This window comes from Coregonus lavaretus (assembly GCF_964263955.1).
Source record: "Coregonus lavaretus genome assembly, chromosome: 6".
NCBI lineage: Eukaryota > Metazoa > Chordata > Actinopteri > Salmoniformes > Salmonidae > Coregonus > Coregonus lavaretus.
The window spans coordinates 31,487,229-31,599,631 of NC_139993.1; the positions used below are offsets into that span (position 1 = coordinate 31,487,229).

General features: G+C 43.2%; 3 protein-coding genes and 1 pseudogene across 4 annotated transcripts; 3 read left to right on the forward strand and 1 right to left on the reverse strand.

Moving 5' to 3' along the window:
- The first annotated feature begins 2,382 nt into the window (after positions 1-2,382).
- Positions 2,383-8,090, forward strand: LOC311131016 (dipeptidyl peptidase 9-like; annotated as a pseudogene). Its single transcript has 14 exons — positions 2,383-2,400; positions 2,516-2,689; positions 3,040-3,162; positions 3,372-3,497; positions 3,762-3,907; positions 4,103-4,147; positions 4,338-4,427; positions 5,264-5,333; positions 5,694-5,867; positions 5,984-6,133; positions 6,414-6,554; positions 6,894-7,036; positions 7,534-7,645; positions 7,995-8,090. The product of its transcript is annotated as a dipeptidyl peptidase 9-like (transcript).
- Positions 8,091-9,504: 1,414 nt separating this feature from the next.
- On the reverse strand, positions 9,505-12,097 carry LOC311131017 (angiopoietin-related protein 4-like; the record flags this gene model as incomplete). Its single annotated transcript, XM_084163846.1, has 7 exons — positions 9,505-9,674; positions 9,782-9,928; positions 10,358-10,471; positions 11,098-11,188; positions 11,270-11,362; positions 11,695-11,952; positions 11,984-12,097. 7 exons carry the CDS (start codon positions 12,095-12,097, stop codon positions 9,505-9,507), a joined length of 987 nt encoding a protein of 328 aa, XP_084019972.1.
- An 18,765-nt stretch (positions 12,098-30,862) lies between these two features.
- LOC311130811 (KN motif and ankyrin repeat domain-containing protein 3-like) lies at positions 30,863-61,308 on the forward strand. Its single transcript, XM_084163609.1, has 12 exons — positions 30,863-30,966; positions 53,470-53,588; positions 54,646-54,734; positions 54,889-56,775; positions 56,931-57,033; positions 57,170-57,403; positions 57,866-57,956; positions 58,371-58,590; positions 58,785-58,927; positions 59,030-59,230; positions 60,389-60,487; positions 60,833-61,308. Exons 3-12 carry the CDS (start codon positions 54,698-54,700, stop codon positions 60,890-60,892), a joined length of 3,075 nt encoding a protein of 1,024 aa, XP_084019735.1. The 5' UTR covers positions 30,863-30,966; positions 53,470-53,588; positions 54,646-54,697; the 3' UTR covers positions 60,893-61,308.
- Positions 61,309-64,542: 3,234 nt separating this feature from the next.
- On the forward strand, positions 64,543-72,591 carry LOC311130949 (NADH dehydrogenase [ubiquinone] 1 alpha subcomplex subunit 7-like). Its single transcript, XM_084163773.1, has 4 exons — positions 64,543-64,644; positions 64,888-64,937; positions 65,138-65,272; positions 72,371-72,591. Exons 1-4 carry the CDS (start codon positions 64,594-64,596, stop codon positions 72,459-72,461), a joined length of 327 nt encoding a protein of 108 aa, XP_084019899.1. The 5' UTR covers positions 64,543-64,593; the 3' UTR covers positions 72,462-72,591.
- Positions 72,592-112,403: the final 39,812 nt, after the last annotated feature.

Sequence of the window (112,403 nt, forward strand, 5' to 3'; positions counted from 1 at the left end):
CAAAGTTAAATCTAGAATCGGCTTCCTATTTCGCAACAAAGCCTCCTTCACTCATGCTGCCAAACATGCCCTCGTAAAACTGACTATCCTACCGATCCTTGACTTCGGCGATGTCATTTACAAAATAGCCTCCAACACTCTACTCAGCAAATTGGATGTAGTCTATCACAGTGCCATCCGTTTTGTCTCCAAAGCCCCTTACACTACCCACCACTGTGACCTGTACGCTCTTGTTGGCTGGTCCTCACTACATGTTCGTCGTCAAACCCACTGGCTCCAGGCCATCTATAAATCACTGCTAGGCAAATCCCCGCCTTATCTTAGCTCATTGGTCACCATAGCAGCACCCACCCGTAGTCTGCGCTCCAGCAGGTATATCTCACTGGTCATTCCCAAAGCCAACACCTCCTTTGGCCGCCATTCCTTCCAGTTCTCTGCTGCCAATGACTGGAACGAATTGCAAAAATCTCTGAAGCTGGAGACTCTTATCTCCCTCACTAACTTTAAGCATCAGTTGTCAGAGCACCTTACCGATCACTGCACCTGTACACAGCCCATCTGAAATTAGCCCACCCAACTACCTCATCCCTATATTTTTATTTATTTTGCTCTTTTGCACCCCAGTATCTCTATTTGCACATAATCTCTTGCACATCTAGCATTCCAGTGTTAATACTATTGTAATTATTTTGCACTATAGCCTATTTATTGCCTTACCTCCATAACTTGCTACATTTGCACACACTGTATTTATATTTTCTGTTGTATTTTTGACTTTATGTTTTTTACCCCATATGTAACTCTGTGTTGTTTTTATCGCACTGCTTGCTTTATCTTGGCCAGGTCGCAGTTGTAAATGAGAACTTGTTCTCAACTGGCTTACCTGGTTAAATAAAGGTGAAATAAAAAAATAAAAAAATAAAAAGACAGAGGTGGCCACCTGTGCTAATTAGGTGTCTAGCGGGCTCCAAACACCTGTGTGTAAGCATAACTGGGGAGGAAGTGTAGTTCGTCAACTGGAAGCACACACTGCGTATGGATCTGTGCAATAGTGCTACAGTAAATGTATGTTTTTTATTAGAATTTTTTTTTCTCGCTTATATGAATAGATAAGGGACATATCAGCGTATGTTTTGAAAACCCCTTTGCAAGCGATAATTATTAACGTTTCTAAACGGTAAAACACAGCGTCGGAATTGTAGTTCACACGCAGCCAACCATTTAGCAGACGCTCTTATCCAGAGCGACTTACAAATTGAGGTATTATAGCTCTCCTGGGTTGTTGTGAGTTGGGGTCCTTCCTTCGGCTTACGTTTCAGTCTCTCAATGGCCAATCATGCATGTTATTTTGTAAAAATATTCACATTTTCATGAAAACTGTTTAGTTCATGCCACGGTCACCTTTGAAACACCACCATGAGGGGTTTAGGCAGAGCTGCATTACTAAGCTGTTAACCCACTAACCTGCTGCCCTGTTCAGTGTTGCCATACAGAGACATATTGGACTAGAATATTTGAGAGACAGGCCTATAGTTTTTTGAAAGAATGTTTAATAAGCAGTAGGATATATACATATATTTCAGGATGTTGTGTATCCCTGAAAATAATCAGAATTCATGTAAACATTACAGTTTTGAAAACATAGCTTGTCCAAAAAAAGTGATCTTACACCCGGTATGGGGTAAGTTGAGCTGCGGCACAGGGTATGTTAAGCCGCCTAAACATTTCTGTGCTGAATGAAATATTACCACTACCTTTTTAAAACCTATCTATTTTTATTTCCCAAACACAATTCAACACAATCACAATCGCTTTACTGTCTTTTAATAATTTTAAGCATCTTTTAACACAGGCTTAACACCTAGCAAACACTTTGTACTTTTAAAAATACTTTTAACATAGGCCCTGTTGTAACCTCATATCCCAGCAATTACGCCTGGGATGAAAACAGTTCAATTTGCTCAAATTACCATTGGCTCAATTTACCCCATGGCTCAACTTACACCATGGCAAACATTTTGACTAAATTAGCCCACACAGCTTCAAGGATGCACTTTCATGATAAGTTTAGGACCTCATATTGAAGCTTATAGAGACCCCAACTGATGTATAGAACAAATTGCTTGCTTGCCACTTTTTCCATGTGGTTTCTTCCTTCACATACTCCATGAAAGGATGACCTCTTCCTAAATATTTGGTCAAATGATACATTTTGTGTATGGTTTCCTAGAAACAAGGGTGGCTCAACTTACCCCACTCTCCCCTACTACTGTACTTCCACATTTTGAGAGTGCCTCTGTTTGTCTATGCTCCGCATAAGACATAGCCAGCAATACTATGCCAAAAAAACACAACATTTTATCATGAACTTCCCCTGTAAACATGAGTGACAAAAGGAAGGTAGGTAGCACTATCATTGGCAGACGTTGGCTAAAGCCAAAACACTGGTCTCCATGGTAAGCCAACGCTGCCTCACTATCTCACTGTCTGCTACTTACCTTCCCTGACCTCTCAGGCCACTCCTCATCATGGGGTGTACTCCCGGGAGGAGGAGCTGCTGAGAGAGAGTAAGCGTCTGGGGGTCTTTGGGATCACATCATATGACTATCATGCCGAGAGCTGCCTTTTCCTCTTCCAGGCCAGCATCAGCCTGTTCTACTGCCGGGACAGCGGACATAATGGCTTCATTGTGTGTATAATTTACAGAATACAGCCCAGACCTTCCTGTTAAGGTTAGGATCATACTGCTTTTAGACCAATACAGTTATGTTGGCATCTTGGTTATTTTAGGTGTTCATGCAAAAAAAAATCCTTAAAATATATGTACAGTATTCGGAACTTGTACATTGTGAAAATTAAGAAGTGTACAGAGCACTTTGTACATTGTTTAAGGAAAGAACTGTACAAAGTGCCCTGAACATTTCTAAAGTGAAGAAGTGTACTAAGTGCTCACCCACAAGTGTTTGTGATAGAAAATACTCTGCTAACAAACCTAACTGTAGCATGGTCTTCATCCCTGAAAGTCTGTGTGGTGGTTAGCAGGTGTCCCCCATGAAGCCTGTAGAGATTAAGACCCAATGCTCAGGCACATCAACAACAATGACCTGTGGGTGGTCAGCATTGAGACAGGGGAGGAGAGGAGACTCACCTACTGCCAGAAAGGTTGGCACGCTACTAAAACAAAAAACTATTTTGAGACTGATGCTAATTCACTTTCAGAGTTTGGTTATTTCTCAATTTGATTGATTTCTGTTTAATGAAAGGTCTTCAATTTATCTGAAAGGGTGCTCTTTTGTGTTAATACCGAGGATACACACAGGCCTGCATTTTGTTTGCATTACATTTTCATCATATAATGCTGAATATACTAGCAAGAGTGTTCTTTAAAAAGTATAATATGAAGGAGGACCCTAAGTCTGCAGGCGTTGCCACCTTTGTGATCCAGGAGGAGTTTTACCGCTTCACGGGCTACTGGTGGCCGCCAGCTGCTCCTGAAGGTGACTATCTTTATGTACTGTTTTTGTGATGTTTCTTATGCTACGTTGTTTCCCTCTACCAGAGATACATCTTTTGATTGAACAGGATCTTTGATTTTGATACATAAAAATAAAAAAACAGTTCACAATTTTACTGGATTATTGAAGGCCAAGTCCACTGGGTTATTCTACAATCCACTGTAACACAAAGCACATTGGCTTTCGGCACATATTTGCTGTTGAATAAAACGGCCAACTCAATAGGTTTGTCTCGTTCTCTTTCAGACCCAGATGGGGGGAAGACCCTCCAGTTACTGTATGAGCAGGTGGATGAGTCAGAGGTGGAGTTAATTCACGTTCCCTCCCCAGCCCTGGAGGAGCGCAAGGCTGACGTTTACAGATACCCCCGCATAGGTCCGCTCTCACCCCCACCCCAAATTGCCTTTTTTTTGGTACTGATTCATAACTTTTTCTTGAACTGTATTAGCTACTATCTACATTTTCATGTGGAAGATATTGTGGCTAGGCAGAGTAGGATTTTATACGTCAATATACATTTGAGTAACTTGAGCTATTGGACAGTAGTCCCACATAAGACGTGATATCTAATATGGGTACCTTGTGTCGCCCTGCTCAAACTGGCCGAAATCAGAACCGACCATCTTGGCAGAGTAAGCGCATCTTCATAAATTGTCATGGTTTTGAACTGTGTTGGTATGTCTGTCTATTCATATTCTGTATGTCTACCTGTATATTCTGTATGTCGCTTTCTGTTCCTATATTTTTGGTCTTCTATGTATTTTGTATGTCACTCAATGCCTATCTGCCTGTGTATTTTCATGAGTCCTTGTTATTCATCAGATTATGAGCACCCAGGACAAGGAGCTGGTCCTGCCATTCACCACCCTGTTCCCCGGGGTCGAGTACATTGCCCGCCCCTGCTGGACAAAAGTCGGAAAATTCGTTAATTCTAAAGACTGGAACAGACACAACTAACCAAACCTATCTATGCCATGGAACGAATTATATCTGTGATGTAAAGGTGTAATTATTCCTATTTTATAAACCATTGAGTAAAGTCCTTGTAAAGGTGAAAAAGGCACCAAGCCTTGTGGTTTCAGCAAATGGATGTATTATATTTTATTGTAGCTTTATTTAACCAGCTGAGTTAAGAATAAATGCATATTTACAATGATAGCCTGATCATATTACTTAGGCCAACACCATCTGTCACGACTCCCTCCGAAGCTGCCACCTGTCCTTGTTCGGGCAGGCTTCGGCGTTCGTCGTCACCGGCCTTCTAGCCACTGCCGCTCCTCATTTCATCATTCCATTGGTTTTATCTTGTTCATTACACACACCTGGTTCATATCCCCTCATCAGTACCTGTATAAGCGTTCCCTCTGCTCCCTCGTCTTTGTGTGTGATTGTTTATTGTGAGGATAGTGAAGCTCGGTGGAGCTCCTTGTATTTTGTATCGCCGGGTTATTTTCCCCGTGTGCCTTGTTAATTCCAGTGCGCCTGTTTTGCGTACTGGACTGTTTTGACGCATTACTGCGTAACTCTGTTTTCCAGAATAATTCCTGTTATTCTGTGATTTACCCTCCTGCGCCTGACTCCTTCAACTCACCCATCACACCATCTAAAGTTCCATTCCATCCCACACTAACCAGCAATCTGGACTAGTCCTCCCACGATTGTGCTACCAGCAGGGCTGAAATGGAATGTTACCCGCTCCTGGTGGGCAACAGTTGTCTTGAGGTCTGTGCTAAGGCCATTTCTACAAGCTAATAGGCCCAGAGAGCGACCCTCTGCACAGAGCGCCTGAGTTCTGGGCTAGCATGATGAAGGCCACAGGTGAGTGAGTAGGGGACTCTCCGGTGTTCACTTTTCTACTGGCTTTTCACCCTCACTACAAAAACATGAATGTATCAATGCACCATATGTTAACATGAATAAGGACACACTTACCTCACAAATTGAGACTATGGAATGGTACTGCAAATTCAATGTTGCTTCTTCATAGTTTTTGAATGAGTCACTCCCCCAAGGGCAGCAACATCTATAACATCAATAGTATCTGCCGTTGCTATACTAACTGCCTAAGAGCAACAACATAAAAACTATCTGCCCCTTCTGCTCTAGTAACTGCCCCAAGAACAGCAACATGAACAGTGATATGCATTTGACATCATATTGATGTTGTTTTTTTCTCAGGGTGCCCAGGAGATTACATTCCACCAGAGATCTTTAATTTCCCAGGGAAGTCAGGGTTCCAGCTATACAGCATGTTGTACAAACCACACACCTTGGTACCTGGCAGAAAGCACCCCACCATCCTCTTTGTGTATGCAGGCCCCCAGGTTTGTTCAATTAAAATGTTTTTATCCTGTAATGTAGTCTGTTTGTGATAGTTGAGATTTCAACCCCAAAATAAGAAAAATAAAGATGATGTTAAAGGTTTTCTTATGTATGTTTTTAATGTTGAGTGGGTGTTTTGTTTGTAGTCCAGTTAGTAAATAACTCGTACAAAGGAGTGACGTACTTGAGGCTGAATACGCTAGCGTCACTAGGCTACGCTGTCGTGGTCATCGACGGGAGAGGCTCCTGTCAGAGGCCTCAAGTTCGAGGGGGCTCTGAAAAACAAAATGGCAAACAGTAGCACAACTTCACATCTCTACTAACCCTACACCATTGTTGTAGGTATTGACAAAATATGTGATTTCTGTATTGCCAGTTTATCAGTCTGTATTACCAGGGTTGTGTTCAGGAAGGCACAACATCAAAAAGGGCGTTCTTATTGGACAAGCCCAGATAGTACGTCCCCATTTCACTGCGTTTCAACAACATTTTCTTCTGTTTTGTGCCTTCTGAACACAACCCAGTCCATGCCAGCCTTGACATTCCTTTCCCCCTTTCTGTGGGTCTCATGGCCAGGTGGAGATTGAGGACCAGGTGGAGGGGCTGCAGTACGTGGCATACAAGTTTGTGGACCTGAGTCGCGTGGCCATCCATGGCTGGTCCTACGGTGGCTTCCTCTCCCTCATGAGCCTCGTCCACAGGCCCAACATCTTCAAGGTGAGGTGAAAGTTCAAAGTCTCCACTGAAGAACATTAGGGGACTACTCTTTGGACTAGGTCACAATTTCACATCACATGCACTCTGTGTAAAAAAATTATAATATTGTGACGGCAGGCTGTGCAGTTCTATGGTCTTGAACCATGAAGGGGTAGTAATGTGGCCCAGCCCTGGTTAAATCAACAAGCCCAAAATATTGACTCTAAAATGGAATTTAACACTACAAGATCTTAACTGGTTGTACCTATGGTTACTCTTCACTCTTAATCAGTTAACATTGTAGAATCACAATCTCGTGATTTAAGCCTGCTTGATTTGTGCTGTCCTTGTTTGGTCCAGGTGGCCATAGCGGGAGCCCCTGTGACTGTGTGGATGGCTTACGACACAGGCTACACAGAGCGCTACATGGACCTGCCTGAGAACAACCAGCAGGGCTACGAGGTTGGCTCCGCCACCCTGCACATAGACAAGCTGCCTAGCGAGTGAGTCGTCATCGTTCATTACAATTTACTGTCAATCTCAGGGTGCTTCACAGGCAATAAGTAAAAGCAGCAGTAAGCACTCTCCAAAGTGCATCTGTGTAGCACTGTCCTGCAGCACTGTTCTTCCCTTGTTTTGGTATAGTCCTGATGGGATAGACTTGCTTGGAATGCATGTTTCAATGAGCCTAGTCCTAGATTTGTTTGTGCTGTATAACCAACTCTAATGACGACAACCATAGGAGTTATGGGCCCCGTGTAGCGCAGTTGGTAGAGCATGGCACATGCAACGCCAGGGTTGTGGGTTCGATTCCCACGGGGGGCCAGTATGGGAAAAAAAAAAAAAATGTATGCACTCACTGGATAAGAGTGTCTGCTAAATGACTAAAATGTAAAATGAGTTGGCTATACAGCACAAACGGATCAGGGACCAGGCTAATATTCGATGTGAGGGGAAATACTTTTCCTTTAATCTTTTAATTAAAAAAAATCCTACCCAGGCCTAACCAGTTACTTATTATACACAGATTCCTTGACAAAAATGTGCACTTTTTCCACACCAACTTCCTGGTTTCTCAACTGATTCACACGGGGAAGCCTCATCAGCTACAGGTAGAAGGGCATTGGGTTTAGTTGTTTACATGTACAAGTCCATGTAAGATGGGACACAACACACATTATTATTATTCTGTTTATTTACGTGTAAGGCTTGTCTTCAGGGTAGAAATTGAAGAGCGATGATGAGAGAATTGAGCATGTGCGGTGCAACCTTTTCCCAGGCTTTAGCTGAAATGTTGGTGAAAACAAACGCTACGAAGAAGAAACGAGTATGATTCATTTCTTTTTCTAAGGAATCTTTTCAGAGCATATAAAAATAATCTTTGAAATGAGGAAGATCGGTGCTTCCTTGCCGGGGCTTTCTCTTTTCTCCATATCTGATCCTTTGTCTCCATCTCTTCAGATCTACCCCAACGAGAGACACAGCATCCGCTGCCCAGAGTCTGGAGAGCACTATGAGATTATGCTGCTGCACTTCCTCCTCAAGCAGTACCTCTGATGAGGGCTGCAGTTGAATGGACCGAGCCACCCTCTCCACTCCCCCTCCTCCCCCCTATTGCCCAATGTCACCATTCCCCTCCACACACACTATGTGCCCCACCACCATCCGACCCCCCCACTCTTTTTTTATTTTTTTAAACAGCCTGCAGCAACTTTGTGACCTAAGTGACTTTGAGCGTGGAATGATCGCCAGATCCAGTATCTCAGAAACGGCCGCCCTCCTGGGCTTTTCAAACACGACCGTGTCTAGGGTTTACCGAGAATGGTGCGACAAACAAAAAACATCCAGTCAGTGGCAGTCCTGTGGGTGAAAACAGCTCGTTGATGAGAGGTTGAAGGAGAATGGCAAAAATCATGCAAGATAATAGGCGGGCCACAAACAGACAAATAACAGTGCAGTACAACAGTGGTGTGCAGAAGGCATCTCGGAACGCACAACTGGTCGATCCTTGTCACGGATGGGCTATTGCAGCAGACAACCACACCGGGTTCTACTCCTAACAGCTAAAAACAAGAAAAAGCGACTCCATTGGGAATGCGATCACCAACACTGGAGAATTTAGTGGAAAAACATTGCCTGGTCCGATGAATCCCGGTTACTGTTGTGTCATGTTGATGGCAGAGTTTGGCGAAAACGTGATGGACCCATCCTACCTGGTGTTGACGGTACAGGCTGGTGGCTGTGGTGTACTGCAGTCCAATCGGCAGCAACTGCTGTGTGATGCCATCGTGTCAGCATGGACCAACATCCCTGTGGAACGTTTCCGACTTGTAGAATCCATGCCCGATGAATTCAGGCTGTTCTGGAGGCTAAGGGGGCCCGGTACTAGATGGGTGTACCTAATAAACTGTGTAGTTGTGTATTATCAGTTATTTCACTAGGGGGAGCTGTATGTTTTGTTTATGATACTGTATTATGCCCTTTTCAGTGCAACCACAGAGTACAACTGTATGAACCTGCAGCATACAGACAAAATAAGTCTAAATAGATTTTCTAAGGACTTGCTAAGGCCCAATTTCACCCAAACAATCAACCATTGCAAATACAACTATACTGATATTTATTTAAGATATTTAGTTTGTATTATACATACAACAGTTGGACCCTTTCAAAGGGTGTAAGTGCTGTAACGCATCAGTCAGTTTGACTGAAATAGTGCTACTGAGATATTATATTAATCCTAAATTATAATAATAATAATAAATTAAAGGGATGTTCTTGCAGGCTTGCTACACAAAAGGCAAAGGTTAATATGAATAACAATATTTATGATAATTCTGCTAGCAGAATTATTGACTTTGGCAAATTAAGTTATTCATTTAACCTCACAAGCTCAATATTGTTTGTACAATATTGTGAAGAAAAAAAAAGTAATATTCTTATACTGAAGGTCTAATGAACCTTGATCCACCTATGACTTGACTGTAGCTGGGATAATCTTCAATACAGTGGTCCTCAGGGTATGATTGCTCTTCCAAATGATCAGTGGCTTCCTTGGCTGTAGCCTTTGAAGGAGGTGGGTTTTTCTAGGGTACTTGCCATTCAGGTTGGATTGGCTGCAGTTGCTGAACCACCAGCCACCTATGGGGAAACAAGACACTTGTTAGAGTTCATTCTTTTAGATGAGAAGATTCAAGAACTTCAGTGAGGACAAGTTCAAGGAAAATGTGAATGATACACTGACGTACCTGAGAGTTGCTTGGCACAGTTGACATCGGCGTGCAGGTTGTTTTCTCTGTCAGTAGTGGAGAAGGGCAGACCGGAGGGCCCGGTGGTCAAGCCACTGTCCAGGCCATCAGATGAACTCTTGGGCAGGTAGAGGGCGTGGTTACTCTCTTCTCCACCCAATCGGAATGGGTACTGCACAGACTGAGCCTCTCCCCTCCAATCGAACCGCTCCAACATCAGTGTGCTCTTCCTGTTTTCTCAGAGTGTGGATTTTCTCCAGACAGGGAATTAGCCAAGGAATGTTCCAATCGTTCCACAGCCATCCTGTGAAAAGCAACTGTTCTTGGAGAAGCCTATATCCATCAGGGCAAATTCCCACCGATGGCGATTTAGAAGTTTAGAGCAACCAAGAACAAGGACATTAGTCCCCTGTAGCTCAGTTGGTAGAGCATGGCGCTTGCAACACCAAGGTTGTGGGTTCGTTTCCCACGGGGGGCCAATATGAAAAAAATATATGCACTCACTAACTGTAAGTCACTCTGGAAAAGAGCATCTGCTAAATGACTAAAATGTAAATTAGTTTATCTTTCACTCACCAGCAGTCACTTTAAAGAAGACGTCCAAGGGCTGAGAGTTGCGAGGCTGGAGTGTGTACATTCCATTGTCTCTCTCCCCTTTTAGGAACAACTCATGGCAGTCCGTGGCCAACTCTGAAACAACAAAAATGATACACGTTCATCAGTAACCATTCATCAAATTAGACAGACGTCATTCATCTCCCTGGGCTTTGAGATCTAGTAACAAATCACCCATTCACATTGAGTAAACGTATTCACTGGCAACTTGTATACTGATCTAGGGCAACTGCTTATCAATGAGTACACAGGAAAGGCAAAACTCCTTGTCCTTAAGAGCCTTGATCTTTGGACTACTTACAGGTCGTACTACCAGCAGGGATGCCACAGAGCAAAAGGAAATGTATTTTTCTTCAATACAATCTGGGACTGTAAGTAATATCTGAATATCAGTAGCACATACAGAAACACTTGGAATGTTTGTAAATGTGTACTGATCGCCAATTCTTGCTGAAATGTGCAAAGTGAATGACCCCTTTCAAGACAATTATATTATCTATCTTGTGGACCATTATCTGAAACCGAGATGTGTGTCCATCCTGTCCTACAAGTCCATGTGTGCTACCATGCGAGGCCCAACAAAATCAAAAGGTTGTGTGTTTTTGAAGAATAGGTAGTGTGAATGGAAGTGAATTGGAGATTGGAAATTCAACAAAATTGACTAATTCAATGTCCATATTCTATTAGGATGTATGAGTTACCAGTTAGAGAAGCGACTCCTTTAGTGTCATCCTTCAGTGCTTTTTCCTCATGTCCCCGTCTGACAACCGACTCCTCTCTCCTCTGTTTAAACTGAGGGAATAGACAAACATGACCTATCAGATAATGTACACACACACACACACACAATAGGGGGTGTTGTACAGTACATACCTTGCCCTGGAGTGCATGTAGGTGCATGTTTTGTTTCTCCAGTTTGTCCTGCTGTTGCATTACTCTCTCCACTAGGTCATCTATCCGTTTACGCTGAGGACAAAAGTGACACAAATGAGATCTGTTTTTTGTTGTATTCACAATGTCTTAACTTCTGATGAGATTGATAATGTGGGAAATGGATGTACCATAATTGCAGTATATTGAAGCTTGCCCATTATTTGAATACAGGGCTTGACTTTACTGACCATCATCACAATGTGAGTCAGCAGTTGACTTTACATTTTTGACCTCTAATTTTCATTTTATTAATTTATTCATCATTGTATTAATCATATTCAATAAGTAATACAATAAATACTCCTTGATAATATTTTAGAAAACACCCACAGTACATTATGAAGAAGTGGCAGATTGTTCTCTACCTGGATGAAGTTGGCATCACTGCGGTTGTTACTGCTGTTGTTCAGCTTCACCCCCATCCTTGCAGCATTCCATCCACCCTCTACTCTAGCCTGTTCATCCTGGTGTGGATCCTGCGCCTGCACCTCAGCAGACATGTTCACCACTTGGCTCTCTATCTGCACCATCTCCTGGGCTCTGGTGTTCAGTGCCTCCCTATCCTCCTGCAGGCTCTTGGTCTGCCTGCCCAGCATGGCCACTGCGCCATTGAAGGCTTTCAGCTTGGCGGAGATGTTTTCTCTTGATTTTCACCACATGTTCTTTGAGGCCGTGGCCCCGCTGGAGAAGCCCGTGGGCCACCACGTTCACGTCATCCCAGGAGGCGTACTGAGCCCTGTCTCTCTCAAATGAGAAACTGGTCCCCATATGGACCAAGACAGCCACTAACAACATTAGCAATGTCAGTGTTGGCTTCATCTTTGTTTTGACTAGTGTCTTTGGCCTTCTTGAAGTATAAGCACCAATGTTGGTCTTGGGTCAGCTGGTGAAGTCTTGTTCTTTCTTCTGCTGTATAGCCTCAGAGGTTTATATATCCTGTTGTTCCCATGCTGCTGAGACTAGGCTTGATTGGCTGCTCCTCGGGTAGTGGGGATGTGGCAAGTAAAATTGAATTATCTCCATTGTTACTTTAGTCACATTGTTTTAGGGGACTTGGAACTTGATGAGCAATGAGCTGTCTGTGAAACTTTGAAACAGAAAACATAGATGTACAAGTACACCCCCCCGAGACAGGACACTATTCTGTCTCAGGACCTTACCCCCAATCTATCTCCTAATGCCGAGTGCCAAGCAGAGACGCATCGGGTCCCATTTTTACAGTCTTTGGTATGACTCCACCAGGGATCAAACTCCCAACCTTCCAAGCTCAGGGCCATTGGTCTGATAAATATTCAACCATTTTTGATTGCTGAAAGTATTTTAGGAAAGAAGTAAAGATACATTGATTGTAATTTAAAGAAGTTTGTTTTTTACCTCAGTAATTATTGTTTAATCTCTAAAGGAAGTTACTGTCAAACTTATAGCAGTGTTGCTTGACATAGATATCGCTTATCCTATTAGACATATCATCTTATTCTGGTGCACTCAAGTGTCTAGCTAGCAGGTCAGTCATGATCATCATTCTATGGCATGGAATCCTGTAAAATGGTGGTACAAGCAGTGGCAGTGTGAGAAGCAGGGTAAAGTTCAAGCTCAGACAATTGTGGTATTTTGAGGAAGATGCATTTTCCAAAACAAGTGGTGACAGCCTTTGACACGCATTAAACACACATGGATTTGTTTTGATAAGCCTAGTATGTCAAAAATATGAGAGGATCAAATCTATAGTTTTATGGTGTTCTGTTCCATCAATGGTACTTTTGACTAAGAATTTTACTCAAAATACTGTAATGAAATGGTTTTAAACATATTGAAATATATATTTATGTAGTTGCTCATGGCAATGGCCTATTATGCTTAAAAGTTCCATATGTCAGTGAATGGCAGCAGGTAATTTGACAGCATCTTCGGTTGTACAGTTGTAGGATCTTAATTTGATCACCCTGTTTTTTGCAAAGAAGTAATCCAAACTAGGTAAGGTAGTTACAACATTTCTACCAGAGTAATAATAACTATTGTTATTGTTTTTCATTTGCAGCTTAGTGTGTGAAAGGTGAAGATGATATCATGTGCCAGAAGTCTTGCATCAGCTTCTTGAGGCAGAAAATACTGATCAGACATCCACAGCTGGAGTACTGTACGACTGGTTAGCTCCGATGGCTAAGCCCACAATAACAGGTTTTGAAGTGTATTTGCGTGTACCCTTGGGCATAATGGCTGTAGGATGGATTAGATTTTTGATATACAGTGGGGGGAAAAAAGTATTTAGTCAGCCACCAATTCTCCCACTTAAAAAGATGAGAGAGGCCTGTAATTTTCATCATAGGTACATGTCAACTATGACAGACAAAATGAGAAAAGAAATCCAGAAAATCACATTGTAGGATTTTTTATGAATTTATTTGCAAATTATGGTGGAAAATAAGTATTTGGTCAATAACAAAAGTTTCTCAATACTTTGTTATATACCCTTTGTTGGCAATGACACAGGTCAAACGTTTTCTGTAAGTCTTCACAAGGTTTTCACACACTGTTGCTGGTATTTTGGCTCATTCCTCCATGCAGATCTCCTCTAGAGCAGTGATGTTTTGGGGCTGTCGCTGGGCAACACGGACTTTCAACTCCCTCCAAATATTTTCTATGGGGTTGAGATCTGGAGACTGGCTAGGCCACTCCAGGACCTTGAAATGCTTCTTACGAAGCCACTCCTTCGTTGCCCGGGCGGTGTGTTTGGGATCATTGTCATGCTGAAAGACCCAGCCACGTTTCATCTTCAATGCCCTTGCTGATGGAAGGAGGTTTTCACTCAAAATCTCACGATACATGGCCCCATTAATTCTTTCCTTTACACGGATCAGTCGTTCTGGTCCCTTTGCAGAAAAACAGCCCCAAAGCATGATGTTTCCACCCCCATGCTTCACAGTAGGTATGGTGTTCTTTGGATGCAACTCAGCATTCTTTGTCCTCCAAACACGACGAGTTGAGTTTTTACCAAAAAGTTCTATTTTGGTTTCATCTGACCATATGACATTCTCCCAATCCTCTTCTGGATCATCCAAATGCACTGTAGCAAACTTCAGACGGGCCTGGACATGTACTGGCTTAAGCAGGGGGACACGTCTGGCACTGCAGGATTTGAGTCCCTGGCGGCGTAGTGTGTTACTAATGGTAGGCTTTGTTATTTTGGTCCCAGCAGGTCATTCACTAGGTCCCCCCGTGTGGTTCTGGGATTTTTGCTCACCGTTCTTGTGATCATTTTGACCCCACGGGGTGAGATCTTGCGTGGAGCCCCAGATCGAGGGAGATTATCAGTGGTCTTGTATGTCTTCCATTTCCTAATAATTGCTCCCACAGTTGATTTCTTCAAACCAAGCTGCTTACCTATTGCAGATTCAGTCTTCCCAGCCTGGTGCAGGTCTACAGTTTTGTTTCTGGTGTCCTTTGACAGCTCTTTGGTCTTGGCCATAGTGGAGTTTGGAGTGTGACTGTTTGAGGTTGTGGACAGGTGTCTTTTATACTGATAACAAGTTCAAACAGGTGCCATTAATACAGGTAACGAGTGGAGGACAGAGGAGCCTCTTAAAGAAGAAGTTACAGGTCTGTGAGAGCCAGAAATCTTGCTTGTTTGTAGGTGACCAAATACTTATTTTCCACCATAATTTGCAAATAAATTCATTAAAAATCCTACAATGTGATTTTCTGGATTTTTTTTCTCTCAATTTGTCTGTCATAGTTGACGTGTACCTATGATGAAAATTACAGGCCTCTCTCATCTTTTTAAGTGGGAGAACTCGCACAATTGGTGGCTGACTAAATACTTTTTTCCCCCACTGTATGCACATTCATATTTTTGGTTTTGGTTTTAAGGGATCATTCACTATCTTAAAAACATAAAGTTGCACAAATTGTCATGCAGCTGAAGAATAGAAGACCGTAGATATACCATTACTATATATACGCCATTCCATGAAACCTATGGCTACACTTTATTATTTCAGGGAGTGTGGTGGGAGAACTGGGATTTCTGCTAGAACCATACAGCTGTTATTTTCAATGCAGGGGCTAAAATACCCTTTACCCAGATTCCAAATGTATAGCATCTATATTCTGCAAGTTTTTTTTGCTTTCCATAGGCCTTATATATGAACTGTATCCTAGATTATCTACTCTAATCGACTGACCTGTTGCCTCTTTTCAATGAAGAATCCATTTTGTGACGTGACAAAATGTCATGAGCCATGAGATACATGGTCACTTGGTAACTTACACCATACATGGACTTCCACAAATCAATGTACACCCCAAATAAAATGTGGATGTGGTAAGAAATACTTCAATACTGGATTAAACTGGAATTTTCATACTTCTAAAATATACGCGTCATAAAAGTAATGCATGCTAGAGCAAACGTTGTAACCATTACTTAATATTTGCTATACACACGTTTTCAAGCCTTGCTCAGTTAATCAAATATATAATTTCCCCATGATGTTGCAACTGATGGATTTCTGTGGGATGACATGCAAATACTTTCCTAGATTCTGCTCTATTTCAGTCTGGTTGGCCAGGCGATGTGTATGCAACTGTCATTTTACTTTTCATTCATCTTTTCCCCAATTACATTGAACATAAATATAAACACAACATGTAAACTGTTGGTCCCATGTTTCATGAGCTGAAATAAAAGATCTCAGAAATTCTCCATATGCACAAAAAGCTTATTTCTCTCACATTTTGTGCACAAATTTGTTCACACCCCTGTTAGTGAGCATTTCACCTTTGCCAAAATAATCCATACATCTGACATGTGTGGCATATCAATAATCTGATTAAACAGCATTATCATTACACAGGTGCACCTTGTGCTGGGGGGACACAACACAATGCCACAGATGTCTCAAGAGTGAGGGAGCGTGCAATTGACTGCAGTACGTCCAACTGGCCTCACAACCTCCGACCTCGTCTAACCATGCCAGCCCAGGACCTCCATATCCGTCTTCTTCACCTGCGGTATGGTCTGAGACCAGCCACCCGGACAGCTGATGAAACTATGGGTTTGCACAACCGAAGAATCTGCACAAACTGTCAGAAACCGTCTGAGGGAAGCTCATCTACGTGCTCGTCGTCCTCACCAGGGTCTTGACCTGACTGCAGTTCGGGGTCGTAAACGACTTCAGTGGACAAATGCTCCCCTTCAATGACCACTGGCATGTTGGAGAATTGTGCTCTTCACAGATTAATCCCGATTTCAACTGTACCGGGCAGATAGCAGTATGGCGTTGTGTGGGCAAGCAGTTTGCTGATGTCAACATTGTGAATAGAGTACCCCATTGTGGCGGTGGGTTTATGGTATGGGCAGGCATAAGCTATGGACAACGAACACAATTGCATTTTATCAATGGCAATTTGAATGCACAGAGACACCGTGACGAGATCCTGAGGCCCATTGTCGTGCCATTCATCCGCTGCCATGACCTCATGTTTCAGCATGATAATGCACACAGCCCCATGTCGCTAAGATCTGTACACAATTCCAGGAAACTGAAAACATCCCAGTTCTTCCATGGCCTGCATACTCACCAGACATGTCACCCATTGAGCAGGTTTGGGATGCTCTGGATTGACGCGTGCAACAGCGTGTTTCAGTTCCCGCCAATATCCAGCAAATTCGTACAGCCATTGAAGAGGAGTGGGACAATTTTCCACAGGCCACAATCAACAGCATGATCACCTCTATGCAAAGGAGATGTGTCGCGCTGCATGAGGCAAATGGTGGTCACACCAGATACTGACTGGTTTTCTGATCCACGGCCCCTACCTTTTTTTTAAGGTATCTTTGACCAACAGATGCATATCTGTATTCCTAGTCATTTGATATCTATAGATTGGTTCCTAATGAATTTATTTCAATTGAATGATTTCCTTATATGAACTATAACTCAGTAAAATCTTTGAAATTGTTGCATGTTGCGTTTGTATTTTTGTTCAATGTAGAACTCAAAGAGATTTCCAAAGGAGACAAGTTGTGAAATGGACTGGACATACAGTGCCTTCAGAAAGTATTCACACCCGTTCACTTTTTCCACATTTAGTTGTGTTACAAATTGGGATTAAAATTGCTTAAATTGTCTGTGCAAAATACTAACATTTATTAAAGATCAATGAAAAGTAAAACAAATATACTGTATCTCGATTAGATAAGTGTTCAACCCCCTGAGTCAATACATGTTAGAATCACCTTTGGCAGCGATTACAGCTGCGAGTCTTTTGGGGTAAATCTCTGAGAACTTTTCACACCTGGATTGTACAATATTTGCTCTGTCAAGTTGTACAACTCTTCAAGCTCTGTCAAGTTGGTTGCTGATCATGGGGTTGAATACTTATCTAATCAAGGCATATTCCTGTTTTACCTTTATTATATATACATATTTTTACAAATGTTCAAATTTTTCTTCAACTTTGACATTACAGAGTATTTTGCGTAGATTGTTGATTAAAAATGACAATTAAATCAATTTGAATCCCACTTTGTAAAACGTCAAGGGGTGTGATTACTTTCTGAAGGCACTGTATACGGGCAACTGACAAAATCAAGGGAACACTTGAGTAAATTATGGATACAAAACATATTGAAAGCAGGTGCTTCCACACAGGTGTCGATCCTGAGTTAGTAAAGCAATTAACCTTTTACTGCAGTGGGCTAAATCAGGGTCACACAGAGTGATTCTTGGTAGTCTTAAACAAATCTACTTTGAAACAAATGTATACACCTCACACACATGGCTATCGGCTTAAAAAAGAAGACACCTTAACCATGTCAGATATAGAGTTGACATTTATTCAATTTTGAGTTTGCATCCCAATATTACACTTTATATACACTGCTCAAAAAAATAAAGGGAACACTTAAACAACACAATGTAACTCCAAGTCAATCACACTTCTGTGAAATCAAACTGTCCACTTAGGAAGCAACACTGATTGACAATAAATTTCACATGCTGTTGTGCAAATGGAATAGACAACAGGTGGAAATTATAGGCAATTAGCAAGACACCCGCAATAAAGAAGTGGTTCTGCAGGTGGTGACCACAGACCACTTCTCAGTTCCTATGCTTCCTGGCTGATGTTTTGGTCACTTTTGAATGCTGGCGGTGCTTTCACTCTAGTGGTAGCATGAGACGGAGTCTACAACCCACACAAGTGGCTCAGGTAGTGCAGCTCACCCAGGATGGCACATCAACGCGAGCTGTGGCAAGAAGGTTTGCTGTGTCTGTCAGCGTAGTGTCCAGAGCATGGAGGCGCTACCAGGAGACAGGCCAGTATATCAGGAGACGTGGAGGAGGCCGTAGGAGGGCAACAACCCAGCAGCAGGACCGCTACCTCTGCCTTTGTACAAGGAGGAGCAGGAGGAGCACTGCCAGAGCCCTGCAAAATGACCACCAGCAAGCCACAAATGTGCATGTGTCTGCTCAAACGGTCAGAAACAGACTCCATGAGGGTGGTATGAGGGCCCGACGTCCACAGGTGGGGGTTGTGCTTACAGCCCAACACCGTGCAGGACGTTTGGCATTTGCCAGAGAACACCAAGATTGGCAAATTCGCCACTGGCGCCCTGTGCTCTTCACAGATGAAAGCAGGTTCACACTGAGCACATGTGACAGACGTGACAGAGTCTGGAGACGCCGTGGAGAACGATCTGCTGCCTGCAACATCCTCCAGCATGACCGGTTTGGCGGTGGGTCAGTCATGGTGTGGGGTGGCATTTCTTTGGGGGGCCGCACAGCCCTCCATGTGCTCGCCAGAGGTAGCCTGACTGCCATTAGGTACCGAGATGAGATCCTCAGACCCCTTGTGAGACCATATGCTGGTGCGGTTGGCCCTGGGTTCCTCCTAATGCAAGACAATGCTAGACCTCTTGTGGCTGGAGTGTGTCAGCAGTTCCTGCAAGAGGAAGGCATTGATGCCATGGACTGGCCCGCCCGTTCCCCAGACCTGAATCCAATTGAGCACATCTGGGACATCATGTCTCGCTCCATCCACCAACGCCACGTTGCACCACAGACTGTCCAGGAGTTGGCGGATGCTTTAGTCCAGGTCTGGGAGGAGATCCCTCAGGAGACCATCCGCCACCTCATCAGGAGCATGCCCAGGCGTTGTAGGGAGGTCATACAGGCACGTGGAGGCCACACACACTACTGAGCCTCATTTTGACTTGTTTTAAGGACATTACATCAAAGTTGGATCAGCCTGTAGTGTGGTTTTCCACTTTAATTTTGAGGGTGACTCCAAATCCAGACCTCCATGGGTTGATACATTTGATTTCCATTGATAATTTTTGTGTGATTTTGTTGTCAGCACATTCAACTATGTAAAGAAAAAAGTATTTAATAAGATAATTTCATTCATTCAGATCTAGGATGTGTTGTTTAAGTGTTCCCTTTATTTTTTTTAGCAGTATACATCACAGAAGACTTAAATGTAACAAAACTGTTTGACATAGTGACACCGGATTTGGGCGCTTTTGGTCATTGTCATCCCATCATGCTTAGGGTCATGTATAAAAATGCCCAGTTGACCATGGCTAGAAGAAGAGATCTCAGTGACTGAAAGAGGGGTCTCAAAGGAGCATAGGGGGTTTGATGTGTGTGTGTGTGTGTGTGTGTGTGTGTGTGTGTGTGTGTGTGTGTAGGGCAGTAACTACATATGAGGAATTTGAAGAAAAAAAACTCAGTTTGGTCTCAACTTACTGTTGAGAGTTAGAATAGTAGAATGCACAAGGTGCAATTACTAAATTTAGTTGTGTATCGGCCTTTTCCTTTTGTTATACTGTATGTCACTCACTGTCTGTCACTCAATTAGCCCAGGGTCCCTGACCTCAATTAGCCCAGGGTCCCTGACCTCCAGGGCGCCTCCGTTGATTTTGTTAGTCACTCTCACTCAGATATCATATTAACATGGCATAAGTCATGGCAAAATGTGTAGAATTGCAGGAAATTAGCTGTAAAACTGTGAAACATTTATTTAAAGCAAACTCATTTGTTAACTTTTTCTGCTAACAGATCCCTCTGTACATATGAAATTATAGTTTTTAATCCCGGTGCTGCGTTAACGTGAGTTAATATGTAGTCTAATTGTTTAACTAATAGGCTATGTGGATCGACTGAGGTGAATGAAGCTACAGCATAATGTGATAAGGGGCTGTACGTTATTTATAATGAGGGATACCTGGAGAAAATCGGATCTCTCTGAAATAAAAATGTATGGCCCACCCTTCAGTAAAATGCATTTTTACCTGACCCTCCCTGAACGCTTAAAAAAAACAAGTGACCCTCCCCAAAACCCAAAATAATCTTTAAAACATAAAGTGACAGAGAACATGCCTACCATTTACCCTAACTCCTAGGACAGACCAGAGCCTTAGATCTACTGTTGTAGAAACGGTTCTTCATTTTGAAAGCATTAATAATAATAAAAATATGCCATTTCGCAGACGCTTTTATCCAAAGCGACTTACAGTCATGTGTGCATACATTTTTACGTATGGGTGGTCCCGGGGATCGAACACACTACCCTAGCGTTACAAGCGCCATGCTCTACCAATTGAAATACAGAGGACCACAAGGCAAAGTAGCCATACGGTTGTGGATTCGCAGACCACTGCAGACAGGGCTTAGGGGTAAAAATCTCCATTATAATAAAATCACTACATGAATCTATCATCTTATTTGCGGTCTGAGAAAAAATAGCCTTTTATAAATGCATTTCAGGCAATTCTACGTCATTTTACATGACTGGAGACAAGCAGAATCTTTTTTAATACCACAACGGAGCATGACAATGAATGAGCGCCTGCTGCAGCACCGGAGATGTTGTGATTTCTATACAGGCTATTGTTAAAGAAGAGGATAGTCTGTTTGGAACATTGCTAAAGTTGTCTATCAACTGTAAAAATGTTACTCAACAGAACCAGTTACAACTGAAGTATCTGATTTTTTTTACACAGCACCCGCATATCATCAGGTAGGCCTGTATGCACTTTTTCATTTGGGAAACTATAATTTTCTAATTTATTCTATTTTATTCCATGATATTGTTGTTACAAAATAGATTGGTGTTGATTGTGATTAGGGCATGGGAATATAAGAGCATCTGTTGGCTAAATTAACAAACTATCTGGCTTGCTCCTTCTGATTTAGAGTTAGAATGTTGTTTAATAGCCTGTTTGAATGTTGAACGTCAATTGATAGTGACAGAATCACACATTAGCCGACTTCCCAAGCAAAGTCAATTGTTTGTCTCCTCGGTTATAGAATGTTGTAGCGCAGCCTCTGAATGTCAGCGACAAACCTCTCTCCTTCCCCTCCCGGAGGACCTGAGCCCTAGGACCATGCCTCAGGACTACTTGGCCTGATGACTCCTGGCTGTCCCCAGTCCACCTGGTCGTGCTGCTGCTGCAGTTTCAACTCTTCTGCCTGTGGCTATGGAACCCTGACCTGTTCACCGGACGTGCTACCTTGTCCCGGACCTGCTGTTTTCGACTCTCTCTCTCTACCGCACCTGCTGTCTCGACCGCTGAATGATCGGCTATGAAAAGCCAACTGACATTTACACCTGAGGTACTGACCTGTTTCACCCTCTACAACCACTGTGATTATTATTTGACCCTGCTTGTCATCTATGAATGTTTGAACATCTTGAAGAACAATCTGGCCTTAATGGCCATGTACTCTTATAATCTCCACCCCTCAGAGCCGGGTTCCTCTCTAGGTTTCTTCCTAGGTTCCTGCCTTTCTAGGGAGTTCTAGGGAGTTCTTCCTCTGTAGCTCAATTGGTAGAGCATGGCGCTTGTAACGCCAGGGTAGTGGGTTCGATCCCCGGGACCACCCATACGTAAACATTTATGCACACATGACTGTAAGTCGCTTTGGATAAAAGCGTCTGCTAAATGGCTTATTATATTATTAGTAGCCTAAAGTCAAATTAAAATGAAGACTTTAAATGAATTTGACCTTCTCGAATTAGCCTACATTCAGCACCCATGTGCTGTCCATCTCCGTGGCTGCCGCTTCATAGTATGTGAGTTATGTAAATTACTTGAATATGGCTTATTGTGAGGTCAATAACTCTGATAAATAACTGCGTTATGAGCAACGAAACATATTGTTTTTATTCAAATCAATTCTAGCAGTAGCAAGCTCACCTCCAGTCCTCCTTCTCATCTTGGCACTCTCCCTCTCTGAACAGGACATCAGTAGGCCTAGTCCACGCACACATATATAGATTTATTTTTTGACAAATAAACAAGTATTTTTGGAAGAAGCCTTTGACTCGCCTCCTGAAGTGTCACTGTACACAGCACATCCATTGGTTAGGCAGCACAAAAGGGTTTATATCAGCAAGAGCAGGGCAGGCCTGTGCTCATGATTGGGATAGCCTATCCATTGCAGTTTGTAATGCAGTGTAGCCTAGTTTTATTTACAGCATCCCATCAGTGCAAAAGCTCGGGAAGGAAGTACATTTTCTTAGAAATATAACTTTGCTCTGTTCTTCTCTGAGAATGCTCTTTGTATAGCCTAGGTCTAATGCCTATAGTTTAGGCTATGGATCATTTGATTGAGATGACACTAGGCGCACTTGAAATTGCCCACCCAGCAGAGAATCAGGGATGAGGGGCAATATCGGGCACACATCGAGATATAATAAACAACTAATTTTCAAACATTGAGCAATATGACATTAAATCGACAGGGGGAAATCCGGACCAATGTCGGACCTCACTAAAACGCAAACCCTGGTTACGGCCGTGTGTGTGTGTGTGTGTGTGTGTGTGTGTGTGTGTGCGTGTGTGTGTGTGTGTGTGTGTGTGTCAGTGTGTGTCAGTGTGTGTGTGTGTGTGTGTGTGTGTGTGTGTGTGTGTGTGTGTGTGTGTGTGTGTGTCAGTGTGTGTCAGTGTGTGTCACCAGGTCTCAACCCAACTGAACATTTATGGGAGATTCTGGAGCGGCACCTGAGACAGCGTTTTCTACCACCATCAACAAAACACCAAATGATGGAATTTCTTGTTTAAGAATGGTGTCGCATCTCTCCAACAGAGTTCCAAACTAAAACAACATAATTCATAATGTTTTTGTATTTATTGTAGTTAGTTTTGGAGTCAAAGATAATAGTTTCAGTATAGTAAACAGGTTTGTTAATTATTTTATTTTGTTTTTTAGTTTACTATAATAACCTTGTATACAGTAATTGCGCACACTGGTATCATTATAAGCAGTTTCAGTTTTACATAGTTGAGGATAGCACCCTCATGGAAAATCTGAGTCAGTTAGAAAACAGCACAACTGTTCCCAATGGTCACTCACCCTCTTACCACTCCCCTTACTGTACTGTAGTGATGTATACACTACTCTACTATACTCTACTCTACTCTACTCTTTTATGTACTGAACTTTACTAAACTACTGATCAGTACTGTACTGTACTGACCTATACTCTACTCTGCTGTGCTGTTCTGTACTGGCAATAGGAAGAATGGAGTTCAACACACTCAGAGATCCCACTCTGTAACTTTATGTGTCAGTAAAACACAGTCCATAGAACAACATATTAAAGGTAGACTCAGCTATATGACGTAGATGCATAAAGTAAATAGCATAGTGGGTCAATTTCCACAACAATTAGGAGCAAGGCTCAACTTCTCTCATGTTTTGGTGCCCTGGCTAGCACACTGTGAATAGCGTGTAGCAAACCCGTGCACATTACATGCTCTTAACCAGAGCAATTAGGGTTAAGTACCTTGCTCAAGGGCACATCAACAGATTTTTCACTTAGTCAGCTCAGGGATTCAAACCAGCAACATTTCAGTTACTGGCCCAACGCTCTTAACCGCTAGGCTACCTGCCAAACCACAGGTGCAGATACTGTGTGTGACTATGTGAGAGCGAAGTCTTGCATCTCGCTCATCTCAATATCTGCGGTGCTGCTCGTTGCAATGTCATTTCACTGAGCCGAAATGAGAAAATATGAGAAAAATTGAAGGGGGTATATTTACATTTACATTGACATCTTGCATAATGAAATGCATTTTAGAGTACACGACGAGGTTTCAAATGTCATCAAGATTAAGTTTGTGCCACATATAGATCAAGAGTTAAGGTGTCCAAAAGAGGACATTGTATTATTTCTTTGTACTCCCTGACGAAGGCCATGCAGCCGAAACGCGTCGGATTTTTTAAAAACCTTGTTTCTATTGAACATGCCATACTAATAAATGCATTTTAATTAATTATATGAAGAGTGCCTTGGTCCTCCTTTCTTTTTGATGACCAATTCACCCCTTTGACCAAAGAGCACCTTCTGTCTTCCAACATGTACTATTGTGTACCTTAGTAGTGCTTCCCTTCCTCCTCTTTCTACTAGTTAAGGTGTCTTGCAATGCTCCTGAGCAGGGCCAAAATGTAATTAATATGCCAACTTTGATTAATTATTTCTCAAATAAGCTTTTAAATAAAAATGTCAACAATATACTGTGTGTCAACAATCCTTCCTTCAAAATAAAATTATATGGATAAAATGTTGTGACAATCCAAAAAATCACCCTATCCCCCGTGGCCATTTCAACTGGGGGTCAGCCTCTGATCTGGAGAAAAAGCCAAAACACTCATCCTGGCCCCGTTTTCTGGCCTCCTCCACTCCATCACAGAGGTTGATGAACTAAGATCTGGGAGAGAAATAATGTGTAAGTATTATTGCACTGAAAACATTTTGCATTTCACTCAGAGCATACTGTGCATACAGTGCCTTCGGAAAGTATTCAGACCACTTGACTTTTTCCACATTTTGTTATGTTACAGCCTTATTCTAAAATGTATTAAATAAAACAATTTCCTCAGCAATCTTCACAAAATAATGACAAAGCAAAAACAGGTTTTTAGAACATTTTGCAAATGTATTAAAAATAAAAACTGAAATACCTTATTTACATAAGTATTCAGACCCCTTGCTATGAGACTCGAAATTGAGCTCAGGTGCATCTTGTTTCCATTGATCATCCTTGAGATGTTTCTACAACTTGATTGGAGTCCACCTGTGGTAAATTCAATTGATTGGACATGATTTGGAAAGGCACACACCTGTCTATATAAGGTCCCACAGTTGACAGTGCATGTCAGAGCAAAAACCAAGCCATGAGGACGAAGGAATTGTCTGTAGAGCTCTGAGACAGGATTGTGTCGAGGCACAGATATGGGGAAGGGTACCAAAACATTTCTGCATTATTGAAGGTCCCCAAGAACACAGTGGTCTCCATCATTCTTAAATGGAAGAAGTTTGGAACCACCAAGACTATTCCTAGAGCTGTCTGCCCGGCCAAACTGAGCAATCGGGAGAGAAGGGCCTTGGTCAGGGAGGTGACCAAGAACCCCATGGTCACTCCGACAGAGCTCTAGAGTTCCTCTGTGGAGATGGGAGAACCTTCCAGAAGGACAACCATATCTGCAACACTCCACCAATTAGGCCTTTATGGTAGAGTGGCCAGACGGAAGCCACTCCTCAGTAAAAAGCACATGACACCCCGCTTGGAGTTTGCCAAAAGGCACCTAAAGACTCTCAGACCATGAGAAACAAGATTCTCTGGTCTGATGAAACCAAGATTGAACTCTTTGGCCTGAATGCCAAGCGTCACGTCTGGAGGAAACCTGGCACCATCCCTACGGTGAAGCATGGTGGTGGCAGCATCATGCTGTAGGGATGTTTTTCAGCGGCAGGGACTGGGGACCAGTCAGGATTGAGGCAAAGATGAACGGAGTAAAGTACAGAGAGATCCTTGATGAAAACCTGCTCCAGGGCGCTCAGGACCGCAGACTGGGGCGACGGTTTGCCTTTCAACAGGACCCTAAGCACACAGCCAAGACAACGCAGGAGTGGCTTTGGGACAAGTCTCTGAATGCCCTTGAGTGGCCCAGCCAGAGCTCGGACTTGAACCCGATCTAACATCTCTGGAGAGACCTGAAAATAGTTGTGCAGCAACGCTCCCCATCCAACCTGACTGAGCATGAGAGGATCTGCAGAGAAGAATGGGAGAAACTCCCCAGATACAGGTGTGCCAAGCTTGTAGCGTCATACCGAAGAAGACTCGAGGCTGTAATCGCTGCCAAAGGTGCTTCAACAAAGTACTGCGTAAAGGGGCTGAATACTTATGTAAATGTGATATTTCCGTTTTTTATTTGTAATACATTTGCACACACACAAAAAAAAAACATTTTTTTGCTTTTGCTTTGTCATTATTGGGTATTGTGTGTAGATTTATGAGGGGGGAAAAACAATTGAATCAATTTTAGAATAAGGCTGTAACATAACAAAATGTGGAAAAAGTCAAGGGGTCTGAATACTTTCCGAAGGCACTGTATGTAAGAATAGACAGTAATGGACTTCTAATATCAATTGCTCATAGTGTAACTTTGAAGCGCAACTAATCCAATTGCTTGACAGAAGGAACCCTGGAAATAAAAAACCTTGGGACACTACTCAGAATGGCCTTCTTTGACACTTAACCTAAATTAATTGGATTACTCAACTGACAGACATAACTGTGATTAAACATGGAAAAAAATTAGATAAGGGAAACTGTAGATGGTTTTAGCTGACAAGTGATTTATCACTTGTGCCATTCTCTGACGGCTCCTCATGCTCTGCCAGTGGTTGTTGTTGTTACATTTTGTCAATGTCATGTTGCCAATTTATTTTGATGGTACTGTGTGTATAGTCAGTCTGTGTTGGGCCAAGGAAGTGTGGTAACTGCTCGACATTTACCCCCTGGACCCATACAAAGGAAGGGTCACACTAACCTAGAATTGGAGCAATAAAAACATTTCTTCCTCCTCAGGATGTTGACACAACAGGACATCTCCAGGGGATTTTGATAAGCTTAATTCATTATATCAATATTAATCAGTGTTTGTTTGACCCAGCCCCACTTCCTGTCCTTTTTATTATGGCTAATGAACCATCACTGATTAACTTTACAGAAGGTCACTCAGTCACTTCTCACATACAGAAAACAATGCTGTTTTTCAACTGAAAAAAATAAACATGAGGACACTTTGAAAGATTCAGTGCACTGGTCAGCATGCCCAACATATTGACACACAGCTAGATTAAATCTATATGGCTCAACATAATGACTCAACAATAATGTTCAACATACTTAATAGCAACAGTGAGGATGGGCGTTTAACCTATCACCCCTAAGTGTCACTCGCTCTGTTTATCCCCAATAAATCACAGACAAGGAGTGCTATCTGTATGCTCACCCTGGTATCCCCTTTCTCCCACTTTTAGCCTTGGCCTCGGCCTTGCATGTGCCAAATTATATTTTGGCACCATCAGACTATTTCCGCAGTAAAAACCCTGATAGATAATAGTGGTCATGTTTGAGATCTGAATGATCTACAAATCACATTGTATCCTAAAATAACTACTCGTTATTATTTGTAGATCAGTCAATGTCTCTCTTACTTAAAGACACATTCTGCTGATTCATCAAAGCAAAGCTAGTTTCAATCAATGTGCATGACAGACCAGGGAAGCCATTACAAAACTTTGCTCAGCTATGTGTGACAGTTATGGTCAGCTATATGTGTGGTTAGACAAGGAGAGTTCCATCCATGCGCTTGTAAAATTGAGCATTTTCTTCAGTGACCAGATTTATCTTAACTCTATCCTTATAAGAGGTTTTACTGGTCGGTCAGTGGTGCGGTTGTCAAATCTAACTGAGAAATGCAGTAACTGTAATGGCAATAGTGCCCTCCACTGTTAGGTAATATGGTTGCAGCCAAGTCAATAGGGGATTGTAAGACCTGTGTTGACATGATGAGTGAAGGAATTGAAGTTTCCCCTCCTCCCACTGTGCAAAACCTAGACTTGGTTCATTCTTTTTAGATTATAGTTTAGCGTACATGTCTTTGAACAAATACTGGCAGACTGCAATTTTATCCGAAAATTCCTCAGTCTCAATTAGTTTTTAAAAGACTAACTGCTGTCTGGAAAACATAACATCTGTAGTTCTTGTTTGTAATAAAAAAAAACTGCTGTTCAGCAGAAAGCAACAGCAACAAGCTCAAGAAGGATGCTCATAAAAAAGCTGTTTTCTCATGTCCCGCTGGCTGCTGCTGTAAATAAAAATAAAACACACACCCCAGTAAGCAAAATGATGTTGAAAATACGTCTTTTAGACGTATTTTCCAGACGTTGACATCACGCGCATTCAGGTGCTGAATGAAAGGTTAGAAGATATATGGATGCCTTATTGCAATAGATGCCCTTTTTTGTGAGGCACATCGAAAACCTCCCTGGTCTTTGTGGTTGAATTTGTGTTTGAAATTCACTGCTCGACTGAGGGACCTTACAGATATTTGTATGTGTGGGGTACAGAGATGAGGTAGTCATTCAAAGATCATGTTAAACAGTATTATTGCACACAGAATGAGTCCTTGCAACTTATTATGTGACTTGTTAAGCACATTTCTACTCCTGAACTTATTTAGGCTTGCCATACAAAGGGGTTGAATACTTATTGAGTCACGACACTTCAGCTTTTCATTTTTAATAATTTGTATACATTTCAAAAAACATCTTCCACTTTGACATTATAGGGTATTGTGTGCAGGCCAGTGTCCATTTTAAATTCAGGCTGTAACACAACAAAATGTGGAAAGAGTCAAGAGGTGTGAATAATTTCTGAAGGCACTGTATGTTGTTGTTTATCTACCTTAGTTTAATGCACTGACAGTAAGTCATTCTGGATAAGAGCGTCTGCTGAATGACCAAAATGTAAATGTAAAAACAAACAATTGCAAAGCATGATGGGTATTATTCTATTGAGCTCCGCCCCCCAAACAAGTACACATTTGGTCGGTGCAGATCAAATCTCAACAAATCATAGACATCTAGGCTATGTTTCACAAGTTTGAACATCACAGTACAGTACGGCACAGTTTTGTACAGTAGAACACAGTAGAACACAGAAGAGTAAAGTACAGTACAGAACAGTATAGTACAATACGGCACGTATGGTGCGATACTGTAGAGTTTTATTCAGTGGAGTACAGTACATTACAGTACAGTACGGTATAGTACAGTACAGCAGAGTTTAATTCATTAGAGTAGAGTACAGTAAAGTACAGTACAGTAGAGTACAGTATAGTTTAATTCAGTAGAGTACAGTACAGTTTAGTTCAGTAGAGGAGAGTAGAGTACATTAGATTAAAGTAGGGTACAATACAGTACACTATACTTTACTTTTCTTTACTGTACTCTAGTGTGCTCTACTGTATTATACTTCACTGTTCTGTACTATACTCTACTTTTCTTTACTGTACTGTGTACTGTAATGTACTGTACTCTGTTGTGCTCTACTGTAGTGTACAGTGCTGTACTGTGCTATCCAAACTTGGGAAACATAGTATAGTATGAATGTATTGTGTGTATGGTGGTTTCTACAGTGTTATTTTGTATTTCTGTATTGATGTTGATGTCTATCTGTACTGATGTTTATCTGATGATGTTTTTGTTCTGTGCCTACACACCAAGATAGATTCCTAGTAATGTTTTTTGCATGGCAGTAGAGTTTCTTGAATCGGATTCAATGTCCTATTTCTATTTCAGTCACCACTTTTAATAGGGCAGACATCCTATGAATGCTTTGAAGGTAACGCTATTGAACCACATGGAATAAAAACATCATGCAAAGTAATTCATAACAACAAAACCTTACTGTTCAGTGATTTATTATTTATTATAGAGTTATGATTGTTCTAAATAGATAATGCTATTGAACAGAACATAAAAGACATCAAGGACATCCCTTTCATGGAAAATCAAGGCAATATCCTTTCCTATGCAGGCTGTCCAATGTGTTCTGATTTACAGTACATTGGTATTTGACCAGATAACTGTATATTATTCATATTTTTTTTATAAACCGTTATCACGCTAACTTATTACCAAAACATTCCACTATGCATCAAATAGCTTGAAGGAAATAATGAACAAATCTTTTTTCAAACAAATAAAGGATATTTTGCACTTCATAGACTAACTTTATTAATTAAAGTGGTAGAGAAACTTTCAAAATGTTTATGAAAATGTATAAAGAAGATCTGTTGGCAAAATAATAATAGCTTATGTTCTTCTTTTACCAAATAATAACATATTCTTTCTCATTGACATCTGACACTAGACTAGGCCAACTACGTGAAAAAAATATGTTTGCTCAATTATGACTCTAGATAAGTATTTTTAGATATGTTGATAAGATATGCAAAGTGTATTTGTATTTTGTATTAAGAAACATAATCAAAAATGCTTTATATTATGGCTATGGACATGACAAGTAGGTAAGTAGGCAGGCTACCGCTAGTCACGTCCAACCCTTTCTGTCTCCTACTACTTCTATTGGCCACACATCCTCTAGCACCGATTGGATGATTCCCCTGTCTATCATTGACTCAAACCTTTTGAAGAGTGAGAAAACGAAAGGGTGGCATGTTTTCCTTCCTTCCTAACTTTATTAACTTATCCCAAGAATGCCATCAGAAGTTAGATTGAAAGTTGAAAGAAAGCCATAGAAAGTCTGAAAGGTAAGACAAACTAATTTTATTGATACATATTGCATACACTACTTATTACTCGAACGATAGTCTATCAAGGGGGCTCAACATTTGCGTAAAGCAAATGGTAGCCTACAGGTAAAGTTGCTGCTCTATCAACATTATGGAACCATGCCTTGATTGATTTCGATGTCGTCTATTACGTAGTAACATATTGTGTACAACTTTGATTTAGTGTTTTGAAACTAGTCCTCAGAAAATATAATTTTGGGTGTCCCCTGTAGCTCAGTTGGTAGAGCATGGCGCTTGCAACGCCAGGGTTGTGAGTTCGTTTCCCACGGGGGGCCAGTATGAAAATGTAACTGTAAGTCGCTCTGGATAAGAGCGTCTGCTAAATGACAATATATATATATATATATATATATATATATATGAGGCACATCATATCCATTCGACAAGTGTTTCTGTAACCAACTGTATTCTGAAAAAGCTGTAGCCGAACCATCTGCCAGAGTTAAAACATCAACTACATACTGTTATATTTGTGTACGTCATAACGTTGTGCATTTATTTTGCTCACTGTTCAGAGACAGCACATGCACAGCCATAATTTATATAACATGTGCGCATTAAGACAGTAGCCTATCATAATGTCCACCAATAGCCCCATTTGAACAAAACTGGGCTAGTCCAACAACAGCTGTTTGAATTTAACTAAAATGAATTATACATCGTTTTCAGAGTTAGTTTGCAAGATAACTGTTAAATTAGATATTCCTTTGAGATTTATAGGCTACTGAATGCATAGCAGGGTGTTATAAAGGTGTTATGAAGGTCTTATATGGCTGTCTGTTGATTAGTGACATTATATTTAGACAAGAAAAACACTTGAGATTATATAATCTATTCAGGAAATCAAAAGGCTTTATTGTTTCCTAGAAAAAAATATTTGGAGTTTTAGTAAATCATAGTCATCATCAAACAATAGGACATGACATGGTATGAAAATACCCCATTGTCAATGGAATACTCCCTACCACTGTTCATATCCCCCATTAAGAAGTATGTGGTGCTGTCAGGCAGCTTTTCTTCACTCTATGGAGGACAAGGAAGTAGTGTTCTGCCTCAGCAACACACATAATCATATTGTGGTATGGGGATGACTAAAGTCCCGTTTATACTTGGTGCTAACTTGTGGTTGTCGTAATCCGATTAAGATGATCCAATCGGATCAAGATTTGTCATGACTAAATTTGGCATTAAAATTTGTCTTTTAACTGTCAACTGTGTCCACATTGTGACCAGATTTCGTGGTCCATCTGTATGCAAATTATTTGACAGATTTTGTTTCAAAATAATATGAATGTATTTATTTTAAGACAATTATGGTCAATGGTGCCACCTGTCAATTACTTTAGAGGGCAGGATACTGATGGTTTGACCGCCCAAATCCATCTACACTTGTGAGATATCCAGACAAAATACATGCCTGACTACCTCCGTAGGCGGTCAGGAAGATCTGCTCACAATCAGATCACAATGTGTCTTTTGATCATCTACACCTGTCTACAAAAGTGGGCACAATCAGGATGTAGACAACATCAGAACAAAGTACGCATGTAAGCACCAGGGATAAACAGGGCTTATATGAATCAAAGATTTGTTGAATTGGCTTGTTGTGATCACAATTGATTCTCATATGGTGGATTGAGTTATGTTCCAGACATGGCTGGTCCAGACTGTAATTCATCCACTTGATTGCTAACCATCCTCATGTGATTCTATGCTTTAAGCTGGCTTATTGCCAGTCGGATTCCCCAGTCCATTCTATCTCACTTGCCAGCCACGGAATCATTGTTTTGTATCTTCCATATGAGTTCATCATGAGTTCACATGTTGAGAACTATCACTATGCAGGCTGGTCTCATAGACTAAACATAACATAGTAAACAAAAATCCGGGACACTCAAATTAGTATGATATGTTACACGTTTGGTATGGTTACATAAGACAGAATGTCTAGCAACCCAAAGGTTGCGTTTTCGAATCTCATCATGGACAACTGTAGCATTTTAGCTAATTAGCAACTTTGCAACTACTTAGCATGTTAGCTAATACTTGCCCTAACCTTAACCTTTTAACCTAACTCCTAACCTTAACCCCTAGCCTATCTAACGTTAGCCACCTAGCTAACGTTAGCGTTAGCCACCTAGCTAACGTTAGCAATAACAAATTGGAATCGGTATCAAATATGTATTGCAAATTTGTAACATGTTGCAATTCATAACATAGCATACAAATTGGAATTCGTAACATATCATACAAATTGGAATTTGTAAAATATCATACGAAATGGATGATGGACATCCACATATTAATACATACCATACCAAACGTAACCTATCATACTAATTTAAGTATGGATTTTTTTACTATGTTACGTCTACCCACGAGTCCAGGTTGCACTATCAGGCTTTCTTTAAAAAAACATGTTTTATCGCTTTGGTGGAATATTCACAAGTATGTGGTACATTTTCACAACTCTTAGTACAAAACTCAAAACAGATCATCAAAAAGGCAGTTGTTTCAAAACTCTAAGCACATTTTCAATTAACTAAGTACAACACACAAAATCACGCAGTCACTTTTTCACCAAACTTAAAAGAAAAATCCACCCAAAACCACTAATTCCTATAATTTACAGTGTTAAATAACACTAATATGTGTGAACAATATTTTTTGGTGAATAAATGTTTCATTATCAAGCTGTAAAATCGCCTAAATCAATTTAGGAGTCTACAATCTCACCATGTTCAACCTGCAGATCATGTGCAGCGTAGAGTGTAGTCTGATATAGAGCCCCACAGTGGAGGTGTCATAATACCCATAAAACCGAGCGGTCAAACAGGGAAATGGTTCCAGTCGTTTTTTCACCATACATTTTTCCCATAGGGGATTTTAGAAACACTTAAAATAAGGGCTGTGTTTCGTGTAGGCTTACCCTGGCATGACATTTTGATAACCATGTAAATCTCTCTCTGACAATATTCAAAAATGAACTTATTAGAAAATTAATTACATTTGCCCAAGTGAATCATAAGACATTAACAAAATGCATCAGTGATTTGTATTTTCCTGCAACTTTCTGAAACGGCATAGGAATGCCTCTGTCTGTGTGTGTTGTATGCGGTGTGCGCGTATGTCTCGTCCACACTTTGTGTAGCCGTTAGCGATAATGCTAATGATAACCGTCTGCTGGTAGATGGAAAGGCTTTCCCCAAATCCTTTGAGTTTAATTGACAATTTAAAATACATAAAGAAACCACACCAGGCAACCAACATGTGTACCAAAATTGCAAAGGATTATACACACAAAAAGTCAAAGACCATTGTGGTCCTCTATTGGTAGGCAAGCGGCTGCAGGGCAAAACAAGTGACATGGGCACTCTGTGCCATACATACAATCATACACAATGTCCACATATTTAGATGTATACAAAAAAAGCTAAATATACATATCTAACAAATCCCTCCACTAGCGCAGAGTGGCTTTACACTTAGCTAGGAGGCTATCTCAACATTAACCAAGCCTTACAGGAGTGTTTGAACCTAAGACTTGCAGAAATCGTTTATTTTTTTTATCTCAGCTGGGAGTTTGTTCCACTCTACCACTGCTATATATGAAAATGTGTTCTGGCCAGTGCTGACATAGCACAAAATCTGTGGCACTGCCTCTCGTGGCGTACGAATGAGAGTCCCTAACAGTATTAAGATAGTTCTTTAGATATTGGGGGACTGTACCATACATGATTTTATGGGCCAATCCCAGCTTCAGCTGAATGACCCTTTTTATCAACTAATAGCCACTGTAGTTCACAGAGCTGAGAAGGGCCAACAGGGCTAAGATTCAGAATGACCCTTGACATTTTATTCTGAGCTGTCTGTAGCTTGTTCTTGATTAACTTAGGGGAGATACTGTACCAGGTAGTGCACGCATGGTCAGTGAGGCTGTACTAACGCTCCTGCAAGTGTTTTCAAGGTCCCTTTATCGAGGAATGTGGCTTTTCTGAACAGAAATTTAACTTTGGTTGACATTGGCAATTACTTTCTGCCCCATGCTCTCCCTGTCAGGAACCTGTCTAGTTCACAGCCAAAGTATCTAACACAGTTCTTGGCTGTAACCGCTGTGTCACCAACCGTGACTCTAAAGCCTGGTGATCTACCTAACCTAATCTTAGAGCCAAATAAAATGGACTATGTTTTACCCAAATGAAGAGACTGCTTGTTGTCTGACAGCCAGTTACTGATACTCGTCAGCTCTGAACTAAGCTGGCTCTCAGCCATACTCTTGTCTTTGTGAGAGACCAAAAGAGCTGAATCGTCTGCATATAAAAACAGTTGACAGGAACAAGCTGATTTCATAGCATTGATATATAACAGGAAGAGTAGTGGCCCTAAAACATTTCCTTGTGGCACTCCACAGCTGATTAACCTTACATCTGATAAGGTGCCATTAACATCCACCCTCTGATACCTTCCTGACAGATACGACTTGAACCACTCTACTGCTAAGCAGCTAAAACCTATGGCCCTTAGCTTGTAGAGTTTTATCTGGTGGTCTACTGTATCAAAGGCTTTCTGAAGGTCCAGTAACACCATCCTACAAAATGTTCCATCATCAATCTCTTTCCTAATACGGCTGGTTAAAAACAGTAAACATGAATCAGTTGAATGTGACTTTCTAACATCGGACTTTCAAATCTTACATCAGTCAATATTGGATATGTACTTATCAATATGCTCATAGATCATCTTCTCCAGGACTTTTGACAGGACTCCCAGAATAGATACAGGCCTGTATTTACCTTGGTCTACCTTACTACCTTTCTTGTGTAGTGGGATAATCCAAGCAAGTTTCAGGTCATTTGGAACTCTCCCTTGTTCTATTGAAAGATTTATGATATGCGTGAAGCAGGGTGAAATATACAAACCTGGCTGAAATATTGTTTCTTTAGAATATTTCAGTTCAGCTAACCGCTTAGTTACTTTGCATTGTGAAATAAAAGGAGTCCTCTAGCACCCCCAGCTGTGAGTCATAGTTCTGCACATGGCTTTCGTCATACAGCCCAAGGTGATCAGGCATCTTATCCACAAGTACTTTAGCAACTGATGTAAACAAAGTGTTAAAGCTGTCTGCCACCTTGGTCCTGTCAGATAAAATCTCCCAATTTTTGCTCAGACTGACGTTACTTGCATTGGGTTTGAGCCTTTTGCTTTAGCCCAGCTGTTTCAGAGTGCCAAAGTTTATTTGGATTGTTCCTGTGTTCTTCGATTTTGTCATGGAAGTATGACCTCTTTGCCTCATTAATAATTTTGCTCACCTCATTTCAATTTTTTTTGAAAATAATAAAATCAGACTGATCTGTAGACTTCCTAAATTAAAAAGAGCTTAATTTCTCTTGTCGATAGAATCAAAAATGACATTATTCATCCATGGTTCAGACCTCTGCTTAACTCTTAACAGTTTTCATGGGTGCAACAAAGTCAACAAAGCCAGCATTTCATTTTTTGCGGGTAAATACAGGCGAATATATTGACAAAAGTCACCTTGTCCTAGAGAGATTTGCACGGTTATCAAAACGTCACGCCAGGGAAAGCCTACATGAAACACAGCCCTTATTTTAAGTGTTTCTAAAATCCCCTATGTAAAAAAATGAATGGTGGAAAAACAATTGGAACCATTTCCCTGTTTGACTAGGTTTTATGGTATTATGACTCATACTGTGGTACTCTATACTCAGTGTATATATACACAGACTCCTCCCTCGTTGCGATTGCGGTCTTTCCTCAAAACCATGTAGTTCTCAATTTCAATTTCCGAATTACTAATAGAACAGTCCAACCATGACTCCATAAAGCACACAATCCCAGCATTGCTACTGCCAATAAGCATACGAATCTCGTCGATTTTGGGTAGAAGGCTATAGACATTCAGATGCATGAAATGCAAACCTTTAGCTGAGCAGAAGTCAATGGTCCGATCCATGTTGTTGTTACTTGCTCTCGTGGTAGATCTCCTTGTATCTTTACACACAGATAGTCCAGCGCCACTGTCTCCCTTTGTCCTCCGGTGGTCGCAATTGCATCCGGTGGTGAAATTCGCATCAGGTCCTGCTCTGTTAGATACACCGTCGCTTCCCACATTTCTCCGGTAGACAAAAACGCCTGTGGCCCATCACTGGAGCCTGTGGCCCATCACTGGAGCCTGTGGCCCATCAGTGGAGCCTTTGGCCCATCACTGGAGACCTCAGTTCACCCGTCTCAAGCTCCCCGATGCTCCTGCTGCACATTGTACTCTCTAACCCATAATGACAAAGCAAAAAACTGGTTTTTAGAAATGTTTGCAATTTTAAACGGAAATATCACATTTACATAAGTATTCAGACCCTTTACTCAGTACTTTGTTGAAGCACCTTTGGCGGCGATTACAGCCTAGAGTCTTCTTGGGTATGACACCACAAGCTTGGCACACCTGTATTTGGGGAGTTTCTCCCATTCTTCTCTGCAGATCCTCTCAAGCTCTGTCAGGTGGGATGGCAATCTTGGTTTCATCAAACCAGAGCATCTTGTTTCTCATGGTCTGAGAGTCTTTAGGTGCCTTTTGGCAAACTCCAAATGGGCTGTCATGTGCCTTTTACTGAGGAGTGTCTTCCGTCTGGCCACTCTACCATAAAGGCCTGATTGGTGGAGTGCTGCAGAGATGGTTGTTCTTCTGGACGGTTCTCCCATCTCCACAGAGGAACTCTGGAGCTCTGTTAGAGTGACCATCGGGTTCTTGGTCACCTCCCTGACCAAGGCCCTTCTCCCCCGATTGCTCAGTTTGACCGGCGGCCAGCTCTAGGAAGAGTCTTGTTGGTTCCAAACTTCTTCCATTTAAGAATGATGGAGGCCACTGTGTTCTTGGGAACCTTCAATGCTGCAGAATTTTTTTGTACCCTTCCCCAGATCTTTGCCTCGACACAATCCTGTCTCGGAGCTCTACGGACAATTCCTTCGACCCTTTGCTTGGTTTTTACTCTGACATGCACTGTCAACTCTGGAACCTTATATAGACAGGTGTGTGCCTGTCCAAATCATGTCCAATCAATTGAATTTACCACAGGTGGACTCCAATCAAGTTGTAGAAACATCCCAAGGATGATCAATGGAAACAGGATGCACCTGAGCTCAATTTCGAGTATCATAGCAAAGGGTCTGAATACTTATGTAAATGTTTTTACATGTGGTCTATGGTTGTGAGGCTGGTTGGACGTACTGCCAAATTCTCTAAAACGACATTGGAGGTGGCTTATGGTAGAGAAATGAACATTACATTCTCAGGCAATAGCTCCAGTGGACATTCCTGCAGTCAGCATGCCAATTGCACACTCCCTCAAAACTTGAGACATCTGTGGCTTTGTGTTGTGTGACAAAACTGCACATTTTAGAGTGGCCTTTTATTGTCCCCAACACAAGGTGCACCTGTGTAATTATCATGCTGTTTAATCATACATACATGTACATATTACCTCAACTAACCGGTGCCCCCGCACATTGACTCTGTACCGGTACCCCAGTATATAGCCTCCCTACTGTTATTTTATTTTACTGCTGCTCTTTAATTATTTATTTTTTACTTATCTATTTTTTACTGAACACTTTTTTTTCTTTTTTCTTAAAACTGCATTATTGGTTAAGAGCTTGTAAGTAAGCATTTCTCTGTAAGGTCTACACGTTTTGTATTTAGCGCATGTGGCAAATAAAATGTGATTTGATTTGATTTGTCAGGTGGATGGATTATCTTGACAGAAATGCTCACTAACAGGGATGTAAACAAATTTGTGCATACAATTTGAGTGAAAAAAGCTTTTTGTGCATATGGAAAATGTCTAGGATATTTTATTTCAGCTTCAGCTCATGAAATATGGGACTAACACTGTACATGTTGCGTTTATATTTTTGTTCTGTATATTTATATATAATATATTAGAATATTTTTAATGTCGAATAAATTGTGACATAATTTTTTGAATCTAGACATACTCCATATTTGAGAGCACGCTATAAAGAGTAGAATGACATCAAGATGTTGTCTGTATCATGTTCACGGATCATAGGGACTTACAGGAGGCATGTATAGGTCTAAAGAAAGGGCCTAAAATGGCCACTTTCATTATGATTTTCAAAAATATTGTTTGTAATACAAATGTAAAAACATTAAAGTGGATGCTACCATGATTACGGATAATGAATCGTGAATAATGATGTATAAGAATGTTATAGAGGCATAAATATCATACCCCCCCCAATAAATGGCTTGGGGGTATGACCTTTGTACCTCTGTAACTTTCTTACTCATCATTAATCATGATTCATTCATGATTAACCATAATCATGGTAGCATCCACATGAATTTAGAAGTGTTTAGAGACATATTCTATTATTTGTTGCAATAAAAGTGACTCCAAAATGACACAATACATGATTTACCATTCATTTCTATTGGGCACAATATATGCCAAACACAACCAAAACAAACTGCAAATGCATCCAACAAGTTTGTAGAGTCACAAGCTTGATGTAGTCATTGCGTGCTAGGAAAATGGAACCAAATACAAAAACATTTGACTACTTTAATACACTTTAAATGCATTTGTCCAAATACTTATCACACCTTAAAATGGGGGATACATAAAGTGCTTTCATTTTCTAAACTCTAAAAACATATGTATGAAAATACTCTCATATAAAAGGTGACATTCTGTACTGTTGCCTCATATGAAACATTTAATCTCAAATCCAAAATGCTGGAGTGTAGAGCCAAATTATAAGTTTTAGCTTCACTATCTAAATAAATACTTAGGGGATTGTATATCTGGTCGGTTCCTGCAACTGTACACTTGGGTATGACTTACATAGTATGAAAATGTATGCACTCACTACTGTAAGTCGCTCTGGATAAGAGCGTCTGCTAAATGACTAAAATGTAAAATGTAAATGTAATTGTACGTCTTCAAAAATAGAACCACCATAAATGCAGTGACGGGTGTTGTGGGGGCAGTGAAACTGTCTGATGCTGAGGACATTCTCTGCCTAACAAAACGGGAAAAAGAATGGAGGCCAAATGGATTCTGTAATATGTAGGTCTATATTCCCCAACCTTGATGCCATCATGGTAAACGTTTCGTTTTCTTGTCTGCGTGTTCCCTTTACCTTTCATTCACCTTGAATATCCAAACTGCTGAGAGATTACTTCATTGTTTGATTTTGACTATTGGCTTATTCATTCAAGGCTACTTGAGGTTTGACCGTTCCCTGAACATTAGCAGTACAATCATCTCCTTTGGTCAAGGCTTTCAGGGGCTTTGATGACTGCATCCCTATGGTTAAGTTGGCTCCATCTCCCATAATGAGTTATTTCTATTGCATCTCTATCATTCTCTACAGGGCCATATTGTTTGTTGTTGGTGATACTAATGACGCCAATATCCCACTGAAGAAGCCCTCCACTTGGCTGTCTCTGACATTGGAGGAGTTAGTATTTTTGAATTGTTCCTAAAAATAAGTATATATATATATACAGTGAGGGAAAAAAAGTATTTGATCCCCTGCTGATTTTGTACGTTTGCCCACTGACAAAGACATGATCAGTCTATAATTTTAATGGTAGGTTTATTTGAACAGTGAGAGACAGAATAACAACAAAAAAGTCAAGAAAAACGCATGTCAAAAATGTTATAAATTGATTTGCATTTTAGTGAGGGAAATAAGTATTTGACCCCCTCTCAATCAGAAAGATTTCTGGCTCCCAGGTGTCTTTTATACAGGTAACGAGCAGAGATTAGGAGCACACTCTTAAAGGGAGTGCTCCTAATCTCAGCTTGTTACCTGTATAAAAGACAACTGTCCACAGAAGCAATCAATCAATCAGATTCCAAACTCTCCACCATGGCCAAGACCAAAGAGCTCTCCAAGGATGTCAGGGACAAGATTGTAGACCTACACAAGGCTGGAATGGGCTACAAGACCATCGCCAAGCAGCTTGATGAGAAGGTGACAACAGTTGGTGCAATTATTCGCAAATGGAAGAAACACAAAATAACTGTCAATCTCCCTCGGCCTGGGGCTCCATGCAAGATCTGACCTCGTGGAGTTGCAATGATCATGAGAACGGTGAGGAATCAGCCCAGAACTACACGGGAGGATCTTTTCAATGATCTCAAGGCAGCTGGGACCATAGTCACCAAGAAAACAATTGGTAACACACTACGCCGTGAAGGACTGAAATCCTGCAGCGCCCGCAAGGTCCCCCTGCTCAAGAAAGCACATATACAGGCCAGTCTGAAGTTTGCCAATGAACATCTGAATGATTCAGAGGAGAACTGGGTGAAAGTGTTGTGGTCAGATGAGACCAAAATTGAGCTCTTTGGCATCAACTCAACTCGCCGTGTTTGGAGGAGGAGGAATGCTGCCTATGACCCCAAAAACACCATCCCCACCGTCAAACATGGAGGTGGAAACATTATGCTTTGGGTATTTTCTTCTTCTAAGGGGACAGGACAACTTCACCGCATCAAAGGGACGATGGACGAGGCCATGTACCGTCAAATCTTGGGTGAGAACCTCCTTCCCTCAGCCAGGGCATTGAAAATGGATCGTGGATGGGTATTCCAGCATGACAATGACCCAAAAGACACGGCCAAGGCAACAAAGGAGTGGCTCAAGAAGAAGCACATTAAGATCCTGGAGTGGCCTAGCCAGTCTCCAGACCTTAATCCCATAGAAAATCTGTGGAGGGAGCTGAAGTTTCGAGTTGCCAAACGTCAGCCTCGAAACCTTAATGACTTGGAGAAGATCTGCAAAGAGGAGTGGGACAAAATCCCTCCTGAGATGTGTGCAAACCTGGTGGCCAACTACAAGAAATGTCTGACCTCTGTGATTGCCAACAAGGGTTTTGCCACCAAGTACTAAGTCATGTTTTGCAGAGGGGTCAAATACTTATTTCCCTAATTAAAATGCAAATCAATTTATAACATTTTTGACATGCGTTTTTCTGGATTTTTTTGTTGTTATTCTGTCTCTCACTGTTCAAATAAACCTACCATTAAAATTTTAGACTGATCATGTCTTTGTCAGTGGGCAAACGTACAAAATCAGCAGGGGATCAAATAATTTTTTCCCTCACTGTATATATACAGTGGGGAGAACAAGTATTTGATACACTGCCGATTTTGCAGGTTTTCCTACTTACAAAGCATGTAGAGGTCTGTCATTTTTATCATAGGTACACTTCAACTGTGAGAGACGGAATCTAAAACAAAAATCCAGAAAATCACATTGTATGATTTTTAGGTAATTAATTTGCATTTTATTGCATGACATAAGTATTTGATCACCTACCAACCAGTACGATTTCCGGCTCTCACAGACCTGTTAGTTTTTCTTTAAGAAGCCCTCCTGTTCTCCACTCATTACCTGTATTAACTGCACCTGTTTGAACTCGTTACCTGTATAAAAGACACCTCTCCACACACTCAATCAAACAGACTCCAACCTCTCCACAATGGCCAAGACCAGAGAGCTGTGTAAGGACATCAGGGATAAAATTGTAGACCTGCACAAGGCTGGGATGTGCTACAGGACAATAGGCAAGCAGCTTGGTGAGAAGGCAACAACTGTTGGCGCAATTATTAGAAAATGGAAGAAGTTCAAGATGACGGTCAATCACCCTCGGTCTGGGGCTCCATGCAAGATCTCACCTCGTGGGGCATCAATGATCATGAGGAAGGTGAGGGATCAGCCCAGAACTACATGGCAGGACCTGGTCAATGACCTGAAGAGAGCTGGGACCACAGTCTCAAAGAAAACCATTAGTAACACACTACGCCGTCATGGATTAAAATCCTGCAGTGCACGCAAGGTCCCCCTGCTCAAGCCAGCGCATGTCCAGGCCCATCTGAAGTTTGCCAATGACCATCTGGATGATCCAGAGGAGGAATGGGAGAAGGTCATGTGGTCTGATGAGACAAAAATATAGCTTTTTGGTCTAAACTCCACTCGCCGTGTTTGGAGGAAGAAGAAGGATGAGTACAACCCCAAGAACACCATCCCAACCATGAAGCATGTAGGTGGAAACATCATTCTTTGGGGATGCTTTTCTGCAAAAGGGACAGGACGACTGCACCGTATTGAGGGGAGGATGGATGGGGCCATGTATCGCGAGATCTTGGCCAACAACCTCCTTCCCTCAGTAAGAGCATTGAAGATGGGTCTTGGCTGGGTCTTCCAGCATGACAACGACCCGAAACACACAGCCAGGGCAACTATGGAGTGGCTCCGTAAGAAGCATCTCAAGTTCCTGGAGTGGCCTAGCGAGTCTCCAGACCTGAACCCAATAGAAAATCTTTGGAGAGTGCTGAAAGTCCCTATTGCCCAGCGACAGCCCCGAAACCTGAAGGATCTGGAGAAGGTCTGTATGGAGGAGTGGTCCAAAATCCCTGCTGCAGTGTGTGCAAACCTGGTCAAGACCTACAGGAAACGTATGATCTCTGTAATTGCAAACAAAGGTTGCTGTACCAAATATTAAGTTCTGCTTTTCTGATGTATCAAATACTTATGTCATGCAATAAAATGCAAATTAATTACTTAAAAATCATACAATGTGATTTTCTGGATTTTTGTTTTAGATTCCGTCTCTCACAGTTGAAGTGTACCTATAATAAAAATTACAGACCTCTACATGCTTTGTAAGTAGGAAAACCTGCAAAATCGGCAGTGTATCAAATACTTGTTCTTCCCACTGTATATATATATATATACAGTTGAAATCGGAAGTTTACATACACTTAGGTAGGAGTCATTAAAACTTGTTTTTCAACCACTCCACAAATGTCTTGTTAACAAACTATAGTTTTGGCATGTCGGTTAGGACATCTACTTTGTGCATGACACAAGTAATTTTTCCAACAATTGCTTACAGACAGATTATTTCACTTATAATTCACTGTATCACAATTCCATTGGGTCAGAAGTTTACATACACTAAGTTGACTGTGCCTTTAAACAGCTTGAAAAATGGCTTTAGAAGCTTCTGATAGGCTAATTTACATAATTTGAGTCAATTGGAGGTGTACCTGTGGATGTATTTCAAGGCCTACCTTCAAACTCAGTGCCTCTTTGCGTGACATGATGGGAAAATCAAAAGAAATCAGCCAAGACCTCAGAAAATAAATTGTAGACCTCCACAAGTCTGGTTCATCCTTTCAGCCTGAAGGTACCCCGTTCATCTGCACAAACAATAGTACGCAAGTATAAACACCATGGGACCACGCAGCCATCATACAGCTCAGGAAGGAGACGCGTTCTGTCTCCTAGAGATGAACGTACTTTGGTGCGAAAAGTGCAAATCAATCCCAGAACAACAGCAAAGGACCTTGTGAAGATGCTGGAGGAAACAGGTACAAAAGTATCTATATCCACAGTAAAAGAGTCATATATCGACATAACCTGAAAGGCCGCTCAGCAAGGAAGAAGCTACTGCTCCAAAACCGCCATAAAAAAGCCAGACTACGGTTTGCAACTGCACATGGGGACAAAGATCGTACTTTTTGAAGAAATGTCCTCTGGTCTGATGAAACAAAAATATAACTGTTTGGCCATAATCACCATCATTATGTTTGGAGGATAAAGGGGGTTGCTTGTAAGCAGAAGGACACCATCCCAACCGTGAAGCACGGGGGTGGTAGCATCATGCTGTGGGGGTGCTTTGCTGCAGGAGGGACTGGTGCACTTCACAAAATAGATGGCATCATGAGGAAGGAAAATTATGTGGATTTATTGAAGCAACATCTCAAGACATCAGTCAGGGAGTGAAAGCTTGGTCGCAAATGGGTCTTCCAAATGGACAATGACCCCAAGCATACTTCCAAAGTTGTGGCAAAATGGCTTAAGGACAACAAAGTCTAGGTATTGGAGTGGCCATCACAAAGCCCTGACCTCAATCCTATGGAAAATGTGTGGGCAGAACTGAAAAAGCGTGTGCGAGCAAGGAGGCCTACAAACCTGACTCAGTTACACCAGCTCTGTCAGGAGGAATGGGCCAAAATTCACCCAATTTATTGTGGGAAGCTTGTGGAAGGCTACCCGAAACGTTTGACCAAAGTTACAAAAATGTAAGGCAATGCTACCAAATACTACTTGAGTGTATGTAAACTTCTGACACACTGGGAATGTGGTGAAAGAAATAAAAGCTGAAATAAATCATTCTCTCTACTATTATTCTGACATTTCACATTCTTCAAATAAAGTGGTGATCCTAACCGACCTAAAACAGGGAATTTTTACTAGGATTAAATGTCAGGAATTGTGAAAAACTGAGATTAAATGTATTTGGCTAAGGTGTATGTAAACTTCCGACTTCAACTGTATATGTATATATATATATATATATATATATATATATATATATATATAGAAACAGGTATCTCTAGGTACAAATCAAAATGAATTACAGGTGTAGTTGTAATAAACACAACTGAATTGCAGAAGGCCACAATGAGATGAAAAAAGTTAATAATGAAAAGGTAATAGGAACTCGATCTCTGACACAGAGATATGTTCATATAAATAGTTAATTTCTCTTTAAAAGTTCAAGCATTTCTCAGTCAGCAATTAGCGTTAAGTGTTAAGTGTGTAACCTAACAGTAGTGGCCTTCAACCATAAGTAGCATGCACCCCTACTTTGAAAATGGAAATTGCCACTTTCAATATCCAGAGTGGGTTTCTAATTTGCACCCCTAAAGAAAGAATTAGATTGTTACAAGTTAAAATTAAAGTTTGTGAAGAAACATGCAGGCTAACATTTGTATACCTTCTTCAGTTGCACTTGGCCAACTTGGAGATTGACACACCATCTCAAAAAGGACCTGTCCTGGAGAGAAGATTTGATTGATATGAGTATGAACATACTTCTTAATGGGCTTTCACTGGAACTCTATTAAATTGAATCCATCTTGGATATAAGATTGAGTTCCTACTACACTATCTACAGAGAAATGCTGAATGAAAAATGTGCTAAAGATACCCAACTCGCTAACAAGGTCTGAGGGAGAGAAGCTATTTACTAATTGAATCCAGTGCCTTGAGATGCTGTTTATTCCCCCTCAAAGTATAATCAGCTGCTTCTCACAGGAAGACACAATTTACCCAAGGCCACTTTTGGAAACACTTAATGCATGTCATTATGCTGTTGTCGCTGAAGTCCTTAGCTTCATTCATTTACGTTCATCACAGTGAAAGATCTGTTTGACACTGAGAAGTAAGCTGTCACTCAGTGTTTGTTTCATGGAATATACAAACTGTAATAAGGCCTCTTTTATATCTCTATTGTGGCAATGTCCTCTGGGAAAATAGTCACATGAACACACAGAGCTACTTATTTGAAACCTTAACCGTCACAATTTAAGAGTAAAAATTGCCATCATGCTTGAACATTAAAAGCCAGCTTTTAAGTATTGCGTAATATTACATGTAATATGATTGAACTTAAATTATTTAACTTAAATGTCAACACATGGTTAGAGTACTGTGCCTGGATATACAGTAGAATTCTCAGCTTTACTTTGAGCTGAGCTGAGTTTGCGCATTGCTGATTTTGTTTAGTCTTGGATCTGGAGAAGTTAAAGTTTTCCCACAGCTACTTTTGAATGCCACAGATCAGCTCTTCATATCACCCTCCAACAACTTGAATCAAAGAGATGGTGAATAAGTGTAATTTGCACCAGTAAAGAAAATAACTGACTAATAAACAGGTTTTGGAGTGTGGTTTTAGACAACTGCAGCTAGCTGACATCTGGTCTTTTTACTGGAGGTATGAGAATCAAACATCTGGAGGCTTCAATTGCTACTGGTGTGAAGGAGGCAAATGGCTGTCTCTTGCCTCTGTAAACCAGTATTCTTTCAGTTTGGAAGTTTCAGAAATCTACAGAATATGCTGATATGCAGTTACTCAGCGATTTGAAGCAAATAATTATGCTCTTGGAATGGTGGATTGTCAGAGAATTGTTTTTGTCTCTAAAGGGTTGATTTAACATTTTATAGCACTAGTTCCTGATGTTGCTTCCGGGGCCTTTTCACTCCACCTAAGACAAAAACAAGGAGAAACACTGTTCTCACTAAAGCCATTTACTGGTATTCACTGTGACTGACTGCTATAGGCATCAGACCTGAAACATACTGCTATGGTGACCAATGAAAAAGTTGTATAATTGGGAAAAATTGATTTATAAGAGCTGTTTCTGGGTGAGACAGTTTGTTCATGGGGCTGGGGCATGGGTGTTCCTCGGTGACTGTGACTGGGTCCAACCTTAGGAACATGTAGGCTATGCTGCATGGGAGGAGATGGCTCCTAGGCTTGCCAAATGGGTCAAGAAGATCATAGTTTCCAGAGACCTAGAAATTAGGCTATGTTTTTATTGCATCATTTATTGGACCATTCCAAGTCCATTTTCTCAGTTTTCTTGTTGACAATACAACGGTTTGAAAATATACAATTTGAAAAAGTAAAGTAGTTCATGTCAGACTGGGCTTTGTATTTGGCCTCCCAAACACCAACCAAAGCCACAGACGTCCCCAATGCCTGATTGAATTCACTTTGTGACATTTTGAACCCAGTGGGGAGAGAGAGGGAGAGTGAGGGGGAAGGGGAATCGGAGGTTGAACAAGGAACAAGGAGACCTCAGAAAACAGCCTCACAACCGAAGTGGCATAATGCCTCATTGTGGGGCTTGAATGTGACTGATTGTGTTAGGATGAGAATCCGGGGGGGGGGGGGGGGGGGGTTATGGGATGCATGTGATGTTTGAGACCAAAGTTGATAGTTAAAGGATAGGGTTCTAGTCTAGATGCATATTCAAGATTGATAGATTAATCTCTACTGTAAGGGCTGAAGCCTAACTTGGGACTGCATTGTGTTTATGTGCATCTCGAAAATCCTCTCATTGACATCAATGCATGATTTACGAGACAGAGTTACGGGTAAGCGTGCAGCCCAAAGTGCCTAGGGAAACATCTGTATATTTCCAGGTATCAGGGGGTTATTTCCTTAAACTTCCCATGCTCTCGCCTTCATGCTGTGTACACACGTTGTATATCCCTGACTCTAATTGCATGTTGTCCAAGTTCTGCATGATGTGTCATGTGATAGGATGCTTGGACACCAGGAAAAGGACAGGAGCTGTAGTGGATATGTGTTCATGTGTGTTTGCGTTCCTGTGTGTTGGTCTTTTGTTATTGTGTCGCACCGAGGTAGTAAAGTTGTGTGTTTGTTCCTATTTTTACTTGTTTTCTCCCTGGCTTTTTCTTCTGGCCTCGCAGGAAGCAGCTTTTTGGCCTTAGCGATGGGCTTCCTGGCAGGAGCGGAGCGGCCCTGAGTACCTACTGCGAGACAATAGGAGGTCTCCCCGGGGCTGTTCTCAGACCTGATTCCCTTCAGGAAACTGCAGATTTATCCCAGCAGCTGAGCTGAGCCATACAGAGACAGGGGGTGAGGGAGTGAGGCCCTACCCTATGAGTGTGTGTCTCTTTTCTGAATGGGACTTTTCTTATGTTAAGTAGTGTGATGGTAAAGATGAGCCTGTGGTTGTGGTGGGGCGGGCTGGAAGAATGAAGGAATAGCCTTGGCCTTGCCCAAGAAGACCCAAATCTGCATTACTATACCGTACCAGTCAAAAGTTTGGACACACCTACTCATTCAAGGGTTTTTCTTTATTTTTAGTATTTTTTACATTGTAGAATAATAGTGAAGACATCAAAACTATGTAATAACACATATGGAATCATGTACTAACCAAAACATTTTAAACAAATCAAAATATATTTTATATTTGAGATTCTTCAAATAGCCACCCTTTGCCTTGATGACAGCTTTGCGCACCCTCTCAACCAGCTTCATGAGGTAGTCACCTGGAATGCATTTCAATTAACAGGTGTGCCTTGTTAAAAGTTAATTTGTGGAATTAATTTCCTTCTTAATGCGTTTGAGCCAATCAGTTGTGTTGTGACAAGGTAGGGGGGGGGTATACAGAATATAGCCCTATTTGGTAAAAGACCAAGTCCATATTATGGCAAGAACAGCTCAAATAAGCAAAGAGAAACGACAGTCCATCATTACTTTAAGACATGAAGGTCAGTCAATACTGAAAATCTCAAGAACTTTAAAGGTTTATTCAAGTGGAGTCGCAAAAACCATCAAGCGCTATGATGAAACTGGCTCTCATGAGGACCGACACAGGAATGGAAGACCCATAGTTACCTTTGCTGCAGAGGATAAGTTCATTAGAGTTACCACTTCAGAAATTGCAGCCCAAATAAATGCTTCACAGAGTTCAAGTAACAGACACATCTCAACATCAACTGTTCAGAGGGGACTGTGTGAATCGAATTGCTGCAAAGAAACCACTAATAAAGGACACCAATAAGAAGAAGAGACCTGCTTGGGCCAAGAAACATGAGCAATGGACATTAGACCGATGGAAATGTGTCCAAATTGGAGATTTTTGGTTCAAAACCGTCGTGTCTTTGTGAGATGCGGTGTGGGTGAACGGATGATCTCCGAATGTAGATTTCCCACCATAAAGCATGGAGGAGGAGTTGTTATGGTGTGGGGGTGCTTTGCTGGTGACACTGTCTGTGATTTATTTAGAATTCAAGGCACACTTAACCAGCATGGCTACCACAGCATTCTGCAGCGATACGCCATCCCATCTGGTTTGGGCTTAATGGGACTATCATTTGTTTTTCAACAGGACAATGACCCAACACACCTCCAGGCTGTGTAAGGGCTATTTTACCAAGGAGGGTGATGGAGTGCTGCATCAGATGACCTGGTCTCCACAATCCCCTGACCTCAACCCAATTGAGATGGTTTGGGATGAGTCGGACGGCAGATTGAAGGAAAAGCAGCCAACAAGTGCTCAGCATATGTGGGAACTCCTTCAAGACTGTTGGAAAAGCATTCCAGGTGAAGCTGGTTGAGAGAATGCCAAGAGTGTGCAAAGCTGTCATCAAGGCAAAGGGTGGCTATTTGAAGAATCTCAAATATATAATATACTTTGATTTGTTTAACACTTTTTTGGTTACTTTGGTTACATGATTCCATGTGTTATTTCATAGTTTTGATTTCTTCACTATTATTCTATAATGTGAAAAATAGTAAAAATAAAGAAAAACCCTTGAATGAGTAGGTGTGTCCAAACTTTTGACTGGTACTGTATGTGTGGGCTGAACTGGAGTGACTATCATGTATCTGTAGAGCTAGATGCCTTGCTTTCTCTATTGTCAGCTGGACTTGTTGTAGACCCTCCCCTTCCTTTCGAGGGGAAAAGAGAGTTGGTGGCAGGGATGAGGTCACTTTTCCAAAACATGGCTCATGCGATGTAGCGAGCAGCCCTCCACCAGAACATTTCCTGTTGAAAAGCAGCGCTGAAAAAGTCGAACTCAGTGTTAGATTTATGGTGAATGCCGGGGAAACGGCTGCCTCAGTGATGACGGTAATGGTAGAGAATTGTTATGTAAAAAAAGGTAGACAAATATTTACAGAAACCCTCAACAGCTATTTGAAATATGTGCAATTAATTGCATTGCTTAGCTTATAGTAGCTTGGCCTCAATTTGTAGAGTCATCCAGTGTGTCCCTTAACAGTGGAATCCAATGATGGGATGGCTTTACAAAATTAAGACCTAGGCCTGCTATTAGTTATCCCCTACAATGAAATCGGGAGGGGACTGTGGATCTGTCTCCCTCTGTATGTTCGTCACACGCGATATCTCAGACAGCACTGGCACGATTTTGATTAAACTTGGGTGAATGATGTGCCTTGCCATCAAGATCCGGCATTTACAAAATTACACTGAGGGGCCCAAGGCAGGAGTTATACTAATTAACAGAAATGTGTTAGTCACACGCAATATCTCATTTGGCCCAAGGGGGTGGGTGGGGGGGATGGGACATGTTTACTGTTGCCTTGTTTTATATGGACATACAGCCATAGGCATTATTTTCAGTCGTTTATGGGATCATGATCTACAAGATCGCTACAACAACAGAGAACGGTGTGTATGTAACAGGCAGTTGTTGTTGCGCTTGCGTGCATCTGTGTGTGTGTGTGTGACATGGCTGTGGCTCACTGCTGGTGAGGATGAGGGGCGCAGCAGAATATGACTTCTCCCCCTGAGTGTGTGGGTTGCCCTGTAATTTGTTGCCTGTCATCAAGACCTGGAAAAAACATTGTGAACTGGCCTATTTGTGCTGAGTGGGAGCTGGAGGCACTAAGTGAGGAGGAGTGAGGGAGGGAATGGGTGGGATAGAGACTACGTGTTTATGTTACACTCCTCTAATCTGAGAAGCAGGCATCTGGAGCAAATCTGAGGCATTTGGAATTTGGCAGTTCCTGAGGGATACTGTATTTCAAGAAACACAGACAGCTTCTTTCTGCAACCTAGAACGGAAATCTTGTCCACAAGAAGTTGTACAACAGCTATTTTTTGTAAATATTCCGAAACAAATCAATGTTTTCCAGTTTATGATGAAAGAAAAACCTAGTTTGACTCAGTTTAACAAATGTACTCTTAATAACGACTTCTACATTATTTTATTGTTCTTAACTAGTTTCTGTGCAGCCGCAGATTCTCTAATCCTTCCAATGTGGGGATATGTTCGTGTCCAGCTGTAATAGGAAGTTCAGCTAATCTGCACAGCACCTTGACTAATTAGAATGAATGTCGTGAAGAAGCACACTGTTGTGTTCCCTCCATTGTGCTATGGCTAGGGCAAGCATTCTATAATTGCACTATTAGTTTGTGTTGGTTACATCTGTAAACAGCTAGTTTGTATTTTCTTGGCAAGTTGTGGCTAAGTTGTATTAGCCAAAATCGCTAATTAGCTGACTAGCTAGCTGGCTAATAAATGTACTGAGTCAGAGCAAACGTAGCTAGCTATACAGCCTGATACCAGTGATGGTGTAGACCTAAATCAGTGTGTTGTTTGTGCAACAGTATCTTCTAAATCAAAGAGGAATAGGCGAAGCTTGAATACGTTAGCTACATTAAGTAGCTAAGAGAAAACATTTAATGTAGCCAATGATTATAGGGTCCCCTAGGAAACACTGACCAACACTTTGGTTCCTACCCTGTCACAATAACTTCTCCCTGGCATTTTCATTCGTTGTCATGTGAAATAACACTGTATTCAAAGTGCCCACTATTATCTTCTAACTATAGAATTAGAATAATCATTCTTTTTCCATGATTCCAACTGTTCACCCAAGTGTTTTGATCTAAATCGCAAGTCAAATCATAATTGCAACATTTGGTTAAAAATAAGGCCTAGATTTTTTGCCCACATCGTACAGCCCTACGTGGCAGTGTGGAAATGATCTCAAATGAGTGCAGGAAATGCAGAAATTTATGAAAAGTTTAATTGAACAGTATAAAACAATCAGAATGGAGAATGACCCATTGAAATCACTTAGTCTGTGATGCCACCCTAGGGTAACGCACTACTCATAAAGCAAATGTAGAACTTGTATTATTCAAAAAGCAAATGTAGAACTTGTATTATTCAAAAACATAAAATACCGTCATACATTAAAAAAAATAAAGTGATATGATATTTTGGCCATATCGCCCAGCCCTAGCTATGGCTAGGCCTATGTGTTTTCCAGACCAGGAGTTGAAATCCTGGCCCTAGTCAAGTTATAGGCTAAAACTAGAGCCCAGAGTTGTGCCTAGTCAGGACAATCTCTTTGCTCTATGGCCCTAGAACCCTGTGTAGGAGGGACAGGGTCTTTCCTCCGTCTGGGAGAACGAAGCAGTGACAGCAGACATGTCCGACTGGCTGAAGCTAACCAGAGTCCCTCAGACCAATCTCCACTTGATGTCTCACGCTAATGGCCAGCGTCAGTGGATGCCATTCTCTTGTGATAAACTTGGTGTGGTGAGGCGGAGGGCTGGAGGGACTATCCGCTGCAATAATTTTAATCTGACGCCTTGCTTTGTGGAATATTAATGTAGGCTACGCTGGGCTTTGCTGTCGCAGTATCAACATTTTGTGCATAGCTTCTCCTTGAATGGCAACGAGAGATTACAGAAAATCCTTGTTTTTGGATTTGTTTTTTAATCATCCTATGTTATTACAACTAGCTTGTTCAGATACTTCAGGAGGGCTACATGTCCCAGCCTGGTCCATGCTAACAGGATGTGAGAGGGAAGTGTGTGGTGGAATGTGCCTAAGGCTATATGGAAACAGATGTGTGTGTGTGTGTGTGTGTGTGTGTAGGGTGCTCTAACCCTTTGTCGATCTCTCTTTCTTAGTCGAGCTGTCTAAGGAAATGTGTCCCACAACTCTGAACTCTGAACTCCGTACATGTGTGTGCTTGTGCATGCATGCATGTGTGTTTCTGCTCTGACCCTGACGTCTATCCATCTCTCTCCCTGTCAGTGGAGCTAAGGAGCAGTGACCCAGAACTGGATTGACAGCCAGGAAGACGAACCCAAAGTGAACTCCTTGGCCCAGCGTCAACACATCTTTATGATTCTTCCACAGACTGTATGACAGAGGTAACTTAACTTCAATACAACACATTTGTCGATCAGAAATACTACACTAGCAACACTACAACAGTTTTGAAACATGGTGACAGCTGACATAATGGAAGTTTATTACAAAGTAAACCTGTTTGAACAACGTGTTAATTTAACCATTCTGTGATTGAGACCAATAGTTTGGGTTTCTGATCCAATCGTAATGTAATATCTGGCTTGTCTGTATTGGCTTCTGTTCATTGTTTCTTGTTGCTTTTGTTCTTGGGCCACTTACCTTAGCTTTTATCTGTAGCTTGTGCAGGGCTTTAAGACATACTGCTTGGAGGTATAGGTGATGTCATGGTTAATCCCCTTCTTGACTTCAGAAAAAAACGAACCATAGGATTAACCCCTTGTTACCTACAGTACCTTTTTCTTTCTAATGTTACATTGGGGAGTGGGTTTCCCAAAGCATTCGTAGCTAAAGCGCAACGTTATTTCTCTCCACAACCAAGCTGCACAGCCGTGAGGGAGTAACAATTATAAAATCTATATTTGTTTGTCTTGTATGTGTGAATTAGCATAAAATATTTACCACTTTGCTCATCTACTAGAGGTGTGATTCTGGGCTGGTGAGAGAAAAAACATACTACTTTAGCCATGAAGGCTTTGAAAAACCCACCCCAGACCAATGTAGCAAATTGCTTTTCAACAAGGGGTGGATTCAAAAACATTGCTAAATAGAGTCTCTCTTGTTTTAATTAGCCCAGCAGGCTTCTTTGTAAGCCATGTGAGAACATATAAAGGTCTTCAGGTGTACTTGCAGTAAGAGCTTGATAGGTAGTTTATAGAAGGTTTCGTCTTGAATGAAAAAGATTTGCTACAGGTAATTTCACTATCAAGCGAAGAGTGTTAAGCTACGACGTCCTGAGTAATATAATTTTAGGCTACCAGTCTCCTTACTTCTTAACCAAATGTCATGCTCTCTTTATCTCTGGGTAACACATGAAAAATACATACATACGTACACTAGCCTCAGTAACACACATACAGTGCACAGGTATCTGAGTCAGTGTTTCCCTTCTCTTATCAGGTTGTGAGTAGACTCTCTGGGGGCTTCTGCTGAAAGGTCTCAGTCCACAACCATGACTCAGTCTGTGCACGTCAACCCAAAGCTGCCTGGTAAGCACATTTCACCGATATCCACTTTATTAGACGTTCAGTTCCAGCTGGTATTTATCAAGTCATTATGTGTTAACAATGGATCATGTCTGGGACTTGAAGAAATTCAACAGATTTGATAACTGTTGTTGTAATGTTTTCCTGCGGCCTGCAGATCTGGGCACACCGTTTCTATTCTCCAGTCAGGAAGAGGCGGATCAACAGGGCTCTTATTCGGTCCAAACTCCGTATGGCTTCCAACTGGACCTGGACTTCCTCAAGTATGTGGAGGAGATAGAAAGCGGCCAACACGTCCGCCGGGCACCCGTCAACACTCGCAGGTCATCCCGGGGGGTCAAAGTCTCCCAGCGGAGCCCGAGTGTGGGGGGACGAGCCAGCGGCTGGACCTCCACAGAGTCCCTCTCCTCACCCGCCAGCGAAGATGGTCGTGCGCCCCCTCCTCCGCCCCCACGGAATCGCATCGGCTCCGCTCCCAGTGAGGGGCAACCCCTGTCCCCGCTATCTGTCCTTAGCCCCCCCCTCTCTGCTGGCACCAAAGTGCCACCACCACCTCCGCTACGTAACCCCAGGGTAGAGAGGACTCTCCTGGAGACCAGCCTGCGACTGCAGCAGGAGCAGAGCCACCAGCACCAAAATGTCACCTGTTTCCAACTCTCTGACCCACCAAGGCAAAGCCCCAGGGCTGTCCCTACCCATGTTACCCCAGCTAGTACAGCAGCCACAGTAGATGGCCAGCCCTTGCACCTGTCCTCTGCCGCCCCCAGCCCATCTCAGAGTAGCTTGACCAGACCCAGTCCCCACTCCTCCGGTAGGAGCACCCCAGCCTCTAGCACCGGAATGGCTTCTCTGCCGCCCAGCCAGTTGCAGACGGTGAGAGAGCAGATGGCCACTGCCCTGAGGCAACTGAAGGAAATGGAGGAGCGAGTGAAAGGCGTCCCAGTGCTGGAGAGAGAGGTGGCCAAGCTACGTGCTGAGAAAGACATGCTCCTTCTGGCACTGCAGGAGAAGAAGACCTTGGCGGCCCAACAACAGGCTACAACAGTAGTGAGCAGTACTACCACCACCACGGTGGACGCAGGCACACAGAGTCCGGAACGTCCTCCTTTTTCCCCCAAGAGTCCCAGAAGTCCCAAGAGTCCCAGCAAAGTAGGGGACCTCAGAAAGCTGACAGAGAAGTTTGAAGGCAAGACAGAGAAAGAAGGAGCACATTCTGAGAAGGTTCCGGAGAAGGTTGTGGAGAAGAAGTCTGTGGCCGTCGGGGACGACATGTTGCTGGACGCCGGGGTCTTCTACTACAGCCAAGGTGTCAAGGATGCCTCAGAGGGCACGCCACAGGTGGACGTCTGTGAGAAATGTGTGGCCACGGAGGCACCGGCCGTCCGCGAGGAGGGGGTGCAGGTTGGGGTGGTGACAGAGGAGGCCTCAGTTTGGGTGATGGAATCCCAGCTGGGGCTGAGCAGTGAGGCCCAGAGGGAGATCGACACCCTACAGGACACCATCAAGTTCCAGCAGGAGTCCATCTTGGCTCTGGAGGGGCGACTTGGCCAGGCTGATGAGGACCTGGCGGTGCTCAAAGCCCAGGAGCATGAGAGGAAATCCAAGGCAACGTCTGAGAAGGGGGTCCTTGCCAAACCAGACTTAGCCCATGCCCAAGTGGGGACTGAAGCCTCTACAACGTCCACGCCAGCTTCACAGCATGTCGCAGTCTCCTGTTGTCCTGAGGTGGTTGACGCTTGTGTAGGTGAGGATTTGAGAGCCGGACATTACGACCAGAGCACTCAGACTGACTCTGTGAAGAGCCCTGCAGAAGAGGAACCAACCCCAGTAGCACTGGTCAGCACTGGAAGTCAATGGGAGAATCTGTACGAAGAGGAGACTATAGGGCAGAAAGCTCCAATCACTGCGCTGAAGAAGAGACAGATGACCATTGCGGAGTATAAGGTCACCCCTGGCGAGGAGACGGTCAGTTTAGCCGAAGGAAAGGGAGGGAAAGAGGAGGAAATGGCGCCCAGGACACCCACAACTCCAACAATGGTTGAAAGTGAGTGCCACGTGTATTTATTTACTGTTATACAATAGTTCTTCATATAGAAGATACATTATTCCCCCACACTAATAAAGCAGGTATAAAATAATATAGAATTCAATGTAGTAGCATATTGGTTGGGTCACTCACCGAATCCGTTGTTGCCACAGGTATGCTGAAATCCATCATGAAGAAGAAGGATGGGAGTAGTTCCGGGGAATCACGCAGCAGTGGCAAGAAGAGCTTGCAGTTTGTTGGCATTCTCAACGGGGGGTAAGTGGTGCTTTGCCATCAATTAATGTGCAAAAATCAGCACATATTACCATCACACTGATAGTACACAGGGCATATTAGAAGAAAGTTATGACCAATGTTAAAGATAACTAGCTAGACTTGTGCTTCTGTCCAGGTATGAGTCGACATCTAGTGAAGAGGAGGAGGAGGAGGAAGAGGAGTGTTCCTCGGGCGGCAGTGAAGTGGATGATTGCTCAGACAGTAGTGATGACGAAGATGCAGAGGCAGCTCTGGAGGAGACCTCTGATGAAGAGAGGAACATTAATATGGACGACACCGATAGTGATGATATGGCCTTAGCAGCAGGGACTGGAGCCACTGAGGACAGTTCAGATGCAGTGAAAGAGAAGTATGCTTGATTACAACTACAGCTCAGAGAACTGTAATTGTTGGCAGATAACAATTTTAAAGGGATAGTCAACAGAATTTTCATAATTTGTTGAAAGTTTGCTTTCCTTGAAAGAAGTCTGTTGGGAGTAAAATTGTAATCTTCTATTTTGGTTTGTAGCCTTTAGGTGGCCTGCATTTGCTTAAGTTAGCATAAATGCTAAGGGTGTAACGGTAGCAAATCAGGCCTGAATTATCATATCAAACCCTACAATTACCGCAGCCAAAGTTATTTCGCAACATTATCATCTGTGAAGCTATGAATGTGTATATTATTGACAAGGAATTATAGCCAAGATGTTTACAAAAATGAGTTGAATACGTGATATAGGAGCCTCATCTTACATTGCACAAGTGTTAGTTCCCGGTCGGTCACTACCCATAGATAACTTCCACATCTAATTGCAGTAATCCCTTGTCCTAGGTTTGAGCTGAGTGCAAAAATGCGTGAGGCTTCTCTCATTCTGAAGAACCACCTGAATGATGATGTCAAAACACTGAAGAGTAAAGAAGTGGTGGGTTTCAGCATGTCTCTTTAATTGCTCGGTTTTATTATATCCTGGAAATCTTGAATTTCCTTTACAAAATTAGCTGCTACCTGATTTTTTGAAACAAATAACTTGTTTGTTATTTCCAATCCACACATAATCTCTCAAGTGTTCCCTCTAAGTATTAAGAGTGGTATTTTGAAGTTCCATGACTTGAAGAGGTGGTTGCACGAACAAGTCTCCTTTGTCCAATTCATGCCACACTAAATATGCCACACTAAATATGATTATAAACACTTAAGACCTCTGCATGGTTCTAAAATGTCTTCCTGATGTTCCAAGTGTTTATAATCATATTAGTATGATAACCTTTATGTAGCCGTATTCCATCAGTGATCTTATCCCACATCCTCCCTCCTTACCCCTTGTTTTGTCCTGTAGCTCTCCAGCACTCACACTGTGCAGCTGGAATGGTTCCGCATCTCTAGTGCAAAGATGGCCCAGCCGCCCCGTGTCTCAGACTACCTGATGGCCTTCACTGAGGTCTCCTCTGCCCTGCTGGCCCACGTCGTCAACATGACCGATGGCAATGGGAACACGGCCTTGCACTACAGCGTCTCCCACTCCAATTTCACTGTGGTGGGGCTACTACTGGACACAGGTTAGTTGGAGTGAGGAGTGTTCACTTATCTCTGGGAAGTTAGGGTCAGGGCATATGACCTTAGTGAAGAGATCATGTCATAATGAATCTTCAGAAGTTTGGTATTTATGGTCACATTAGTTATGCCATTTATTTATCGTCAGGAAGTTTCCATGCCCCGGGGTTTCACCATGGGGTGGGTGTGCTCTGTGCAGGCATGTGTTGTGTAAATAAGCAGAACAAGGCAGGCTACACTGCTATCATGCTGGCGGCCCTCTCAGCTGTGAAAGAGGAGGATGACATGGTGGTGGTCAGGAAGCTCTTCAGTCAGGGCAACGTCAACGCCAAGGCCAGCCAGGCAAGTCCTTCTCAAATCACTTCAAATCCAGTCTATCCCCTTAGTCAATGCTGCTTGTGTGTGTTCGCTAACACCATGCTAACTGGGCTACGTCGTGTTTAGGCTGGCCAGACAGCGCTGATGCTAGCCGTTAGCCATGGACGGCAGGAGATGGTGCGGGCGCTGCTGGACTGCGGGGCTGACGTGAACGTGCAGGATGACGAGGGCTCCACAGCGCTCATGTGCGCCAGCGAGCACGGCCGCGCCGAGATCGTCTCGCTGCTCCTGGACCAGCCGGGCTGTGACATCTCCATCGTGGACAATGTGAGTTCCTTTGCTGTCTGTCTGGCTGTTTACCCTGTACACTCAGTGTGTCTTCACACGCTTCCTCTTTCTTCTACCTCTTTTCCGTTTCACGCTGAACTGAAAGAACTAGGCAGGTCAAAGCAAGTGCTCTGATAGGCTTTTGCCATATTGTTTTATATGTCCTATCTTAACATCAGTGCTGCAGATGAAGGAGTGGAGAGCAGGGGAGGAAGTCACTAGATTATTGCAATGCACCCAAGAAGTGAATATAAAAACACATATTACATTTATTTTATAAATCCTTGTTTGTTTCTTTTTTTAATGAACGCACATTTTTAAGTTAGCAATAAGACATAATATTTGTATAATCTGTACACCAGTGTTTTTCTACAGTATGACTTTACAGTGGATTTTTCTCAGACTATTTTGAACCTCCAGTCCAGACTGATATCTAAGAGCACACATTACATTTACATTTAAGTCATTTAGCAGACGCTCTTATCCAGAGCGACTTACAAATTGGTGCATTGAACTTAGGATAGCCAGTGGGACAACCACCTTTCTTTTTTTTTTCTTTTTTTTGGGGGGGGGGGGGTAGAAGGATTACTGTTATATCTGGGGCAAAATGAGTTAGTCATGCAGCACATGGAGTGAGTTTCAGTAGGACACAGCTAGACTGAGAGGGGCTGGGAAAGTATTTAGGAAGATGTTTTTTTCAACCCTGTGACAATTGGATACAGCTAATTCTTCAGGACTGTGAGGCAGACAGAAATGTGGGTTAACCCTTTGCTGGTTTGAAGACCTAGATCAGGGGTGGGCAACCTTAAGGGCCACTGTGGGTGCAGGGTTTTATTTCAGCCAACTTGGAACAAATCCGATTAATCTACCCGATTAATCCAATCAAAATGTTGATAAGCTACGATTAGTCGGTGTGTTGCTTGGCTGCCTGGAAGAAAAGCCTGTACCCACACCGGCCCTCGCAGTGTAAGATAGCCCACCCCTCACCTTGACTGTATACAGTAAAGACACAGTTCTATATTGCATGAATTGCATATAGCTTCTTATTCTTTCTAAACTGTGTGATGAGGCTGTGAATGGGCAGGAATCTTATCTGTGTCCCGCCTCAGAGGGTTTATAGCAAAGCCTGCTGTCCCTTTTGTCTTCCTCCCTCTCTAGGATGGCAGTAATGCTCTTTCCATCGCCCTGGAGGCCTCTCACAATGACACAGCTGTGCTGCTCTACGCCCACATGAACTACGCCAAAGCCCAGGCAGCTGTGAGTTCCCCAAACTCTGGTCTTGAGGCCGAGGGGCCTGCCTGGTTTTATATGACAAACAGCCAGTTGGCCTTGAATCCAGTATAGGTCACACTCACAACATATCCGTATCATGCGCAATTTCACTTCTATTTGAAGTGGGTAATATTAGCGCCTCGGCTACACTCCAATGTTTAGTTTGGGTGTGGTATGTTGGCTGCTAGTTGAAAGATCATGTCTTGGCATGTGTAGCGGTAGTGACCCCTAGAGCATATTCTTTACAGCTATATGTATTTTTACTGTATATTGTAATTTTTGCCCTGTTTTACTACTATCACTCTGACAACATTGGTATATTTATTTCAGGGGACGAACAAGTCTCGAAGCCCCACTAGTCCTCAAAAGACATGGCCTGCTGCGGAGTGATGGGCCACCAAGATGGAAAAACAAACATAACTGGACATAAGCGTTGAAAAAGCTGTATTTATATCATGGCATACGTTATTCATTTGTATTGTTAATATAAGATTGTTATTTTTCCATAAATGTCGTTATTATATACGATACTAATCTGCATTTGCAACATTTTTGACTAAGTCAAGGTCTGCAGCATCTATTTTTCTATGATACAGTAAAGCAGACCTCACATTTATTTGCACTCATTTTCTGTGTTTAGTTTGAGTTCCCCTCCCCCTTTAACTGCCTTCTCAATCTTCATGCCAACATAGTTCAAGTCTGCACTAACTGTCTATGCCTTGTATATTTATGTAATGATTTTCATGTAAAAAAATAAACATATATTTACATAACATGTGACACTGTTACATTTTGTACTAAGCAGATATAGCAGAAGAGGTCCAGATGACATACTTTCTTTTAAAAAATAAATAAGGTTCATGTTATGATGCGTAGCGTATATTCTTCTGTCAAACGTGATCAAGCTATAAAGGTGAGCTTTTGTTTGAATAGTATTTCAAGCAATAACCATCCTGTCAGACATTATCAAGCCAACTTTTAATGCAAATTAATGTAATAAGATTACATTATATATTCTAATCTATTACACAATTTATCACCAGAAAAATTAAATTTGTAAAACACGCAATCCAAGAGTGAGCCGCGCCGGAGATGCCCAGCTCGGAGAGGGTGGAGAGGAGGATCTGATGGTTCACAGTATCAAAGGCAGCAGACAGGTCTAGAAGGACAAGAGCAGAGGAGAGAGAGTTAGCTTTAGCAGTGCGGAGAGCCTCCGTGACACAGAGAAGAGCAGTCTCAGTTGAATGACCAGTCTTGAAACCTGACTGGTTTGGATCAAGAAGGTCATTCTGAGAGAGATAGCAAGAGAGTTGGCTAAAGACGGCACGCTCAATAGTTTTGGAGAGAAAAGAAAGAAGGGATACTGGTCTGTAGTTGTTGACATCAGAGGGATCGAGTGTTGGTTTTTTGAGAAGGGGTGCAACTCTCGCTCTCTTGAAGACGGAAGGGACATAGCCAGCGGTCAAGGATGAGTTGATCAGCGAGGTGAGGTAGGGGAGAAGGTCACCGGAGATGGTCTGGAGAAGAGAGGAGGGGATAGGGTCAAGCGGGCAGGTTGTTGGGCGGCCTGCAATCACAAGTCGCAAGATTTTATCTGGAGAGAGAGGGGAGAAAGAAGTCAAAGCATAGGGTAGGGCAGTGTGAGCAGGACCAGCAGTGTCATTTGACTTAACAAACGAGGATCGGATGTCTATACTAAATATAATCACGTCACCAAATAATGGATTAAAACATACTATTTTGCAATGGTCTACAGTAGCCTCAACAGCACTCTGTAGGGTAGCGCCATGGTATAGCCGGAGGACAGCTAGCTTCCATCCTCCTCTGTCTACATTGACTTCAATACAAAACCTAGGAGGCTCATGGTTCTCAAACCCTTCCATAGACTTACACAGTAATTATGACAACTTCCGGAGGACGTCCTCCAACCTATCAGAGCTCTTGCAGCATGAACTGACATGTTGTCCACCCAATCAAAGGATCAGATAATTAATCGAGTACTGAAAACATAAGCTACAGCTAGCTAGCACTGTAGTGCATAAAATGTGGTGAGTAGTTGACTCAAAGAGAGAGAAAGATAATAGTTGAACAGTTTTGAACAAATTAATTTATTCCAAAATGAAGGTTTTTTCACTTTCAGTTTCACTTAGCAAGCAAATGCAGCTAGCTAGTTTAGCCTACTCAAACATCCTGCTCAAACAGAGGGATGCTATGTTAGCTATCTGGCTATGACTATGAAACACAACAATGGAACTCTTCCAAGCAAAGGTAAGCTTTTGGTTTTACTAATTTATGGCCACCGGGGCCCGCCGGTGTAAGAGCTAAACTGCTTCCTGACTGTACACTGTAATGTTACTTCATGATTGTAGCAGGTTTACTAACGCGTTTGTTGACTATGACGTTACTTTAGCTAATATGGTGACAACGATGTAGGCTGTGTGTAGCAGTTATGATATGGTTCAGCTGGTCACATACAGATGATGTGTTGTGAATTCACGTCCACAAGCGACGATAGGAAAAGGTGAGAGGAGGAGAGCGCATAGATGCGAGAAGGAATACAATGTGGCTGTTATGAAAGTGAACTGTGTTTACTCGTGATCAGTGGTGTATTCATTCTGCCTATTCTGTTGAAAAACTTTTCTTAAATGGAACAAAACGGGGATAAACACATCTGAATTTGTCCAATAGAAACTCTTGTTTGCAACAGTTGGAGTAATGACTACACAGTTGTTTGCAACTGTTGGACTAATGATTACACCCTATATCAGCTAGATGCAGGCAAGAGTGTGCAAGGCGGTATTGAATGTGTCACTGTCTGTCACCTCAAATTTTTCTCTCGACCTACGCTGTAAACTTTCATTCATAGGTTAGTTTGTAGCAACCTCATGATGGGTATAGGGGAAAGTATCATGTAGTAGCCTAAACCTATCGCTGTTACATTGAACTGGGTGAGTGGAATATGAATGACAGTCATCAATATGCTGTAATAGAAATAAAGCCATGCTCATGGAGAGAAAAAAAAATCGTCCTCCCTCATCTTAAACTGCACTGACCGCCACTGGTCTGTACAGTCTATTAGCCAGACCTATTGCAATAAAGTGCTCTGGGCAGACATGGCTCTGTATAGTGACATACCTTATGTTTACTAGGTAACAGGTAGCACACATATAGAGATAATACAATGTGTATGTAACTTTTGTCAAAGTTGCGTCAATTCAAATCTGGCATTAGGAACAAAAGAGGTCAACACGACTTCTAAGATATACTAGTTATTTTAATTCATGCAAAAACCTTCAATGGTAAATATGATGTTTCGTATATACGGGCTCTTTGAAATACCTCGCAGGGCACTTCAGAGAACTAATCCATTGTTCTAGGTTCTTGCTCAAATACTCTGACAGAGAGAGTTTCCCACCTCTCTGCTGACCAATTAGAGTAGAGACTTGAGCGTGGTTTAGACTTACTCAGCCAATCCGTTGATGCACCCCTGTTGCCAGGCATAAGTCCATATCATAACAACCTGTCATAGTGAGAAGAGCCAGCTCCCTTAGACACCATTCCTACGTCCAAGGAAGGTTCACAGATCACAAAGAACCAGTATATTCCAGTGTCTGGAGACACAAATCCCTATCTCATCTTACCCCCCAAAACAGCTCTTCACATCAATCACAGCCTGCCAGGTGACACAACCTACACTAGCCCAGTCAATAATGCATTCTTTCTAAGTTAGTCATCCCATCAATTATAAAAAATAATAAATCTCTCACACTTTTTAGCGGTATAGCTCTATGGTAGCACATTCTGATTTCACATGAGAAACACTTTTGATGCCACTTCGACACAGCTACGACTGGAAGTTACGTTTTAACGTTAGGAAAGGGGTTATTGTTAGCGAAAATGCTCTCCTAGCCTCCTACGAACATCACTTCCGGTCATAGCTGTATCTAAGTCGCGTGAAAAGAGTGTGTCCCGATTTCACAAACCGGTACATGATGTATCACTCCAGAACGGTAGGTGTCAGTAATCCAACAGAACTTGGACTGCCTGTCGTGAAAAGGAAAAGAATAAGTATTCTGCCCTTGACAACAACAATGGCGACTGCCACAAAAATTATCCAGAGGCTCAGAAATCTTTTATCCGGGGTGAGCCATATATCTCTTTATATTGTGTATTTAGTGCAAGTTGTTAACTTATTTCTAGGTCCCTACACGTTTTAAGATTTTAAAAGCCTGTCGAACTGGCTAAGGAAACACAGCTAACGTTATCTAGCTTGTTAGCTAGCTTCTTAGCTACTTTAGTTGGCTAACGAACATTGCATGTTAGCAATAGAAGACTCTTTGAAAAGCAAGTTGTTACTTTTAATTAACCTGCTCAAATTTACACAGCATGATCTGCAAGCAAAGCTCCAGTTGCGTTACGGTGAGATTGCAAAGAGGTAAGTGGCAAGTCATTAATGTCTTGAATGTTTAATAGCTAATAATCCATTTAGGCAGGACGTTTTCTGCAGGTTTTGCATGACAATCAATTGGGAGGTACGGATGGTGTTTGCACTAAACTGTTTGTACTCTATATATAGAAGGAGTAGGCCGACACTTTGTAAATGCCACACAATCTTAGTTTCAATCTTTTGTGCAGGACCCAACCACCCCCCAAACTTCCAGTTGGTCCCAGTCACAAGTTTGCCTTCAATTACTATAATGGCAGAGATGGGCGTAGAGAGTCTGCACCAGCCACCATCGTGATGTCCAGTCAAAAAGCCCTCGCTGCTGGGTGAGTGGGACATTAAGAAAGTCTATGACAGTCTATGACACAAAGGCTATGGCAGTTCGATAAGTGTTGGGATTCCATCCTCCTCTGGCTAGTCAGGTGGAGGTTGAGTGCATATGACTGCTTTACTGTTTGTCCTCAGGTGGCTTCCCTGCCCTTGCCTCCTGTCCCTCCTATTGCCATGGGTACACCTTCCTGAAAACAATGGCACTATACTTTACTTAAACCTCTGCCAGTTCATGTCCTTAAAGACACACTGCATTCTCCTTTTCATTTGATTTACTTAACAAAAGGCCCATCTCAATAGGTGGTCCAGGTATGACATGACATGGCGCAAGTGGGGGGGGGGTTCCTCTATTGTTCCCACAAGCAAGGGGGGAGGCAGATTATAATAATATGCCATTTAGCAGACACTTTTATCCAAAGCGACTTACAGTCATGTGCGCATACATTTTTACGTATGGGTGGTCCCGGGGATCGAACCCACTACCCTGGCGTTACAAGCGCCATGCTCTACCAATTGAGCTACAGAGGACCACACAGATGAGAGTAAACCCATCAGACCAACTCCTTGAGACTTCAAGAGTTGGCCATTCTAGTTCACGATTTTGCCACAAATTTGCAACGTTTTTGCCGTCACAGACACATTTTCATGATTGGGGTGAAATCTTATGAACTTGGGCTAGGATCAGTACGTCGGGACTCATGTAGTTTGAGCGGGTCAAGGACGCACCGATGATGGCTGTTCCGTTCTCCAGACCCCTGTCGGATGTCCTGATAATTTTCTGAAATGTTGGTTGTGCATCTTGTAGTATGAGCAGTGCTACGATGCGATTGGGCAAGGACTACTGCCAGTAGTCATTGAGCACTCAGCATGTGAGACCAAAACAATATTGGCGAAGAGGAAAGCACCATGTGGACCGAGGTGATGGAAGACACATTGGTGGAGCTGTGGAGAGAACGCAGCTGCCTTTTCAATATTAAACGTTTTATATTACCTTCAATTCCCTCTGTAGAATAGAAAGTTAATATCGTCCACATCTGCCCAACCATTTGCGGGTCCATATTCTGCCCCTCCATCTCTTTTTTGATGTTTCTGCACATAAATAATGTGCACACTAATAAAGCAGCTCGCTGTTTGATTGTCAGCATTTTCTTCCTATGACAACAGAGAAACGCAGGGCAGGATCAACTAGGGAATCGTCTTGTAATGTGAGCACCTACATCCTGGGGTTGAGGATGGACGGAATGAAAGATTTGGGACAAGGAAATCGGGAAATGTGAGCACTTCCAAGTTGTTAAAGGGATAATCCACCCCCAGAAATAGAAATCATCAATTTGGTGAAAGCCTATGTTCCATCTGTGGGTAAAATAGAAGTTAAATCATGGTGACATTTTTTAAGTGGTCTGTCTGAAATCAGTTAATTGTGTAGGAACGTGTCATAGCTATAGTGTGTCATCCTCTATCACATTTCATAATGCTTTTAAACCAATTACTTGCACTCCAAATCGTCAAATCAGCCAAAAGATGGTATGGGTATACATCAGTCTATATATTCATGACAAAGTATATATTTTTGTCCAAGATGGCCTCAAAGTACACAGTCAGATCCTTCATCTACCTCTTGTCTCCTTGCTAGCAGACTCGCAGGCCCATTGCCATAGCAACCACACTGACTCAAAGTTTTGAGCTAGAAATGCGATCTCTACCAACTTCAACATGGTGTAACTCCTAAATTGATACTGCAGTTTGTTTGAGGGATTTTACACCTAGCTATCTACTTCCCATGCTGATATTGACTTTGGTATTAGTGTGTGCACGGGCATGAATCTTTAGCACGAGCCCTACCCATGCCCGATTGCGTCGGCCAAATTTAAGGCCTGGTCCTGCCCGAAACCAGAAATAACTTCCTCCATTAGTAAATCCATTAGCTACTCCTGTCTGTCGCTCACAAATGTACCCAAATGTAGTTTTATGATTAGTAAATGCCATAATTTAGTTATTTTGGTAAATACTTCTCCTTATGATCTGACATTGTATTTTTTCAAAGCCATTTTAGCTGTCGCGCTAGCTGTTCGGTGGCTAATCAAGCTATACACTGAGTATACCAAACATTAGGAACAGCTTCCTAATATTGAGTTGCACCCCACCCTTTTGCGCTCAGAACAGCCTCAAGTCCTCAGGGCATGGACTCTACAAGTTGTGGAAAGCGCTCCACAGGGATGCTGGCCCAGCTTGACTCCAATGCTTCCCACAGTTGTCAAGTTGGCTGGATGTCCTTTGGGTGGTGGACCATTCTTGATACACATGGGGGAAACTGTTGAGCGTGGAAAAACCCAGCAGCGTTGCAGTTCTTGACACAAACTGGTGCGCCTGGCACCTACTACCATACCCCGTTCAAAGGCACTTAAATCCTTTGACTTTCCCAGTCACCCTCTGAATGGCACACATACACAATCCATGTCTCAATTGTCTCAAGGCTTAAAAATCATTCTTTAACCCATCTCCTCCCCTTCATCTACACTGATTTGAAGTTTTTAACAAGTAATATTAATAAGGGATCATTGCTTTCATCTGGATTCACCTGGTCAGTCTGTCATGGAAAGAGCAGGTGTTCTTATTGTTTTGTACACTGTGTATATTTGGATTATAGTGAATATCTTTGACAGTATTATACAATATCGGTGTACATTTGATTTAGCTAGAGAATTTACTCTATACTGTATTTTACCATCATTTTTTAATACACATTTTTAGTTTAGTTTTTTTTTAACAATACAGATGCACACAAACATCCACATCACACCTGCCCAGACCCACCTGCTCACACCCCCATTTCCAGCGCCCGTATCACTCTCCGCCACATGGCCTCAAACTGCACCATTTTGTTTCTCTCCGTCGCCAACTCCGTTTCAACATTTAGATAATAAAGCTTCTGACCTTTCCTTTGTGGAAAGCTCCAGGCCTCCTGTAGCTCAGTTGGTAGAGCGTGGCGCTTGCAACGCCAGGGTTGTGGGTTCGATTCCCACGGGGGGCCAGTATGAAAAATGTATGCACTCACTAACTGTAAGTCGCTCTGGATAAGAGCGTCTGCTAAAATGTAAAATGTTAACGATGGAGGATTGGTTGATTTCCAGTTAAGTATGTTTTTCAAGATGATTGACGAGAAAAATATAGTCCAACCCATCGGGTATCTCACTGCACCCTCATATGCCATGTCTTGAAATATGCAGACAGACGGATTAAAAGTACATTTACATTGTAATACTTCTGACAGCCAACATTCTAACTCTGCCCATAACTTTTGTACTTTATAGCATTCCCAGAAGGTATGGATTGAGTCATTGTTAGTTTTACACTTAAGACATGACTCTACCATTGTGCTGTAGAATTAGTGAATGTTGTCTCGTGTAATACATTCTATACATTAGCTTATACTGGATTAAGTGTGGATTTTCGTTAACTGTAATTTAATTAGTTATGTTCCAACATTCCCTCCATCTTGTGCCAATATCAGTTCTTTTTCATTCTTGATTCCAGTAGTTTATATTTTTTTCCTAAGAGATCAGTTGGATAGGCTCTCTGCGAGGTTTTATACATCTTACCTACAATATGAATATCCTTTTCTGACTCAAATAGGGTTTCCTCAAGATTACTCTTGATTCCCAAAAGATTTCAAATAGAAATTTTGTGATATGTAACTTTTAAGTTGCATGTATTGGTCAGTCCAAAATTGCTTTTTAATTCTGTCATGGAAATAAATGTATTTCCTATTACCAAGTCATTTACGGTTTCTATGCCTTTAGTTTTCCATGTAGACACATTTAATCGGTGAATTCTGAAAAGCTATCCAAGGATTGTTCCATAAGTTTGTGTTTTTAAGGAATGAAATTGGTTCTTGTAGAATACATTTCATTTTCTTTCATATTGTTATAGTTTTCTTAACTATGAAGTTGTTAATGTTAATAGCTTTATCCTTAGAAAATAGACATGTTAAAAGATTCTGGGGATGAGCATGCGCATCTTCAATATGTACCCATTGTTCTTCTTTAGTGCATTAAACTACTGTATATGGGCTCCCGAGTGGCGCAGTGGTCTAAGGCACTGCATCTCAGTGCTTGAGGTGTCACTACAGACCCCTGGTTTGATTCCAGGCTGTATCACAACCGGCCGTGATTGGGAGTCCCATAGGACGGCGCGCAATTGGCCCAGCGTCGTCCGGGTTTGGCCAGTGTAGGCAGTCATTGTAAATAAGAATTTGTTCTTAACTGACTTTCCTAGTTAAATAAAGGTACAATTACAAAATAAAATACAAATATGTCGCAAGTAAAAGCCATGGGTGGAGAGTTGATACAATTCCAAGTCTGGAAGGTTATAACCACCCTCAGACTTAGGAAGATGTAAAACGTTCCTTTTTATTCTATGACTTTTATTTGCCCATATAAAGTCTTATGACAGAGTATACATTTTTAAAGAATGTCTTCGGTGGGGTAATTGGTATTACTGAGAATGAATATAAAAACTTAAGGAGCCATGCCATTCTGAAGAGGTTTATTCTACCTGTAAGATTTATGGGAAGATTGTTCCATTTAATGAGATCTGTTTTCATATTGTTGAGTAATGGGATAAAGTTATCTTTATATATTTGTTTGCTGTCACTTATTAAGCATCCTAAGTATTTTATATTTTTTGTGGTCTACTGAAAGGATTGCTGTAGATCATGAGTTATTCTTTATTTTTCCTATTGCCATTATCTGGGGTTTTCCACATACATTTTATATCCTGGGTATTCAGATTTTTGTTGTTGTTGCAATTTCATCAGATAATGTGTGTATTTTTGCTTTAGGACATTTATATAATATTTTTATTAGAATGTATTATTTCAGCTTGAAAGTTGAAAGCTTCCAAAGTTTTGAATAGAAAAGGCCATTCAAGATGGTCTAAGGTCATTTCGGCACCAACAGCCATTATTGATAAATCTACAGTGGGGAAAAAAAGTATTTAGTCAACCACCAATTGTGCAAGTTCTCCCACTTAAAAAGATGAGAGAGGCCTGTAATTTTCATCATAGGTACACGTCAACTATGACCGACAAAATAAGAAAAAAAAATCCAGAAAATCACATTGTAGGATTTTTGATGAATTTATTTGCAAATTATGGTGGAAAATAAGTATTTGGTCAATAACAAAAGTTTCTCAATACTTTGTTATATACCCTTTGTTGGCAATGACACAGGTCAAACGTTGTCTGTAAGTCTTCACAAGGTTTTCACACACTGTTGCTGGTATTTTGGCCCATTCCTCCATGCAGATCTCCTCTAGAGCAGTGATGTTTTGGGGCTGTCGCTGGGCAACACGGACTTTCAACTCCCTCCAAAGATTTTCTATGGGGTTGAGATCTGGAGACTGGCTAGGCCACTCCAGGACCTTGAAATGCTTCTTACGAAGCCACTCCTTCGTTGCCCGGGCGGTGTGTTTGGGATCATTGTCATGCTAAAAGACCCAGCCACGTTTCATCTTCAATGCCCTTGCTGATGGAAGGAGGTTTTCACTCAAAATCTCACGATACATGGCCCCATTCATTCTTTCCTTTACACGGATCAGTCGTCCTGGTCCCTTTGCAGAAAAACAGCCCCAAAGCATGAAGTTTCCACCCCCATGCTTCACAGTAGGTATGGTGTTCTTTGGATGCAACTCAGCATTCTTTGTCCTCCAAACACGATGAGTTGAGTTTTTACCAAAAAGTTATATTTTGGTTTCATCTGACCATATGACATTCTCCCAATCCTCTTCTGGATCAATCCAAATGCACTCTAGCAAACTTCAGACGGGCCTGGACATGTACTGGCTTAAGCAGGGGGACACGTCTGGCAATGCAGGATTTGAGTCCCTGGCAGAGTAGTGTGTTACTGATGGTAGGCTTTGTTACTTTGGTCCCAGCTCTCTGCAGGTCATTCACTAGGTCCCCCCGTGTGGTTCTGGGATTTTTGCTCACCGTTCTTGTGATCATTTTGACCCCACGGGGTGAGATCTTGCATGGAGCCCCAGATCGAGGGAGATTATCAGTGGTCTTGTATGTCTTCCATTTCCTAATAATTGCTCCCACAGTTGATTTCTTCAAACCAAGCTGCTTACCTATTGCAGATTCAGTCTTCCCAGCCTGGTGCAGGTCTACAATTTTGTTTCTGGTGTCCTTTGACAGCTCTTTGGTCTTGACCATAGTGGAGTTTGGAGTGTGACTGTTTGAGGTTGTTTACAGGTGTCTTTTATACTGATAATAAGTTCAAACAGGTGCCATTAATACAGGTAACGAGTGGAGGACAGAGGAGCCTCTTAAAGAAGAAGTTACAGGTCTGTAAGAGCCAGAAATCTTGCTTGTTTGTAGGTGACCAAATATTTATTTTCCACCATAATTTGCAAATAAATTCATAAAAAATCCTACAATGTGATTTTCTGGAATTTTTTTTCTCAATTTGTCTGTCATAGTTGACGTGTACCTATGATGAATATTACAGGCCTCTCTCATCTTTTTAAGTGGGAGAACTTGCACAATTGGTGGCTGACTAAATACTTTTTTCCCCCACTGTATGTTTTTTAGCGTATTGTATTAAACTGTTTGTGTCTATTAAAAAATATATAACTTTATTTTCCTGGTTTTAATGTAACTGAAATAACTGTTTTGATAAATGGAACTAGGAAGCACTGAATTTAGTGACGTGTTGTCATTTGTCGAAATAGGGGCGCTACTGTGTCCCAAAATGTTAAATAGAATTCTATGGGAAAGCCTTCCATTCCTGGTGCTTTTCTCAGCGCGAATGTCTTAATATTATTTTTTGTCTGCTGATAATTGCTTCAGGGTGGTTGAGTCAAAGAAGGCTGTAGGATCAGTCCAACTGTTTAATTCTGATTTTATATAGATTTTCATAAAGCTTTTTAAATGGTCATTAATCGCGTTGTTTCTAATTAACGCATTTGTATCTTTTAAAATTAGAACTGGTTTGGCAGGTATTCGTTTTGTGAGGGCTGCAAGATTTTAATTTTACCATCTTCTAAATGATGTACCAACATAGTCATCAACTTATGCTTTCATTTTCTTACAGCCAAGCTCTGGAGGTGCCAGCAAAGCGTCCTGTCACACCTGGTAATGTTCCCAGGGAGCTAACGCTGTCTACAGACCAGCCATACCTCTGAACAACAACATCAACAAATTGTTTCTCTCCTGACTTACTTTAGGCCTGACAGCAGAGCACAATGTTGCTCTCCCTATTGTTCAAAACCTGTAAAATATCTAAGTGTTAATAAATGATGTAATGTTCAAAGATTTTTTTGTAATGACCAATTATTCATGTTATTAGCATATTTTGTTTGCAAGTCAATCATAGTTTTGGGTACCTGATTTAATATCCCCAAAGTAGTTCATCATCAGGAGTCCACTCAACCATACATGCACGTAGTCTGCTGCAAATTCTTCACTCCCCAAACCTATAGTACCAGAATCTTCTCTCATTGTGACAGCTTCATGCCTTATCCTGTACATATGCTGGATTTATTTACATGTTCAAGTGCAGCAACTTAAAACCTCCAACCTTTGCTCAAAATAGCCTTTGCATTGTACTTTGTTCTGCATTTAGGTCTGGCTTTGAAGGCAAATCAAATGTATTTATAAAGCCCTTTTTACATTCGCAGATGTCATAAAGTGCTTCTACAAAACCCCAAACAGCAAGCAATGCAAATGTAGAATGCAATGCTTCAATTTGATATTTTGTTTCCTCATTGCCCCTTTGCGTTTTCGATGTTAGGTATGTCAATCAAACACGCTGGGCGGGGTTTTGGTAACGTGAGGCGGAAGAGGTTGCCTGATCTTGCTACCTATGCTCAGACAGAAATACCGGTACTCTTCATTGCATCCACATTAATGTAGAAGTGTTTAGAAAACATTATATTCTTATTTACAATAAATGTGACTCCAAAATGACACAGTTCATTATTCATCATTATAAACTGGGTGGTTCGAGCCCTGAGTGCTGATTGGCTGAAAGCTGTGGTATATCAGACCGTATACCACGGGTATGACAAAACACGTATTTTTACTGTTCTAATTACGTTTGTAACCAGTTTATAATAGCAATAAGGCACCTTGGGGGTTTGTGGTATATGGCCAATATACCACGGCTAAGGTCTGTATCCCGGCAATCTGCGTTGCGTCGTGCGTAAGAACAGCCCTTAGCCGTGGTATATTGCCCATTTACCACACCCCCTCGTGCCTTACTGCTTAATTCATTTCGATAGGGCACAAAATAATCTGAAACAACCAAAACAAACAGCAAATGCATCCAACAAATGTGTAGTCATTGCTTGCTATGTATATGGGACAAAATACTTAACTATAATTTTAATACACACAAGTTAATTTGTCCCAATACTTTTGCTCCCCTAAAATGGGGGGGAGGAACTTAAAAAGTGCTGTGATTTCTAAACGGTTCACCCGATATGGATGAAAGTACTGCACTTTAACGTCATAGTCATTGTTTGATTTCAAATCCAAACTTTTAAATTCATTAGGCCCTAATCTATGGGTTTCACATGACTGGGCAGGGGCGCAGCCATGAGTGGGCCTGAGAAGGCGTAGGCCCACCCACTGGGGAGCCAGGCCCAGCCAATCAGAATGAGGATTTCTCCACAAAAGGGCTTTATTACAGAGAAAAATACTCCTCAGTTTCATCAGCTGTCCGGGTGGCTGGTCTCAGACAATCCTGCAGGTGAAGAAGCTGGATGTGGAGGTCCTGGACTGGCATGGATACACGTGGTCTGCGGTTGTGAGGTTGGTTGGACGTACTGCAAAATTCTCTAAAACGACGTTGGAGGCGGCTTATGATAGAGAAATGAACATTATATTCTCTGGCAACAGCTCTGTTGGACATTCCTGCAGTCAACATGCCAATTGCACGCATCCCTCAATTTGAGACATCTGTAGCATTGTGTTGTGTGACAAAACTGCATATTTTAGAGAGGCCTTTTATTGTCCCCAGCACAAGGTGCACCTGTGTAATGATCATGCTGTTTAATCAGCTTCTTGATATGCCACACCTGTCAGGTGGATGGATTATCTTGGCAAAGTAGAAATGCTCACTAGCAGGGATGTAAACAAATTTGTGGCCAACATTTTAGAGAAATAAGCTTTCTGTGCGTATGGAACATTTCTGGCGTCTTTTATTTCAGTTCATGAAACATGGGACCAACAGTTTACATGTTGCGTTTATATTTTTGTTCAGTATAAGATAACTCAAGAAATCTGTTATTAATTTAGACGTTTTTGCTGAGGAGATCTTAGTAGCTTAATTTTACATTTAACTAAGATGTTTGGTGCAGTATTTCGCAATGAAAAAATGTGCATGAAAACGAGACGTCTCTCCTTCTTCTTCTTTGGGATTGGGTTGGCGGATCGCATCCAACTTTTAAGGTGCATACACCACCTACTGTACTGGAGTGTGAGGCCAGTCATGGCCTAACTACATTAAATTATCTTCATTAGTCCTGTTCCTCTAAGAAGGTGATAGAGCCCTAGACACCACATCCCTCCCTTTTCCTCCCCCACTACACCACCCAAACCCCAACCCTGTCCAGCCTCTCTAACCCTTTCACACAATCTCTCCCTATCTACGTCATACAGTTCACAAAATATCAACACATGCTCCACCGTTTCCTCCATTAAACACTCATCACACAGACCTGTTTCATGTCTCCCTGTCATCCACAACGTGGCATTCAAACCTGTGTGCCCAAACCGTAGTCTACTCCACACAACTTCCTCTCTCCTACATCCCATACTCCCCACCTCTTCCTTAACGGACCGATGCATGCAATAAAATTGCCTCCCCTTACTACTAGCATCCCACTCCTTTTGCCAAAGATCGAGCCCTTTTGCCCGGATCAAGGACTTGACTTCCCTGCGGCCCAGCGGGACCTGAATATCTACCCTCTCCTCACAGCACTCTTAAGACGTCCGCATGCTTCCCAGCTGAAACAGTTCGGAAGAGTTTGTGCATATATTATGATGACATTAACAGCATCTTCATCTCCCCTATCCGACCTGCTTCTTCACACTACTCAACACTGCAGCCAAATCAGAGCAGATCACCACTCAGTGGTTTCACCTCCTCCACCCATCTCAAACCTAAAATCATGGCCATCAACTCGGCCGCATACACTGACACATACAGTGAGGGAAAAAAGTATTTGATCCCCTGCTGATTTTGTACGTTTGCCCACTGACAAAGAAATGATAAGTCTATAATTTTAATGGTAGGTTTATTTTAACATGAGAGACAGAATAACAACAAAAAAATCCAGAAAAACGCATGTCAAAAATGTTAGAAATTGATTTGCATTTTAATGAGGGAAATAAGTATTTGACCCCTCTGCAAAACATGACTTAGTACTTGGTGGCAAAACCCTTGTTGGCAATCACAGAGGTCAGACGTTTCTTGTAGTTGGCCACCAGGTTTGCACACATCTCAGGAGGGATTTTGTTCCACTCCTCTTTGCAGATCTTCTCCAAGTCATTAAGGTTTCGAGGCTGATGTTTGGCAACTTGAACCTTCAGCTCCCTCCACAGATTTTCTATGGGATTAAGGTCTGGAGACTGGCTAGGCCACTCCAGGACCTTAATGTGCTTCTTCTTGAGCCACTCCTTTGTTGCCTTGGCCGTGTGTTTTGGGTCATTGACATGCTGGAATACCCATCCACGACCCATTTTCAATGCCCTGGCTGAGGGAAGGAAGTTCTCACCCAAGATTTGACGGTACATGGCCCCGTCCATCGTCCCTTTGATGCGGTGAAGTTGTCCTGTCCCCTTAGCAGAAAAACACCCCCAAAGCATAATGTTTCCACCTCCATGTTTGACGGTGGGGATGGTGTTCTTGAGGTCATAGGCAGCATTCCTCCTCCTCCAAACACGGCGAGTTGAGTTGATGCCAAAGAGCTCCATTTTGGTCTCATCTGACCACAACACTTTCACCCAGTTCTCTGAATCATTCAGTTGTTCATTGGCAAACTTCAGATGGGCATGTATATGTGCTTTCTTGAGCAGGGGGACCTTGCGGGCGCTGCAGGATTTCAGTCCTTCACAGCGTAGTGTGTTACCAATTGTTTTCTTGGTGACTATGGTCCCAGCTGCCTTGAGATCATTGACAAGATCCTCCCGTGTAGTTCTGGGCTGATTCCTCACCATTCTCATGATCATTGCAACTCCACGAGGTGAGATCTTGCATGGAGCCCCAGGCCGAGGGAGATTGACAGTTCTTTTGTGTTTCTTCCATTTGCGAATAATCGCACCAACTGTTGTCACCTTCTCACCAAGCTGCTTGGCGATGGTCTTGTAGCCCATTCCAGCCTTGTGTAGGTCTACAATTTTGTCCCTGACATCCTTGGAGAGCTCTTTGGTCTTGGCCATGGTGGAGAGTTTGGAATCTGATTGATTGATTGCTTCTGTGGACAGGTGTCTTTTATACAGATAACAAACTGAGATTAGGAGCACTTGAGTGTGCTCCTAATCTCAGCTCGTTACCTGTATAAAAGACACCTGTGAGCCAGAAATCTTTCTGATTGAGAGGGGATCAAATACTTATTTCCCTAATTAAAATGCAAATCAATTTATAACATTCTTGACAAGCGTTTTTCTGGATTTTTTTGTTGTTATTCTGTCTCTCACTGTTCAAATAAACCTACCATTCAAATTATAGACTGATCATTTCTTTGTCAGTGGGAAAACGTACAAAATCAGCATGGGATCAAATACTTTTTTCCCTCACTGTAAATCATTTAACTGCTTACATACTCATTGAAATCTGGAATATACACCCCAGCCCCCACCCTACCACTGACTGGATCCTTTGAACCATCTGTATATATATCCATAAAAACAATGATCTATATACAGTCTCTCCACACACCGTCTCACGTCCTCACCCCATTCTCTCCTGCCCTCAATCATGTCCATATCTACACTTTTTTTTGGAAACAGCCACGGAGGAACGTTCCCTAATGCAATTGCCGGCCCTATCTCTCTCTCTCTCTCTCTCTCGCCCAGTCCATATTCTACCACCTTCTGCCTGATTGTCCAGCATTCCCCAGTTGCTGTGACTGCAGGAGGTCCTTCTGAACTCCCTTTCAACCTTGCCCAGTACGCTAATCCAAGTTTGTCCTGCCTTATCGTCAGTGGCAGTTCCTCACTATCCACCTGCAATGCCTCAACAGGTGTCATCCTGAAGGCACCCATACACAATCTCAGGGCCCTTGACTGTATCCTGTCCAGGCGCTGTAGTACAGTTTTGGCTGTCGATCCATATACAAAGCACCCATAATCCAAAGATGACCTGATCAATAACTGGTACATACAGTATACAACATTTGTCTATCTGACCCCCAATCATATCCTGCCACTGCCCTCATGAGGTTCAGCACCTTCCTACACTTAATTTCAATATACTCAACATGTCTCTTCCACGTACGCCTCTCACCAAACCACATACCTAAATACTTAAACTCAGACACCCTACCTATATCCTGACCGTATATTTGAAGCCTAACATCTTTAACCTTCCTCCTAGAAAACACCATGAAGCAGGACTTGGCCACAGACATCCTAAACCCCCATGTTAGAGACCAATCTTCCACAGCTCCCACAGCTTCTTGCATCTTCCTCATCACATATTTAATATTCCCACCTCTCTTCCATACAGCCTCCTCATCGGCATACAAGGCCACACCCACTCCCTGTCCCACTTCCTTAAATACTGTATATCATCTATCATCAGGTTGAACAACACCGGACTAACCACACTTCCCTGAGGAGTAGCATTGTCCACTTCAAACCGTGTTGACAATCTGACCCCACCCTCACCCATATTATTCGATCGAACAAGAAGTCCATGATCCAGTTATACAGACGTCCCCCAATGCCCAATGCACTCAACTTGATCAACAATCCTTCCCTCCATATGGTATAGTAAGCTTTTGCAATGTCAAAATACACAACACATCACCTATTTTATTGTCAGGGCCCAGCAATTCCCCAGATTTCATTATGGGCATTAAAATCCCCACACCATATTATCCTCCTACCCCTACATGTCCTGTCAATCCCTTCTAACTGTGCTAACGAGAGGTTTGCGGGGGTTATAGAAATGAACTATTACAATGTTACCCCTATTCCTACATATTTCTATTCCCACACATTTCAATACCTGTATCTCCAATAGTCTTTACGCCATCCCTTCTTTAACGAACTTAGCACAACCCCCACCCAACCCCTCCACTCTATCACACCGTACCGAACTGAAACCTGGAAACACAAACTCCAGTTGAGGTTTGAGCCATGTCTCTTAGACACACACTACATCTGGCACTATATCCATGTCATATACAAACTTCTTAAACTCCTGCCTGTTAGCTATTAAGCTTCTAGTGTTCCATTGAAGGACCGCAAAAAACATACTAAATAGGATGTTCCAACGTCGTCTCTCGTTGAATGACGATGACTTCATTGAAGAATCCCTACTGTTGACCAATCAGCAACGAAGGAGCATTGACTTCGGTTCAGAACTTCAGCTTGCCTCTAGAAAAATAATGTGTGCCCGACCAGCCGAAAAAACCCTCACCGAAGTCCAAAACGTCACAAAATGTCATCATAATATACACTGTATGCACGAACTCTTCGGAACGCGTTGGAAACACTGGTTGACATTAAACAAATTCTTGTTCACTGGCTGCAGTCTGTTGATTCAGACTCATGAGACAGGTGTGTGCTCACTCAAGATTAGGTTTTGCCCTTAATGCACTCTATTGCGTAACGAGAGAGCAAATTTCCTCCCAGACTGCGCCATCAAGCATCATATGCCGTTTTGTCACTGGATGAGGCTCAAGGACAAGCCCAAGCACATTCTCTGGTTGGTACCATACAATGTCCTCTTTCATTGGCCAAAAGAATCGGATGGCTCCAACACGACTCATAGTCTTGACTAGAGCACAGCTCTATGCATCAACATCTTGTATAATACCAGGGTAAGGGTCTTCATCATATTTCACAACACACCACTTTCCAATCCCTCATGTATGTCTGCAATGGGCTGTATTGCGCTAGGAGATGGCTGTGGTGCTGTGCAGGTTGAAGTGGAAGGTTGTGCTTGGTCTGCCTGGTGAATTATCCCGGTCTGTGGGCCAAAACAATCACATAGGTGTGGAGTCATTTGAGGGGCAGGTAGGTCATAATTCTGTAGCTGTAAGACTTCAGGTGAGTGTGGTGGTGTGTTCCTTCACAGGTATGTCATTACCACCACATTCTGTCCTTACCATCACAGTTCATTATGTGGTGGTAATGACGTGTGGTGGAAATTACATTTTTACAGTATTTGGTCATAAATAGCAAGGATTCTAGCATGCTAACTCCAGTTGAACAGCTAGCATACAATGTATCCTAAATACAGATAATTAAAACAATTTCATGAAATTATAGCCTATTTGGTAATGACGTACAAAGTCATATTTACCTTTATCTTTCTATAATTTCCCGGCATCAAAATGTGAATTTCCCTCCATGACATCCAAGTACACAAACTTTTGAAAAAACTTTTATCATGTAATTTGCTTGTCCTGGTGGTAATGACACAATATTTAAAGACGACTGTATTTTGTGTAAAAAAAAGAGTAACAAATGGCTTATGCACATCTAATACGTACATAGTTTCCATTTATTTGACAAGTTTTAAACAGGTGCATTAAATATTCTCTAATTATCAAAAAAGACTTTTGTAAGTGTAATACATAGCAGAATGTCAAAAGTCTGGGTGTGAGACAGGACAAAAACAGTGCAAAACAGTGAAATCCAGACATGAAATGCTTTAGAAAATAAAAAAATAAAAAACATATTGAAAGCTAAAAAAAAAGTTTACCATTATTTTGGTCTCTACTTAATGGATGTGAAATAAAACAATTCTAAATTAACAATATAATCTTAAAACACAAAAAAGGCCTGTATTTGCAAAATCACTCAGTTACACTGTAACAACATGTAACTGGTGGTAATAGCAGTCTGTAATTACAGGGGTGTAACAATGAATGCGTGTTACCATGCTAGTTACAAGTTAAAGTGTCCGATTGCATGCCCAGGCCCAATGGCACAAACGGTTCAAATCAAAAAATACTTTCAATTGTTCAATCATTTAACAATGCATTTGACAATGGATCAATTACTTTAACCATCAATTAAAAATGTTTAGACACATTAATAAACAGTTATGGTTTAAATTGTGAGAGTCATTCGTGCTTGCGAAATTGGTCAATAAATTGATCAATTGGTTGAATAATGGTTGATAAATGCACTTAAAATGGTCATAAGACAAACTCTTCCATCATGTAACCTTGCAAGGTTTTCACTGTTGAGGAACATTATCACTTTTGGATGGGATGCTTTGGCGCAATTATTTATTTATCCAAGGAATTAAGACAATGTCAAGATCTCCCCATCTACGCAACACGCTCGAAATAACGATGACCTCGAACGTGCCCACACGTATTCACACTGACGTCATGTAACAGACGAGGACATTTAAAAAAAAAGCGACTAGCGACAAATCTAGCGACTTTTTCTGGTGTTATTGGATACTTTTGGAGACTCTGACGTGAAAGCACGTATCGTTCTTACTCTTCTCAACGAGCAGCGGGTGCCAAAGCACTCACAGGCAGACCAGTCCTTGCGCAGCAGTCCCTCCCAGCTGCAGTCAGAGCAGGAGATGTTCACCCCTCTGTGTCCAGACTGCAAATGAATCGCGCATGCGGGAAGCCTAATGTAGGGTGTGTTTTATTAACTTTTTGTAAATGTAGGGTGTGTTTTATTAACTTTTTGTCTCTCCCACGACGTTATTCCTCTCTCCTACAGCGTCCATCACAATTACATGCACATGGCCAATTATGCAAATTATGTGATGACGTCATTTAGCGATTTCTAGCTAATTTTAGGAAAGCCAATAGCTGCTTTCCTTACTGAGGAGTTGGCAACACTGGACGAGGGTCGAGGTGCACCCGATACAGAAGAACCAATCAGTCGATATAATCGAGAACAATCATCAAAAATCACGCGATATCAATCAGACAGTGGGGCGCCGCCTGACCCACTAGTTGGTCAGAAGGTTCAAATCAACGTTTCATATCGTAATTTCAGAGTAGGCAAAAAGCATAAACATGGCTGTTATTACACCCCGTATACGTTGGTTGCGGTAATGACCATTTTTATTGTGCTGTAACTAAAACTAGAAGAAGATCTTCTGATGTCCTTTCCCTTCGTCAAAGGTACTTAATAGTTTTTTTTTTTTTACTGTGATTAAAAAAAAACGAATGTTTTTATTTTTTATATTTTATTTTTTTCACCTTTATTTAACCAGGTAAGCCAGTTGAGAACAAGTTCTCATTTACAACTGCGACCTGGCCAAGATAAAGCAAAGCAGTGCGATAAAAACAACAACACAGAGTTGCATATGAGGTAAACAAAACATAAAGTCAAAAATACAACAGAAAATATATATACAGTGTGTGCGAATGTAGTAAATTATGGAGGTAAGGCAATAAATAGGCCATAGTGCAAAATAGTTACAATTTCATATTAACACTGGAATGATAGATGTGCAAATAGAGATACTGTGGTGCAAATTAGCAAAATAAATAACATTATGGGGATGAGGTAGTTGGATGGGCTAATTACAGATGGGCTGTGTACAGGTGCAGTGATCGGTAAGCTGCTCTGACAACTGATGCCTAAAGTTAGTGAGGGAGATAAGAGTCTCCAGCTTCAGAGATTTTTGCAGTTCGTTCCAGTCATTGGCAGCAGAGAACTGGAAGGAATGGCGGCCAAAGGAGGTGTTGGCTTTGGGGATGAACAGTGAGATATACCTGCTGGAGCACAGACTACGGGTGGGTGTTGCTATGGTGACCAGTGAGCTAAGATAAGACGGGGATTTGCCTAGCAGTGATTTATAGATGGCCTGGAGCCAGTGGGTTTGGCAACGAATATGTAGTGAGGGCCAGCCAACAAGAGCGTACAGGTCACAATGGTGGGTAGTATATGGGGCTTTGGTGACAAAACGGATGGCACTGTGATAGACTACATCCAATTTGCTGAGTAGAGTGTTGGAGGCTATTTTGTAAATGACATCGCCGAAGTCAAGGATCGGTAGGATAGTCCGTTTTATGAGGGCATGTTTGGCAGCATGAGTGAAGGAGGCTTTGTTGCGAAATAGGAAGCAGATTCTAGATCTAACTTTTGATTGGTGATGCTTAATGTGAGTCTGGAAGGAGAGTTTACAGTCTAACCAGACACCTAGGTAATTGTAGTTGTCCACATACTCTAGGTCAGAACGCCGAGAGTAGTGATTCTAGTCGGGTGGGCGGGTGCAAGCAGCGTTCGGTTGAAGAGAATGCATTTAGTTTTACTAGTGTTTAAGAGCAGTTGGAGGCTACAGAATGAGTGTTGTATGGCGTTGAAGCTCGTTTGGAGGTTTGTTAACACAGTGTCCAATGAAGGGCCAGATGTATACAAAATGGTGTCGTCCGCATAGAGGTGGATCCGAGCGTCACCAGCAGCAAGAGCAACATCATTGATATACACAGAGAATAGAGTCGGCCCGAGAATTGAACCCTGTGGCATCCCCATAGAGATTGCCAGAGGTCCAGACAACAGGCCCTCCGATTTGACACATTGAACTCTATCTAAGAAGTAGTTGGTGAACCAGGCGAGGCAGTCATTTGAGAAACCAAGGCTATTTAGTCTGCCAATAAGAATGCGGTGGTTGACAGAGTCGAAAGCCTTGGCCAGGTCGATGAAGACGGCTGTGCAGTACTGTCTTTTATCGATCGCGGTTATAATATCGTTTAGGACCTTGAGCGTGGCTGAGGTGCACCCATGACCAGCTCGGAAACCAGATTGCATAGCGGAGAAGGTACGGTGGTATTCGAAATGGTCGGTGATCTGTTTGTTAACTTGGCTTTCAAAAACTTGTCACCCCCTTTGAAGAGGGGGATGACCGCGGCAGCTTTCCAATCTCTGGGGATCTCAGACGTTACAAAAGAGAGGTTGAACAGGCTAGTAATAGGGGTTGCGACAATTTTGGTGGCTAATTTTAGAAAGAAAGGGTCCAGATTGTCTAGCCCAGCTGATTTGTAGGGGTCCAGATTTTTCAGCTCTTTCAGAACATCAGCTGTCTGAATTTGTGTAAAGGAGAAGTGGGGGGGGGGGGGGGGGGCATGGGCAAGTTGCAGAGGAGGGTGCAGAGCTGGTGGCCGGAGTAGTGGTAGCCAGGTGGAAAGCATGGCCAGCCGTAGCAAAATGCTTGTTGAAATTCTCGATTATTGTAGATTTATCAGTGGTGATAGTGTTTCCTAGCCTCAGTGCAGTGGGCAGTTGGGAGGAGGTGCTCTTATTCTCCATGGACTTTACAGTGTCCCAAAACTTTTTGGAGTTAGTGCTACAGGATGCACATTTCTGTTTGAAAAAGATAGCCTTTGCTTTCCTAACTGATTGTGTATATTGGTTCCTAACTTCCCTGAAAAGCTGCATATCGCAGGGGCTGTTCGATGCTAATGCAGTACACCACAGGATGTTTTTGTGCTGGTCAAGGGCAGTCAAGTCTGAGGAGAACCAGGGGCTATATCTGTTCTTAGTTCTGTATTTTTTGAATGGGGCATGCTTATTTAAGATTGAGAGGAAAGCACTTTTAAAGAACAACCAGGCATCCTCTACTGATGGAATGAGGTCAATATCCATCCAGGATACCCGTGCCAGGTCAATTAGAAAGGCCTGCTCGCGAAAGTGTTTTAGGGAGCGTTTGACAGTGATGAGGGGTGGTCGTTTGACCGCAGACCCATTACGGACGCAGGCAATAAGGCAGTGATCGCTGAGATCCTGGTTGAAGACAGCGGAGGTGTATTTAGAAGGTACATTTGTCAGGATGATATCTATGAGGGTGCCCATGTTTACAGATTTTGGGTTGTACCTGGTAGGTTCATTGATAATTTGTGTGAGATTGAGGGCATCTAGTTTAGATTGTAGGTTGGCCGGTGTGTTAAGCATATCCCAGTTTAGGTCACCAAGCAGTACGAACTCTGAGGATAGATGGGGGGCGATCAGTTCACATATGGTGTCCAGGGCACAGCTCGGGGCTGAAGGGGGTCTGTAGCCAGCGGCAATAGTGAGAGACTTATTTCTGGAAAGGTGGATTTTTAGAAGTAGAAGCTCAAACTGTTTGGGCACAGACCTGGATAGTATGATAGAGCTCTGTAATGTAATGGATTTTAAAACGTGTTTTTACCCCGGGATAGCCCGCTAATATGACCCATAGTAGGGAAGAACATGTCTTGAGTGCAATTCGATTTGAATATATAATCCATTTAAAAGGATTTGCAATTTTGCATTGGTAGTCTTTTCGGCTTAAATTTCCCTGGAACCATGGCATGGTGTAATTTCCTGTTTTCGGTGCTAGGCTACGTATCCTGTCTCTGTCTTAAATATCAATATTATTCCCGAAGTGTGCAATAGTACACTTTCTCGCATGGATTGAAACTCTCTCTAGCCAATGCTTACACCATTCATATTAACATGAACCAATATCCAAAGTGGGTACTTAGAAAGACTCATTTCATATGATATGCCTACATTTAAAATGCATATGAGGGGATACTTTGGAGGCACTATGGGCAGACAAGATGTGATTGGGCCTACAATGACCAAAAAAGGTTGAGAACCACTGGACTAGGCAAGTATTTAGTTTGTACATTAGAACAATTCCAACAATAATCATCCATTAGCCAAGATGCCCAAAATATTCCTGTCCCATGCTTGTTGAAGGCCAAAGATGTGTCATCACCTGTCTGGAGGCTTTTTAGACTACTTAATGTCCATGTGAAGGACAACTTCCTACCCATAACTGTCTTTAGAAAATAATTTAGTGAAAGCAAAGTAACTCCACTAGTCATGCATTATGATACAGTAGATACTTATGTGTCCTATGTATCAGATCATGTAAATGTAATTCATATTATATCTTCATTTAGAATAAATCAACCTTAGTTGTCATTGTCTTGTTTTTCTTTACAGATGCCATCCTTCCATCAACTTGGATCTGTGAGAAAGTTTCTCTGTTCAGTTCTGTTGAACTGAGTACTGGGAGAACAGAGCCGGTTCCCTCTGCAGCAGAAGTTGTGCCCAGCTGCAGTGATGCACCTCCTCCACCAGCTTTGAAAAAAAAAGGAAGGCAGCTGATGTTGAGGCCTGTGTCAGAGTGCTGTGTGTGGATGAGTGTAGGGAATCAAGCGCAGGAACCAGGATGACTTCAACAGACTTGAGTAAATCCAAAATCAGGTAAAGAGTCGCCAACCCAACCGGGCGGCGCAAACAATTACGCACAAACACAGTGCGGAAAAACAAGAAAAAGCGCACGCAGTGCGAACTCTCGAAAATGACAACAAACGAGAGAGAACAAACTCCTCTGTGGCAAGCTGACAAAATACAATCACGCATAACACCTGACCCAAACAAACGAAACTAAATAGGGAACATAATCAAACACAAACAAGGGACAGGTGTTACAAAGAGACAAAACCAAACGAACATGAAACATAGAACGGTGGCAGCTAGTACTCCGGAGACGACGACCGCCGAAGCCTGCCCGAACAAGGAAGAGGAGCAGCCTCAGCCGAAACCGTGACAGTACCCCCCCCTTGACGCGCGGCTCCAGCCGTGCGCCGACCCGGGGCTCGGGGACGACCCGGACGACGCGGAGCAGGGCGCGCAGGATGACCCCGATGGAACTCGGTCAGCAGGGACTGGTCCAATATGTCCCTCCTTGGCACCCAGCACCGCTCCTCCGGGCCGTACCCCTCCCACTCCACGAGATATTGAAGACCCCCCATCCGGCGTCTCGAATCAAGGATGGACCTCACGGTGTACGCCGGAGCCCCCTCGATGTCCAACGGGGGCGGAGGAGTCTCCTCTATCTCATACTCCTGGAGTGGACCAGCTACCACCGGCCTGAGGAGAGACACATGGAACGAGGGGTTAATATTCCTATAGTCAATAGGCAGTTCTAACCTGTAACACACCTCGTTCAACCTCCTCAGGACTTTGAATGGCCCCACAAACCGCCGACCCAGCTTCCGGCAGGGCAGGCGGAGGGGCAGGTTTCTGGTCGAGAGCCAGACTCGATCTCCAGGTGCGTACACAGGCCCCTCACTGCGGTGGAGATCGGCGCTCGTTTTCTGCCGACGGATGGCCCGCTGCAGATGTACGTGGGCAGCGTTCCATGTTTCCTCCGAGCGCCGTACCCATTCATCCACCGCAGGGGCCTCGATCTGGCTCTCGTGCCAAGGTGCCAGAACCGGCTGGTACCCTAACACACACTGGAAAGGGGTTAGTTGGGTGGAGGAGTGGCGGAGAGAGTTCTGTGCCATTTCGGCCCACGGAACGTATCTCGCCCACTCCTCCGGCCGGCCCTGGCAATAAGACCTCAGAAACCTACCCCCCTCCTGGTTAACACGTTCAACCTGCCCATTACTCTCCGGGTGGTAACCCGAGGTAAGGCTTACCGAAACCCCCAACCGTTCCATAAACGCTCTCCACACTCTGGAGGTGAACTGGGGGCCTCGGTCAGACACTATATCCTCGGGTACCCCGTAATGCCGGAAGACATGGGTAAACAGAGCCTCAGCGGTCTGTAGGGCAGTGGGTAGACCCGGCATGGGAAGGAGACGACAGGCCTTCGAGAACCGATCCACAACGACCAGGATGGTAGTATTCCCCTGTGAGGGGGGAAGGTCGGTAACAAAATCCACCGAGAGGTGGGACCAGGGTCGTTGTTGAATAGGCAGGGGTTGTAGCTTACCCCTGGGCAAATGTCTGGGCGCCTTACACTGGGCACACACCGAACAGGAGGAGACATAAATCCTCACATCCCTAGCTAACGTTGGCCACCAGTACTTCGTGCTAAGGCAGTGCACTGTCCGGCCGATACCCGGATGGCCAGAGGAGGGGGACGTATGAGCCCAACAAATGAGGCGATCGCGTACCTCGAGCGGAACGTACGTCCGACCCACTGGACACTGTGGAGGACTTGGGTCGGTGCGTAACGCCCGCTCGATCTCGCCATCAACCTCCCACACCACCGGTGCAACCAGACAAGACTCTGGTAGTATGGGCGTGGGCTCAACGGACCTCTCCTCCGCGTCATACCGCCGAGACAGAGCATCTGCCTTCCCGTTCTGGGACCCAGGGATGTATGTGATTTTAAACACAAACCGGGCTAGAAACATAGTCCAGCGGGCCTGGCGAGGATTCAGTCTCCTAGCTGCCCGGATGTACTCCAGGTTACGATGGTCAGTTATAATGAGGAAAGGGTGTTGAGCCCCCTCGAGCCAATGCCGCCACACCTTTAGGGCCTGTACCACGGCTAACAGCTCCCTGTCTCCTACGTCATAATTCCGCTCCGCCGGACTGAGCTTTTTAGAATAAAACGCACAGGGACGGAGTTTAGGTGGAGTGCCAGAACGTTGGGAAAGAACGGCCCCTATACCGGCCTCTGACGCGTCCACCTCTACCTGGAACGGTAAAGAGGGATCCGGATGCGCCAACACCGGCGCCGAGGTAAACAGGTCCTTCAGTCTCCCAAAAGCCCTGTCCGCCTCAGCTGACCACCGCAAGCGCACCGGACCCCCCTTTAACAGAGACGTTATGGGAGCTGCCACCTGTCCAAAACCCCGGATAAACCTCCGGTAATAATTCGCAAAACCCAAGAACTGTTGCACCTCATTCACAGTGGTTGGGGTCTGCCAATTACGCACAGCTGACACCCGGTCTACCTCCATCTTCACCCCTGACGCAGACAACTGGTAACCCAGAAAGGAGACCGACTTCTGAAAAAACAGACATTTCTCTGCCTTGACATATAGGTCATGCTCCAACAGCCTCCTCAATACTCGGCGCACCAGGGCTACATGCTCTGCTCGGGTAGGACTGTACACCAGAATGTCGTCGATGTACACGACTACTCCCTGTCCCTGCATGTCCCGGAAAATCTCATCGACGAAGGATTGGAAGACTGAGGGAGCATTCATTAACCCATATGGCATGACTAGATACTCGTAGTGTCCGGAAGTCGTGCTAAACGCTGTCTTCCATTCATCGCCCTCTCTAATGCGCACCAAGTTATATGCGCTCCTGAGATCCAATTTTGTAAAGAACTGCGCACCGTGCAGTGACTCCGTCATAGTCGCAATCAGAGGAAGTGGATAGCTGTACTTCACCGTAATCTGATTGAGACCGCGGTAATCAATACACGGGCGCAGACCTCCATCCTTTTTCTTCACAAAAAAGAAACTCGAGGAAGCGGGTGAAGTGGAGGCCCGTATGTATCCCTGTCTCAGAGACTCAGCGATGTACGTCTCCATTGCCTTCCTCTCCTCTTGAGACAAGGGATACACATGGCTCCGCGGGAGAGCTGCTCCTGACTGGAGATCTATCGCACAATCCCCCCGTCTATGAGGCGGCAGCTGCGCCGCCCTAGTCTTACTAAATACCAGTTTCAAATCCTCATACTCGGGGGGAATATGCAGTGCTGTCATTAGATTCGGACTTTCCACCGAGGTCGCCCCTATGGAAACACCCAGACACCGCCCCTCACACTGGGCAGACCACCCTTTAAGAGCTTTCTCTCGCCACATAATAGTAGGGTCATGGGTCATCAACCAGGGAAGGCCCAGCACTACCGGATACGCAGGAGAGTCAATCAGATAGAGCTGAATCGTCTCCTCATGACCCTCCTGCGCCATCATTTGAAGGGGCGCTGTGACCTCCCTAATCAACCCAGACCCTAACGGACGGCTATCTAGGGCATGAACAGGGAAAGGCTTATCAACTGGAAGGAGGGGAATCCCTAACTCTATACAAAACTGGCGATCTACAAAATTCCCAGCTGCGCCTGAATCTACCAGCGCCTTATGCTGGGAACGAGGTGCAACCTGTGGAAAACAAACAGGCAAGGTTAGGTGCACGACAGAAAGCTCTGGGTAAGTAGGGCGCCTACTCACCTGGGGGGACCCCACAATGCGTGACCTGCCTTCTCCTCCACCGGGGGACCCTCCCCAACACCTAGCCGCGGTGTGCCCTCCACGGCCACAGTTAGTGCAGGGAACGGCCCCCCTCGGGTTCCTACTCCTCCGTTCTCTAGCGCCAGCACCCCCGAGCTCCATAGGGCTCGGCTCGGAGGTGCTGGAGAGTGGAATGGGCGAACCCCACCCGGGACGTCCACGGGTGGCGAGCAGGGTATCCAGCCGAATGGCCATGTCGACAAGTTGGTCAAAGGTCAACGAGGTGTCCCTGCACGCCAACTCTCGCTGGACGTCCTCCCGGAGGCTGCAACGGAAGTGGTCTATATGGGCCCGCTCATTCCACCCTGCATCGGCCGCTAGAGTCCGGAATTCCAAGGCAAAGTCCTGGGCGCTCCTCATCCCCTGTCGGAGGTAGAACAGACGCTCCCCCGCCGCCTTCCCCTCTGGTGGATGGTCAAACACAGCACGGAAGCGGTGGGAGAACTCCGCATAGGTAGTGGTAGCGGCGTCCATTCTCCTCCATTCGGCGTTGGCCCAATGGAGGAGACAGGAGATGAGGGCTTGCCGGTGAGACAGGAGATGAGGGCTGAGACGCTCTCGTGTCCCGAGGGCGCCGGGTGTACGGTGGCGAGGTAGAGCTCCACTTGCAGCAGGAACCCTTGACACCCGGCAGTGGAGCCGTTGTACGCCCTCGGGAGCGAGAGCCGAATCCCACTGGGTTCCGGAGATGGGACAGGAGGACTGACCGATGGGGATGGTTCGGTAGGTGGGGTCGTGGGTACCCCGCTGGTTTCCCATCGGTGGAGAGTGTTCATCACCCCCTCCAGGGCATGACAGACCTGGTTAATCCGATCCTCCTGCCCACGAAGACGTTCCTCCATACCTGCTGTTGGCGCGGTCGCTCCTGCTGATTCCATGGAATGATGCGTGATTCTGTCAGAGTGCGTGTGTGTGGATGAGTGCTGTGTGTGGATGAGTGTAGGGAATCAAGCGCAGGAACCAGGATGACTTCAACAGACTTTAGTAAATCCAAAATCAGGTAAAGAGTCGCCAACCCAACCGGGCGGCGCGAACAATTACGCACAAACACAGTGCGGAAAAACAAGAAAAAGCGCACGCAGTGCGAACTCTCGAAAATGACAACAAACGAGAGAGAACAAACTCCTCTGTGGCAAGCTGACAAAATACAATCACGCATAACACCTGACCCAAACAAACGAAACTAAATAGGGAACATAATCAAACACAAACAAGGGACAGGTGTTACAAAGAGACAAAACCAAACGAACATGAAACATAGAACGGTGGCAGCTAGTACTCCGGAGACGACGACCGCCGAAGCCTGCCCGAACAAGGAAGAGGAGCAGCCTCGGCCGAAACCGTGACAGCCTGGAAGGGGTTGAGGGAGATACTCCACATGCCTGCAGTGGAGCTGGAATGTCCTCCACCCAACGCCATCTGCAGTGTGTGTAGAGTTTTGGAGGAGGCTGAGCAATGGCGCTGTGGGGATTGTGGCTCAGATAAATATTTCTGTGCCACCTGTGCTGTGAGAACACACAGCACTCCCAACATTGTCCACCAGTTGGAGTAATAGTAGGTAATGTATTCTATGTCAACATACCTGTCAACTTCTGGCAAATTATTTTTGCTTCCCAGTCAAAAATGTTGATAATGTACATACAGTTCAGTTTTTATAAAAGTTACAGTTCCCTGAAGCAGTAAGGTAAATGTGGCTAAATCTGTCGTGCCAAGCACAGAGTTGTTTTGGAGTTTTTTTAACAACTTGTGCAATGAAATATCTCCCTGATAGTGTAGTTTCAAATCTGCAGCTACTGTAGTCTGTTCTACAACAACTTTCTGTCTGTCTGTCTGTCTTAGTCTGGGCAGTTCATCCCATGTGTCCCGGTGGGCCTACGATGGGAGTGGAGGAGACAAGATGACCATGGCTGTCACAGCATATATTATTACCAACCTCTGGGGAATTAGACACAGGTCCTGGTGCAGCCCAACGCCCAGTTAAAGGCCCAGGCCCAGCACCAACTACAGGCCCTGTTCCAGCTCCAGCTCCACTCCCATCTCCAGCTCCACTCCCAATCTGCTTACTTGAATATCAACAATGTAAACCAACAAAGCACAGCTACCACATATGTTTATGTCAGTCCTTGTATCCAGAACTCTGCCTGTGAATTGTTGTGGTTACATTTTTTAAGCTTGCTTACCCCCCTATTCGACCACATTCCGTGGACTGTACCGCTGTACTGTTTGAGTATGGATGTTAAAAGCGGAGCAGGACCGTTATTTCATTGTTGAATCACAGATATACAGTACATTTTAATAGTTATTTCTAATAAAATGGTACATACTATACTTCTGGTTGAATAAGGCTTGTACTCCTTGCACCCTAGCCTTGTCAAACCCCTTTGACTGTGAAACTGCAGGTTTGCCTAGATGTAACAATAAAAGAGGCACAGTGCTGTATGAGTATGTTTAAAGGCATTATAGATGTACAGATGTAGGATCTTAATTTGAGTCCGTTTTCTACAGCAGGAACATAATCCTGCAGTAACAGGAAATGTGTTATGTGGGTTATAATAAATTGAAATTTTGTCGGGATTTGATACATTTATCGCAAGGGAAAATCAAGTCTGAAATTTTAAAGTGGAAATTACAAACTTCAGAAGCCTTTTCAAAGCTGAAATACACTACAAGTTAAACATGTCCTGCAACAAGGTGATCAAATTAATATCCTACATCTGTATGCTTGAGTTTAAGCGTTACCAAAGTTATTTATTAAATATGTGTACCAGAAAAGTGTACAGAAAACTTAACTTAACAAATTCCTTTCCCCTCCCAGATGAGGCTGTGCTGACTGGTATGGGGTCCTCGGAGTTGTGGACAAGGAATGCTGTATCGACCAACATACCTTATAACTCGATAACCTAACAAAAAATTATGTAGAAATAGGCCAGATAAATAATAAATGAAATTCTATGTAAAAAAATTAAAAAATAAAGACTACCTAAAAATGTTTATAGGAAAAGAGTTGGCAAAAAGACTGAAATCCTTTCGTAAGAGAAATGCCTGTTCTCTGGATCTTAAATATGTATCTCAAATCTAAATCCAATTATCAAATCCAAAAACATTACTTTTTTTAAGTAAAAGTTTCAACATTTCATGATTTACTATTGTGACCTTACAGTATATATTCCCACCATTGATTTCAGCCATCTTAAATAATCTTTGACATTTAAGGCCTTCAGGTTCCCCTTCAACTCCTGACCTCCTGCCTGTAGCTTGTCTGCCTCCTCACTGTAATGGGCTTTTGTGGCAGATTGTAATGCCTGCCATTTGCCCTGTGTACCTGCCATAACTCCTGACATACAACAGAAAACATGACAATGTCAGTGACATTGTTTTATCAATCTATTCTATCAAGGCATTACTACAACAAAACATTTACTTGTTGAAACAAAGTAGAAATATGTGTCAGATGGAGTCAGTAGACTTTATAATTTGTTGTTAGACCCATAAAGTTCTTTAGAGAAACCCCTCTGATCATTCATCTAAAAATAATAATAATTAACCTACATCAAAGACACACCGATTGAGAAATGCATACAGTCCACAATACTTGAATGCCCACCTTGCTCTTGTAATTGCAAACAGGTAATTAAAGCCTGCACAAACTTTTGCTTTAAGGTGGTCCCTTATAAACAGGTTGTAAGCTGACACATTCCATTTGTAGAGCGTCGTTTCTTTCTGAGGGACAGCTTGACTCTGGGACAGTTTTCTTCTTTCATTCTCTAACCAATTCTAGAGGAAACAATAGGAAGACAACACAATAGTAAAGACTACAGCATCTCATTTTCAAATCAGAGTAATTGCACATAATAGTTTATTAAAAGAGAAGACACAAATATATTGCTCCACCAACTCAGCGTTTTATCTTGCAGATGATTGAAAAAGGAGCCCTTATATTCCATGAATTATCTGTATTGTGTCACAACCAGAGGGGCAGTGGGGGGTGTTTTGAATCTGGGTTTTGCCAGGCAATATGAAACTAGAGGCAAAACACAAATAGCTACTGGAAAAAGTTAAAATAACATAAGAATCAATTATCATTATTATCACAACAGCAGAGGATAGGATCCAGGATTTGCATGTTATTCTTTCAGAATTTGAAGTCATAACCCTCTGATAGCTAGCCAAGGGGAAGGGGTAGGGAGTGCATTGGGACCAGGTGAGGGAATCCAATAGCCCGACAACGATGGATGAATGAATACTTAATGGTTCCATAGCTGCATTTGTTTCGGAATAATGGCACACATGTAACACATCACAGAACATTCAACACTTCACTTAAATACAACATAAATATCACAGGACATACTTCACAAGACAAGGTCAGACAGACAAATAGATAGAGGTATACTGTAGGTGGTGAGTTACGGTTTAGTCTTCCTGGATTTAGGAACCTGATGCTGGTTGATATGAATGACTTGTGTGCCCCGTTTGTTCTACAGAGTAGGGTTTCGAACCTTCGACCTGACAGCAGCTGTTGGTACTGGTCATATAGTGGGTGTGTCTTAGTAACATTTTCTGGATTTATGGATGGTTCTTGATTTGTAGAGTGACGGGATGCTTTGAGACTTGACACTGCCGAACCATACCACCCAAGGAAGCAGAAGGTTAAGATGCTTTCAATTAATGTGAATCATCAGTAAGGCCATAGGAAGTTTCCTAAGTAGTCCTAAGCCAAATGTTTTGCCCAGAACCCAGGGAGATATTACAAAAATACAAAACCCTTTCTGATGTTCACAGAATACAAAACAGAACATTAATGACCCTCACCTCCACCACACCCTCCGACAGTCCAGTTCTGGTGGCTGCCTCTCCTGTCACGAGTGGAGTGTAGTGGGATGTGGAATCACACGCAGGACACAGAGAATAAATCCAAAAGCACTTTAGTGAAGTCCTTAGTGTACGCCAAAACCGGCAACAGGTCACAGGCGAAAACAAACGCACACAGAACGACAAAGTCAGTATGCACAAAGTGCAGGTCTCTCTAAAAATCCGAAAAGGAGAGAGAGAACAAAACACAGAACAAACAACCACACGACAGCAGAACAATTACACACAACACCAGACCTAAAACAAGGGAACTAAATAGGGTGCCTAATGAACACTAAACAATAACCAGGTGTGACAAACAGACAAAACCAATCAAACAAGAAACATTGAACGGTGGCAGCTAGTACTCCGGAGACGACGACCGCCGAAGCCTGCCCGAACAAGGAGAAGGGGCCGCCTCGGCCGAAACCGTGACAGTACCCCCCCCTTGACGCGCGGCTCCAGCCGTGCGCCGCCCCCGGCCTCGGGGACGACCAGGAGGGCGCGGAGCAGGGCGCGTGGGATGACCACGATGGAATTCGGTCAGAAGAGACGGGTCCAGGATGTCCCTCCTCGGCACCCAGCACCGTTCCTCCGGGCCGTACCCCTCCCACTCCACGAGATATTGGAGACCCCCCATCCGGCGTCTCGAATCGAGGATGGCCCGAACAGTGTAAGCCGGAGCCCCCTCGATGTCCAACGGGGGCGGAGTAGTCTCCTCTATCTCAAAGTCCTGGAGTGGACCAGCTACCACCGGCCTGAGGAGAGACACATGGAACGAGGGGTTAACATTTTTGTAATCAATGGGCAGTTGTAATCTGTAACACACCTCGTTCAATCTCCTCAGGACTTTAAAAGGCCCCACAAACCGCCGACCCAGCTTCCGGCAGGGCAGGCGGAGGGGCAGGTTTCTGGTTGAGAGCCAGACACGATCTCCAGGTGCGTACACTGGCCCCTCACTGCGGTGGAGGTCGGCGCTCGTCTTCTGTCGACGGATGGCTCGCTGCAGATGGACGTGTGCAGCGTTCCACGTCTCCTCCGAGCGCCTTACCCACTCATCCACAGCAGGGGCCTCGATCTGGCTCTCATGCCACGGTGCCAGAACCGGCTGGTACCCTAACACACACTGGAAAGGGGTTAGTTTTGTGGAGGAGTGGCGGAGAGAGTTCTGTGCCATCTCGGCCCAGGGCACATATCTCGCCCACTCCTCCGGCCGGCCCTGACAATATGACCTCAGAAACCTACCCACATCCTGGTTGACACGTTCAACCTGCCCATTACTCTCCGGGTGGTAACCCGAGGTAAGGCTCACCGAAACCCCCAACCGTTCCATAAACGCTCTCCAGACTCTGGAGGTAAACTGGGGGCCTCGATCAGACACTATATCCTCGGGTACCCCGTAATGCCGGAAGACGTGAGTAAATAGAGCCTCAGCGGTCTGTAGGGCAGTAGGAAGACCCGGCATGGGAAGGAGACGACAGGCCTTCAAGAACCGATCCACAATGACCAGGATGGTGGTATTCCCCTGTGAGGAGGGAAGGTCGGTAACAAAATCCACCGAAAGGTGAGACCAGGGTCGTTGTGGAACGGGCAGGGGTTGTAATTTACCCCTGGGCAAGTGTCTGGGCGCCTTACACTGGGCACACACTGAGCAGGAGGAGACATAAATCCTCACATCCCTGGCTAACGTTGGCCACCAGTACTTTGTGCTAAGGCAGTGCACTGTCCGGCCAATACCTGGATGTCCAGAGGAGGGTGACGTGTGAGCCCAATAAATAAGCCGATCCCGGACCTTGAGCGGGACGTACGTCCGACCCACCGGACACTGTGGAGGGCTAGGGTCGGTGCGTAATGCCCTCTCGATCTCCGCATCGACCTCCCATACCACCGGTGCAACCAGACAAGACTCAGGTAGTATGGGAATGGGCTCCACGCACCTCTCCTCTGTGTCATACCGCCGCGACAGGGCATCTGCCTTCCCGTTCTGGGACCCAGGGATGTAAGTGATCTTAAACACAAACCGGGCGAGAAACATAGTCCATCGAGCCTGGCGAGGATTCAGTCTCCTAGCTGCCCGAATGTATTCCAGGTTACGGTGGTCAGTCAGAATGAGAAAAGGGTGTTGAGCCCCCTCAAGCCAATGCCTCCACACCTTTAGGGCCTGTACCACGGCTAACAGCTCCCTGTCTCCTACGTCATAATTCCTCTCCGCCGGACTGAGCTCCTTAGAATAAAAAGCACAGGGGCGGAGTTTAGGTGGTGTGCCGGACCGTTGCGAAAGAACAGCCCCGATACCGGCTTCAGACGCATCCACCTCCACTTGGAATGGTAAAGTGGGATCCGGGTGCGCCAGCACTGGAGCCGAGGTAAACAGGTCCTTCAGTCTCCCAAAAGCCCTGTCCGCCTCAGCTGACCACCGCAAGCGCACCGGACCCCCCTTCAGAAGGGACGTTATGGGAGCTGCCACCTGTCCAAAACCCCGGATAAACCTCCGGTAGTAATTTGCAAAACCCAAGAACTGCTGCACCTCTTTAACCGTGGTTGGGGTTTGCCAATTACGCACGGCTGACACACGGTCAACCTCCATCCTCACCCCTGACGCAGACAACTGATAGCCCAAAAAGGAGACTGACTCCTGGAAGAACAAACATTTCTCGGCTTTGACATACAGGTCATGCTCCAACAATCTCCTCAATACCCTGCGCACCAGGGCTACATGCTCGGCCCGAGTAGAACTGTACACCAGAATATCGTCTATGTACACCACTACTCCCTGCGCCTGCATGTCCCGGAAAATCTCATCTACAAAAGATTGGAAGACTGATGGAGCATTCATTAACCCGTATGGCATGACGAGATACTCGTAATGACCGGAGGTAGTACTAAATGCTGTCTTCCACTCATCGCCCTCTCTAATGCGCACCAAGTTATATGCGCTCCTGAGGTCCAATTTTGTGAAGAACCGTACCCCGTGTAATGACTCCGTCATAGTCGCAATCAGCGGGAGTGGATAACTATATTTCACAGTCACCTGATTGAGACCGCGGTAGTCAATACACGGACGCAAACCTCCATCTTTTTTCTTCACAAAAAAGAAGCTCGAGGACGCGGGAGAAGTGGAGGGCCGTATGTATCCCTGTCTCAGAGACTCGGCAATGTATGTCTCCATTGCCCTCTTCTCCTCTTGTGACAAAGGATACACATGGCTCCGCGGGAGCGCAGCTCCTGCCTGGAGGTCTATCGCACAATCCCCCTGTCTATGAGGCGGCAACCTAGCCGCCCTTGTCTTGCTAAACACGAGTGCCAAATCGTCATACTCAGGTGGAATGTGCAATGCGGGCATCTGGTTCGGACTCTCCACCGAGGTCGCCCCTACGGAAACACCCAGACATAACCCCTCACACTGAGCAGACCACCCTTTAAGAGCCTTCTCTCGCCACGAAATCGTAGGATCATGGGTAATCAACCAGGGAAGTCCCAGTACCACCGGATACGCAGGAGAGTCGATCAGATAGAGTTGAATCGTCTCCTCATGACCCCCCTGCGTCTTCATCCTAAGTGGCGCTGTGACCTCCCTAATCAACCCAGATCCTAACGGACGACTATCTAGGGCATGTACAGGGAAAGGATGATCAACCGGAAGGAGGGGAATCCCTAACTCAACACAGAATTTACGATCTACAAAATTCCCAGCTGCGCCTGAATCTACTAGCGCCTTATGCTGGGAACGAGGTGCAACCTGTGGGAAACAAACAGGTATGGTTATGTGTACGACAGAAAGCTCTGGGTAAGTAGGGCGCCTACTCACCTGGGAGGACTCCCCAATGTGTGGTCTGCCGTCTCCTCCACCAGGAGACCCTCCCCAGCACCTAGCCGCGGTGTGCCCTCCACGGCCACAGTGGGTGCAAGGGACGGCCCCCCTCGGGCTCCTCCTTCTCCCTCCTCTAGCGCCAGCACCTCCGAGCTCCATCGGGCTCGGCTCGGAGGCGCTGGAGGGTGGAATGGGCGACCCCCACCTGGGACGTCCGCGGTTAGCGAGCAGGGTGTCCAGCCGAATGGCCATGTCCACCAACTGGTCAAAGGAGAGTGTAGTATCCCTGCACGCCAACTCTCTGCGGACGTCCTCCCTGAGGCTGCAACGAAAATGGTCTATGAGGGCTCGCTCATTCCACCCTGCATCTGCCGCTAGAGTCCGGAACTCCAGCGCAAACTCTTGAGCGCTCCTCATCCCCTGCCGGAGGTAGAATAGACGCTCCCCCGCCGCCTTCCCTTCTGGTGGATGGTCGAAGACCGCACGGAAGCGGCGGGAGAACTCCGCATAGGTGATAGTGGCGGCGTCTATTCTCCTCCATTCGGCGTTGGCCCACTCCAACGCCTTGCCGGTGAGACAGGAGATGAGGGCGGAAACGCTCTCGTGTCCCGAGGGCGCCGGGTGTACGGTGGCAAGGTAGAGCTCCACTTGTAATAGGAACCCCTGACACCCGGCAGCGGTGCCGTCGTACGCCCTCGGGAGCGAGAGCCGAATCCCACTGGGTTCCGGTAGTTGGACGGGCGGGCTGACCGATGGTGATGGTGCGGTAGGTGGGGGTGTGGGTACCCCGCTGGTCTCCCATCGATGAAGGGTGTTTATGACGTGGTCCAGGGCGTGCCCGATTTGGTTGATCCGATCATCTTGACCACGAAGACGCTCCTCCATGATCTCGGTAGGTGCGGGTGCTCCTGCTGATTCCATCAGATGGTGTGTAATTCTGTCATGAGTGGAGTGTAGTGGGATGTGGAATCACACGCAGGACACAGAGAATAAATCCAAAAGCACTTCAGTGAAGTCCTTAGTGTACGCCAAAACCGGCAACAGGTCACAGGCGAAAACAAACGCACACAGAACGACAAAGTCAGTATGCACAAAGTGCAGGTCTCTCTAAAAATCCGAAAAGGAGAGAGAGAACAAAACACAGAACAAACAACCACACGACAGCAGAACAATTACACACAACACCAGACCTAAAACAAGGGAACTAAATAGGGTGCCTAATGAACACTAAACAATAACCAGGTGTGACAAACAGACAAAACCAATCAAACAAGAAACATTGAACGGTGGCAGCTAGTACTCCGGAGACGACGACCGCCGAAGCCTGCCCGAACAAGGAGAAGGGGCCGCCTCGGCAGAAACCGTGACATCTCCTGGTTATTCCCTGGTCAAATAAGGCTTTCAAAACCTCACTTTGATCAGGAAAAATTGACAATCTTCTTTGTCCTAAGAACAGAATGACACTTGTTAAGACATATCTTTATCCAGTGTTATATATGGATCAGTATACATATCACCGACTTCATATGAGAAGTGGGCCATAATCAGCTAAGAAATCACTAAGGCATAATACAAGATAACACGCAAGACAAGCCCCATGGCAGATGATACTGACTTCACATTATTCCCATCCAGCCATAGGTACCATATGATGCAATAAGGCATGTTTCAGTATAAGCTTTGTGCCCTTAGCCATAAACACACTAAAAACCTACTCCACTGATTATTGCTAGGACTTACTAGTGAGATTGTTTCCAAGATACAGTGAGGGAAAAAAGTATTTGATCCCCTGCTGATTTTGTATGTTTGCCCACTTACAAATAAATGATCAGTCTATAATTTTAATGGTAGGTTTATTTGAACAGTGAGAGACAGAATAACAACAAAAAAATCCAGAAAAACGCATGTAAAAAATGTTATAAATTGATTTGCATTTTAATGAGGGAAATAAGTATTTGACCCCTCTGCAAAACATGACTTAGTACTTGGTGGCAAAAACCTTGTTGGCAATCACAGAGGTCAGACATTTCTTGTAGTTGGCCACCAGGTTTGCACACATCTCAGGAGGGATTTTGTCCCACTCCTCTTTGCAGATCTTCTCTAAGTCATTAAGGTTTCGAGGCTGACATTTGGTAACTCGAACCTTCAGCTCCCTCCACAGATTTTCTATGGGATTAAGGTCTGGAGACTGGCTAAGCCACACCAGGACCTTAATGTGCTTCTTCTTGAGCCACTCCTTTGTTGCCTTGGCCGTGTGTTTTGGGTCATTGTCATGCTGGAATACCCATCCACGACCCATTTTCAATGCCCTGTCTGAGGGAAGGAAGTTCTCACCCAAGATTTGATGGTACATGGCCCCGTCCATCGTCCCTTTGATGCAGTGAAGTTGTCCTGTCCCCTTAGCAGAAAAACACCCCCAAAGCATAATGTTTCCACCTCCATGTTTGAAGGTGGGGATTGTGTTCTTGGGGTCATAGGCAGCATTCCTCCTCCTCCAAACACGGCGAGTTGAGTTGATGCCAAAGAGCTCCATTTTGGTCTCATCTGACCACAACACTTTCACCCAGTTCTCCTCTGAATCATTCAGATGTTCATTGGCAAACTTCAGACGGGCATGGATATGTGCTTTCTTGAGCAGGGGGTTTCCTTGTGGGCGCTGCAGGATTTCAGTCCTTCACGGTGTAGTGTGTTACCAATTGTTTTCTTGGTGACTATGGTCCTTGAGATCATTGACAAGATCCTCCCGTGTAGTTCTGGGCTGATTCCTCACCGTTCTCATGATCATTGCAACTCCACGAGGTGAGATCTTGCATGGAGCCCCAGGCCGAGGGAGATTGACATGTCTTTTGTGTTTCTTCCATTTGCGAATAATCGCACCAACTGTTGTCACCTTCTCACCAAGCTGCTTGGCGATGGTCTTGTAGCCCATTCCAGCCTTGTGTAGGCCTACAGTCTTGTCCCTGACATCCTTGGAGAGCTCTTTGGTCTTGGCCATAGTGGAGAGTTTTGAATCTGATTGATTGATCGCTTCTGTGGACAGGTGTCTTTTATACAGGTAACAAGCTGAGATTAGGAGCACTCCCTTTAAGAGTGTGCTCCTAATCTCAGCTCGTTACCTGTATAAAAGACACCTGGGAGCCAGAAATCTTTCTGATTGAGAGGGGGTCAAATACTTATTTTCCTCATTAAAATGCATATCAATTTATAACATTTTTGACATGTGTTTTTCTGGATTTTTGTTGTTGTTATTCTGTCTCTCACTGTTCAAATAAACCTACCATTAAAATTATAGACTGATCATTTCTTTGTCAGTGGGCAAACGTACAAAATCAGCAGGGGATCAAATACTTTTTTCCCTCACTGTATGTTGGCTGATGCGGTACACTGTTGTTATGTTGCTCTGTTGTGTTGCTATTGACATGGTGATTTTGCTTCTGTTTGTAACTAACTTTGTAACAACGGGCTGTAAAATCAGAACAAACTTTATTCACCAAGAATATTTACATGTACCTGGTGACATGGTTCTGATATACAGTATATGGATTATAAGAATATTATAACAATATTACAAGGGCTCATGTATTCAAGTATGTTGTGCTGGAGTATGCTGATGTTCAGCTTGTCAGTTGCACCAAAGAGCTATAGAAGGAGCTTGAGCGAGTACAATGCAGACGGCTATATTTTGCTCCCCTGCTCCCCAGCACTACCCTCAAGTTTTTGGCCATGTTTGTTGACTTTAACGGAATGTAGATAGGAAGCCACAATTTTACCCCTCAAAGACATGAGAGATCCATCGCACCCTCTTCACAACCCTCTGCTCAGAGAGCACTGACAGTTCATGGGTTCTCAGTTCCACCTGCTCCGACAAAGACATTCCAACTATTTCCTACATTTTGCTATCAGACTCTATACTGGTAGAGATACATTTAACGTCTACATGATTCTATGATATATTAAAATCAAATACAATTTTATTGGTCGCATACACATATTCAGCAGATGTTATTGTGGGTGTAACAAAATGCTTGTGTTCCTAGCTCCAACAATGCAGTAGTATCTAATAATTCACAACAATACACACAAATCTAAAAGTAAAATAATGGAATTAAGAAATATATAAATATTAGGACGAGCAATGTCGGAGTGGCATTGACTAGAATACAGTAGAATACAGTATATACATATGAAATGAGTAAAACAGTATTTAAACATTATTAAAGTGACCAGTGATTCCATGTCTATGTACATCGGGCAGCAGCCTCTAAGGTGCAGGGTTGAGTAACCTGGTGGTAGCCGGCTAGTGACAGTGACAAAGTTCAGGGCAGGGTACTGGGTGGAGGCCGGCTAGTGATGGCTATTTAACTGTCTGATGGCCTTTTTCAGTCTCTCGGTCCCAGCTTTGATGCACCTGTACTGACCTCGCCTTCTGGATGATAGTGGGGTAAACAGGCCATGGCGTGGGTGGTTGATGTCCTTGATTATCGTTTTGGCCTTCCTGTGACATCGGGTGCTGTAGGTGTCCTGGAGGACAGGCAGTGTGCCCCCAGTGATGTGTTGGGCAGACCGCACCACCTTCTGGAGAGCCCTGCGGTTGCGGGCGGCGCAGTTGCCGTATCAGGCGGTGATACAGCCTGACAGGATGCTCTCAATGGTGCATCTGTAAAAGTTTGTGAGGGTCTTAGGGGCCAAGCCAAATTTCTTCAGCCTCCTGAGTTTGAAGAGGCGCTGTTGTGCCTTCTTCACCACACTGTCTGTGTGGGTGGACCATTTCAGATTTTCAGTGATGTATATGCCGAGGAAATTGAAGCTTTTTACCTTCTCCACTGCGGTCCCGTCGATGTGGATGGGGGCCTGCTCCCTCTGCTGTCTCCTGAAGTCCACAATCAGCTCTTTCCTTTTTTTGACGTTGAGGGAGAGGTTATTTTCCTGGCTGTTCTATATTGTCTTGTCTCTTGCAATTCAAGAGTCAATGCAATTCACACTGTGCCTTAACATGTTCTACTTGTCTCCTAATAAATTCAAACTAAAACCGTGTGAGAGTTTTTGCCTATCATGCTGTACCAAAAGCAATGACCACCAACTCTGATTGTGTGGCAATACAGAGTCTTGATGCGACCAGTGTAACAGAACAATCTAAAGACACTACACGAGATGGGAGACCAAGACCAGTCCGTCACATCATTCCTTTTGATCTTTCCAGTGAGCAGTGGCAGTCTTTCTGAATTCGTAAAGTACAATCTGGGTCAGCCATCGGTCAACGACCAATGCGCGAGACTGCTCTCTACACAAAAACAAAACTGAAACTATAGAACTGCAAATGAGCCGTCGTGGGGTAGTGTGCCCACAAAAACATGGGACTTGGTTGGAGGTCGTACAGGGTCGTATTCACTAGGCACCAAATAGAATGAAAACGGACTGAAACTACAAGGGACTACCTGAACTTGTCCTAAGAAACTGTTTTTAGTTTTTCATTGTAAGGGAGTTTTGCTACGGTCCGCACCAATAAATACGACCTAGTACTTACATAGGTTACAACAGCGCTACCTAACCCTCTTCCTGGAGATCTACCCTCCTGTGGGTATTCAGTACAACCCGAACCTAACATACCTGATTCAGCTAGTTGAGGGTCATGTTCCAGGCCCTGACCAAATTGCAGATAATGCATTGCATAGCACGTCATTTGCATGCCACGTCATCGACTGCGCAGTCGGGCATTAGATTGCTATACCGCTATATCATGTGGGTTGCATTCCTGCTTGACTACATTGCAGACGGCTGCCAGATCTCACAAAGCTTGGATAGGTGTTTAACATATCAGCTAACCACATCATGGTTAGTGCTATGCAACTGTAGCTCAGTTGGTAGAGCATGGCGCTTGTAACGCCAAGGTAGTGGGTTCGATCCCCGGGACCACCCATACACAAAAAATGTATGCACGCATGACTGTAAGTCGCTTTGGATAAAAGCGTCTGCTAAATGGCATATTATTATTATTATTATTATCATATGGTATAGCAATGTAATGCCCGACAGTCGATGACGTGGTGCACAACCATTGGTTGATGCAATGCAACGTCTTCAACGTAATCAAGCAGGAACACCACCAATATGTGGTTAGCTGATATGTTCAACATTAGCCTCATGTTGCTATCCTTCCAAATCTTGTCTCGTTGAATCGTGTTGGAAATCTTGAGAAATCCAGTATAGGATTCTGGGTTTGAATGGGAGTGTAGACATTTAAATGTTTCCCCTTAAACCACTCAAATGTAGCTTTAGCAGTATGCTTAGGGTCATTGTCCTGCTGGAAGGTGAACCTCCGTCCCAGTCTCAAAGCTCTGGAAGACTGATACAGGTTTCCCTCAAGAATTTCCCTGTATTTAGCATCATCCGTCATTTCTTCAATTCTGACCAGTTTCCCTGTCCCTGACGATGAAAAACATCCCCACAGCATGATGCTGCCACCACCATGCTTCACAGTGTGGATGGTGTTCTCGGGGTGATGAGAGGTGTTGGGTTTGCACCAGACATAGCGTTTTCCTTGATGGCCAAAAAGATCAATTTTAGTCTCATCTGACCAGAGTACCTTCTTCCATATGTTTGGGGAGTCTCCCACATGGCTTTTGGCGAACACCAAACGTGTTTGCTTATTTTTTTCTTTAAGCAATGGCTTTTCTCTGGCCACTCATCCGTAAAGCCCAGCTCTGTGGAGTGTACGGCTTAAGGTGGTCCTATGGACAGATACTCCAATCTCCGCTGTAGAGCTATGCAGCTCCTTCAGGGTTATCTTTGGTCTCTTTGTTGCCTCTCTGATTAATGCCCTCCTTGCCTGGTCCGTGAGTTTTGGTGGGCTTGTTGTGGTGCCATATTCTTTCAATTTTTTAATAATGGATTTAATGGTGCTCTGTGGGATGTTCAAAGTTTCTGATATTTTTTTATAACCCAACCCTGATCTGTACTTCTTCACAACTTTGTCCCTGACCTGTTTGGAGAGCTCCTTGGTCTTCATGGGGCTGCTTTCTTGGTGGTGCCCCTTGCTTAGTGGTGTTGCAGACTCTGGGGCCTTTCAGAACAGGTGTATATATACTGAGATCATGTGACAGATCATGTGACACTTAGATTGCACACAGGTGGACTTTATTTAACTAATTACAGTGGGGGGAAAAAGTATTTAGTCAGCCACCAATTGTGCAGGTTCTCCCACTTAGAAAGATGAGAGAGGCCTGTAATTTTCACCATAGGTACACGTCAACTATGACAGACAAAATGCGAGAATTTTTTTCTCCAGAAAATCACATTGTAGGATTTTTAATGAATTTATTTGCAAATTATGGTGGAAAATAAGTATTTGGTCAATAACAAAAGTTTCTCAATACTTTGTTATATACCCTTTGTTGGCAATGACACAGGTCAAACGTTTTCTGTAAGTCTTCACAAGGTTTTCACACACTGTTGCTGATATTTTGGCCCATTCCTCCATGCAGATCTCCTCTAGAGCAGTGATGTTTTGGGGCTGTCGCTGGGCAACATGGACTTTCAACTCCCTTCAAAGATTTTCTATGGGGTTGAGATCTGGAGACTGGCTAGGCCACTCCAGGACCTTGAAATGTTTCTTACGAAGCCACTCCTTCGTCGCCCGGGCGGTGTGTTTGGGATCATTGTCATGCTGAAAGACCCAGCCACGTTTCATCTTCAATGCCCTTGCTGATGGAAGGAGGTTTTCACTCAAAATCTCACGATACATGGCCCCATTAATTCTTTCCTTTACACGGATCAGTCGTCCTGGTCCCTTTGCAGAAAAACAGCCCCAAAGCATGATGTTTCCACCCCCATGCTTCACAGTAGGTATGGTGTTCTTTGGATGCAACTCAGCATTCTTTGTCCTCCAAACACGACGAGTTGAGTTTTTACCAAAAAGTTATATTTTGGTTTCATCTGACCATATGACATTCTCCCAATCCTCTTCTGGATCATCCAAATGCACTCTAGCAAACTTCAGACGGGCCGGGACATGTACTGGCTTAAGCAGGGGGACACGTCTGGCACTGCAGGATTTGAGTCCCTGGCGGCGTAGTGTGTTACTGATGGTAGGCTTTGTTTACTTTGGTCCCAGCTCTCTGCAGGTCATTCACTAGGTCCCCCCGTGTGGTTCTGGGATTTTTGCTCACCGTTCTTGTGATCATTTTGACCCCATGGGGTGAGATCTTGCGTGGAGCCCCAGATCGAGGGAGATTATCAGTGGTCTTGTATGTCTTCCATTTCCTAATAATTGCTCCCACAGTTGATTTCTTCAAACCAAGCTGCTTACCTATTGCAGATTCAGTCTTCCCAGCCTGGTGCAGGTCTACAATTTTGTTTCTGGTGTCCTTTGACAGCTATTTGGTCTTGGCCATAGTGGAGTTTGGAGTGTGACTGTTTGAGGTTGTGGACAGGTGTCTTTTATACTGATAACAAGTTCAAACAGGTGCCATTAATACAGGTAACGAGTGGAGGACAGAGGAGCCTCTTAAAGAAGAAGTTACAGGTCTGTGAGAGCCAGAAATCTTGCTTGTTTGTAGGTGACCAAATACTTATTTTCCACCATAATTTGCAAATAAATTCATTAAAAATCCTACAATGTGATTTTCTGGAAAAAGAATTCTCAATTTGTCTGTCATAGTTGACGTGTACCTATGATGAAAATTACAGGCCTCTCTCATCTTTTTAAGTGGGAGAACTTGCACAATTGGTGGCTGACTAAATACTTTTTTCCCCACTGTATGTGACTTCTGAAGGTAATTGGTTGCACCAGATCTTATTTAGGGGCTTCATAGCAAAGGGGGTGAATACATATGCACGCACCACTTTTCCATTATTTATTTTTTTGAATTTTTTGAAACAAGTTATTTTTTTTCATTTCACTTCACCAATTTGGACTATTTTGTGTATGTCCATGACATGAAATCCAAATAAAAATCCATTTAAATTACAGGTTGTAATGCAACAAAATAGGAAAAATGCCAAGAGGGATGAATACTTTTGCAAGGCACTGTACAAGAAAGGAACAGATGAAGGCAGAGTCGGAGACAGAGTTGTCAGTTTCCATTGTTACTTGTTAATGTTAAAAAGGGAAGAAAAAGACAATCCCATTTTTCTAAATTATCTAGCTATTTAGCCTACTCATACTATAGGCTACAGATTTGAGTCACCACAGTAATAGTTATTTTTATGTTAGTGAGTAGGCCCTTCTATGTTTAATGTAATTAATCAAATTATTAACCTAACAATAAAAATCGTTATTATTTTGTAAGAAATGTAAGGTTGCAATAAAGTTGATTGAAATAGAAGCTCATCTTTTGTTTGTAGGTATTTTCACTTGGTAATGAGTTATAAGTATTTATATAGAAATTGCTCATCGGTAATAACTAAAGTTACACTTCACTTTAAATACTGTAGCTAAATCCTGTGTAACAACTAGCGACAACCTTGTATTTATGCAGATATTACAGATATGTACTGTGTGGAGTATTTCTGTGTTTATTTTCTCACTTGGATGGCGCTTTCGGAAGCTGACGATTAGATTGTCAGAATAGGTAATGTACTTTGTAGATACACAAGTAAGTACACCTCAAGATACACTTCATTTTAAATAGCTAAATCCTGTGTCACACCTAGTAATTACATTGTATTTAGGCAGATATTACATGTACTCTGTGGTGTACTAGTGTGTTTATCCTCCCACTTGGATGGCGCTTCCAGAAGCCTTAAAATGAGGGCCAGGTTGTCAGGATGGTTAATGTACTATGTAAGTACACATTAATTACAAGTAAGTACCCCTCAAGATACACTTAATTTTAAGTAGCTAAATCCTGTGTAACACCTAGTAATTACATTGTACTTCTGCAGATATTACATGTACTCTGTGGGTTTATCCTCTCACTTGGATGGCAAGGAGGTTCATGTTGTCAATGGGTAACATACTTATAATTAATGTGTATTTTTTACAATTATAATCTGGGATGACACCCATATGGTAAACCCCAGTCAGGGAGGTTGACCTATATCTGATCTGTTTTTGTAAACTAAAACCAAGTTAACCCAGATGATACACTTTTGGGGGGCAACTGCTAGCGACAACATTGAGTGGAGATTTTGAAGAGTGCATTCACTGGTAGGCAATTAGAGCCTATTGAGCCTCCAACCTTTGTAATCTCAGACACCTAGCACATCTGTCCACAAGATATTACAACCTTGAGACAGTTATTACTGTATCAGATGCAGCTGAGAAGAAACTAAACACTAAATTGGTGAATTTAGTGGAAACTTGCCCATTTGTTACAAACATGGTAACAAGCGTTTGTTGTTACACCTCTGTAATAAGACTGCAATTACCACCAGTTACATGTTATTACAGTGTAACTGAGTTATTACAACTAATTACTCGTTAATAGAATTACAAATGTAATAAGGACCCCTTTAAATTTAGTGTTACCGAAAATCCTAACAATTCAGGTAAAGAGCACCACAGTCAGGCAGAAAAATCGGAATGTTCCATCATAAAGTGAGAACAATTAGTTTCCCTGAGTGATATGGCTGCTACTTAGAAATACTATAACAGTAAATTAGATGACGTTCACTGCTATAAACCTGTCTCCAATATAGTCGCATAGTTTACACCGACCCACCGTGTGAAAAGGCATACCATGGTCTGTTTTCAGTGGAAATTTTAGCATGTAAATCTTGGTGGGGCAAACTAAACAAATAAAAAAATAATAATATGCATGCCAGCAAAGCCACTACACAACACTAAACAATACATTAATTGCACTAAAACGGTGACAAACGGTGCCCACAAACTGTTAGGGCCTACATAAAGCTGTCCGAACAGCAGAGCTTTCTTTTCACCACCATGGAGTGAATCCTTACCACTGCTACACCTGGCTATCAGCGGAGCCTTGTCTGGCAGCGAAACAGTTCATTCAGCCTCATTTATTGCCTTTTAAAAAAAACATAGCTGATATGGCTGACTTGCTGAAACAAATGTGGTTTCTACTGACAATTGAGACGTACAAACAATGGCATAAGGGGACGATGAGCGGATAAGAGGCAATCCGTAATTTCGATTAAGACATTAATGAGCGAGCTAGGTCGGACGTAGTCAATATAACTATTAGTTCAGCACTTTTGAAATGTACAGCAACAACATTCAGAACATGGGCCGTTCTTACAGTATTCTCCTTGTACACCAAGTCAGAACCGTAGGATAAATAAAGGGGGCATATAAGCAGACAATGAAAGCTCTTACAATATTCGATGGTTACATTTCTCTAAAACAGGCTAGAGGCTACATGTGCACCACCAAGTCAGAACAGTAGGCTAAGTTATGAAGGGGAAAGGAAGGGACCAAATTATTAGAGTAAGGCACATGGGCTACTGACAGCTTACTATACAACATACATTTAGTATTACTTTCTTAGCTACAGTACACATATCTCCCTTGCATATTACATAATTTATGCAGCAGACATTTTTGGACTCACCTTGTTGTGCTGTGCTCACTTGAACAGGAAGATGGCGCTGCGGTCCTTCTTGTGGGAAAATGTTGTCAACAAATTTTGTCATCAAAGTCTGCCATTCTCTGGTTTTATGGTGCTTTCAAGACAACTGGGAACTAGGATAAAAACAAGGTCGAATCATGACATCAGTGATCTTCAGGTCGGAGCTCTAGAAAGAGGCCCGAGTTCCCGACTTGGAATTCTGAGTTGCATGACCGTTCAAAGATGTCTTGAACTCACTGAAGTCTGAGATTTCCCAGTTCCGAGTTTCCAGTTGTTTTGAACGCGGCATAAGTCATGCTTGACATGATCTGTCCAATCAAATCTACGGTAGATATAATGTGATTTGACGTCATTTTATCTGTTGCCAATGACCTTGAGCCTTCTTGGATGGGCAATGTAACTCTATGGCAGCACCCAAGGGGCTTGAATTTTAGAGCTCCCAGTAGATTTTGCGGTGATGTAGTGTCCCCATTAATGACAGAACACTGAGCCAATCACGGCGCAACTAGAGAACATTACCAACCCCTACGCTCCATATTTTCAGCTGGCTGCCCACCACCACAGAAAGCACTGAGCTAGGCTGAAACACCTGCATTTTGGAGCTGCCTTACTCAAGCAAGCAAAAAAAAGAGACCATGTTTGTATGCTGCTTTTTTTACTCAATGATTGTTTGCAAACTGATATGACATATATTAATGCCAAAATAACATGCAAAACAGGCACAAATATACAGTACCAGTCAAAAGTTTGGACATACCTACTCATTCAAGGGTTTTTCTTTATTTTTACTATTTCTACATTGTAGAATAATAGTGAAGACATCAACAACTATGAATTAACACATATGGAATCATGTTGTAACCAAAAAAGTGTTAAACAAATCAAAGTATATTTTATATTTGAGATTCTTCAAATAGCCACCCTTTGCCTGATGACAGCTTTTCACACTCTTGGCATTCTCTCAACCAGCTTCACCTGGAATGCTTTTCCAACAGTCTTGAAGGAGTTCCCACATATGCTGAGCACTTCTTGGCTGCTTTTCCTTCACTCTGCCGTCCGACTCATCCCAAACCATCTCAGTTGGGTTGAGGTTGGGAGATTGTGGAGGCCAGGTCATCTGATGCAGCACTCAATCACTCTCCTTACACAGCCTGGAGGTGTATTGGGTCATTGTCCTGTTGAAAAACAAATGATAGTCCCACTAAGCCAAAACCAGATGAGATGGCGTATCGTTGCAGAATGCTGTGGTAGCCATGCTGGTTAAGTGTGCCTTGAATTCTAAATAAATCACAGACAGTGTCACCAGCAAAGCACCCCCACACCATAACACCTCCTCCTCCATGCTTTACGGTGGGAACTACATGTGCGGAGATCATCCGTTCACCCACACCGCGTCTCACAAAGACACGGCGGTTGGAACCAAAAATCTCCAATTTGGACTCTAGACCAAAGGACAGATTTCCACCGGTCTAATGTCCATTGCTCGTGTTTCTTGGCCTAAGCAAGTCTCTTCTTCTTATTGGTGTCCTTTAGTAGTGGTTTCTTTGCAGCAATTCGACCATGAAGGCCTGATTCACACAGTCTCCTCTGAACAGTTGATGTTGAGATGTGTGTTACTTGAACTCTGTGAAGCATTTATTTGGGCTGCAATTTCTGAGGCTGGTAACTCTAATAAACTTATTCTCTGCAGCAGAGGTAACTCTGGGTCTTCCTTTCCTGTGGTGGTCCTCATGAGAGACAGTTTCTTCATAGCGCTTGATGGTTTTTGCGACTGTACTTGAAGAAACTTTAAAAGTTCTTGAAATGTTCCTGTCTTAAAGTAATGATGGACTGTCGTTTCTCTTTGCTTATTTGAGCTCTTCTTGCCATAATATGGACTTGGTCTTTTACCAAATGGGGCTATCTTCTGTATACCCCCCTTACCTTGTCACAACACAACTGATTGGCTCAAATGCATTAAGAAGGAAAGAAATCCCACAAATTAACTTTTAAGAAGGCACACCTGTTAATTGAAATGGATTCCAGGTGACTACCCCATGAAGCTGGTTGAGAGAATGCCAAGAGTGTGCAAAGCTGTCATCAAGGCAAAGGGTGGCTATTTGAAGAATATCAAATATAAACCATATTTGTATTTGTTTAACACTTTTTTGGTTACTACATGATTCCATATGTGGTATTTCATAGTTTTGACGTCTTCACTATTATTCTTTAATGTAAAAAAACTGTAAAAATAAAGATAAACCCTTGAATGAGTAGGTGTTGGCAAACTTTTGACAGGTAGTGTGTATATACAGTGGTGTGAAAAACAGTGTTTTCCCCCTTCCTGATTTCTTATTTGCCACACTTAAATGTTTCAGATCAAACAAATTTAAAATATTAGTCAAAAAGATAACACAGGTAAACACAAAATGCAGTTTTGAAATGAAGGTTGTTATTAAGGGAAAACAAAATCCAAACCCACATGGCCCTGTGTGAAAAAGTGATTGCCCCCTACAACCTAATAACTGGTTGGGCCACCCTTAGCAGCAACAACTGCAATCGAGCGTTTGCGGTAACTTGCAATGAGTCTTTTACAACGCTGTGGTAGAATTTTGGCCCACTCATCTTTGCAGAATTGTTGTAATTCAGCCACATTGGAGGGTTTTCGAGCATTAACTTCCTTTTTAAGGGCATGCAACAGCATCTCAATAGGATTCAGGTCAGGACTTTGACTAGCCCACTCCAAAGTCTTCATTTTGTTTTTCTTCAGCCATT

What these genes read in the sequence shown, in the direction of transcription:
- LOC311130949 (XM_084163773.1), top strand. Translation starts at nt 64,594, where the DNA reads ATGGCGACTGCCACAAAAATTATCCAGAGGCTCAGAAATCTTTTATCC. An exon ending in TACGGTGAGATTGCAAAGAG is followed by an intron (nt 64,938 to 65,137) that starts GTAAGTGGCAAG and finishes TCTTTTGTGCAG; the next exon opens with GACCCAACCACCCCCCAAAC. An exon ending in CAAAAAGCCCTCGCTGCTGG is followed by an intron (nt 65,273 to 72,370) that starts GTGAGTGGGACA and finishes ATTTTCTTACAG; the next exon opens with CCAAGCTCTGGAGGTGCCAG.
- LOC311130811 (XM_084163609.1), top strand. Translation starts at nt 54,698, where the DNA reads ATGACTCAGTCTGTGCACGTCAACCCAAAGCTGCCTG. An exon ending in GTTGGCATTCTCAACGGGGG is followed by an intron (nt 57,034 to 57,169) that starts GTAAGTGGTGCT and finishes GCTTCTGTCCAG; the next exon opens with GTATGAGTCGACATCTAGTG. An exon ending in GGGGCTACTACTGGACACAG is followed by an intron (nt 58,591 to 58,784) that starts GTTAGTTGGAGT and finishes TGCTCTGTGCAG; the next exon opens with GCATGTGTTGTGTAAATAAG.